This window comes from Lagopus leucura, unplaced genomic scaffold (genome assembly GCF_019238085.1).
Source record: "Lagopus leucura isolate 7727_CA_CO unplaced genomic scaffold, USGS_WTPT01 Super-Scaffold_1, whole genome shotgun sequence".
NCBI classification, from domain to species: Eukaryota; Metazoa; Chordata; class Aves; order Galliformes; family Phasianidae; genus Lagopus; species Lagopus leucura.
In genome coordinates, this window is record NW_024962250.1 from 29,042,852 (window position 1) to 29,187,030 (window position 144,179).

A 144,179-nucleotide genomic window follows, 5' to 3' on the forward strand; every position below is an offset into this window, starting at 1 on the left:
GTATCACACATCGACGGTTTTTCATCTGCTAAGGGACTGAAATTTCTGAATGCTTTACAATAAGAATAACCATCACCACTACCACCCCCTGTGTTATTATCTTTGACTAAAATGTGGGACAAAATAACAATAGCAGTTTTAATTTATCTTAAATGAAAGCAGGTGGCTATATTCTTAAGAGCACAACTCCCATTTATGAGTTTTGACTAAACAAAAGGCTCACTCTCTATGCCAGAAATAGTGGATATTTTTTTCTGCTCTTAACAAAATTATAATCCTTTCTTACTGTGGTACCTATTGTATCTCAAAGCAAAGCACTCAAATCCAGGTTTAGGTATCAGAGACCAATGTACATACCTGGACCTGGGATTCTAAACTGTGTCTACAGCACTTCTTTCTGCAGCACCCATTCCTGCTGCTTGGTTGTCCATTAGAGGAGACTGTTGGGATAGCCCACAGTCTAGGTGCTGAGTAACACAGCCCCAGGCAACTGCTAGGAACAGCTCAGGAGTGAGGGCTAGCCAGGAATGACCCCACAGGCACTGAGTTGCAGCCACCTGGTTTCACACTAGGTCATGGCATTCCTCTCAGTTCTAGGGATTTGGTTTGCAGACATTTAATTTACTTGTACAGACATAGTCAAAATGCTGAGCATGTTCAACTTTGAAATACAAGCATAAGTCCTTTTGGGAATGATGGCTTCTGGTGTTTGTTTCCATTGTTGTTTATCAAGAACTATCTTTACATGACTTAAGTCTAAACTTACTCCCTGTCAGATACCAAGGTTTTGTGATATATAGGTAATGCAGTGATACAGCCATCTATTTGACTACTTTAAAATTCTTCAGGCCCACTTTGATAACTACTTCCAATTTTTTGTTTTTCCCAAAGTCTGATTTTCTTTTAACTCCTGATTTCTTGAAAAAGACACTTCAGGTGGTGTGAATTAGCCTAGCTCTGGAGAAGGTTGGTCTCAAGATGTATTATTTTGTGCCTTTGTGACCTGCATGAAATCTATGGCAAACCTCAGATGTATTTTAGTGGGAGAAGTAGCAAGTCCAACACTTCCATCCCTGGGGAACAGGAAGGCGATGCTGAAAGAACCCAAAGTATTGCTTACTGAAATACATTTGACATGAACTACTGAATAGGTAGAGTCCCATGACTAAAGGCATCCTGAAATGTGATAAGGCAGTCAGAAGAGAACTTACTGCTTTTCAAAAGAGAACACTGGAACTATACAAGCACAAAATGTATTACTTGATAATGGATATGTTTTTGGCAGCAGTATCATGTGCGTCTACAAGGTCATTTATGTCCTGCAATAGTTGCTTTATAATGAAAGGCAAAAAAACACCCACAGTAACTAGATCCCCCTGCATCAGGAAGGCAACAGATTCCTCTTTACTTGACAGATTTCAGATTCCTTTATCCTTCTGTGAGTCTCCAAAATCCTCACATTTCTGTTATGTTAAGATTCTTCTCATCCCTTCCTCCTTTATTCCTACATGGAAAGTGCACATCAAACCTTTATCTCTTTCTATTTGAGCCAAGCATCTTGATTTCACTCTTCTGCAGCACCACAGCTGTGCGTGATACTGCGTGGCTTTGGAGTGCATGGAAAATGAGGAGTCCATCCCACAGATTATCTGTGACACTCTCAAGAATTTAAGTAAATGCTGCTATTTCAAACAAGAGATGAAGTAGCAGCTGGTTTTGGCTGGCTGAATCAGCAGAGGTTTTACAGGATGTGATGGAATTTAAACACAAGTGTCACAGGCCTCGGTAAAGGAGCAGTGGAAGTGGAGCCTGTCCTGTTCTCTGAGGGAGCATGCACGACCTTGTGTGTACCCACACATGTGCCCTAAAGAGCTCCCTGTAGCAATGGTACAAGCTAGAGGTACAAAAAGGGAGCCTGACTATATGCAAAGTGAGCATGTGGGCCCCTGCAAGGAGGTCTGACCAGCTAAAGCCTCAAAAAAATAAATAAAGCAATGGTGTCTGTGGCATTATGCTGGCTGGGACACAGCCTGACCACCCTCTGGTGAAGAATGTTTTCCTAACACCCAACCTGACCCTCCTCTAGCACAGCTCCATGCCATTCCCTCAGACCCTGTCGCTGTCAACAGAGAACAGATACAAACCATGATCTGTCATCAGAGGTTTTGCCAGCATTGCATAATCTTGACCTAAAACTCACAATAGGCACTATGATGCTGTTGGAGGTATTTTGTCTGCTATGTGTGTGAAGGCATAAGAGAAATGCAATCTGTAGCCACATCGTCCTTAATGGGCTGCTATGCTCGTGCTGAAGGTAGCTGTGCAGTGGTAGTAGTGGCATTAGGCAATGTCAGCCTCAGCAGCCTCTGGGCCTCTCTGTATGTTGATGGAGAGCACAGGATCCCCTCAGGAGCTGTGGACTGGGCTGCTGGACTTGTTCTTGGCATTCCCACCCCACTTCCCAGCTGATGCCCCTTGGCGCTTCATGAGCGAGATGCAGCAAGTAGGCTTACAGCCTTTGGAAGAGGAGAAAGAAGGAGAAAGTGGTTGTGCTGACTTGGGAGAAAGATATTTTTTGAAGAACCCCATTGCCTGGTGCAAAGCATGAAGCTTTTCAGTGGGTGCCAACAATTTGGTCAATACAGACAGGCAGGGTCTACTAGTTCTGATTGCCAGAACCTCTCCACGTGCACAGGGCCCAGCTTCCCCTTCTCTTCCAGCTTATCTCCAGCAGCATTTCTTCCAAGCTAAACAAAATCAGGGGCTTTTAGGAACTTAGAAATGTCTGTTTAGCTTCAGCTTCGATAAGCTCCTGCTTCAACTCATTCTTAATGTATCAAAATTAAATGTTTAAACATATTTATCTGGTTGCTATGGTTTTGCCTGATGCGTCAGACAGTTTATCCATCAACTATGACAATTGAATAATATTTTTATTTTTAGATATGGATTGCAGATCCATCTCTACATATTGGTCCCGTCCTCCCCTCGGACTTAAGTTTTGAACTCACTGGAAAATCTGTTCCATAATACAGTCGGTAAATGAATTACAGTCACAGATGGCCCCTGGAGATTTCATACATGCTGCAATTCATTTGTCAGGAATGGAAAAAAAAAGACCCTGTCTTGTGAGGGTATTATCAGAGACAGCAGATCAGACGCCGTAATGCTGCCTTGCACTCTGGATTCTCCCCATTTCCTAAGCTTTTATGACTCTGCATTTGCTATTCCTGGATTTGAAATTTTTTAAATGGAAAGTCAAACTCCAGAATGAAAATGATTGAATGCAAGGGACTGCAGCATTTATAAATTAGGATTTGTTTTTACAGGCCTGAGAGAAACTATTGTGCGCTATTGCAGAGAGATGCTCAAGAACAGCAATGTTCTGTTTGGGCAAAAGTAATTATCAGAAGGGACTTAATTCACAGAGGACTGTTGGGAATTAGTCAGACTCTCAGACCACCTCAAGTGGAAGAAAATGCTAGAAAAATAACAAAAAAAATACAGTATATAATTTTACTGCTTGTGTACCTTGTTCAGTGTAGCCATGAAGCCTCCTTGCAAGCCAGCACAGGGGTCAGTAATCACTTTGCCTCTGAATGGAGGAAGGAATGGAATGTCTGATGTATCAGGCAATGGTGAAACCTTCCTTCTGCAACCACTACAGAGCATTCAGCTCCCGAGTGAATATGACAAACCTCTTTTTGTTTATGCAGTGATATATAAATTAATACAGAGTAGAATGTAGTGTGTTTATTTAACTGTCCACACTGACACAGTGTCACCCTCTTGCACAGCCTGATTGAGAGAGGAAATACTTACTTCTTCTGAACAGCCTTTTCGGAGTGACTTTTCCTACCTTACATTGCGTCCTACTATTTGGCCTCATGGACAGCACAGTCTGATGGACAGCTGTGGGAAATTGAGCAAAGAAGGTGTTTTTCCCAATCTCATACACAGCAGCTGATGCTGAGAAGTGGCTGAGAGGCCCCACTCTGTGATGGGGCTCATTTTGGAATCCAAAGAAAAGCACCTGAAGCCTTTAGCTCACGTTTCTATAAGTGGCTGTGACCCCAGGGAGGGTTCTGCCCCCCTGCAGACCCTGTGCCAGGGCTGAATGCGGCAGCATGGGCACACATTACTCACACGTTGCTCACAATTAGTCCTGCAGCTTGAGGTTACGATGCTCTGGTAACCCTCACATAAAGCTGAGTGAGGTAAGCCTGTGGCCGTGCAGCTCAGCGCATCACTCCGGATATTTGCATGGCGACCTGGGCAGGGTGCTGTGGAAGAGCAGGGGCGGAGATTGCTGCTGTGCTTTCAGCAGCCCCATCATTGTGCAGCTGACAGCAGTCAGCGTCTGCTCCCTGTCTCTGTTTGCACTTCATCGAGTTATCTCCTTGCAAGCGAAGAACTCCCAGCTGATTGAACAGCGCGTTCATCATCTGGATTGCCCCGGTATCTCTTTAAGCATTAATGGTGCCATAAAAAGCCCACCAAAAAAGCAGAGGGAGATCTGCTCTATTTTCCACTAAAAGCTTTTGCAGAGCCAGATTAAGATCCAAAGTGAAAAAAAAAACCACCAACACAGAACACATCAAAATACACAGAACTCCAACTTTTTTCCCCATTCAAACACTGATCAAGGAACATTAAACAAACAGATTAGTTCTGCTCTTATTTGTTTGTAAAACAAAAAGCATGAAATATTTAGCAGCATTGTAATGCAAACCAGATGGGAATAATGCGGGCTTTCAAGGCTGCCTATAGCCGCCCCTTTCATGCTGCTGCAGCGGCGGATGGTGCAGGCAGCCCATTAGGACGATTTATGAACAGGACCGCCACAGAGGGAGTTCTAGCGAGAGGTCCGCAGCTCATACAGAGCAACCCCGATAACATCTGTTAGGGTTATTCATTGAAGAGGATTATATTACAATCCTTCTTAATACCACGAGTGCTACAGTAAAACCGGATGAAACTTCAGTTTCATTTGCTCCAGCAACGTGCGTTTATCGGGGAGTTCTTCTGCAGTTGGAAGCAGAGGCTGCGTTCGTGGTATGTCAGGGAATGAAACTTAGGAAGACTGAAATATTAACCTGGGAAACCCCAGCACTGCTTTTAATCTCTCATGGCCACAAAGCTTGGCTCTGGCACGCCATCAGCCCTTGTCCATGGAAAGCCACTCTCTGTTAGCTCTCCAGGGCTGAGATTGATTTTATTTAAATAGTTCTCATTCGGTAACCTTGCTCCATCCTCCTTTATTTAAGTCTTTGTTAATGATATACTTTTTCCCTTAATTTACCTAATCTCATAATGAATGCTCACATCCAACATGACCTCATTACTCTGGCAAAGACTTTTGTGTGCGTACAATTTAGGGCACAGGCGTACAGCAGAGGAGAGCTCTCTAAATGAAGAGGTTTTAAGCATTCGCTAAGATTCTCACTGACTAAAAGCCAGATTCTTACTCCTGCATATTGATTTATTTCGAACAGTTTCAATGCAGCTGGGCTGATTTACTCCACGTTAAGGTCTTTCCTAATATTGTTATTTATTGAACTTGCCACTGTTTGCTGCTGCAACCTAAACAGATATTTCCATCCTCCAAGTAGCGTTGCTGCCTGAAACAGGTGACCCAGTAATTATGACTTATGAGATTTAAACCTGCTCAAGAGTATTTTGGTGTTCTGAAAAGTTTATAGTAATTCTCATTGGCTGTACTGGTCCCACTGAGTTGTTTGCAGAGTTGTCTGCAGTCTACACTTGATCAACAAAATGCCCATCCACCAGAAAAATGTGAGCTGTCTAATCTACTTCTAGGCCTGTTTCTTTGTCTGAGACAAAACTGAGTAATCCCAAATTTCCTCGCTTGTTCCAGAGGACCTGGCCTCTGGCTGCACAAAAAAAGAAACTACAAGAGGAAAATATGTTTTTCAAAAGTAAAATAAAATAAAATAGATTTATTTCATGCACTGGCTGCAGCCCTCAGAGCAGTTCATCTGCCTCCCTTCATAGCTTTCACTTGTTTTACACTTCTGGGAGGGATTTGAGCTGCTGTTCTGATCTTGACACAGCTATGGTCAGCCAAAATATTTGCATTTGTGCTTCTGGGGCCTTAGCAGGAGACAGCTTATGGGCAGGCACAGAGCCACATCACACGCATCTTGAGAGAAGTCACAAAGGCCTGGCTAAAGATCAGCGTGTTCATAAACCCAACCTATGGGTTAACCTAAAATCACAGTGGTTTCCCACTCCTCCAGAAGGAACTGCCTTTATGCCAGAGACCTTGGCAGGCTGTGTCTCATAAGAACTCAGGAAAGAAAACAGCAGTGACTTGGCTGCTAATGAGAGCTGTGCATCCCCACATGTGTGCTGTGATCATCAGTCTTTAGAGATGCCAGCAGCAGCTACAGCAGCAAACTGCTCACTTACTGCACGGGGCTGAAGGCAACCTCAGGTCTGAGGATCTGACAAAATCCGCATTTGTCTCAGTAGGTTTAGGACTGAGGGAAGCAAAAGAAAGAGGTGTGTTAGAGCCTAACCACAATAAATGATATTGAATTCTACTGTGATTTAGCAAATGCACATTTTCTTTGTGTTTCAAAGAATTCTATTCAAACAGTGGCACAGTGTTACAGAAAAGCTGGCATTTTCTTTTGAACCTCACAGGGTCAGAATGGAGCATTCTGCAAAACCTTCCTCCAGCAGCAGCAATTTTATCTTTGCTTCACTTGCTCCGGGTGTTTCCAGGTCAGCCCAAATGCTCTGATGATGAGAAATAAACACAGTGAAAATGTGAATCACCCCCCAGAACAATTTAAAAGTCTTTAAAAAGAAATACTTATGTGTTTATTTACTGCATTATAACTGCAACACCAAATACATATTTTTTTCATTACAGAAAAGGGTACATGCAGTGAAATACTCTGACTATATAGCTTGAGGCAACACAGTTCATTGGTAAGAGTGAAGCATCAGCACAGTCACAAGGCTGGGGCTAAGGGTTAGGAACTTCCAGTCTCTTTATCCTGCTTGCCAACAGCAAAGCCACATCATATTTCATTTGTCATTAAAGGATAAACTTTCAGAACAATGTGGCCTGATCACAGAACAACCCACTGCCCTTTACTCCTGGAAAAGTCATACGGAATCAGATTTTTTTACTTGAGAAAATACACTTTTGGCAATGCTGATGAACAAGCAGTAATTTTGCAGGCAGACAGTAGAATTCCTGCCATGCTCCACCATGACCACAGCACAGACTGTGGGTCTCCACTACACAGGTGCCCCCACTGCTGCTCTGAAGAATGAAATCAGGCCATTTTCCACAAGATTGCACTGCAGATATCTATTGCATTGGGTGCTTAATCCACTATTTCAGCTGCAGAAGGAGCAGGTTTGCAGTGCAAAAGGGAATGAAAATGCTGTCCTGAGGCACTGAGAATATAACTTCTTCCCCAGCTAAAAAGTCTCATTCTTTATTACAAAAGGGCCCGAGTCTGGCACTGCTATTCATCTATCAGAGGCTCTTATTTGTAATCTGTCCTGTGAAATTTCACGGGACTGTGTGAAATAAGTTCCTAAACAGTGTGAATAAATTCCAGAATCAGGCCCCAAGCTGGCACCATTTCCAGCATAAACTCTCTTGATTTTCAGTCAAGACTTTTTAGTAAGTGCTACATAACACAGCCCAGACTTGCAAAAAAATGACCTGATTTCTTTCCGCACATCTTGTGTAAAATAACACTAAGGACAACTTAACTTCGGCAATTTAAATGAAAAATAAAGTCAGTCTTTCTATGCACTTCTATTTTTACATGATTTCATACAGACATTGTACAGAAGCTTACAGCTCCTGGAGATAATTCTAGCAAACAGGAGGACATATACGAAAACAAAGATCTTCAAAACTACATGGAAATCTGTAGAATAAAATATATATTTATATATTATTTTCCAACAGGCAATAGGCAGTTTAGAAAAATATGAGTGTTACAGTCCTTCTGAATCAATAGTCATACAAAGAAAGGTTTTAAAAAATAAGTTTATCTTTTCAAAAAGCCACTTTTATAAGAAAATAGACTGGTCCACATTTCCCTGAATAAGCCAGAAAGGTTAAGGAAAGGTCTGGGCAAGACAAGAAGTCTGCCTTGGACTTGATATCAGCTGTGATAACATGCACATGTACAGAGGCAGCTGCTTGGCTCTGGTATTGTTTACCTTAGGAATGAGCCTAATTTATCACAAACGTATTTTAAAATCATAAATAACATGACAAAAGCGGCACTGGTCCCTATAATGCAAATAATTATTCATACAAGCAAAAAGTGACATCAATCCAGTTATTGTGACACTTGAAAAGTATTTTGTACCCAGTGGTCACATTGAACAGCACACGTATAAACACTGATTATTATTACAGACTCTCCTATCAGCTACTATACACAAACAAGAGATGTTCACACTGTAATTGCTCCTAACATTTCTGTTCTACTTAAGTATTAGCACTCAGGAGAAGCTGGGCTGGTGGAGGGGGGGGCGCTGAGCTCAAGGCAGGATTTCAACATGCAGAGGGTATGGGGTTCTGCTCCTCCCCACTGCCAGCCCTGGCCCCTCAGAGGAGCTCTAAAGAATTAAAACTGTTCACAATGTGTGCTCCTGTTGTGAACAGCCCTAGGTTTACTTGGTGCCCAGAAGCAGGTGATCTAACATGGGGCACACAGGTGGAACTGAGATCCATATCAGTAAACCTCTAATTCTGGAGAGTTCTCATTTTCATTCGATGCAACTTATAAAAGAATACCTTGATATTTGCTAACTTTCATATTAAAAGTAGAGAGTGGATTGATTATAGAAAACTTTGCCTTGGTTTGTTCTTGACAACTTTTAAATACATTATTTAGAAGCTCTTATTGATTTTGTTCAAAACAGGAGTAGATTCCTTCTATTCTTTTTTGTGAACCATATGGGATATCTATGCATCCTAGAAGGGAGTTTCAGCACATTTCTTTACATTTTCTTCTTGCTTAAAACTAAACAAAAGCACAAAAATAGGTGGAAGTAAGATTGATGGTGTGCTGGTGAGGGGACCCAAGGCAGTTTATAATCCAGCCTTGTTCATTAACTTGGGCCCGAGACAGCCAGCTGTTTTGAGAAGTGAGGACAAGTCTTCTGCAGAAGCACTGCAAGTCAGTTATATTGCTAGCAAACAATAATGCAATTTCAGGGTCTCCTGCTACATTTAACATCAGTGCAGCGTTACGTATTACAACAGACAATGACAGAAGAATGCGACACCAGTGGTATTTCTCATAAAGTTGTTTCACAGTGGTCCAGCATGCTGCAAGAGATGAGAAAAAGGTAAGAGGGCAGCCTGGAGGCTGGGCAGGTGGAGGACACTCTCCTGGAATCAGTGATAAACTGGGTTAACACAAATTAGAAGGAAAAAATGGAAATAATGACAGTGATCAAGAGCAATGCATTCACTGAGACAAAACCAGTGAGGGTTTCAAAGAAGCATTGCTGACTTCCAGTCAACCAAATGTACGGAGCAGAAACTGCTGTTTGAGAATGGACACATGCTGAAAACATGCAGCATCCAAATACCTTCAGAAATAGCTGGTGCTCAGCCTGTGCTTCTCAGGTTAAACTCTTACAGGATCTGATCTAGGAAGGTAATGGGAAATAATCCTGGATGCTTTTCAACCTCAGAGGCCAAAGCCCTGACTCAAAGTTAAAGCTCATTAAACACATACCTCTAAACATTCTCAGCTTCCTTTTAAGACATAATTTCTTCTAAAAGCTGCACTTGAAAGTTACATTGAAGTGGAATGTCATCTTTCTTTAAGTAGAACAATAATTACACACCCCATTACATGTACGAAGGTTGCTCCAAAAGTAATGCCTCCTATTTCTTTCCATGGAAACGATCACAGACGCAAAAGGCACAATAACAGTATTTGATGGAGCAAATTTTCAGCTACAAAATGCTATTTTTCAACATAGTCACCACCATTAGCTACGTATTTTTGCCAGCAATGAATAAGAGCCTGCGTGCTGCGCTGGTAAAAACCTACATCAGTGGAGGTGACCCACTGTTGCTGTCACCACTTCTGAAATGCACCACCCGCTGCCTCACTGTGCACACATTCACCACTTGGTCTCCCAGGACATCCTCCAAGAATCAATGGATGTCAGCGGGTACCATTTTTTTCCACATGGAGGAATTCAGTGACAAGATTTTGCTTCATCCGTGCTTCCATGTCAGATGTCAGTTTGTCAGAGTGCCCGTCTTCTGTCATCTGTCACAGAGCAACAAAACGGAACAGAATATTGGTGGGAAGATTCAGCCTGTACTACCATACCACCAACATCTGCCTCTGACATCATGGGCCAACATAATAACATAGGAGGCATTAATTTCAGAGCAGCGCCCATATATATAGACACATATATCTTTCTTAGCCATGGTAAGTACCATACAGAAGTATTGATATCTGTAGTGAAACCAAGCTTGTGGTGTTCAATGCTTATTCTTGACAACAACAACAACAAAAAAACAAACAAAAAAGATCTGGTTTTGAAAGCAGGGGTATTTAGAAGCAGTAACAGCTCCAGGCCCTGACTGAAGGCCTCATGCAAAGCATGGGGGAGTCAGCCGGCAGGCTGCAGCCTTCCTTTGGTTTTCAGCTGCCCCAAACTCCCCTTTCTTTTTAAACGTATATCTTTAGATCAAATAAAATTGATAAAATAGTTTGTTAGGGAACTTAATGAAACCACCTTGATAAAATTGATAACTTTTTTTCCTAACAAAACAGAAAATAAAAAAAGAGATCCTGGCTTATGATGATGTGTAACAGGACATTCAGCCATTCCAGGCAGCTCAAGGGCACAGTGCACCGAGGAGACAGTCCAGCTCAGATGCACATGATAGCATTTACGTAGGCAATAACAGCCAAGGGTAATAAGAGCTGAAACTGAAACTCTGCCCCTCCTTGCCAAATAATGGGCAATTTTTTTGTGCGAAGATTGGATTAGCAATCAAAACCTGCTTAGAGAGAAGAGAAAAAGCACCTAGGCAGGCTATGAACAATACTAATGATAGGGCTTTCATCACCAGTAATGGTTTGTTAGCAGTTCTTTGGACACCAAGGTGCAGATGTGAATATTGAGGACAGTCTCTGAGCTCAGAAGGCGGATGGGGCAGAAGGCAGATGGGGGCAAGACCTGGTCAGGAGGCTCAGGAGAGATGGTGGCAGGGACCAGAGCCCCTTGGATGGCTTCAAAGACTGTTCTGGTACAGGTGGAAATGAGAAAAGGCAGAGCATCTGCAGGAGGAACTGCAAGTGGGGGAGAAGACAGGGCAGGCCACCAGACTTGGATTAGGATGTTCAGCTGGGAGAGAACACAGGAGACAGGACTGGGTGTGGGCAAGGAATGGGATTAGCAGGGATTTGTTTTGCAACTCTGTTGAGAAAAGGCCACAATACAAATTCAAAGGGTGGGCTAATCTGTGCTGTGTAAGAGAATGGTGACAGAAATCGCCAAGTGCATGGCTGACTTTCAACATAATAAATGGCAGAGAAAACTGGGTTCACTTTAATAAGGAAACAAAGTAGACAAAATGTGAAAAAAGAAAGAGGATAAACGATCTGGAGAGGGTAACACTGGTTTTCCTGTTTCCTTGGATTCAACACTCAGGGGCCAGAAGAAGAAAGTCAAACAATTCCCACCAATGCAAAGTCAGCTCATTGGAATCCTTTTTTCACACAGCTTGTAGGGAGGATATGGAACTCATTGCTTAGGAGCCAGAAAGCCACTAGCATATAATAAGGTACCAAATAAGCTCACCCCCCAAATCCAGGAGACTGAAGGCCACATTTAGCATTTACTTGGAAATGAATTCCTATTTCAGTTCCATAATGAACCTCTAATTCCTATCGATTGAACAGAGACCTCTATGATTATCTTTCTATCCACAATAGCATTTCCTGTACCTTTTCCTGGAGCATCAGCGCCTACCACCTACAATTAATCTGTCACTGAGCTGTTTGAATCAGCAGTTTATTCTGCATTTATTAAGAGAAAAAATTCCTTGAAGCTCAAATTTCACCTACAGTGAAACTGCCTAACGAAGCCTCTTTCCACAGTCAGCAAGGTGAACCTGGATGATGTCGATGGCCATGGTGAAAATTTTGTCAGGCAGACAAGAAGGCCAAAGCTTGTTCTTGTGTCATTAGTTCTGGGTTGCTCTTGTTAAGTCAATTCTACATGTTCATCTCTGGCATCAAGATACCAGGTTGCCTTTTGATGTCTCCTGCCACTGAGATGTTGTATCTTCAGTGGTGCAGTTTCATCTCCTACATAGTTTAATAGGAAGGTGGATGGCTCACTGATGCTACTACCTAACATCTGGCAATTCCTGAGGTAAGCTAGGTAACAGGTATCATTCAGGCTACTGCTTGATTCGGTATATTTATAACATTTATTTCTTTGTTTTCCATATCTACTGATAACTCTCTGGTAGACACATTCATATTTTAAATTCCATAGATAAGCAAATATATTTTTTTAAATGCTATATTCATGCATCTTTGCTTTGTTTTACCTTTGAGCAAGTGCAAAATAAACCAGTAATTCTTAGACATATTTGTGCCAGTCAAAAAGTGACAAAAACATGCCACACAGTTTCCCAACACCTATGACTAATTTGATTTTAACCCACTATAACCTATTGTATAATTATGTTTAAATATGACAAAAATAGTATGATTGCTTTCTGAATGAATCATGATGTCTGTACCAACGTTATCCTTAGCATTTTAATAAACTGGCTTCTGAGAGCCAGTTTTTATTTATTTTTTTCTTGAGGAAAGAAGACAATGCACCTTCCTGTCAATACAAGTTAAAGGAATTCCCATATAAGAAATCTTCAAACCTTCTTAATGTTAATGAGATGTGTATGCACACACATCAAAGTAAAACATTTCCTACTTGATACTGGAGAAGAGATCAAACAGGGCAAACTCCTGAGGCCGTGGAGTAGTTTAACAGAACATAACACTGACATGTTAGAGACTACCATATGACTATCTTGTGATGGCATTTTTCTTGGAGACATTTGTTATTTCCGAGGCCTTTGATTATTCTAATGGAAACGGAAAGTCATTGTAAAGCTGCAAATTGTCCAGCAATTATCAGCTGTTTCCATTAGGTTATTGTCTCAGTCCGGACAAATAAGCCAGTATTTTGGAATAAATGATTATCACTCTGGAAATCCATTCTGTGCTAACAGGGGAATATGATGTTTTTAATGCATGTGAAGAACTGAACAAGTTTTTCATAAAAAGATTTTTGGAGAATGCATATAAAATAATATTTAATACAATCTAAATTGCTAGTAGGAATTAGAGAAAGGGCCACGTGGCACAATAACAATTTTCTACCTCACAATATTGCAGTCATGGAAAATTCAGTTGAAAGCGTCTGGCTACAAAATCAATTACAATTTATAAAGTAGGTTTGCTTTCACTCCAAAGGCTGGGTTTGAACCATGCCCTTGGGGCTGTGCAGAAGTCTTGCTTTAATGCATTGGCATCAGAGTATAGGATTTTGCCTTCAACACTGAAGAGTCATTAATGTGGTCAGTCAACTACCGGATCCAATAGGGCAGACAAGAGAGCTTGGACAGAAACATGAGAAATCTGCTCTGTGAACAGGCTGGGTGTCTACACACAGTGTGGGCTATGTGGCCTGAGCCAGATGCACAAACAGTCTATAAGTTTGAACATAATCTATCTTATAGGGCTTTGGCAGCCTGACTGGCTAGATCTGTGTTAAAGTAGTGGAAGCATTCAGGTATGGATGCTTATCTGTTTTGTAAATCCCAGATTTTGGAAAGGGATGTTTTAAGACAGGGACCCCAATCTGAAGCTGAGTTACAAAACATCTCAGTTATGTACAGATGTCAGAGATCCATGAGCTGAGGGTTTTATAGGCACAAAAGCAAGGCTATAATCCCCAAATAACCTGTGAGCAAAGATTCAGATGTTAAGAACAGTGCTCAAGATTTCAAGGATGGATTTGGAAATAATATGAGTTAGTTTGTGCTTTTGGGAATCTGAGCTTAGCTTATTTTCCTGGAAGTTGAAGTGCCTTTTGTTTTCATAGTTTTTTCTATTCATGTGATTAATATTTATGCACACTTCCAGCTATCAGTACCTTTAACTTTTCAGAAAAAAAAAGGGGAATAAAAAAGAACACAAACTTGGATTTACATCTCAAGTTTACTTTTGTGATATCTAGAATTTCTTCTTAGAAAAACAAAGGGCCTAATTTTCATCTCACACCCACATTGGAAAGTGAGGCCAATGGCATTATAAAGATATGAATTTATTATAAGTGCTATGAAAATCAAAGTCCTGTGCTTTGATTAGCTTCCATTGCAAAGATGTAGAAAGATTCACTTATGTGAGATTACTCAAGTTAATGAGAATAGATTTACTGAGATTTAAAGTAAAAATTCCAAGATTATAGACAGAGGATTTACAGAATGCAAAACCAGCAGCAACAGTGCTTTTGTCACATTTTTTTTTTCCCCAACTGTCACAACACTGAAACATCAAGGTTCTTGTTCTGTTGTGGTCCTTTCTTCAAAATATTTTTACCCAGTGGCATACTCCTGGGGTATCAAATTCATTTGTCAACCTATAAAAGTCATCCAGATCAGAAAGGCAGGGCGAAAAGAAGTCTGATGTGAGAGTTTGTGGAAAACTTGTGCATCTCCCTGCTGATTTCCCCTGTAGCCATACTTTTCCTCATTATTTTTAATTTCTTTTTCATCACTTTTACTTTCCTCACATGGAAAGGCAAAAAAATAAGAAAAAAAAAAAAAGGGAAGGCAATGTGGCTATGCCAGAGAACAGCGCACACATACACAGAACCACATAGCGCAGGTTCTGTTACTGCCCCTCTTCCCCCACACTTCTCTTTTGTCAGAGCATTTCATTTGAAATGGTGATGTGGATGATGATTATTAGCTCCTCGCTGTGGAGCTACAGGGTTCTTCCCCTGGGGCTGGCAGCAATTTTTAGAGAAGCACTGCGGGAATGTGCATGATTCTTGAACAGCTAATGAGGGGAGAGAAGGAGGCATGACCTCCGCCTCCAGAAGGAACATTTGCAAAGAAGGAATTCATTCACTCCACTCTCTGATGACTTATAGCTCTCCATCTGGCTTCTCCGTGGCCGAAATCACAGACTCTGCCTTTCCTCACTCTCTGCTTAGATAGGAATGCATTTAGTTATCACTCAGCATTGCTCCTCACCTCCCTGCTTCCGTCCAAACTCTGCATCTCTCCTGCTGCCTCCTGACACTTGCACCAGTTCAGATCCAGTGAAGACATTCCCCTTGTACTCTACCCAAATATCTTTCTTGCTATCTTTTCTCTTTGCTATATACTCATTTACTCTCTTGGCAGAAATTTGACATTTTTATGCAACTCTAGAAAAAGCAGTGCAGTTGGAAGCATTATGGGGAAGCAGCGAAAGAGAGCTGATGGCAGAAGAGTCTCCCCAGGACACTGAGGAAAGGCCCTGTTGAAAACTCTTACTGAAGAAAAGGTGTTTAACGTGATAGTTTCAGTACTTTTGCAGGGAGAGGGAATAAAAAACATTCAGAAACCTTTCCTGCTTAGAGCCTTATTATTTTTTAAGAGACTTTCTAGACTTTATAAATTCCTCCTTCTCTGTCTTTATCTATTTTTCACATCTGCTTTTTCTCAACTCCCTTCTTAGCCCCCCAGCTACTAAATAATTTACCTGTTCAAGATTTAATATTATTTGGAAGCTTATTTGGAAAACACCAAATACCACCTGCTGGTACTGACAAGACAAGCTTCTCCTACAAGAAAGCCAGGGTGGGAAAAAATAAGTGTTTCTTCTGTTAAATTTTTCTCTTTTCCTTCTATTTATTTTCCTCCTGGCTCAAATGCAAGGAAATTAAGATGTAGCTCTCAGAAATGGTAAAAAAAAATCAGAAATTTAAAATTCCCTCTTCTCTCAGGAATCAATGAACCAATGAGGTAAAACACCATCAAGAATGGTTTCATCACAGTAAAGCTGAGGTTTGCTTTTACATTAAAGCCCCATGTTAAAATGTACATTTAAAATTTTTATAAATCAGGCATGAAGCTAGAAAATAAATGGCAAATTATCATCATCTCAAGCCTTTAGAATGTAGATAAGTCTATATTTTGATACATTAAGTTTACACGGTTTAACAAACCATTATGTAAAAACACCCTAGAAATGAATCTTGTTTCCAGGATGGTGTTATTAAAGTACTTCTGACTTTTGTAATGCTGACATTGAAGCAGGCTGTATCACACTGTTCAGGCTTTATGATCCATTCCCGAATGCCTCTGCGTAAAGTAAAAAACCAAAACAAACCAAAACAAACAAAACTCTCCACTGCTTTTTGGAGGCAAAATCACTGATATGAACTTCCATTCAGTGCTCAGGAATTTGTTCAGAAAATTAAGGCCTTATTTTAAAGGTTCTCTGCAGAGATGTATCATAAAAAGTTATTTTTTTCCAGCTTTCCTCCCACTGTATTCTACCTCTCCTGATTCAGGTGGGTTGGAGAACACAGTAATTGGTAAAAAACGAGAACAAGAGAAGGCCCACCCCCATTCCTATTGAACTCAGTGGAAAAATTTCCATTACCTTCTGCAATACCTGCATCTGAATACTGAAAAAACAGATCAAGATTTTAAATAGAATTGTCCCATTTTTCCTCGGCTAAATGTCAGCCTCAGTAAATCGTTCATTCTCCTATTTGCATTCTGGTGCATGCCCAGATCTTTGTGTACATGCTGACTTTTTTGTAAATAACAAAAAGCTGGTTTTAAGTAACACCCAAAATAACAACAGCAAAACCATCATTCAGTGGTCCTTATTGAAACACAGTAAAAAGAGAAACGTTGCAAGATTGCCCTCAAACAGTGGATGAGTGGATGGTGAATGTTTGTGTGGCCACAGGTGTGCATTTATATATATATTTATATGTATATATATATACATATATATATACACTCATACACAATCTCTATATACACATTATAAACATAATAACAAAACACTGTAAAAATATTAATTTTGCTCATATGCTTGAGCAATGTGGACTATTTTTATGATGCATTTTTGTGATATATCCCGTTGATAAAACAGCTCTAAATCTACAATACTTGCAATTATTAAAAAAATGAGTCTGTACTTTTGTGAGTCACCTCTTGCCGTGACAAGCAGTTAGGTTGGAGGTGGGCCCTCGTATCTCAGCATCAGGTTGAAGGACCGGGCAAAGTTGTTGGCCAGTGTGCAGCTGTGCGTCTTCTCTGCCAGGGGCAGGAGGAAGGCCAGGAGCAGGAGGAACAAGAGGAGCAGTTGCAACGGTAGCGATGCCCAGCATACTCGATGCAAGAAGGAGCACATGCCTCCAGAGCGCCTCTGAAAGACACAAATCAAAGAGCTACTCAGAAAAATAAAGAACTGAGGAGGTACATGTCAAGTACATCAAACTGCAAGGCAGAGGGGCAGAACAACCTACACTGCCCACAGCAAAACAGATTTTAGCGTCCAGCTGACTGACACTGGTGCTTCAACCTTTTAGTGACTATGTCACTATTTTAAAGAGTTCACTGCTGAAAATTTTGTTCTAGCATGAAAACACTGCTGACTTTTTAAGAGGAGAAAATGATTGCCTCCAAGTCCTTTTCCAAATCAGAAAGTGGAAGTTACAAATGCTCACACCAAAGCTGTCATTTCGTCTGCTCACTGTCAGCATAAGGCACAGCAGCTCAGCATCAATATCTCATGTCAGTAGAATACAGGTGCTGGTGCCTAGAAGAGGGGACCCAGCCTTCTGCTCTCTGACAGCAGATGGAGCCTCATTTGCAGCATGTACAGCTGGTTACCCTCTCTCCAGCTGCCATGTGCTCCTTGAATCTTGACTTGGGGGTGTAAGAGGCTGGAGGCAAGAGAAAGGGCCCTGTATTGCTGTCTGCCTCAGTTCCTCTTACACTTTCATCGGATGTGAAAGAATGAGAGACAACAATACACTGACCCTGGGAAGGACATTAAGGTCACATTTATTGCTGAGTAGCCACCAAAGAGGCACACAGAAGTCACGTTATTTCTCCTGATGCAAACTCAGAGTGGCTCTCTTAACCTCATGAATTCAATCTGGATGAACACAACCATGAGAGAACATATTTAGAGCTAAAAAAAAATCAGGAAAAATTAATTAAGAAGTGAGATTTTCACCGGCAGCATTCTTGCATATTTCCTGCCAACGGACTGAACTGTGCAAGCTTCATTAAATATCAGCAACCTGTAAGGGCCTCCAGAAAAACAGGGCTCAGTAATTCACTTTTAATTTCATCAAATATGGATTTATAGTCAGAAAGTAGAATTAATGTTTCATGCTGCTCCAGTGGTAGATATCAACCTACATCATGAATATCCACTCAGAATATCCACTGAAGTGAGATCCATGTTTTTCACAGAAGGAAGTTAACTCAGATGAGCTTGGGTTGTGTTCAATCCACAGGGAATGTCAGTACTACAATAAAATGAGGACTCCTGGCTGGATATATGGTTTAATGGGCAGCTGACAGCTTCCATTTTCACTGACCATTATTTGTTTTTTAATTCTCCATTACATCCATGATATGCAGCAATATCATGTATATTTATTATAGTACGCCATCTATGAGGCAAAAGGCCTTTATTAGGTTCCAGAAGACATGGGTAGGTTTATTTATTAACTAGTGATTTATTAATCACTAGTTCTAGTGATGGAAGAGAGATGGAGTTACCTCTGCACTGGAACAATTCAAACCATGCTCCTTCTACCACTGAGATGTGATAGGATTTAATGCTGATATTATTAAAGGCAAGGATCCTGACATGCAATTAACTGCTCAACAGTTCATTATGGCTAAGAGTCACAAGATGTTCCTTACAAATTCCAGATGGGAATTAGAAGTCCATCTGTCTTTGACACTCGGCTGTGGCAAGGACTGCCAGACTTTGTAGCACCACCTAAAACATGATTTATAGCTATTCATCTTTCAGTGTTTAATTTGAAAGCTACCTAAATCAGCTGCAACACCCATCCTCCTGCCTATGAGCTGGTAGGAAATAGTGGGCTTTTTCAGTTGTGCCTCATCCCTGCTCCTGTTACAACCCAGGAAGCAGGTGCCCTTTGGTCACTCAGTTTGTCTTTGATTTCCTATTATGACCCCACTGCCAACGTCAAACACACATTGTTCCTACCCCAAATCAGTAGTGATTCAACATTTCATTCAGAGCAGATCACTGACTCTAAAGCAAAGACTATTAATGCAACTCTAAGAAATAAGATGAAATTCAAACGCTGTTCATCAAGTGCATTGTTTTTAGATCCACGGGAAGGAGCTGTAAAAGGGTACTACCTTTTAAAGCTAATTGACCAGAAAGAATTAATTAGAAATGGCCTTATCAACAAGCTACTGTTTTCGCTTCTTGGAGCTTTCTGTAGGGTAAGATGCTGAAGCTAACCGCAGAAGTTCCTAGCATTAGAATAATCTGTTGACGAAATTTTGCAGGGGGGTAGAATTTCAGAGAAGGATAAATATTTTGTTTTTATCTGCTGCTTCTCTCCTGCTGTCTTGCTAGGGTTATAGGCATTTGTGTTTGATGAACTTCTGTCTTTGCTGCCTAGCTTTTCTGTTTTGTTTGACCACACAGCAAGGTCAGAATCTTACATTTTTGAATCCATTTGTTGCCATGGAAATGACTCTCCTCTCACAACCACAGCATTATGATATCTCTGCAGGATGGAAGATGAGGCACACAAGAGCTGTGAGAGTTTGGTGCTTTCAGCAAATTTGCAATGATAAGTCCTCATTATATGAGGGCCCCAACCTGCACACACTGAAATCCATGGGAGATTTACCAATAACTACAGTGTTTGCAGCAGGATTATGCAGAGATACAACTAAATAGAGTCTGTATAGAGAAATACTTATTCATGGAGTTCAACTGATACCCTTACAAATGAATTCATTACTTAGATGTAGTGCTGGTAGTCTTGCGTACATAAATCCTACATTAATTTTGTTGTTTTGAGCTGTCTGGAACAATTTGTGACAGGATTTTGTGTGTGCATGTGCTAGCACTGCTAGAGGTGCAACAATTTAAGAGTAGAAAATAGGTGAGTTACACAGCTGAAAAAGCGTGGAAGTCTTGGGACAAGTATGAACAAAGAAGCACGTCAGTTTTACTAAGGATACATCAAGATATTTTTTCTGTACTGCAAGAGAGATACTTTCACAGGCTGCAGTCACCTGTGAATACAGACTGACTGTAAGGGAATTCCTGAGGCCAAGGTTAAAACCTCTGCTGCGCTGGGCTAGGGGTGATCAAGGCTGTACAAGTGTACTGGGATTCAGGACCACACTCCCAACAATTTAGCACATCATTCTGGGTTAGAAAAGGACAGTCTGATGTGGTTCCACCCTTGCAAAAGACAGTTTGTACATTCCATTTCCATGTGAGATCAAAGGTGGGAACCACAAACCTCACTATATGGTGGAATTCCTTTTTTCCAATCACTGCAGCTACTGGCACCAGTACAGCTACTACCCATCACCCACAGTGTCTGCAGTGTGTGTCAGATCCAGGCTTCACAAAATACTCTGAAACCAGATCCCTCTCTGAGAAAAACTGGCAATGCTCCACCAAAGTCAACAGAACTTTAATTTCCACCATCTTAGAATAACAGTTGGAATACTTGGGTATTGAGCCAAAGTGTCAGAGACATTTTTGAAACACACACAGAAAAGGAATAGGTTGATATTTAAAATGAAAATATACATTTAAAGTTCACCATCAAGGATAAATGCCTGTTCCCTACCCTTTGTCCCTCAAAGTATCAGGAGAAGCACGGATTGTCAAGAGGTAGACAGCTGTGTTTTGTGTAATGCTAAATGCAGGCTTGTTACCAAATGAATTGTATTGGCTGTGAACATTCATATTTGCACTTGATTCATGTTGGGAAGTTTGAATGACAAGCATTGGTTTAGACCTAGAAGTCCTTGGTTACTTAAATCTGTTTGCAGTTAATAACTCCTTACCCAATGCACTGTGAAAATCACTTGGACAGGGAACAGCGGAAAAGCACTTTAGAACTCACTACCTAATATTCCTGTATATTTTGTTGAAGTGCTTTCTAAAAATCACTGCACCCCCTGGTTTGCTGCTGACCACATTTCTGGATGTGTGAAAAATTGTTAATCTAACTATATGAGGAAGCAGAGGAGTATAGCATCTAATATCATTCTCATTAATGTTTTTTTTGATGTTTTTGTATGTCACCAACATGTCTGATAGAAGTCACACCTGTACCACTGAATCAATAATTCAGTAGAGAAAAAAGATCACATCTGGATTAATTCATTTTATCTTAGAGCATTTCACTGACAGACTATCCCAGGAAGAACACTGCTGTCTTAAAACTCCTGTTCTTCCCATGCATAAGGGGAGCTACTCCTTAATATTCTCAGCCTGCAGTTGCTTTCAGCTCTGAGTATGTCCTCAATCTGATGCAGCTTGTCTATCTAGTTAACACTCAATAAATCTTTCCTCTTTGTACTTATCCAGTTTCCCCTTGAATCTATGCAAACCTCAGTCTATGCGTAAGCTCTCACTATCATTTAACAAGGAGTTCTACAGGTCAAGTAACGGTGACATGAAGAAGAAAACTCCTTGTGTTAGCCTTGAACCTAATCCCCAGTTCTCGTGGAAAGTCTATCCCTAACTGTACTCTGCACTATTCATGAAAACTCTTGAGTTAAATGCTTAGACAGGATGAATCCTGGCTTGTATCTCCTCAGTGGGCAAATCATAACAATGGGCTTAAACTACAGCAAGAGAAAGGAAAAACATTTGGAAGGGACCTTGGAAGGGATCACCTACATGGGTGTGAATTTTACTACTTCATTATTCCTCTGAGAACAAACAGAGCTGCCAAGAAGGCAGTAACAGTAGTTTATCATTCTTTAAATGGAAGTATGCCACTGTCATGTACCATAACCTTTTTTTATGGTCAGACAGTTGCCTTTATCAGTAATATTTTGCCTCTGAGATGCCCTAGGTTTCTGCCACTTGAAATGCCACTAGAAACTAATTCAGCTGCTGCTTATAGAGGCCAGTACTGACAATTGGCTAAGACCAGCTCCTTGCAGGAGCAGAGGTTGCTCTCACAAAACGAGGAGAGTTGGACTTCTATCCCTATGCGAGACTAGTTGGAACTCCTCAGTTGTTCCCAGGAAGGAATCACGAGCATCCCTCTCAGATGCACAACATACTGCAAATCACAGTTGGCATTTTCAAGAGTGAAGGAATTTTTTACTTGCTGATGTCCTATTTGAGGAGCTGGTTGCCACTGACGCCACAGAGCTGAGCAAGCAGCATGCTCTGGGACAAAGCAGTGGCTCATTCCCATACACCACAGCAGAAACTAAGAATTGGATACCATTGACCAGAGGTTTTCTGGCCTCTGCAAAAGGAAAATGAGCCACTCGGTTCAGAACCATACTTGCCTAAATGCAAACACTGCACAGGTTAGGTAACCAGCAGTGAGGAATAAGTGAACATGGCTAAGTCCTGCACTTATCTTTCTGTATCTCATAGAGGGCTACAAGAATCTATGTGCTGAAAGGAGGTTAACTGAGGTCTCACAAGCAATTTTAGCTCTGACATTTTCTATCTTCAGATTGCTTGACTTTGTAACCTTAATGTTCTTTTAAATTTTAAAAAGAATAAATGTATATACATAAATAAGTAAGTGTACAGGCAAATTGCAAGCTTTGTTTTCTCCCTTAGGGAGATCCTGGAGTACCTCAACAGAGCCAGATGATGAACTAGAATCTTTGATGAAGGGTTGATTTAAAAGAAATGGAAAACATGGAAAAGCCAGCAGTTTGCATCTGAGGTTACAGCAGCCACATATGGCGGATATTTCAGATATTCTGCTGCAAAGTCTCTTAAAACTAAGTACTGTGCCATATGCTACTGTGACACAAACGGATTTATAAAGGTTAGCTTCTGCGTGCATGAACAACAGGACATGCTTTCAGGATAAGCGTGCCACAGGACAAGAGCTACAGCCTGATCCTTTAAAGCAGCACTCATTTCTGTAATTTTCCAGGCAAACACAAAAAGTCCCATTTTTTCCCACCTTCTGCACATGAATTGAAGTGGAAACTGATTTCTCTTTATCCAGAATTGAAGTGGAAACTGATTTCTCTTTATCCATAAAGTGCTTGATGTGGGATAAAAGTTAGAAAGCACTGTGGAACACTGGTAAAGCAGAATGTAGGATGGGTCACTAAAACGTTCTTAGTTCGATGTTACAAGAATAAGGAAGGGCAAACTGCCAGAAGGGTAATTTTGAAGGATTTCTTCACACACAACAGCAATGGAGTGAGTTACGTTTTCCCCCTTAAACATCATAAATGAAGTATTTGGAAAAGTTTCAGAACAGAGTAAGAAGTTTTTAAATCAGTACTATTCAAATATGTAATCTGGAAATCCAGTCAGTATCAAAGGATAGCAGTTCTTTGATTTCAATCCCTGATAAAAATATACTGTAGAACAATGATATTTAAAGGATATTTAAATAAAGACTTTTAGTTTGCTATTAAAAATCTCAGCTAAGGTAACTTTTTAAAATCAGCTAACAAGACACTTCAGGTACTCAATGTAAAGTTTTTCACAGAATCACAGAATTGTAGGGGTTGGAAGGGACCTCCAGAGATCATTGAGTCCAACCCCCCTGCCAAAGCAGGTTCCCTACACCAGGTTGCACAGGTAGGCATCCAGGCAGGTCTTGAACATCTCCAGAGAAGGAGACTCCACCACCTCCCTGGGCAGCCTGTTCCAGTGCTCCATCACCTCACTGTAAAGAAGTTCCTGCACACATTTGTGCGGAACTTCCTATGCTGCAGTTTCCGGCTGTTTCCCCTTGTCCTGTCTCCACTCACCACTGAAAAGAGTCCATCCTCGCCATTCTGCCCCCCACACCTTAGATATTTATAGACCTGGATCAGGTCCCCTCTCAGTCTCCTTTTCTCAAGGCTGAACAGACCCAGTTCACTCAGCCTTTCCTCATAGGAGAGATGCTCCAGGCCCTTCACCATCTTCGTGGCCCTCTGCTGGACTCTTTCCAAGAGATCCCTGTCTTTTTTGTACTGGGGAGCCCAGAACTGGACGCAGTACTCCAGATGAGGTCTTACCAGGGCAGAGTAGAGGGGGAGGATCACCTCCCTCAACCTGCTGGCCACGCTCTTTTTAATGCATCCCAGGATGCCATTGGCCCTCTTGGCCACAAGGGCACACTGCTGGCTCATGGCCAACCTGTTGTCCACCAGGACACCCTTTCCGCAGAGCTCCCCTCCAGCAGCTCATCCCCCAACCTGTACTGGTGCATGGAATTATTCCTTCCCAGATGCAAGACTCTACACTTGCTTTTGTTAAACCTCATCCGTTTTTTTTTTTGCCCAGCTCTCCAGCCTGTCCAGGTCTTGCTGAATGGCAACACAGCCTTCAGGCGTGTCAGCCAAATTTTTTTTATGGCAAGTTACTCCCATTTTGCTAAATAACACTGATTCTTAGTGATTACTTACCTATATGATAAATTTATTGGCAACGAAATGTGTCTACGCAATACTTATATACAGTCAAAGAGTTTTAATTTTGACATATAAAGATGTATGAAAATGGTGGTTCAGTAGAAGAAGTTAAATAAATGATTTGTGTCAAAGAAATAATGAAGGGAAATATGAACAAATGAAAACACAGACGTCACTAGTTTTAAATACACTTGTAAGAAATATAACATATCCAAGCACACTTTGTATTTAAACTCAATGCTCTACCACTTCACTCAGAAGAGCCACTGGAAGCTAGTAAACCAGATGCCTTTAGTCAGTATATGAGATGTTAACAGCACGTAAGGACGATGTGTCCTGACAAGCAAGATATCTTCTCCATCTTGCAACAGCACTGCTTTAGAGGGAGAGCACCAGCAAAACACAGAAGTGGCAGAACCAGGTAAGAGACACATGAAGAGTCCCTGTGTGATACACCAGCAGGATTTCAGGAAAATAAATGGGCCACACATTTCAGCATAAATGCACCTCTAACACAGATATGTTGTGCATTCTGTAATACAGTTTTCTGACTTGAAGAATTCTTGTCCCCTCTGTGCTTGGACAAAGCAGAACTGCTTTCTTCCTGGCAAGCTGTGGCAACTCCTGCTCTACAGAGCTTCCTGAATGGCTGCTGTAATGTGATTGACTCCAGATCAATTATGTTTCTAAATAAGATTAAGTTACACGCTCCTTCTGTCTCCATGTTACAGGAGATTATTCTTTGCAGAATCTCAAAAGAAGCAATTAGCTGACCACTGATGTAATGAATGCTAATTATTTTGTTTGTACAAACGATAAAGCCAGAATCATTTGTATAGCAAGGAAGTGTAATTGCTCTGAGCACTTGAGAAAATAAACCAAACAGTGCTACTCAGACTATAAATAATGACCTTCCGACTTCCTATTTATGCTAAGAATGCTCATGGAGTATTATAGTTAGCTGGGAACCAGTTTTTGAATGTAACTTTTATCATATTTATTACTGAGCTTTTGCTCAAGTGCATCCTTGCATGTGCTAGGTGCCCTGCAGAAATATCCATCAACATTGCCCCGTCACTGGCACCTGCTAAAAATTCACTGTAGCCAGTGCAATTTCCTGCAACTGTTTTCTGTTAATCAACAAGAAGCTGCTCACTTCAGAATCATTAGCCCCATAATGTTCCTAACAGCACCAATGGCTTAAGGCATGTTCTCAGTGAAGGACTAATCAGAATAAAGCATATTAATAAATGTGGAGTAGGTTCTATTCTGGCCAACACTGCGAAATGCAGACAAGTAATGGAATAATAACAGAATGCAATAGATTGAGACTGCCTGCAGCTGTGTTCTCCCATTTGCCAGGTTGATCTGCAATATATTTATGACTCAAACATGAGAGAAAGCAGAGCCACTAGGGATCTCATGTTGCAGAAGCAGAGATCGGACCAAAATGCCTAAAAATTTACCACCTCTGCAGATTCTGTGCAACCCAGAAACACGGGGGAGCTGAGAAGTTACAGGTAACCTGATCCCTAAGCAGGGATCCACAAACCTCCCACTGCATGCAAACCACTGGATGTAGCAAGCACAGCGACGTTGCCCCAACCATGGATAGTTTCTGCAGGAATAAACTCCCAGGATCAGCCATTCTGAGTGGTATTTTTCACCATGGTTTTGAAATGATATTCAAAACATACAAAAATATTTTGTCTAATCTTTCTTTCATTTCTAGGCACACATTGTTGAATCTGAATTTAAAATAAACTTCACAGATTCTAATTCTATAGTTGGTTTGCTTTTCCTCTCAGCCTGAACAGCAGTGCACCCAAACTGGGTCAACATTGTTTTCCATTTCAAGTGGTGCTCAATCAAATTATGCTCACATCCTGATAAAAGCCTCAGCATGAATGAAAAAAAAGACACCTCACTTATGTTACTTGAATTCCGACTATAGACATGGTATACAGAGACTGAAAATTCTGATGTAGGCAGAATCTCACTTCAGTGAGCAAGGTTAGGTTTGGACATTTGTACTGGCTTGCGAGGAAACTACAAATAACTTGTTGGTGGAAAGGAAACCATTTCCTTTCTTCATATGATGTATTTCAGTTCTTCCCACACCAAATTGTTCTCTTTGCTTGTGTTCAGTAGCTATCAAAAACACAGAGAATGCTTTTTTTGTCCTTTTGCTATGGGCCCAATTGACAAATGTTTGCTGCCCGTCTCTGCATTATTGCAGTTTCCTTGAAGATTAACAGAAGACTTCAGTCTCTTTTGGAGAAGTTGAGGAATAAATGCCACGTATCCTGAGTCATGAGAAATAGATGAATTAAAAATTGATATCTAATTGCTCAGTGAAGATGTCTCAAGGTGATGCTTCAAGATTGTGTGTATATATATATATATATGTATATATATACACACACACACACACACATTTAATTTTTTTTTCCCCCACTCTACAGAAAAAAACTCTATCCAACTGAATTCCAGTCAGTCTTCTGAACTGCCTCCTCTAGCAGAAAGCAGCTCTGCTATACTTTTGGCTGCCACTGCACCAAGTATTAAAATGTTGGATTTTTTCCAACCAGATAAATTCTACTACTCTTTTCATCTTACCAACACTGAAAAATTCATGCTGAGTCAGAAAGGCAAGAATGGAAACTCTTTGAGCCAAATGTGGCCAAAACTATGCAGGAGGTGTGTGATCTACCATGGATAGATCAGTACTTCACTGGGGAAAAATATGGGAGATGCTACACCATTTGAGCACCAGAGAAATATCTCATCTGAAAGGGGAAGTCTTAACTTCTGACCATACTAGAAGTATGGTCACTGTATTTTACCCTTCAAATATTGGTCTCATTCTAAAGAGATATTTTTTGCAACTAAAGAAATCAAGGGCTTGGTTTATCTTAAGATGACTTATGTGATCATGTTATCATGTTCATGCAAAATGCTGTTTATCCAATTTATGTTCTGTTGAGCAAATAGAGTCTTCTTTCCTTGTGAAAATGGGAGGAAAGGGAAATAATAGTGAAAGTAGAAGCTGTATGGGAACTGCTGAGTCACGGCCTGAACCTCTGATTAATCACCCCAAGTGTATAACCAAGATGTTATAATTGCAATATAATCAAAAGAGTAAGGCAAAAGCAAACAAGGATCACAAAAGAGAATAAGTGGAAGAGCTTACCCTTGGGTTGAGCTCACCAGAAGACACCAAAAGAGGGGATCTCCAGAAGAGATCCTTCCCCTCTGGTAGCCAGCTCTTAAATAGGTCCAGGAGGGGTGCAGCCTGGCTCCACCCCTTCCGGCAGCACAGGTGAATTGCCTTCACCTGTGCTCCTCTGGCTGACTCAAGGCTCACCTCAGGTGATTAATCAGAGGTTCAGGCCGTGACTCAGCAGTTCCCATACAAGAAGCTAACTGCCTGTAAACAAAGTAAGCCCTGACTTTATGAAAAAGGCATCATTAAAGCTTCTTGGATTAAATAAGAAGCTGGCAGTATTTTGTTTTCTTTAAGCTTGTCCTTATCTTTTAGGCTGCTGCTTCTGTTTCTTATGTCATCACTTCCAGAAGAAACTCCTTCACAGGAGAAATTCTGCTTCTTATAGCAAGGATTTAGTCTAATAACATTAAGTAAATCTCTACTTTCTCTGTTTTTCTGCATTAGTAAGAGAATGGGCTGAATGATCCAAAGCAATTTTCCAGAAGTTTCAAAAGAAATCAGAAGGCATTTTTCAAGGTTATTTTAATAGGAATTTGGTCTCTAAATTCTTTTGACAGAGACTTCAACCCTTCCTTAGTTTCCTTAGAAAAAATGAATTAAGTTCACATAGCATAGCATATGGATATTCATCTTTCAGGGATATAGCTCAAGAGCAAAAGCTTCTAAAAATAATAAAGGAGAAAAGAAAGGATCTTAATGATAGAATGATCTCAAGAATCTTAAAAAATTCGAATTCCGAATAATTATCTGTGAAATGTTGGATAAAATATTTTTTAGCTTAATGACAGGAAAATTTCATACCTTTCTAAATCTGTCTGGTTTTTCTGAAGATCCAGTAATCTGTTAAAGAAAGAAAAAAAAAAAAAGGTGAAAAAAGCATGAATTTAAGATCCCCGTGGCACCTATAAATGAGTATTCACCTCATAAGGGATGTTTCTTATAATTCATGGTCATCTGGATAGAGTGAACTAGCAGGTGATATATTTTTAATGAGCTTTTTAACACACATCAGACAGAAATTTAAAATGTTTTCAGGCTCTCAGCTATTTGAATCAGATGAAGAATTTTAGCAATAGCCTTGATTTTACTGACACCTATCGACTATATTTATGCTTAACAAGGTTTTGATAAAACATTATTACAATCAGTGGAAAACAAACCTTAAAAATATGCTCTTTATTAGCAGAGGGTATGCTTACCTTCTGAACCCTTTGAGGAATTTGTGTTTTAAGTAAGCTTTGGTTTTGATGGCTTCCTAAAGCAGAAAATTTTCTAGGGCTTCAAACTTTAGGTGCTCAATTTCTGATTCCTTAATTCTATATAGAAAGTGCCAAATGCATAACTGAAAAGTCTAGTCCTACAGTTAACGTATCTTGAACAGTTAACATAAGTACTTGAAAATTTTTTAGTAATAATTACATAAGTTTATGCTAAGAACACAGAAATATCTTTAGCATGGCCTGGAATATTTCGTACATGCAGGTGAATTCTGCCATCCTTAGTATATCATTAGACAAATTCTTTATTCATTTGGTTCACACCTTAAAATACCCTGCAGAGAAATATTCTGAACACTGTTTATAAAGGGAAAAAATAGCTCATATCTTTTATTTTAATACAAGGAAGTTTGTGCTTATATTCATAAAGATATAGTTTCATTTGCTCTGTTTTTCATCTTGTTTACTAAGGGAGGTTTCAATTAAGCACATATAAATGTATCGCTGAATTGAGACTAGCAATTTGAAGCAACCTAAAAGAGCAGTGGCAGAGATCAGCAACTGCAAATTGAGTGCTGTCACCTACCGGCAAACTCGTGGATTCTTTCAGTTTAGATTTGTAAAGCATCCAGCGGTAACGCAGGTCTTCCAGATCTTCAGAATTTCCAATGACAGGATGAAAACGAAGAAGGTCTTCAAAGCGACGCTGACCATCAGGCACACGAGCCTGCAGCTCCTGCAGCCAAAGCAAGGTCACTAACAACTTGGAATTCAGGAGGGTTTCATTTTTTTAAAAGCTACCACTTAAATGAACAGTTGTATTAAATAAAACTACTGGATATTCAGGGTTAGTTGCTCTTTTGGCCTGAAATGGTCCACTCATCTGCAGAATCCCTGTGGCTTTGGATATTTTTGTTTGCTTCATTTCTTACAGCATCCATTGTTATGGCATTCAAATGAAACCAAAGCAGTAATTCTAAATAGCAAGTAGATATTTTAATCACCTTAACAAATATATTTGATACAGTATGCTGAAACTGTCCAGTCCAGCACCTACAGGACATGCTTCTCTTTTCACTTCTACCACTTTGGCTCTGGCAGATCTTTCTAGGAGTGAAATACTTGTCTTAATTTCCTAAGCTTACTAGTTCCTCTTTAGCTCTGGAGTCTCCTAACACAGAGAATATAAGAGTTTTTTTTGCCTTTGTTTTTTGATTCTGAAAGAATCTGTGCTTATTGCAATCTTTGTCTCTCTCTTCACCTCTGGAAAACTAACCTCCAATTCTTTGTGGCGTGTCTTGATTTCCTCTATGGAAGACAAATTCACAGCAAGAATTTTGGAGAGTTTGGTGTTTTCTCCTTGTAACCACTCTTCAAAGTCAAGCAGGAGCTTAATGTGGTTGCTTGTCCTTTGCCCTTCTGCTGTCTTCTCCTAGATTACAGGACAACAGCAACAAATAACAAGCCGTTACTGTTAAGTCAGATATTTCTTCTGAAGGCCTGACTGTGAGATCTTTATCTTCAAGCATACAACTCATAGTAGCAAATGAAGCCAATAAAATTGTTCTTGTGAAGCTGATGATAAAGGCAGAATCAAAGTTCCTCTCTCACCTGCTTATGGTTGAGATCTAAACAATGGAAGACTGGTCCAGACATGTGTCTGCTATCTTCAAATGCTATTTTCTTCTTATCAGCCATTGGTCTGTTTAACTGCCACCTTTTGAGAAGACTGTAAAACACAAAATCAGACATCAGAACGGTGAGACACCTGGTGGTGAGATGCCCACATTTTGATCAAGACTACGTGGGACACCTCTGCTGGTGAAATAGCACTATTGTCACTTACTACTATTATTATTAATTCCAATATCTTTTTAACTAAAATAAATTAAAAAAAAAAAAGGCAGGAGCTCTTCAAAGCAGCACTGTTCTCTAGTCCTAATATTTCTATTTCTAATATTTTCATTGAAGTGCTTTTTTTTGTTGTTGTTTGTTTATGTTTGTTTTTTCTTTTTTTTCCCATTACTGGGTAGAGTGAGCATAGAAAAAAGACATGTACGAACACTTACCCAGTTGCCATTTCTTTCAGTGATCTCCAAGACTCCTTCAGCTGATCCAGCTCTGCCTGAACATGGGCAGTCTCCTCTGGGGAAGAATTCTCCATGACCAGCTGGCCATGAGCTTCCACAAGGTGCAGCTGGATCTCCTTATCTGGAAACTCAGCTAGCCATCTCTGAAACGTACAGTCCTTAAAGTTACTTCTAGGTATCCTGGGTAAAGCAGAGGCTATGTCAGACTGAAGGCCATGTTCAGTCCAGGCTATGCTGCTTCTGTTGGCACTAGCTAGAAAATACCTAGCGAGAAAAAAAATATGCTGTGGATTCTTGCAAAGAGCCAACATATATCAAAGAGTAGATGGCAAATCTTAAAGGCCCTAAGCTGTCGGTGCATCTCTTCTGTGGCATTCCTTAGAGATACCTTGGTTTCCCATATGAAAGCAAAAGCTGCCAGCTGAAATAACCTACCAGAGTGAATCTAGCCTGCAAAATACTACTGCATAGGAAAAAGCCAGAAGCTCTGGTAGTGCTTACTTCAAATACAGCATAAGGTTAGCTAAAACAGGGTAATGTTCAATGTGCTTGTATGTATGCATGAATAAAGAGAGTTTATCATTTTAAAACTTGTGGTTTGATAACACTTTCTCATTTCAACAGTTTTTAGCTCTTTTCTCACTGTTGTTTTTTACCTAGTTCCATATACCACAGCATGGGGCAAAGCAGGAAGGCAGCACCAAACAAAATTTGTCTCAGGAGGAACAAACCTTTACTGTTCTTCTCAGTCTGGAGCCCCTTGCTATAAAACCCTTTCTCTTAAGGTCTAAATGCTGCAAAATGAATAATTAACATATTGCATTAAGATGTTATTCTCACCTCAAGGTCTGCCACCCTGCTCTCATTGCTCTGCTTCACATCAACACCCTGGTAGCGGCCAATCTTCTCAGTGGTTGCAGTGATCCACTGCTGGAGGTCAGACAGTTTGTCATTAAATGCCCAGTGCTTCTGAACATGCTCTTCAGACTGCTGTATCATAATCTACAAATGATAAAAATGTCAGCAACCAAACACAGAGAAGCACTTTAATTACTGAATCTTACACTGTGACTACTGACTCAAAATCTCATGGGTAGAAAATAAAAATGCAGCTGCTAATGAGATACAAAAAGCTTTATCTTTTAGCATCCATGGCATAGAAGACACCTAGAGACTCTTGCAGGCCTGAATTTAACCACATGAGGGGGCATTAAGCATGAGAATAGCTACCTTCTGTTTCAGCTGAAACAAAAAAAAGGGCATGATTTTTTCACATCCCTGTAAATGTTAAAGACATCCTATACTCACTGTATCAGAAGTCGGTGTGACAATTTTATTTTTTTGCAGAATTCCAGTTCAGTGATGAATAAGATTATTGAGATTGAAACAAGAATTCCACAGAGTCTATTAGAGTAACATTTTATTACATGTAACCCCATGGTGACCTGCAAAACTAAGGTCATTTTATAAGCTCTTCCTGTGAGTCTGTTTTGGAAGGTCATTTTATAGTTATATTTATAAGCTACGGAAAGTCTCAAGTCAAAACTAATACTTATAAAATTGCAACACTTTTCTGCTGTTAACTAGAATCACAAAGCTATACAAGAACAAGAACTGTTCTTTTGATTGTTGGTTTGGTACTATTGCACAGTCCAGGAATCTGTGAACAAGTCTAAGGTACTGTGTAATCATGTAACTATGCAGTCTTTTTCTCAGAAATAACAGGTCCACTCCATAAATAATCCATACAGCTAAAAACAAACAAACAAACAAACAAAACCACCCAACAATCTGTGTGGAGGGACACCCATCTCAAAGGGATAGCGTACTACAAATAACCAGAGAATCCTGGAAGAGCTACCAAAGTTATAAGAATCACAGAATCACAGGGCTGTAGGGGTTGGAAAGACCTCTAGAGGTCATGGTGTCCAACCCCTTAATTCAGTACCTTCTTCACCTGAAATGAAAATATCTGTCGTTCATAGCATATAATCTCATATGCTCAGATAATTATTTTACATTACTTTTAGATAGTGATAACTGGTAACTCATCAGGCAACTAAGAACTCTTATGTTACCTCCAGTGATCTCTTCAGGGCCTGAATGTCAGACAGAAGTTGGTTCATTTCATGTCTATGTGTTGCATTTGACTGAACAATCTTCTCTACCTCTTCCATTTGAATTGCAAGATCTGCCAAGTCATCTTGGATCATCTGCAGTGGAAATAACAGAATGCATATGGGTAGTATCCAAGACATGGCAAGGCCCTTTGTAAGACTTTTACTAAAGGCATTTCCAGTTGAGTGTGAGGGCATTATTAAAAAAAAAAAGAACAACCACTGTCATTAAGAATATTAATGGCTCGATGTCTAGAAGTGAATGGTTCTGAAAGCAACGGCAGGATGTTGATGTTCTTACATGTCATTAGTTGATAACAAAGAAAACAAGCTGCTAGAAGGTGCTAGAGGAGACACAGTACAATCAGGTAAATACTGACATTTTTGGACCAATGGTGAAATGGCTTAGCATACCTGAATCACACCAACTCATCACAGCCACAAGAAAGAGTTATATCCTCTCTCTTCCTGTTTTGCTCTTCTCTCCCTTTTTCCCAGCTATCTAGGTTCACTTCATGACTTAAGCAGGCTCTAATGCATATTGAACCCTTTGCTGAAGCAATGCAATATCATGGTCAACCACTATTGCAATGTACCTGGAATCTCTGGAGTTGTGTCTTTTTACCCAAAAGGTTAGGCTGCGGTTCATTCTCCAAGTCTAATTTGGATTTGATGGCAAACAATTTCTTCTGCAAAGATGCAAAAGCAGCATCAAAATCCTTATGCTGCAGTATCAAATTCTAGGTAAGGAAACAAGAAAAAAAGCATTCAGCATATACTCCCTTGACCTTATCTTTAGTCTGTCCAGTACTCAGAGCAAATACTAAGCCAACCACACAACAGGCCATAAATTTATATGCGTATTTGATCAGCCCAGGAAAACAAATTGAGCACAACTGGTTAATGCTAAATTTGATTCTATGAAACTGGCTTAGAAAAAGATTAACTGTCATCTTTGTTACAGTTTAAGTCTGCATACAGGCTTTGAAGCTCACCTGGAGTTTGCTTTTTCTTTGCAGTAGACTTTTGTGTAGAATTTCTCTCTCCTTTGAAGCTTCAGCTACTTCCTCCAGGAAGGATTTTGCTTTTTCCTCTCCAAGGATATTGTTCAGCAAATCTTTCTTCAGCTGTAATGTCATCAGCTTCTCTTTGAACTGTGAACTTTCAGCTAGAGCAGCCTAAAGGAAAAAAAATATTCTTCCTGTAAAATCATAACCAAGTAATAATAATAACCACATAACTGTATTATTCTCACACAAGTCACATGACCAAAGCAGTATGACAAACTCAGGTAAGAACAGCATGCTGGGCTGACAAGGGGTAACGAAAGGTACCTGGACAGTGCCCAGTTAAAGGAAAAGTCTTCCTGACAATGTTAGAAGCATCAGGGCTGCATCCATTTTGTGAACAGAAATAGAGGAAAGCTGTACTATGGAAAGAGTTGTCTGTGCAGAGGCCTAAACAACCAACAGAAAGGACAGCTTGAATGCTCATGCCAAGAACAAACTCCATCCCTGTTCACAGACACATTTATCTGGAGATTAAAGGGGTGACAAACTAACAAATGCCTTCCTGGACACATGCAGAAATCACCCCACAACTATATTTCTATAGTCTTATTAACAGAATCCACAGAATTTCCATCAAAGGGAATTTGAGCCACAGATAAACAGCATTATCACCACTGTTAAAGACATATAGTTCATTCAGACTATTCAGTTGACAACTCCAGTTAACCAAAGGAAGGGCACAAAATAAGACGTTCTGCTACAGCTAGAGTTGAACTCTGTGCAGTGGAGTTTCATATCATATGGGAAAGGGCCTTCTAGCTGTTGCTTTTGGCAGCTGTATGCAGTCAGTCACTGGTGTTGCTTGGACAAATGCAAACCAAGTATCAGTTTCTGAGCTTAGGATCAGGTTTGCTACCTCAATCTGATCCAACGCTGGCTCTGGAGTCTCCAGGAGCATCTGGACAGTTAGCTTCCATTGTTCAAAACTTTGCAGGGGATTTTGGAAAAGTCTGCTCAGTTGAGTTTCTGTATCAGTGCTCATTTTAGATGTCTTTCCTTTAACACTGCAAGGATAAAGTGGCAGCTGAGAAAAGAATTACAAGGAAAACCAACTCCAAATATCCTATTCATCAGGCCATGAGTTAACATAATACTCGTGTGTAAACCACATCCAACACAAAAGCCTCAGTCTTTTACTGTCAGAGACTGCTCTTGCATTCTCACAGCTGTTCTGTCTGTCAGAGATGTCTGACAAAAGTTTGTTTAGGTGCCCTAAGACACATTTTTCTCTTGTGCAACCATGTATCAGGAGCTTCGCTGTTTTTAGCAGGAAGCCATTTCCTCTCCTGTGTCATTTTTCTTGGCTGCTGTCACCAGCATGATTTACAAATGGTATTATCAGAGCAGTCTCATTGAGTTTTAGGAAAAACAAGGCAAGGTTGTACAGAATTTAACCATGGTTATCTGTAGTATTTTATATAAAGAAAAAAAAAAGTATATTTGATCACACTAAGTTACCTATAAAAGAAAAGGAAAAAAAAATTTTTTCTCCTCAGATCTAGGTCTTTAAATTTTTTTGCCAAATTATATTTGCTGAATTTCTTGTATTTATATATGTTTTTATATATATGTGTGTGTATGATTCTGAAAAACAATCATTTATGTATATTTATGCACGTAACTATGTGAGTGTATATCTACATAAATATAGATCAGCACACATTCATTAAGTATCCAGGCATATCTCTTCTAAAGGCTTATCCAAAACACAGCTGAGAAACAAGGCCCACTAGGGACACACCCCAAGCAGCTGTCTCCTGTCTTTCTGAGCTTTCCTGACTTCCCAGTTTGCTGAACCCTATTAGGTATGGCAGAGTGTAGCCCGAATTGTGTATTCGTATGGGAACAGCCCCCTGAAAATTCACAGGATAAGCAGGCAAGAGCAATGCCACAGACTTCCAAGGTAAACATGATTAGTTCTGTCTTTCTATAAAAGCAGCAAGAATAATCTTACCTGAGTCACTGGGGACATTACATAGCTAAGCAAAGACAAGTTTGCAGCTCCACAAATGTCAAGTACTGACGGCACATGTCCTTTGCCATTTGCTCTGCTGCTCCTGCTAGGCTCAGTGTGACACTGCCAGACTTTGCGAAGAAAGTCTGCGGAGAAGCTGGCAAAAGAGCAGCTGCCATTTTCTACTCAGAGGCAAGTTCTCCTGCTTTCTCTGCTTCTCTTACAACACCGTCTACTCGCTAGTTTTTAAACTGAAATCCTTTTCCATAATGACCCATAACCCTCCCATTTCGGCAGCATACTGTGCACTGGATAGAGAAAAGTAAGCTTGGATATAATAAAAAGAACTGACCTTTCTTTTTCCTCTAAAAAATGATCCTTTCTTCTAATTTGCAAAATTTGCTGCCAGCTCCTTTACTTCCTGATTCCAGACAGCCTGGAAACGGAAACACTGAAGTCTAGGGAGAGGCTAAACTCTCAGAGTTTCCAAACTAAGGCAAGTTGAAAACAGGAATCATGCATGCATGCAGTCAGGAGAGAGGAATAAGCTCTGCCAAGTAATTGCTAAGGTTGATGAGTCATCACAGCAGACTCAAAAAGGAAGGGGCATAATTCTTCCGAACCATTTACTACTTCAGCTTCTGCCCTGATTTTCTAGCTGCTGTCATGAATAGCAAAAGGGTACATAAATTATTATTATATAAGGCTAAGAAAATCAAATTAGCTGCCAACAATCTAATTTTCTTAAAACCATGCACAACATTAATGATGCATGATTACTGCATGAAAATGGCCAGCAACCTACAACTCCTAGCAAACAGCTAACATCAGAGGTTTATTGAATTGCGAAGGTGGATGTCATAAAAGAAAAAACACTTTTTTTCTACCTGCCACCTAGAATTAAATGGCTTGTTGCTTTCTTCTTAGGTGTCTGTCAATCCATTCAGAGTCTAAGATATTTCCACCCCACCCCAGCCCCCTTATAGACTTCCCACTACCTTTGATATTCCCGTATTGCAGAGATGACGCTGTCAGCGTGTGGCTGCACATCCTGGGAAAACCGCAGCAGTTCCTTTAGCTGAGCCTTCAGCCTCTCAACCTTCGACTCTTCTGCAGCCAGAACTGCTCTTGTTGCCTTAATCATAAAAAGAACAAACAGGTCACACCATAACTTTTCTGACACCTCCTGCTTAAAACCCAAAAAGTCAGAAGGATCGTGAGGCCCCGCTTTCACGGTCTGTATTCGTACTGAAAATCAAGATCAAGAGAGCTTTTGCCCTTCTGCTCCTGCATCTGGCACATGAAATGATGTGCTAAGGCCATCTCAAGGTTTTCACACTGCCAACTCCAAGTCCCCTTTCTGATGCCTTTTTTCCTGGCTAAATATGGATTTTGATAAGGTAGAATATATTCTCAGGAACTGTTCTCTTCATGCAGGTGCTCTCTGCTCTTCTCACACTGCCTACCCTCTGCATCTGATCTGTGGGGTTTACAGTTTGAGTGAATCACAGCTAGTCCCAGTTTCAGTTCAGTGGTTGCAGTGTATAATGAGATTCATGTCTTAACCACTTTTGTATGCAGGAACAAATCTTCTGAAACACCTATGTACGGAATGTTAATTCTGTGCTGATGTAAGGTAACAAAACAAGCAAAAACCATTCTGATGTTACACAATTGAATCAGTCTGTATTTTGTGGATTTTTTTGCACCTAATTTTGCCAGCTAGTCTTGCTGAGTTCCAAACATACAAACAGCAATGAAAAATATTTGAATAGCGATAATAAATGCAAAGACAACACTCAGGAGGAAATGGGTGGTAAAGACCTACTTTACGTGTGAAAAACGTTCCAGCAGATTGATTTTACTGTAAATACTGGATTATTACAAACTTAGGAATTCTTTTGTAAGTACAAATATGTCTTTGATGGTAGGAGAAGAAGGCTGTAATGTAGATATACTCTCAAAGTATGTGTCTTTCTATGAACGCAATTGTATGTAGATGAATATATGTTTGTACATACACTGAGACATTGTTTTTCCTGCTCCACCATAAGTGCAGAAAATTATGTTGTTTGCTCTGTACTGTTCTCTTGCTGAATATGGTTCCTCTGAACCTAAGACAAACTCCAAATCATCCTCTAGCCACCTCCTTACTGTGCAGAACAAGATAAGGTTAGAAATAGTTGACTTTGTTGTTGCTATTTACATTTCTGTTTCATATACATGACTACTACTCTTTCCTTTTCACCTTTAAACAATGGGCCAGGCATCTGCTAAATGTGGCTATGTGTGTTCAATCTGTGACTACACTTAACTCCTTTTTTTCTTTTTCTTTCTTTCTTTTTTTTTTTTTTTAGGCATATGAAGTGCAACAACTTACATTGCATTTTCTCCACTGAGCTACAAACTCATCTTCAGTCTTTTCCCTTTCTCCAGGGTCCAAATCATTTTCTAGTTTCTGTAGACCTTTTCTAAATTCCTGGATATCTGCTTCTAATTGTCTGGCTTGGGACTTGTAGGCACTTTCTGACTGCTGAATCTTGAGCAATCTCTGTTCCTCCTCATTGCTCAGCAGTTTCAACTTCTCCAAGGCTTTTCTCAGCTCATAGAGTTCATCCTTCAATCTCTCAGCTCCCAGTGGGCAGGTATTTTGAATCACATCTGCACACTGATTTTCAAGGTGCTTCAATTTCTTTGCACCGCTCCTAATATTCTTGGCAATTTCCTGCAGAAAGAAGTTACATAAATATTAGTTGTGGAAATGGGAAACAGGGGAAAAGGTGAAAGCAGACAGAAAAGATGACCACCTCTCCTAGTTGTACGTATATTCTTTTTCACTTTTTGAAGTTTGATATGCTTTTTTTCAAATGACCAGAAGCCAGAGTCATTTGACAGCCATCTGTATTAATACTGTTATGATTTTGAAAATATTGGCTCAGAAATGGTTATCACCTGAGGTCCCTGGTGAAGAAAAGAGGAGCTTCAGGCAGTGAAAAGTATCAATAAACAGATCTATGAGATTTAAAGCTGAACAGCTTAAGGCATGGTACCACAATATTATAAACTGTTCAAAAACAGTTCAGGTGTTTAGATATTGTTACTGAAAGACATGGTTTAGAGGGAAATATTGGTGATAGGTGGGCAGTTGGACTGGATGATCTTAGAGATCTTTTCCAACCTTTGTGATTCTATGATTCTGTGATTTAAAACTGATATTTTGATCACTCATTCTAAGTGCTCAATGTTTGTGAGCCTGCAGGCTCTATTTGGATTATATTTACCAAATGTCATTCCTTTAGAAAGTTTAAAAGGGCAAGATGCTTAAAGAATCATGATCAAGCTTTAAGAAGGGAAAAAAGTACAAAAAAATCCATCAAAACCAAAACTCAAAGTAGGCTATCCTGCAACCCCCAGTAAAACTGAGAGAGCTTTGTATGCTACTGATTTTCAGACCTGTGATGTACTCTTTATCCATAACCCATGTTACAACAACCATCACCTTACTTTGTTTGTAATAATTCTTTTCTCAAGCACACCCTTGTGTGGTTTGAGAAACGCATACAGGCATGGAAAACACATAATCCTGCTTCTTTGCCAAAATTGTATCAATTAAGGACCTTCAGTGCCTTTAGTCTGTCCTCCACTGAAGACTTGGTTGTTTCTCCAATGCAGCAGTTTAATCTTTCCGTCACACCATTCAGCCACGATTGAAACTGGTTGATGTTAGTGCTGTATTTCTTGTGCTCTTCAGTTATCTTTTCAAGCAATTTCACTCTGCTCTGTAACAGAAGAGATCAGAAGCAATGAGGACTGTGCTTATCTGGCTCTTTCTCCTTTATACCATAACCCAGAATGTACAAACAGGAATCCCTTTCCTTGAGCCCTAACAGCTCTTTGCTTACACAAGAAGCAGCACAAAAGATTGCATAAGCACTTGTGCCTGTTGTGCTGCAGGGTCTCAGTGGGTAGTTTAGTTCCCAGAGGGACAAACTTCAGGGTCCTATCAGGCAAATTTCTAGCCTCTCCTCTCCAAAATTTCTCAATCTCTCATTAGAAAAGGATAAGAGACAGAAGTCCATTTCTGGTTTGGACTTCACAGGATAAACAGATCAGAAATGATCCTCGTGAGGGTTAAAAATAAAGATGAGCACACCACAGATTTACTTTACATAGATATAACAATGAAAAAAGGAGAAACTGTGCCACAGGCACATATTGTTTCCATGGTTATTATTTAAACAGCTGGTAAAGAAAATAACTGTCATCTTCATAATGTAACTGAAAAGTTTTTCAATTTGCAGATCACAAAGCAGGCTCTGGTGCTAGTTCAGAGCTTGGGAGCAAATTTAAATCTACGTGATGCATGCTTGATTTTCTCTGTGCATCCAGAAAACAATAATCCCTGTACTTATGTGGGCCTGCACTTGGTGAATTGCTCCCTGCAGATCCAGTCTGGAACCACTCGAGATGAAATCATTCTGCTCAGTCTACCCTTATTTGTCACCTGAAGTTCAGTCCTTGCTGAAGGATGTGAATCACAAGGAATTCTGTTCTGTTGTTTCATTAATATAATACCCAACCAAATGCTATTTCCTACAAATCAGGCTGATTTTTTCTTGCCCTTCACCAGTTGGCGTGGAAAGCAATTGAGTTACACTATGGTTACCTTAGGAAAAAAGCCTGCCCCTTGTGGAATGCTCTTAGTGCATGCAGCACCCTTGAAAGGCTGTGCTGTAACTAAGACAGATTGAGTTTGTTCTGTGTGAGTGAGCCTAGGATCTCCCTTGTGCTGCAGCCCTTCACCTTGGGACAGGTTGTCCCTGTGGTGCAAAACAAACCCACCATCCTCCAGTGGCACCATGCCAGCCTTTTTCCACATTGACATTCTTATCTCTGCTCAGTTGTGCAAACCAAAAGTAGAGGTATGATTGGAGCTCTCTGTGGCCAACCAAGATTTATCCAACAAAAACCACTTAACTCATCTGCTATGCCCCCTTGCCTTGATTCTCAAATCTGCAAAGGTTAAAAATAATTTGCACTTTGACCTCAAGTTAGGTATTTGGGGAATGCAACCTTTATAGTGGTGTAAACAGTCCAAGCACTGAACTGAAACAATCAGTCCAAGTTTATTTGATTCCAGAAATTAGGCTAATTTATTGCACTTATAGAAGCTCCAAAGGTAGCAAACAAGAATAACAAAACAGAGTTATTATTAAACACAAAGGTTTTATGATAATATATAGAGCATTAAAAAGGAAGTAGAAATGACCTACCCTTGCATAGTCTATTGAGTCAAAACAAAGCATCATGCAGCTTGAATAGTCCTGCCTGATCCATTATGTCAGGGGAGAGATTAGATGTAAATAGACAGACTGCAATAGCTGTAAAGCATAAGGCCAGCAAGAACCTGAGTGCCCCCACCAAGAGGTTAGGCAGCAAAATTTTCTTAATGTTGGGAAAAACGGTATCGGTTGCTTCTACTAGGATAGCTGTTTGGGGAACAGAACATTGTTAAACTCCATCTCCACGTGCACTGGGTTAATGTGAGGAGATTCAGCAAGGTTGTGGCCCTAAAAGAAGAATTGGTTCAGTATGGGCTGCAGAGGAAGTAATGTGTCTGGGCAGGATCTGCCCAGCCCTAGGTAGTCACAGAGGTAGACGGAGGCATAGCAAACACTCTCAAAGCTCACTTAGAGTCAGCAGAGGCAAACCAGCCTCATCTGGAAGGCAATTTAAAGCACATCAAGGAAGTTCCTGCTTTAAATCCTTCTGTGGCATCTCAGACAGAGTGCAGAAAGCTCCCATAGCCTCTCCTAGTGCTTTCAGACCTGGCACAAGAGGCTTGGCTTTATGAATATCTAGGCTTGAATTAACAGAGACAACTCGGATTAAAATAAATGTGCTCAGGCATATTTGATAAATTTGATTAACTATCGACATACAATATACCGTAACTTTTCTTACCATCACCAGTCATAATTTACGCTTTAACACACAACCATCTACATCTGCATATTGCTATTTTGCCTCTGCTCTTTGCTATCAGATGAGGGAAAGTGTTTGTGAAATACCACCACATATAAAAATACCCCTGCTGATGTAATTAACAGAAATTGACACTTCTTTAAAACTTGGAAATAATAAGGGCACATGTGAATACTACAAGGAAGGAAAAAAAGTTTGTTCATACCACAGAAGCAATGTCAAAAAAAAAAAACCAAACAAACAACCAAAAACATTTCAGAATCTGCATCCAAAAGTTTGCCCTTCTGACAGAGATGGACAACTGCACAGTCTCTAAAAATGCTCTTCAACACAAGTGTAATCTACAAACACCAGGAACCCACCCCAGCAGGCAGCTCAGGCATTCAGCTGGCATCTGCAATTCAGATTTCGTCTAGCCTCCTATCACTCATGGGGCCAAAGCAAACCTCCTGCAACTCCTTCGTCTCTTTCATTCATTCCTCTCTGCCATTGGAAGAGGTGGAAGGGATTTTTTTTTTTAACTACTACTGTGCCTTCCAATATGAGTCCTGTGGTGCCTGTAGCCTTTGCATTACCTAATGAGTTTCACATTTACTTCAGCTGCAAAAGCCAAGGCTTCTCAATCCCCCTTCTTTATTCCATACCTCCTGAAAGAGATTTCTAAACTGGATTCTCTCACCTCATCTTTCTGTGAAATGTGGTATTTGTAGCCCGTGCCAAAGGAAAGATTTCCTGGCACCTCAGTTGGCTGGAGATATAAAGACATATTTTACCTAAGTACTATGAGACACTTCCTGATCTCATTTACACCAGCACATATCCAACTCAGCCAGAGAAATCACACCGCATAAAACCAGTCTCAGAGAGGTCACATTCAGACCCCAACTATTTAAATTACTTGTTTGAAAGGACTGCCTTATTAAAATGTCTAATGACTGTCTCCTGCTTCAAAACCAAAAATAAACATTGGTTAGAAGGGACTGAATGAAAATTTGAAATTGCAATCTAGATACAGAACACTTAAATTCCAAGGACTATTATTATTTATAAAACCAGTTGCTTAATCGTGAAGAAAACCTTTAAGAATAAAAAAAATCAACGTTGAGTTGCTGGTCTGTTGGTGGCTCTACTGCCTATCTGCTACAATTCTGCAATTTCTGCAGCACTTCTGTTTCTGAATTTCTCTGTTTTTTGAAGATACTTATCATTAGTAGTTTTAACTTTCTTTTTACTAAAAAATATCTGAATGCCATGTTCACAAAAGCTGATAGCTGCTTTTTGTTGTTGTTTTGTGGAGTTTGTTTTGCTTCAAATTCTTTGAATAGAAAAAGTATTGGCAGAGCAAGCATAGCAGTGACACGAGTATCCCAAAGTTGCTCTCTCAGTGTGACCTGAAGTTAGCTATTACAACAGTGCTCAGGGAGGGATAGCACATGTTGTTTCAGCTCTGGGCTAAGATGTAACATGGGAACAAATGTAAGGCAATATTAATAGAGAGATAGAGAGCAGAGCCGGTGTAATGAAAATTGTTTGTATTTGTATTAGGTAATTCCAGCATACACAATTCTTGGAAGTCACTACGAGACACATATTAGATCTTAAGAACCTCTATATGCTGTGTGTATCGACATATATCTTGAATATTTGAGTACTCTTCTTGAGTACTTTGTGCATTTCTACTGATACGGGCTACTAAGAAACTGAATTCTTCTCCCAATACACGAATCTCTGCCCTTTAGCCATGCCACAGAGTTCAATCTTATTTTTACCTGAGTTTCTTTACCTGGGAGCAGGGAGGCTCAAAGGAAATCACGGGCACTGAAAGATAAACTAGAATGTCTTACATGAGCCTATCTAACAGCTGGCTAGACTGGAAGATTAGCAGCAAGCATGAGTTAGTATCTGTGTCCAGTGGCAATCCCTCAGATTCTGGAACCAGCCAGCTGACTTCAGTGTTGGGCTGCACCTGACTTATCTCAGTGTTTCCCAGTTCTGTAGCTCTGGATCTGAACTAATGTGACATCCTCCAACTACTGTGCAAGCTTGGCCATGTGAATAGATACTTTGCACCTGACTACACAAAGATCACTGATGCACCAAAAGATGACAAATGATTCACACTAGATCATATCAAGTAGCTTGCAGTCACTTTACAACATACTATAAAGTACAGTATGAGAGCATCCCAATTAACAGCTTGAGACACAAAGACTTGCAAACAGTCTGCTGGCTGAAAGAACAGAGGTTCTTGGCTCTGTTTCTTTTTGCAGTCCTACCAGGGAACCCCCATCACTCAAGAAACACGGAGAGTAAACAATACTGTGTTTTAATGAAATCTAAACACCTCCCATTATTACCTGGGCTTCTTCCCTGATGCTTTCATATTCTGCCTTCATTTTCTTCTGAGCCTCCTCATCAACGCTGGGGTCACCTATCCTGTTGAACAAGGAAGAAGCCTCCTCTAGCAGTGTTTCCAGAAGGACCGACTGATTTAAGACATCATTCAACAGAACCTTAGCATGGCTCAGCTGCCACTGCTTCTCCTTTAAGCCAAGCTGCAACTCAATGTCAGGCTCCAAGGTCACCCTCATGTTGTGAATCCATATGTAAAACTCATCTTGAGCTTTCAGGTACTCACTCCAGTGCAGCCAGACCCACTCAATACGGCTGTGAGGGAGAGCAAGAGAGATGAATTAGGTGAAATCATGATGGGATCGGTGCAGATTGACAAGCTCAAAAGGCTTTCAAGGAAAAGGACAAAGTTCAGCATTTTAAAGTTGCACTGATTATAGAAAGTCACATTTCACATCTCAGGTCCTGCCTGCTCTGAGGAGGAAATATTCTGTAAAAGGTATTTTTGCCTAGCAAAACTCATCATTCAAGCCCATGAGATGGACTTGGTTGGACTAGATGATCTCAGTGGTCTTTTCCAGCCTTAATGACTCTACCATTATATAGACGGGCTGGCTATGAAGGGGGAGTGAGATGAGGTCCCACCATCTTTCCCAGTTCTACTCCATTTCCCTAAGATCGCCCATACTGCCAGGCAGAAAACACTTCATGAAATCACTAAAGAGACAAATACTTCAAAGAGCAGTGTTGTGCTTGTCTTACCTGTGACAGTGAGTAATGTAAATGGCTGTCTCTTCCCACAAGGCTTTAATGTGTCTCAGCTTAGACAGTACTTCGTGTTTCTTATCCTCACTGATACAGTGAAGGGCAGCATCTGCCTTTGCGAGAATTAAGTCCATTTTCAACGTGCCTTCTGGTTCCAGATCACGTATTTTCTGTGAAAAAAGATTAAATGAGAATGAAAACTTGAAAAAGAAGCAAGCATAACTGATGAAATTTTATCTTAGTTTTTTTCCAGGAATTCTTAAGCCCCTGCTGCAAAGCTTCACCTGAGTGGAAAATAAGAACTTTCCCTTAACCATCTAGACTTTGTTCTTTATCATTAAACATTTTAACCATTAAACTTTATTTTTAACCATCCTACAGTGTTGAATTGAACTGAAAACCATATAGCAGTTGAAAAACATTTTCTTAGCTAAAAAAAAAAAAAGCCATCTCCACATCTCCATTTCAAAGTCATGAAACATATTTAAAGATCTCCTATTGCAAATAAAAGTTGCCACAGAAAACAAGCCAAGAAAAACTAATTAGTGGAATTTTGTCTGCTAACACATTTTACTCTGACCCTAAATTGCTAAATTATGAATTAGAGAAAACATGTATCTTGAACTAATCAGAAAGCCAAGAACCTCAGTTAAGCTATGTTATCTGAAGCAAACTTTCTTTCTTTAGCCAAAGACAGAAAATTAGTACAATTTCTGTAAAATATTACAGAATAACTATGTCCAGATTTGGGTGTAGCTTTCAGCATCACTTTATGCAAACTTCTGATCTAATAAGATTGGTTTTTCTTGCTGTTCTTCCACAAATTCCTGGCTTGCTGCTCCAGTTGCAAGAAAAGTCTTCTATGATGAAAACATGGAGACGTTTAAAACTAGCAGCTACTTACAGAAATATCAGGCCCACAGGGTATGTGTCAAGAAAATAAAATAAAACTGAAAAAGTCAAGTGGTTGTACAGGCACTCTACTTCTTCAGACCTGCTTAAATGATTGCTATCACTGGTGGACATTTTCATCAATAAATTAACAGAAAATAAACCACAGGAAGGAAGCATGAAAAAACAAAACAAAACAAAAAAAAAGCAACCTGCAAGCCAGACGCAGAAAAAAGAAACTGAAAATTATGACTGGGTTTAAAAACAGCCAATAGATAAGGTGGTGAGCACACCATGAGGGGAGGAGAAGAAGTCTGACAAAGAAGGCAGGACAAGGGAACAGGAGGTGGGTAAGGTAAAACAGAGAAAACACACACTTGTTTCTCTTCAGAATCATGAATTTCTAAAGTCTAAAATGAAGATCTCTCTATCATGATTTATGGTGTGTTACAGATATCTTCCAAAGCCCACAAAATTCAACATACTTCAGTTCAGCTATATGAAATCACCACAGATCTCTAAAACTTGTACCTCTGCGCTCCCTTTGCCAAACAACCACTCTCCTTATTCAAGTTCCTGGACTTTCTGACTGTCTTTGGAAACTGCATATATCAGTTCCCCAGACAAAAAGAAAAGATGAAAATTAGTTAAGGACAGACATAAATCCATAGTCCATGAGGAAATACTTTAGGTTCAAGCCACTCCATGAACAGACTTTATATTAGGCCAGAAGCCAGTCGCAGCTAGGGAAGAAAAAAAGACATTGCTGCACCATTATGTAAAGCACCTTGCTTTCCATGTAAACCTGCAATTTTTTCTCAGAACTGTTAAACTTTTTCAGAAGAAGCAGGCCAAACTTCAGTAGACACAAAACTACATACTGTAAATTTACTGGGTAAATTACAACAGAAAATATACATTTGATTGATTTAAAGAACAGATTAGTTAGAATTGATGGTAATACAAGTATAAAAAATAGTTTCAGTGTTCATCACAGAAACATAACCACTCCCTGTAATCACGAATGGTATAGGTTGGAGAAAACGAAGCGTATCATTTTCTGAGATAATAAGAGCAAGATAACATCTAATGAAACTGAAGTTAATAAATGCAACATCACAGTAAGACAGCAGCATGATCTGCAATGGGATCTCTGCGAGAGAGTTATGCAAGAGATTAAGTCAGAACAACAAAAAATGAAAATATTCACCTTTTAATTAGATGGATTAGAAAGGGGAGCTGTAAATCTTCTTATCACGTCTTATGAAAAAGGACAAGTGGATTACTCTAGACCAACCATTACTAGGACACTTGAAATCTTTCTCTCTCAGTGCCAGCCCTCAAAGGGACAGAACACTGAAGTCCAACTCTCTCATGTAATATACTGGACTTTGGCAAATCAGTATCTGGTAATTACAAATTGCAACTCAGTCTCTTTCAGGTTTGAGCATGCTCATAGGAGCATGAAAACACTTTAACCTGCCAAACCTGCTGCTCATCTTCCAAATCAATGAGAATATCTTGGAAGCCAGTAGTCAAATTTTTCTCCTCTTTTTCTGCTGCACAATTTTGCAGACAGAAAACTTAGAAATAAGAATGAGGCAATCCCATCCACACAGGACCAATATTCCAGCAACCATGTGTAGTTGGTAGCTTCTTAACAGAAAACTCCAGAGCTCACAGCAATAAGTGCAACTGTTGGCAGTGACAGCCACTTTTGAACCACCACATCATTCTTCCCTTACCTCTGTCTCTCTCAGCCTGGCTTCTAGGGCAGATCGTGGTCCCTTGGTGTTGTCATTGATGCTCAGTCTCTCTTGGATGGCCTTCATCCAAGCTTCTGCATTCTCCACGCTGCTGTCAAATTCATCCTGTAGCTGCTGAGTCATTGCATTCAAAGAAACTGAAAGGATAAGAAGAAAAGTAAGCTTTTAGGTTAAAACTTAAATAGGAATGCATTCGAGGAAAGCTAAAGGAGTATGCACAGGGGGATAACGATGTTGCAGCTTTCCAAAAAGCTTCACCCATATAGCATTTAGCAGAGCACAGAGAAGACGCCTGCACTGCAGCTTTCCCAAATGAAAATCTACAAGGAAACAAAAAGAAGGTAGGGAGCAGTGGGAGGCTTCAGCACGATAAACAGATTTAATTCAGTTTCCAGATGAGATTAATTTGGAGTCTGCTGTGTATTCCAGATTGGCTACATAAATCACAAACATATTCTGTCTCTGCCCAAAGTCTAGTCAGGACAAAACACTCCTTGTGCCCTTCCAAACTCATGTACAGAACGTGACACCAGACTTGCACAACAATTGGCATATGCTTAACTTAGAGTTCTATAAGCCCTTTAAAGCTGGTGAGATCAGCATCAGATTGCTTAGGCCCTCAGTTAACTTGTTCTGCTGAGACCATGGAGAGGTCTGAAGGCACGTGCAGTGAATCTGGGAGAAACTGATGCAGTGAGAACTGGCCAGCAGCTGCCCAGACAAAGCACTAGAAGATATCACATAGGAATATCAGCACTTCTACATTTCTTCTTTTGATATTTCTTTTATTTCATGCCAGGCTCTTGTGTGCTACACCGAGCTTTTTATTTTTCCCTCCCTCTCATTCTCTTTCCCACATAGTGAGTGAATGTGACGGCTGTTTGCTCTGTTAGTATGTTCTTGTGCCTTCTCTAGTCAGGCTGCAGACCCTCTGCTGCCCAGATGGTAACAGTGACCCTGCAATAGGGGAGAGGCATCCTCTGTCAGCCAACAGGCTGAACTTGACTAATCAGGGTTAATCATAGTGAAGCCCCTGAACATCAGCTCTACTGAAGTGAACAGAAAGCCACCAACATTAAATGGTTTTGGATCACATCCTACAGCTACTGGCAGCCAAGCAGTTAATGTTCCCTGTAAATTCAAATATTCTTACTCTTTGTTATTCATAATGGAAATATTTTCTCAAAACAAAGCGTGACGACTAATTATTGAGCCTGAGTTTGTTGCACAGAATTCCATGCTGTAGCAGAACCCTCCATTTCCATGGGAAAATGCACATGTGTGAAGCTGCTCAGTGCACAAGGCAGAACATGGCTATTAGTGAAGCTGGACTAAGGGGGTTTTGTAACCATTTTAACTGTCAGCAACTTCATCTTTATACAAGGAACAGCCATCCTGTGCCTGCCCAGCGGCAGAAAGCTTCTCGCCATCCTGACAGTGCTCTTGTCAGTGATGCACAAGGATTCATGCCATATAGGATGTTCCTCCCTCTACTCCTGGTGCATTTTGTTCCATGTCAGCTCAGGAGGAACACCACATTTGTGTACGCAATACTTGCAATAAAAACAGTCTAAGTTGTTGCTCCTCAGGCTTCAGCAGGCTTGATGCTCAACAGCCCCATTCCAGAGAGAAAACTGCATCTACAGATCAGCAGTTATCCTGCCCCCAAGGATAGGTCCACCCTCATTGTGCAGGCACAGGGAGCTGCGTTTGCACGGAGGGGAGTGGGAGATGGCAGACGAGGTAAAACTCAAAGCTCCAACTGTCAGAACAAGAGGTTAATTTTGAAGAAGAGTGACTTCACCCTGAAGAAATTAAAGAATAGAACAGAATACAGTGGATTTAGTAAGGGTGATGTGGTATGGAGTGGCTACCAGACATACAATAGGATATATCATTAAAGCTAAAATGACTTGCATTAGAAGAATCCTGAGGATGAAGCCAGTTCAAGGAGTAAAGTTACTTTCAGGTAAATGTGTCCTTCAGTAACTGGTGCAGAACTGCCATTTCCTGGCTATAATAATCTAAGTCGTAGAGAACACACAGCTCTGCAGCTGACTGATGGGCTCCATTTCACATTAACATTACAGGTAGCCATACAGTCTGTCCCCTAACTCCTTGCACATTGCATATGTACATTTCTGGGCAAATGGTATCTGAAAGCATGAGTGTAAGCCGATTCCAGTTATGCTCTTGTGAAATTAAAACTCACGGTACATTTGCTGGATAGACTCAGATGAGGAGTGACATTCATTTCCTAGGAGAGGTTTCTATTCCTGGTAACATCCATATCATATTTAAAATTGGCTTTAGAACTCTAGTTATGAACTAGATCATAGAGACCATTGTGTTATTTAAGTCTCACTTCTTATAGAAAGCACAGGACAATCAAACAGGGCTAAGAAACACAGGAAAACCTACTGCCATCTTTCATAGAGAAATCCCACTTATGCTGCTGTCCTCTGAGAGTGAGGATTTTCTGCCTTAAAACTAGAGGCAGGGTCCCCCATCCCACACACAGGCATTCCCTGCAGGCAGCCAACAGGAAGCATGAAAATATTATTCCAATGTTAAGATCACCAGTTTGCCAGAAAAGCTTACCAGAAGAAAAAGAAACACCTTGTTACTCCAACTGCCCGCATAACAACATTTACTGATTTTTATTAAGTAATTAATGCAATCTAGCATCATAAAGATGATTAAATGTAACATGAACTCTGACCCAGCCCCAGGCAGGTTCCTGGGCTGCAAGCTGCAATAGGTGGCAGCTGGCTCTGCCTGGTGGGGCTGTCCTCCCTCTTTCCCAGCACCAGGCAATCAGATCCCAGCAAAGCTCTTAGCAATAGAGTCCTCAGGTCTTCTATTTTGGAAGACCTCACAAGCCTTAAAGGCACAGTTTGGGGTTTTTATGACTTTCTGCCTGCTTGGGAAGAATAGCTGTCAAAACTACTTGAAATTTGACAGTAGATGTAATACAGTTTTTTGTTTGTTTGCTTGTTTGTTTTTGCAAGCAATCCTAAGGCTAGGATAAATGATGACTGGGTAAGCATTATGAATCAAGAGTATTTACCAAATTCCTGCTGCATCATTGGGACTAAATGATTGAGCAGTACTGGAGATGAAATGCAGGGCTCTGATCAGTACTGAAAATACAAAGCAGATATGACAGCCCCTGAAGCAGCCCAGAGCTGTTGTGTGGTGCAGAAGCAGCACTCATGGACCAACCTGCAACAGGAGCAGGCCACTGGGGCCACCTGCACCACAGTGCTCCTGTCCCAGGGCATGGGCACTAGGACCTGCTATGCCAGGGGAAGGCTTCCCCTTCAAGACAGGTGCAATCCTCTGAGCAGTTTGTACCAAATTATTTTTATCACACTCATTTTCAGATAGCATGTAGGTATTTGAAACAACATTTCATTTTAATGCCACTTGAATGGTGTATTAGTTCATGCTGTGAAAGGCTTATTTATACTGCACGAGGCATTTAACATCTCTATACGTATGTTACTAAATGAGGGTAATAACCAACCATAAAAAATTCTGGCATAGATAACGGGACACTCAGCATAACCCAGTGTTATTTCTCTAAGTGAAATAATGCAGTCACTTAGTGCAGATAAGGAGGAAGCATAATTCAAGGTGCTAAGCATAACTGGCCCAGGAGAACTCCTGCAGCATACATAGATGTTATAAAAAGTATGCTTACATTTCACACGCAGGAAAATACAAGGCACAGATCAGCTCCAGAACTTCTGAGCTGAACATCACCCACAGTACTGGGCTTTCCATTAACTCTGATTCATCCCCGCTGGCCCCAAAATGCTTCTGCAAGCACACTGCAGAAGGCACAATGGCTCAGCCCAGGGATCCCAAGGCAACAGCATGATGCAGATCAGCTCAGTCCCTCATGCAATTCAGCCAGCATTCCTGGGGCTGCATTTCTGAGCACTTCCCAGTTAAGTGTATCTACTCCAGCATTCTCCCTAGTGCATCCAATAGCTCTCACTGGAGTATCATGAAATGTAATATTTGTAACACAGTACTGGGAGCTTGTAAAGTTATTTTGCAAGTGCGGTGTCTTTTTGGTAGGATTATCCTATTATTTTTGCAATGTTTCCTAATGTACTTTTTTCCTCTCTGCCAAGTCACGCAGCTTTTTTTTTTTTTTTTCCTTAAACTTCTTAAGACATTTCTTGCAATCACTCCAACTTTAAACACTCTTTTCAAACTGACACCTATAAAACACAGGCTTTTACATAGTTTCAGTATGTTTTGGCTTCCTGTATTCATGTACTACTTGACTAGTTTCCAGAACCAAGTTCTTACAAAAATAAAAGGAAAGTACAAAAATACTGCAGGAAATTCAAATCACTCACAATGAGGGAGGCTATTTTTCAATTATTGAAATACTTAAAACTTTAACCCTTTCCATTTGGTTCTGGGATTGCACATGAAAAAGATTCACAAAAACCCTACTGGAGCATGCCAAGTTTTATACAAGTGCATGAATTCAGAAGCAATTGTGATTCTGGGAATTGTTTGGTTCCTGGAATAATTTAATAACTCTTCAGTTTCCCTGGATGCCGTAAAAGAAGCCGAGCAAAGACACAGAGCTGGGAGCTCCAAATGTTGCAGGCTGGAGAGGAGGAGCGCTCATGGAAGGAATTGTTCATGGTCAGCTCCATGAGAACCGCATTTCCAGCAGCAGATGCTTTGTCATCACGGGACTGAAAGCCTCCAGCAAAGCCTCAGCCAGGCACAGCAGAATTAAACTGGCAGAGTAGGTGCAGAAGAGCTTAAGGTTGCAAATTTAAGATGTAATTATTTCCAGTATGGTTTAGAGGTTCAAAACATTAGTCCCATTACCTTGCCCATCTTCCAACACGGCCTTTTCCTGTGTTATTTGCTGTTATTTGTTGTTTATGACAGTTAGTAATTGCTTGCCCTAATGAATGAGCTAGAGAGTAAATAAGATGTTTCTTTGTTATATTTATTTAAATAAACACATCCATAACCAAGTTACAAGCATCCCTTTCAATTGAGGAATGCTAACATCATGAGTACTGCAGCAGTCACACCATAACCACCTCCTTTCCCCTACAAAAGAATCTGTGGAAGCCTACAGCTAATGCAAGACATTCAGTTACCACATGATCACACCAGATACTTTTCTATCAATTTGATACAAAAACACCACAAAAACTGTTTATCAGCCATATTCTGTGCCAGGCTAACTTAAAAATCCTGACTTTTTCAACTGATTTTTTAAAGATTAATTTCAGACTTTATTGAAAGGCAGCACAAATGGGATACTGTTTTGTTTTATATCATTCATCTGCAAATAACAAAATTCCCAGGTCTAGTAAGTCACTTCCTAAAAGGAAAAGATTTTAAAAGAGATTGAAAATATTAAACTAGTTCAATTTCTGAATGGAATCATCATGTGCAAGCAAGGCAGAGACAGGTTCTGGGGTTGTTCTCTCTGTCAGAAACAAGCAGATCAAAACTAAAAGTTCAAATTAAATTTGTATTTTAGATGTTAGGCCAGTGGTGTAAACACTGCAGGGAGTGATTTTAACCTTTTATAATACATACCCCAGAAGTTCCCCAATAAACATGCAGACATCTGTCTGATGATTTCAAAGATACTAACAACAGGCTTGCTTTCCTAGTCACTTTTCATAGACTCTTTAGTCTGGGAAATCACAGGTTAAGCACCTCTGCTCTAAAACCACAGCAGAAATTTCTCATATCTAGGGTGTCTGCTTCTGAAATTTCCTCTCAAGGGAACCTGCTGCCTACCAGCAATCTCCACTTGGTGAACTCCTCCCCAGCTGCTGGAATAGGCTTGGTTTCAGCTTTGCTCAGCACCCAAAGAGTTTTACCATCAGTCAGCAAAGGAAAAAGCATTACAAGTCAACAGTATTAATCTCACGATCTCTGAAGGCTGGAATTTATGTTTTTAATTATTTCCCACTCGTTCTCTACAGCCTGCATGATCCCACAGCACTGGGTGCCAGTCACACCACTGATATATTGACTAATAAACTCCTGTGCCACCTGAATCTTGGCTGGAGATCAGTGAACAATTCAGAACAAGTAATATAACTAATAAACTGCTCCACTTTTGTTGTTCATATATTGTGTACTGACAATACAGTTTCCTCAGAGGGAGAGTTATTCTTTACCATTTGCCAAACAAATTCTGCAAATTAGGTTGTTACATAAACTATAACCAAATAACTCTTTCAGGAGATTCTTCATATCCCATTTCTGGTTCCCCATCAGTACCCAATAAAGGCATTGTCTGCCTTCCTTGTCTGGCTAGCAATGGCCCATCTCTCTACACGCAGTCTACCACATCGTAACTCTCAGGGGCAGGGCCGCTTTCATCATCGTGACCAACCCCAGCATGGTGGCCACATACAAACTGTGCTCTTCCACAGCACCCTGCAGTAGCCAGAAGTGCTCCTTAGGGTAACACCTGTCATGAGATTACAGACTGTGTGTTAGAAAAGTTTCAGCGGTGAAAATAGAGCATCAGCAATTACTTAGGGACACAGAGCATTGGACAGAAAAAGGGACAATTGGAGATTACCACTGCATTTCCCGTCCTCCATGCAAGCTCCTGTGGTGCTGCTCATGTCCTCAGCCCACCCCTTAGAGCAAGAGGCACTCAGAGATCCTCCTTCTGGCCCTGAAGGCACTAGTGAGAGGACTCAGACAGTGGCCTCACAGCAGAAAGGACTCATTGCACCAAGTCTCAGCCCATCTGTGGGACACTTAAAACCAGTGTGAGAAAGGAGCACCTCCAAGCAGGGATCCAGGCAGTGGTGGGACAACTTTCTTCTGCAGCAACCCCCATGGCCTGATGAAGCCTTTAGTCATGATGAGGGTGCTCAGAGCAATGGGATGTCAGCCTTTCTCCAAGTCTGTCTCTTTTTTTCTTCTGCATCTTTCCTTCTTGCACATAACTGTCTCCACATTTGTTTCTAGGGGTTTTATGACTCCAATTCCACCCCACATCCCACTTCACAAAAAAAACAGTCTTAAATCTTAATTGACCATCAGTCAACTACCTTCACCTCCGAAGGACCAGCTGTGTCCAACCTGGGAGCACTAAGCACACAGCCTTTAAACTAAATACTTGCTGTACAAGGTTGGTTATCAGCAATATTTGTTATAAAGTCATTTGTAAATACTAAAATATATTCTAAGGATACAATGCCTTTTTTTCCCTTCAGAAGAACAGACTAACTCTGCAAAACTCCAAATTTTTCACATCTATCTTTCAAATCATTCTTATTAGGATAATGCTATTGGAAGACAAACATGTAAAATAGGGAACTGTGTAGCCTGGAGAAGATCTTATCACTCTCTACAACTCCTTGAAAGGAGGCTGTGCTGAGGTGGGGGTTGGCTTCTTCTCTCAGGTAAGAGCAATAGGTTGAGAGGGAATAGCCTCAAGTTGCACCAGGGAGGTTCCAGTTAGATATTAGAAAAAAATTATTCTCAGAAGGAGAAAGCCATTGGCACAGGCTGCCCAGGAATTCAAGGAATTCAAGGAATGTGGAAATGTGGCACAGAGGGACGTGATTAGTGGGCATGGCAGTGATGGATTGATGGTTGGACTAAATCATTTTAGTAGTCTTTTCCAACCTCATGGTTGTTCTCTATGATTCTATGAAAAAGTGAGACTCATTGGAGTTATAACAAAAAAGTAGCTTAAGTAGTTAGGAGGTTCATAATTTTAAATATTGAAGTTGTTGATTAAAGTAAATGTGTGATTTCCATAGGATCAAAACCAATAACAATGGAGAAATCTGCTGAACCTGTACCAAACAGTAAGAGCTGTTCAAATGAAGAAAGAGAAAACTGATCACTGCTAAAGCTAAACCATTGAAATGCTGTCAAAAGGATACATCAGGGTAAGCAAAGTCAGATCCAGCCAGCCAGCATTTGGACATAATTTAAAGTAACATTTGTACTAAGCTGATAATGCCAGGCTGTATACTGCAAAAAGGCAGTGGTTTGTGTTCAGACAAAGCTAGGCTGTGGAGCAAACAAGGACTTCTTATGTCCTAAACAATACATTTTTGGAGCTGCCAGCAACCTTATCCCCCAAAAATCTCAACTCAGAAACAAAGCAGACCACTGCAAAATTGCAGCTCTAAATTAATTTTGAGTGGTTTGAGAACATTTCTGGAACTGACTAAAGGAGGCTGTTTTCCTGTGACTCATTTTTGCCTGAACTCTTGCAGTTTCCACATCTTCATCACCCTCCCCCCTACGCTCATTCGCCAGGCTCTGTGGGTTAAGGACCAGGAATGCATCTCTGTCTACAGCTGCAGAGTTTGCTCCCAGCAGCACGGGAGCTTGCTTCTGCAGTGAGAGCAACAACTCAGCAACACATACAGCCCAGCACTGCACAACAGGGAGGACTCATGTCTTGTGGATGAAGCAGCACTGTCTTTTTAGTCATCACTTTAGCCTGAATGTGGACTGGAGCCTCATGCTTTATAAAGCTAAAGTGTAATTCAACCTCCTCCTCCTGAGGTTAATTAAAAACACAGTTGAACATAAAGCTGTGACAGCACTCAGCTGCAAGTTGTGTTTGTCAGCAGTCCACATCTAGCAAGAGGGACCTAAGAGTTATTTAAGGCTGTGATTGCAGGTAATTACCTTGCCAAGCAGCCAGAGAAAAGCTGATGCTTATCATTCTCACTCTTGCATCATCCAATCTTAATCACCTTTTTAAAAAATGAGTATTGTAAGAAACCAAGGCTCTTTCTTCCCCCCTCCCCCCCCGTGAACTGCTGAAAAGATTCGGCAGCTCTGCTCTATTTAGGTTCCATTGGGAACATAGGGCCTACTTACTCAGAGCAACTGTAAAAATCCCACCCAAAGTATGACAAAGCACATCCCAAGGGCCACCAGCTGCCAAAGGGCTAATGCAGATACATGCCTAGGGCAAGCGATCACCATCGGCAGTGGATCTGCATGCATACACTGGTGCCTTTGACAAACATTTCCTGAGTGACGTGTCATTGCTCTGGTGGTTTTCAGACATTAAGATCAGGAAGAAGCAGAAAGGTACATATTTTTTATAATGCAAGTAATATGTAATTATTCTACAAGGAGTAGCATACATCGTGGCACAAACTTAACTTTGGTCTAAGAGAAATAATCTTTTCTCAGTGATCTCCACAGCCATCTTTTACAGGTGTTATATTTTAAATGCATTTCATGTCAGTTGAATCCTCCTACTGTATTTCCCCTTTGAATTCATAGTTTAGGGCTCAGTGGAAATCTCACTAAAGGCTGATTCAGAGAACAAAGGAATCAGGTTATCACCTTTCCAAAGGAAAGAGCATCCTTGTGTGATGTGTGCTACACTGCAGCCCAACCGAGCTCCAACAGCTGGACAGTTTTCACAGAAGCCACAATGAGCACATCATGCATGACAAAGTGAGATGCAAATTATGCTCCCCTCTTAAAACCTAATATGGAATTTCTTTTATCTTGTCTTAATTTATTGCAAATACCCAAGTTATGTTTCAACAGTGGTATATGGGAAGTTAAAACTACACTATTAGAGAAATTTCAGGAAAATAATTCCAGTAGTCCCAGTTTGGCTGGAGGCTGTGAAAGCTGATATGCCCTCCAAACTCTAACAGACACTGTTAACCTCACTGGCTGCCCCTTATCTCCAGCCACAGCCTTGTGGTGAGCACTATGGCTAGGATAGCTTCACTACATTTTCCCATCTTACATGAAGGTGTTCTCCATTCTGGCCTTATACATTCTGCTGCTCAAAGAACAGTTTATCTGTCCTTATTTCATCACATAATGCCCTTGGCCTCTGCTCTTACCCTTCTAATGAGCAGATGATGCATGGGCTTTCCCCAGAGAGAAGCAAGCAAACAGACAGGCAGCACCCACTTGCTTGTTTATAACACACATAGGCTGCCTGCTCCGCTAGCAGAGTGCTTATTTCTGTCTTCTTTCCAATGTAATCCAAATTTATGACACTTCAAGGAACTTAATGTCCTCAAGGTTTTTATCTCTCCAGTAATTTAAATGGGAAATTGGAAAAAGTTCAAGAAGTTATCAGGAGCTGAAAGAAAAACACAGGCAGCATGGTCTCGACTATCTCACTTCTTTATGAAAGGAGTAAATCCCACAGAAACCTTACCAAAACCCTGGGAGTTCTGGAAGAATGACTGCTAAAAGCCTGCAGGGATCTGCCTGGTGTTCCCCTTGGGTGTGCAGCACCACAAGGCTATGGGGATCTGGGTGCTAGAGTGCAGCTCAGCGGGATTGGCATCAGCAGCATGCGGTGTGAAGAGAAACCTAGGGCTTCCTCCTAACCAGTGCCAACGCAGTGCAGGATTTCCTCTCTGCTGCTTGCTGCATGGTAGCAGGGAGGTGGGGAGATAGAAGTGTAAAGATATGGGAGACCAGAAAAATAAAAATAACAAAGAAATCTATCAGTGTGCTGCCTCTGTTTGAAAGGAAAGATTTAAATAGAAATAATCCCCAGAAACTACCAAGAGTTCAGGTCATCAACTAACAAGCAGGTTAATTCCTAAGGATTAATGCTTGAAATTATCACGCCTGACAAATGTTTGCTGAACAGGAACAAGTCCAGAATACTCAGCAAGAAAGCAAGTGAGAAGTAGTAGTGCAGACAGATACATGTCAGAGATGAGAATTTTAAAAATTGTCAGCTCAACTGCTACCATAATTATAAATTTCCTCTCTACCCACTTTATCTTCTCCTTTTTCATTTTCAGATCTTCAGCAGGAGATTCCCTTTGCAGGCTGACACACTAATCTAGAGTCTACCCTCACTTAAAGCTGTGCCATGCAAAGTGGAGGTCAGCTGGTATTTGCAGGCAATATGACTGTAGGCACTGTTTGGCTGACTGGAATACATTTTGCATCCATTAACCATCTCCCACGATGGAAAGCGTGATTAACTCTATTCCTGATTCCCTGAAACTGCTGGAAAATATCAAGCAGCATTTTCCCCTCAGTTAATGATAATTCCTTTGAGTACTCCTGCTGTTAGACATTCTATGAATTAAAATCCACTGGTTTGGTCAACCCATTCATTGCCATTGGAACCATCCTAACTGTGTAAATCCAGTTAATATATTCCAGGGCCAAACTATATTGCACACTCACTCAAGCTAGTGTACATCCCAAGTGAGTCCAAGTGGACAACAAACATTTCTAGTTTTACAGTTGGTGCGCATCAGATTTGTGCTACATGAGCAACATCCATAAGAGTACAATGAACGTAAGGAAGAAAGGTGGAGAAAACAGGGAAAAGGAAATATGGAAGAAAAAAGTTGGTTCAGATTCCACTTCCAAATTAGAAGTTAAACAGAGAGAAAACAATGTCCTCTCTTTACATTTCAGCAAGCAGTACACACAAACAAGCATGGGAAAAGATGAAGAGAGGAGAAGGGATGGAAGGAAGATCTAAATGGAAGATCAACAATGGGATAGAAACTCTATATTGGGCGAACACTGTGGAGTTTCTAGTTTAACTGAAGACCAGCAGTTCAAGATCAGCTGCAAACCCTGTTTGAGACAGGGACCCCAACAGAGCCAACTGAGCACAGAAATTTGCACCACCAGTGGTGAAAAATGACAACAAGCAGAAAAGGAGTTAGTCATGGTGTCAGGGCACTTCAGGGAGGGAACTGATAAACCATCTATTTTCCAACTATATTGTTAGGCTTTTGCTAACCTGAATAATCCTCAAAAATGATGCAAAGTACATCAGCTGGCAGGCTAACAATGAAAGCAAAGGAGCCCAGCAGCTACCCCAGTGACTTCAAATAGCCACAGCCCAAAGGCAGAAAAGAATTAATCTAGCAATCAGGAATGCAGCATTCCCCATAAAGCTTTCTGTCATTTAGATCAAAGCAAAACATATTTTGAAAGGAAACTGTAGTTTCAGAAAAGCATGGCAGATGTTCCTACCACAGCTAACCTGCCATCTCCTTATTTCTCTATGAAGAATACTACTGACAGTTTGTCAAGGAATTCAAGTATTTTTCTCACCCCTCAGACCTTCTACTGTTTCTTTTGTGTTAGGAGACAGCATTTCCATGGCATGTTCTTTAGCCAGACCTGTGTTAAAAAACAGATTCAATGATTCTGTAAGAAAACCAGCTGGATGACTTCAGATTCCCTGACAGTCGGTAGCAATGCAAGGTAAACACTTTTGCAAACACAGGAACCAACACCTACACCAAATATTCAAGTTGTCCCAAGTACTGGGCCTGGGTGTACTGGCAGTGGTACAGCTAGGTGTCAGGCTTTTTGTCTTTCTGGTACAGCTGCACTCTGCAAACAATGAATCATTAGGCACAGCCTAATGATTTAGGTATATCAACTCCAAGCTGAGCACCTGTAAAACGAGGCTAAGGCAGGCAGTCATTATACTCTGCCCCACTTGAGAAGTATTTTGACTTCTTGGCATTAAAACAAACAAACAAACAGAAAACAAACAAAAAAACCCACACAAATCCAAACACTGATAAATGTTAAATCTGGTTTGAGGGAGACATGGATTAGCTTTTAGTATAGTTGCTTAACTGAAAAATCATCTTACAAATCCCCAAACTAAGGTGAAGCTTGCAAGAGCTTCACAAATACCACGGTGACAGACAACATAGGAAAAGGCCACTACGAAAAATAATTACCTGTGGAGCACTGAAGCAGGTTATTAACGTTTGGGTAAATTCCAAAGTACTGACTAACTACAAATTTTCAACACTAGCAAGGCTTAAATTAAAAAAAAAAAAAATAAAAAATCTGTGACATCTAAAGTATTGGGATTAAGTGATTAAATGTGTCCACGTAATTACTCACAAGAATGTTTTTAAAGCACCTTCAGCTCTTTCATCAGGCAACAAGGGCTACTTTGCTTGGCTGTGGAAAAAAACAAACACAAACAGCTCTCCTTCATAATTAAGCATTCTCACTACACCCCACAGGTAGACAGGTAAGCAGCTGAGGCAAGAAACAAAATACTGATGAAAGCAAGACCTTTGGGGTTGCTGATAGACCCCATCCCAGGCAGCCTTAGCTAAGTGCCACTGGATGGTTGAGGCTTACAAGCACAACCAGGGGTGCCTGTAGGGGGAATATTTGGAGAAGTATTTTGCAAAAGGACAGGTGTTTTTACTTTTTTTCTTCGGTATTGGAGTTGGTACCTGGTGCTGCAGGCAGTACGGGGATGTGAGCAGCAAAGTCTGCGCTGGTAGAAAGGTTGCAAAAGCTGACCACGCAAGGGCAGCCAGAGATGGCATAGCTGTGGTTGCACTACAAAATCTTGCAGGTGACTACAGCTTGCCAGGCATTGCCTGCAACATACTCCTGCTCTCGGCCCCCCTAGAAATAACTCCTCTTTGTCACTTCACAGAATCACAACAGCACAGAATATTCCAAAGTAGAAGGAAACCAGGACAATCACCAAGTCCAACTTCTGGCTCCATACAGCACTACCCAAAATTCAAATCCTCTGAGAGTGTTGTCCAAACACTCCTTGAACTCCAGCAGTTGAGACCTGCACCAACTGCCCTGGGGAGCCTGTTCCTTTGCCCACCACCCTCTGGTGAAGAACCTTTTCCTAATTACCCAGCCTGACTCTGTGCTGTCACAGCTCCATGCCATTCCCTCAGGTCCAATCACCATTAACAGAGTCTACATCTCCATTATTCTCTTTATTTCTTCTTCGTCTCCCTTACCACTTATTTACTGATTCTACACGAATACATGAACTTCTCCTCAGACAGTGAAACATCATCCTGGGGACCTCCAACACGGGACCATTTGTCTGACAAGGACCTGCAGTGCAGTTATCATGAGTTTGGATCCAGTGGATTTTCTCACTGAAATCCGTCAGAGGAGAAGCTGTTATGCCTGGAATCAGATTTGAAAAGCCAGATATTCTGGGTAAAAAAATTATTTCTATACTAAAAGTGTCTTAAAAAGAATAAAGCAATAACTAAGGTCCAAGGACACGAGAAGAGAGGTAAAGACAACAATTTTAAGCTTATACACGTAAGGAAAAAAAAAGAACCAGAAAGGCTCAAACTTATTTTCCCTTCTGTTAAGTTGAAGGTATTCTCTGTGGATTTGGGTCTCACACCAATATGCACCCACTGCCAAAACAGCTAATTTAGGAATCGGTCTATAATTTGAGAATACAAGGGAAAATCCAAATCTCTGCCAAAGCCAATGGCAACATTGCCACAAAGCCAAGATTTTTCTATGGACTTAAATGACAAGGCAGTGAGAAATTTTTCCTTGGGTGCTTTCTCTATCTGGAGATCTAAATTAACAAAAGTTCTTCTCTTATTGAACTATCATTATTAGATATGTACATTACAAAGAGCATGTGCCTAGATTGCTCATTTCCACCACTGTGGCTATAGAGCGTTTCTACTGACTTAAATATGGAACATCACCTGTATTTGTCAAACACTGTCATCTGCCATTCACATAACAGCTATTGCATCCCCATAGGGCCACAGCAGTGCTTGTGCAAGGAAACGAAGAAAAATCAGCCATTTAAGTTACAGGAAATATATAGCTTGGGGAAGAACCAGCAGCTTCAAAGATTGGTTTCTCCTCATTACTGACATGATCTCCTCACAAAACACCACCTCTCCGTCCGAATAACTTGAAAACATGGTGGGTACATCAGCATCTGTTCACCTTCCATCTTCAGTGTCCCTGAACTTCTTCAGGCTGCACTGAAAATGGAGTTCAGCATCTGGGTAATGATCAGATCCATCTCTTAAATTATTCCTTAATCAGAGGCAATATATATTTTTAGGATTGCCTAACTATAATGATTAGAAAACAAAAGACAAGGATGCAATACTTGAAATCACATCACACTGCTGCTTAAGGTGAAGAGGAGACAGCTAAAGTAACCCTAACATCTTTTTCATAGTCTATTATTCATCACTGTTGCATCAGTCCAATTGAATGAACAGATGAGATAAATCAGTGTAAGAATCTTGCTCTAATCTTGGTTTGTAAATAAGTCCAAGTACCTAGACACACTATGGTTGCTTACTGTATCACAGCATGACACCTTGACATAGCATCAACTATCATCATCCATGAAGTGAGATGTTAGCATCCCCTTTTACAGATGGAGATACGATGTTCTCATAGTCTACCTTTCAGAAGCAGCCTCTGATAGATGGTGCCAGAGCCAACAACATTTTCAGCACTCAGTACCTCTGGTCCCACTCCAATCCTCAGCTGTACATGCTCACCAACACCACAGAGCAAACCTGCAGCACAGAACACGGCTCCTCTAAATCATTCTACTACATTAAGAGAAGGAGGATGGCCATATACTCAGCAATAGCCCATTCATACATTGTTTGGGAGTCATGAACTAGGGCCTTCATGTTTGCATAGTTCTGCTTAGTGAAATGTGCAGACACTTCCAGGAGAATCCAGATCTCAAACTGTGTATGCTAGCCTGGATCAAAACAATATTTACAGGTACACTTGATCTTGAAAATCAAATATTTTCAAGGAGTTTTGAAGAACTTCTCTCACTCAATCAAAAATAACCTCCTGTTATTTAGCTCCACAAGGCGTGACACTGAAGGGGATTACAAACTGCTGTGACTCCCCAGCAGCAGGGGCAATGTGTCTGGAAGAGGAAGCCAGCAGACTGGGCAGGCAACACAGCTTCACAGAATCATAGAATGGCTTGTGTTGGAAGGGACCTCAAGGATCATCAAGTTCCAAACCCCCCGCCACATACAGGGCCACCAACCACCATATCTAATACTAGACCAGGCTGCCCAGGGCCCCCATCCAACCTCCAATCTCCAGAGACAGGACATCCACAACTTCTCTGGGCAGCCTCTTCCAGCACCTCACCATTCTTTTGGTAAGGAACTTCCCCCTGACATCCAACCTAAATCTTCCCTCTTTCCACTTCAAACCATTTCCCCTTGTCCTGCTATTATCTACCCTTACAAAGAGTTGGCTCCTCTCCTGTTTGTTGGCTCCCTTTAGGTACTGGAAGGCTGCAATGAGGTCACCCTGCAGCTTTCTCTTATCCAGGCTGAACAAGCCCAGCTCCCTCAGCCTGTCTTCTTGTCATGCTTCAGTTTGCAAAGCTATCCCACAGATACAACGCTACTCACCTGCCTGAAAGGAGCCCAAAGATTTGTGGGTCTGACTGCTCTTCTACTAAAGCCAGTGGTTCTTTTTAATGACTATTAACTGCAGAGGTAGAAGCATATGTGAGTCTAGGATTCACTGGTGACAGCCACTGTATCTGAACAACAGATACTAGTGCTAAGTATAACAAGAAATCTCCTGGCACATGCCATTCCACATGGGCCTCTCACTCATCCTGTGCTCCCAAGTATTACTGCCATAGTTACGAGAAGGCTTTCAGCATAGCACATCAGTAAAAATGGCTATTCTATCTTTTTAATACAAATAAACAAGCACTAATTAAGAACAAAACAAGCAACCTGAAACTTGGTATCTGATTTCCAAGCAAACTACAACATCATGGATGTAATTTCTTGTGATTTCCCTCAATGTCCACTAGTACATTACTTCATGCATTTGTTCCGTGAGATTTCAAGGCTGAGGTGGCAACTTAATCCTCATCGTACTACAGCCAAAACATGAATTCCCATGAAATCCCTTGCTATGAAGAGCTTCCTATCAGGCCCAAGTCTTCTGGTAGGCATAACATAGATAAGATCCTTGTATTCACACACATGACAAGTCAGTCCTGCCAAGAGGAAACTAACAGGCCCAGATCATATTAAAAATAACCCTAATCTTCCTCAGAATACAAGCACTGTATTAGAGATCAGAACAGTCTAAGCTTTCTGTTCAGACAGATAGAGACATCGAAGATTGCTTATTAACCTTATATAAAGTGTCAATGAAAATGCCCTTCTCTGTCAAACAAGTTTACTACCTTATTTTGACATTGAGGTGTGGCGATTTCAGATAGTATGAATGGCCAGAGTTCACAACTCTGAGTTATTCAGTTGTAAGTCAGCATGCTGCTGAGTCATCAATTTTCATAGAAGGATATCACCTACTTATAACATGTGTGTATACAAATAGTACTATATAATTAGGCACTGACACAGCTGCCCAGAGAAGCTGTGAATGCCCCACCCCTGGAGGCATTCAGGGCCAGGTTGGATGGGGCTCTGGGTTCTTATCTGGTGGGGGGCAACTTCAACTATGGCAGGGAGTCAGAACTAGGTGGGTTTTGAGGCCCAACTCAAGCCATTCTGTGATTCTATGATTAAGTGACAACAAGCACCTTATTTGCAATAGAAACTGTAGTAAAAGATGAAAGATAGCTATCCTTCTTGAAGCTGTGATGCAGGTGCTAGGCTTGGAGCATCTACCTATATCACACAGGTATGTATGGAAGTACAGCTGCATCCTGAGCCCAAGCATTCAGAGATGTTTTTCAGGATGATGTGAGAGCCACAAAGAACTGGAGGGAACAAAAATGGCTTACCCAAAAGGAAAGGCAAGACGTTCTTGTCAGTTAGGCCAGTGTATGAAAGTCAGAGAGGACACATGCATTGGGAATGGTTCACAGATGTGAAAAACTTTTGACCAGGATGGGAGGAAGAGAAGAAACTGAAGTACATAACAGAAGAAAAGAATCGAAACCAACACAGGAAGGGACAAACATGCAGCACCGCACCCTGAGAGGCTAAATTCTATCTTCTTTGGGAGTTCGAGGGCTCGGGATCTGTTGATTCACAAAGAACATGGAAACAACACTGCGTGTAGGGAAGAACTGTTTTATAGAGAGCCCACCAGCTGTGTCAAGTTCCACTTCCTGGCAGTTAGTTTGGAGGGAACAATGCTCCCATGACTCACTACGAGTTTGCTTCTTGAAATAAAAGTTGCCAGGGGACTGCAGCGGGTTACATTTCCTTACTTTCTTTACACACTTGGCAACCACAGAGGCCGTGCCAAGCCAACATGCATTTCAACTGCCCACAAATTTGAGACACTTTTAGAAAACAAAGCAGAACATTTGAAAGGCAACCAATCAGCTTGTAAAGTTTTGCTGCGTTTTTGAAATTCCCTCTTCAAAAAATAGCCACTGCGTACAGAGACTTTCAGATGGCCCACGGAGGGCTTAGAAGTGGCATCCAAAAGCAGTAGTAGTAAGGAGCTGGTCTGATCAGCACAGTGATATTATTTTTCATAGTGATAGAAGATAGCAAGACAACAGAGAAGGGAAGCAATGCACTGCTTTAACAAACTGTAGAAGCATAATCTTGCAACCCTCATTTTTACAATTAATCACTGACTCCTGCAGGTTTCACTCTATAAATGTATTTGAGGAAAGCTATTTCTAGGAATAAAGTTTCCCAGAACTAAGACTTAAGTTCACACAAGTCAAACCGATAAGCACATGGAAATAAACACAGCGGCAGAAAAGGACATGGGAGAAGCCAAAACCTTACTGCGCATCGAGTGAGGGTGTAAAGGTGAGGGCAAACCGGGACCCTCCTCACTACTCGGGACAGTGTTGCGTTAGAAGCCGGGGAAAGGGGATAAGAACGGGAACAGAAAGCGTGGGCACAGAGCGCCGCAGGAACGTGACAGCCACGGCGAGCAGCCGGTTGGCAGCGACAGCCCGACACCTGGGTAAGAAAAGTTGCAAGCCGCTGCTCGCGCTCTTACCGAGCTGCTCCTCGTGGAGAGATGCGGTTATTTTCTTGTTTAACCGAAAGGCATTAAATAAGAGGCTTTACCCGCCCGCTTGCTCCACTGGGGAGAGGCGCTGCAGGGCCCGCAGCCGCACCGTCAGCCAGACGCTGCGCCGCGGGGACACCGTTAGAGCCGCACGGCAGGTTGCCGCAGCCGCCCGGGCGCAGGGTTGTCCTTGCCGCTCTGCGCTGTCAGAGAGCCTCGTCCACCCCCGCCGGGACGGGACGGGACGCGGGGGCTCTCCCGCAAAGCGCAGCCTCACCGTTACTCCCCGCAGCGCGAGCAGGCAGGCCCGCGCCCCACTCACCGCCGCGGCACCCGCCGCCGAACGTCCCTCCGGGGCCGCGGCGCTTCTCTCTCCGCTGCTCCCGCTTCGCTCTCCTTCGTTCGCTCACCCTCGGCGGGCCGCCCGGCACCGGCCCCGCCACTCAGGGCTGCGTGGAGTGCCCGCCCTCGGCCCTCCCCGCTGCGTCGCCGCCCGGCCCGGCGGGAGGCGTTATGCAACGCGGCGGTGCGGAGTGGACGGAGGGGCCGGGCCCCGGGCTGACAGCTCTGGAAGGGACTGGATGGGTCTGGGGGCACAGGTGAGCTGAGCGTCGGCAATTGTGAAAGAAAAAAAAAGCCGAATTTCTCACAGAATCCTATTTGGGGACTTAAAGCTCTGCGAAGCACCCAGCGCTGTTAGATTCGTGACACAAACATGAATGTTCCCCAGACGTGCAGGTGGGTGCAGAAATCCACACCGACCCAACACGGACAACAGCAGCATGGCAGCTTCCCACCAGCTGTACGTGAAGGAAACTGCCCCAGGGCTCTGCAGTTGTTTGTTTGGGCGCATGGGGAGTTCAAACCGAAAGTTGGAAAGCAAAACAAAACCCAGCAAGCCAAAACCGTTGTTTGAATTAGGCGGTTCTTCTACAACCAGTCCAAGCGAGAAGTCGACAATATACGTCCTAGTTATTGTGGAAAGACCAGCTAAGAAAGAAAAAGAACAGCAGAGGCAGTGAGCAGGCAGGTGCGGAGCAGGCTCTCCTGGCAGCCAGAGGCCGGAGCCACGGACGCCTGGTGCTCACCTGCAGCAAGAGAAAGTTCTCATCGCGTGGAAATGGCCCCAGGGAGGGAAGAACGAACAGTCGTATGTGAGCAATAATACAATGTAAACAAACAGTAAGTGTGTGGAGCTTTTCTGTATTTCTCAAGGCACAAAAGTGTTCTTTGTGAGAGGTTGTGTTGCTGCCTTCTGCCGCTGCAAGCTGCTGCTCTCATCTGCATAGCGAGCAGAAAAACCGGACGCTTCTGATAGAAGTCTCAGCCATATATAACAGTCCTAAGGCCAAGAGCCTCAGGGCACATCATCCAGAAGTGAAAACAGAGTGTGCTCTGGGACTCAGTGAGAAGCAGAGGACAAGGGCTGTCCAGTGATGCCATCTCTCAGTGCAGGCTGGCACACACCACTGATGTCTCCTGGCCACATCTGCAAGGGTGGCCTCTGAGGACTGGCTTCTGTCCACAGCTTGGATTCAAGATGGTGCTAATGCAGCTCCACCTGGAATAGCTCAGTACCTAAATTGCTTCCAGGTCATGAGGAATTGACACCTCTCACTCACAGTGGAAAAGGATAATGGGAATTTGTGAGAATTATTTAATGGTAAGACACATGCATTTTTACAGTTAGTTAGTATAGTTAGTTCTGGCCTTGAGACACTGAACACCTGAGGTGGGACCTTAATTACCCCAAAGTGTGCCACTATGATCTATTTAAATTGTCACTGAGAGGGGAACTGAACACTGTATACCTCCTATGTTTGTGGACAAGGTAGTCACCCAACTTGGGAAATCTGATTTACTCCCTAGCATGGTTTTGACTTACTTGAAGTTCATATCAACAGCACAAAATAGCACCTACACCTATGCAACTGCTTGTGCCTCACAGTAAACTCAGAGTTGGTTATCTCTTACTCTTTGGAATAGTCAGAGAAACCGCACACATTCCAGAGAAGTTGAACTCCACAAACATGCATGTAGAAGAGGTAGATGATAAAGAATAGAAAATCTTATCTTACAAATTTTCATTGGGAAAATTGGCTCAGACATTTAGGTGCTTAAACAGTCCTTACTGGCAGTGATTAATTTGTAACAAAAACATTCCCTAAGACTTTGTACAACTAGAAGTCCAAAATGAAAACAGCCTCTTGCATTCAGAGAGCTTGCTGGCGGTGGGCAGTGCATTGTTATTTTTAAAAATCACTTGCATTAAATTCCCCTTCTGTATTTCCCCACATGGCAGCTTGCACGGCTCTGATTTTACTACCTCCAACAGCTTTGTACCTTCTTAGTTAGAAATACACACAGGCAAACAGCAGGCATTAAGTAAATGAACATTCAGTGCATTATCTAAACAATATAAAACTGCACACACACCACACCTAAACAACAACGGAGAGGTCAGAACAATTGAAATTAGAGCGAAAGGGTGGGGAAGCCTCTGAAAATGACAGAACAGAAGCTTAACCCTCTTTCATTGGAAGAAAGGAACATATATTTAGAAGCCATTTGCTCAGCCTCTAAACCAAACCACAAGTAGTTGTCAGTGAACATGCAGCATTTTCAGACATTTCCTGTGATGCGCAGAATACCCAGTGGACTGGGTGGGAAGCACCAAATAGTGCTACTGACACGCACATGTGTTGGCAGGGTTTACTCCACGGGACTGACAACCCACCACAGGAAGAACTGCAGCAGAAAAGCACTTATAATGCTGCAGGGTAACTGCTCTCTGTTATTAGCATAACACACCCTTTACCACACTCATAAACGATGACAAACAAGTACTACAAGATATTAAGATGTTTCCCTTTTTGCTTGCTTGGGTACAGCAATGTCAAGTTGTTATTCATAATGAGTCATTTGGCAGTCCTATGGTGGGAGGAATAGCATTTATTGGAATAGTAACATTGGTGTGCAGTGTACCACTGACATATGTCTTGTCTTTAACATAACAGGTTTTGACACTTGGACTTCTCAGGGTTTGTTGTTTCTTTTTTTTTAGTTATGAGAAGTTGTTGCACATGGCTTGATAGAAAGCTTCAGCAGGCGATGGTAGCAGTTGCTATAGAACTCCTCTTCTTGAGTGGGTGAGGAACGAAGTGTCATAAAAAGCTCTAAAGCAACAAATCTTCAGGAACAGCAGAGGAAGGTAGCAAGGTTCCCACCAATTAGACAAGCTAATTGGTTCTGGATTCATACAGAGATCATACAGTCTTGGCATTTCACATTCTCCCTACTACACATTTTGACGTTTACCTTCTGTATAGATAGTCCCCACATCCTGAGCAGACAGACCACTTGTAGAAGGAAGTGGGACCTTGTGATGGAGGATCAGATGCCTTTGCAATGCCTTGAGAGTGTTTAATGCTGAAGGGTAATAATATAACTAAAAATGCTTGCTAAGCATACTTATCTGGAGTCAGCAGGTCAGCAGCTACATACCACAAGTTCTTCCTCACACAATTCCTGTAACACAGGAATTACTGAACAGAACATCAAAATCCCCAGGAGAAGAACCCCAAGCACTTATTCTCTTGTGGTCATCAGTAGGCTATGAATGCTGACACTATGGGATCTCTGTGCCCCCCACTCCCAGCAGTGATTGTTTTCCCTAAAAGCTGTAACATTTAGGCATCAACAAGGTTACCAGCTAAGCAGGAAATAAAGTTTCTAAGATGTCTACAATTTTCTCCCCGAATTCAAGATTGAATACCATAGAATGGGTTGGGCTGGAAAGGACCTTAAAGCCTACCTAGCCCCAACTACTTCCATGGGCAGGTTTGCTAGGTCCAGCTGCCCAGGGCTCCATCCAACCCGGTGTTGAAGATCTCCAGGGATGGAGCCCCCGCAACTTCTCTGTGCAACGTGTATCACTGTCTCACCACTCTGAGTCCTTCATCCTAACATCTCATCTAAGTTCCTCTTTTAATTCAGCCCCTTTATTTCCTCCTGTCACATCAACTGCAGCACTCAGCTTGGTGTTGTCTGCAAATTTGCTGAAGGTGCACCGAATTCCTCAAGCCTCAAACCCCCTCAAGCCCCAAGACAGCCCCCTGGGGTGCACGACTTGTCACAGATCTCAACCTGGACACAGAGCTGCTAACCACAACACTCTGTCTGCAGTCATTCAGCCAACTCCTTGTCCACCCTTCAAATCCATCCCTCTCCAGTTTAGAGTTAAGGATATACCCATTTCATTGAGAATTTTTTCACTACTTTCTTCTGCTTTGTTTGCAATATATTTTGAAGCATACATGCAGGGTTTTTTTCCTACTTCCTTCCCCCCAGTATCTTTACAGTCCTTGTTGACCTATTTAAGCTAGGGAAAGATGTTAACATGGAAACAGGAGGCTGTAAACTGGAGAATTTAAAAATATTTTTGAGAAAAGGAAAAAAAATATTGCTTCTTCACTTGAAAATAGAAATAGAGAAGCTTGCTCATCTCACATCTTTTCAGATGAGATCAGACAGTGGGAAGAAGGTAGAAATGGATGTAGCCAGAGGTTATTGCATATGAGCAAAACTGTAGGGTTGCTTAAACCTGTATAGTTTGGAGTGCTGCACTTAGGAAGCATGGAGAGCTGCATGGAATTCTCCAAATCATGAAAAAGGTGATCTCACAAAAATGTCACACAAATGAAAGCCAGTACTTTGAAACTGAAAATCATTTCTTACCTGTTCTTCATGTTCTTCTTTTAAGAAAATTTAATTAACTGATATGAGCCAGCAGTGTGCCCTGTCAGCCAAGAGGGCAAACTGCATTTTGGTGTGCATTCAACACAGCACAGCCAGCTAGTTAAGTGGACATTCCCCTGCTATACTTTGTATTGATGCAGCCTCACCTAAAGAACTGCATATAGGAGGCTCAGGGTGATTTTATGAATGTGTATAAATACCTGAAGGAAAGATGGAGAGAGGATGGAGCCAGGCTCTTCCTCTTCTCAGTAGTGCCCTGTGCTGGGCTGCTAACATAGGAGCTTCTGTCTGAACATCAGGAAACTTTTCTGAGCACTGGATAGGCTGCCAAGAGAAACCATGGAGTCTCTTCCTTGGAGATGTTCAGAAGCCACCTGGGCACCCTGCACTGGGACTGACTAGCTGACTCCAGACATCCCTTTCAACCTCAGCCAATCTGTGATTTTTATACTTCTTAAGTCGCAATTTTTATACAACTATTAATTTATGCTTTTAACTCTCTGCAGACCAAAAAAAGTTTGATGACTGTATTACAGTTGTAACCAGAGGCCAACTGTAGCCAGATGCCTAGTATGCTAAGGAGTCTGAGCACCTAGAAGCCTACATGCTCTGGAGAAGCAACAACATAACCACGCAAGAAAGCAGATGAGGAAGGGGATATGTTGACCTCTGCTTGAAAATGTGGAGGAAACAAAACCAAAATGGAAGGTTATTTTTAGGGGCATGCAGTATTAACTTCTACTAGCTAACAGCAGTGCCCCTGTTGAAGTCAGTAGGAGATAAGCCAGCGGGAAGACAAGACCTGTTGCAGATTCCACAGGACCTGAAGCCAAATATACTCGGTCCAATTCCAGCATGTTAGATTTTTTCTCTTCTCCTCTCCACACACCTTGTATTTTTCCAAGTAAAATGCCAGAAGTTAGCTTTAAAAATATTCTCTGGAGTCCACAGGATAAAACAGCAAAGACAACTGTTGAAATACAACATTCCACAAGCATTCTACTTTTATCACAATGAATTACATTTGGCTCTCCTTGCTCCCATTCACACTACAAACACCATTTTGCTATTTTTGTCTGTGAGACTCAGTCTGCAGTTATACTTTCATCTACTCTAGTCTCTCTGCCTCTAGAAATGCCAGCTCTGTGAAGCAACTTACTTGTTTGTATCTAGTCTTTTAAGGGGCAAGAAACACAAGCTAGAAAAAAATGTCTCTTGTATGCCAGCATTTAAAAGAGGATACAGTTCTACAGTCCTTAATTTTATTATCCTCCCTCCCCAGCACGCGGACCTTAAATCATTCATCATAGTGAATTCACCACCATAGCCTAGCACAGAACTACAAAAGAATGCAGATCAACTTTCTTCAGTCAAGTGCCTCAAACTGAAGCACAGTGATAGAAACCAGCTGCACCTCTGTCTCTTCATGACTCCCTCTACTAGCATCAAAACAAATCTGTAGACAAAGATAAGTCTACTGCTGGGGGAGAGAGCATAAGGATGATTCCCACATATCTGCTCTACTGTACTCTACAGTGCCCCATTAACAAAAAGAGATTATTTGAAGTCTGAGCTTTTCCCCAGGCTTCTGTTCATAGGATGCAAATACTTTTTTTTTTTTTTTAAATTAAAAGAAACTGCATAAAACAGGTCTCTGTATGAGACAAGCCAGTGCTACAATTAAATCTCACATCTTTTCAATACAAGGTTTTTTTTCTTTCATCTTGCAATTAAGTAGCTGCTGTACAATTTCAGATGTCAGAGGAGGAAACAAATTAAAACAAAGCAAGGGAGTTAAGCTACTACAAACTTCAGAGGATGAGCATGGAACACTGCAGCACTGAAACCCATACAAAAAAAAATGTAAGCAAGCGAGAGGAGGGTGACTTTATTCTGCAGAATTCTTCATATAATAGTAGGACTATAAACATCTTTTTGTAAGGATATACTGATCGTAACTGTTAATTTCAGTTTAGCTTCTCACTTAAACCTCACTTTCTTCTTCCTGATGTCACTTTATAGCGCTTTATATATAAAGTTTATAGCTAGAAATTAGTCTCAACATTTCCACATACAGTTGAGAATGACTCCCAATATTTGTACAGAAGAACTTATTTATGCCATACCCAATATAAAAATCACATTGATAATAACTGAAGACTCTCCAGAACAACTTCAGTTGTCAACTATACACATTTCTTGAAAAGAAAAAAAGCTAAACGATTTGTAATGAAAACCACAAATCTTTATTGAAACACTACAGTACCATGTTTATACTGCTAAAATAAACTTATACTTAAGGTACATCATAACAATTCTGTCTACTTCACAAATATGCTGTTGTGTGCAAAATGCTTCAATTCAAAATGCTTTATTTGGAGAAGCTTTTAATACAGTTGAAATCCACATGCGATGACATGCTTGGTAGTATCTGTCTTGTTCCATGGAGCAGATGATATGGCCAGTGATGTTTATTAACATTCTGGTGATGTTTTTCCAACAGATGTGACATTTCTCAAAATGTACATTCTTAATTAAAACAAAAAACAAGACACACAACAGACTTATAGAAGAAGGCCACTAAGATGATCAGAAGGCTGGAGCACCTCTCATATGTGGAAAGGCATGAGGGAACTGGGATTGTTTAGCTTGGAGAAGAGAAGGCTCTGGGGATACCTCATAGTGGTCTTCCAATACTTGAAGTGTATAAACAGCAGGGGGAACTGCTCTTTACAAGGGCGGATAGCGATAGGACAAGGGGAATAGTTCTAAACTGAGACAGAGGAGGTTTAGGTTAGATATTGGGAGTTTTTCACTCAGAGAGTGATGACACACTGGAACAGGTTGCCCAAGGAGGTTGTGGATGCCCCATCCCTGGAGGCGTTCAAAGCCAGGCTGGATGTGGCTCTGGGCAGCCTGGTCTGGTGGTTGGCAAGCCTGCACATAGTTGGGGGCGGGGAGGCTGAAACTAGATGATTTTTGAGGTTCTTTTCAACCCAGGCCATTCTATGATTCTATGATTACTTATTGGAGGATTTTCCCAGTAATAGCAATTATTATCTCAAGCGATTGTTGCACTATTAAGATAAGGGAATTCAAAAGATCTAACCATCCTCGATGACAGCAAGAGTTCAGCTACTGCAGCCTGCCATTTTAGTGAAGTGACTCAGCCAGGGACCCTCAGCAGGCACCTCTGAGCTGTCAGAGCCCTCTTGTGGACACTAAATACAAGCTTTTCTTGCCTCGCTGCAACTGAACAGTTTTCAAACAAACCATCTTTAGCTTTCGTTTGTTCAGTACTTGACCCAATAATAGTATACTTGTGTTTAGCAGATAAATTTTACTTTCTCAGCTTTGTGCAATGTGTTTTTTTTTTTTTTTTTTTTTTAGACCGGTGAAAAATTCTGCCGTTCTTAACTCCAAGTCAAAAAGAGGCCAAGAGATACAATAATGTAATAGTGAAAGACTCAAGGATTGCTATCACCTGCAAATAAGCAACAAAGGTCTAAAAGTCTCTGCTCAGGAAACATAGTTGCAAGAAGCTTGCTTACACTGAACAGCAATTTTTCTCTATTCCGAAGTTCACACCGCATGGTTCTTGTCACGGGACAGCTTCACAATTCCCAAAGCAGACTTAGTACACTCATCATACTGGGACTAATTACTTGGTACTAATTTGTACTATTGTATTAATTACTTTGACATCTAAAAAGTGTCTAATTTAAAGGTCTGCTCTCTAACTTGAACATTTTACATTCTATTCACTCAGTACAGGACTCAAAACACTTCTACTTTTATCATTAGCATGACTTCCCCCCATTAAAGGATCCAAATCCAACAACTGGCTTAGATCACCAGTTAGGTAAAATTACTATAAAAGTTTCACAGCTTCTTCTTCAGCATTCAAAATGTATGTATGCCACACAGATTTTAACTGTGCAGTCCAGAACTGTAGGTACACTGAGCATTCTAACTGGTCTCAAAGGACAAGTTGATGCTGCCAGATGTTTCCCTGATGATACACCTCAAATTATTCACCTGGCATGCAGAACAGGAGCTTCAAAAAAGCTTCAAGAGACAATAAAACACTTAAGTAGAGCTAACTGTTATTGCATATAATAACGTTTCATTTTCAGGCTCTGCTACAAGTAAGGAAGAAATATCTGACTCGGACACAAAGAGGAGTCCTGTCCTGATAAGCTGAAACAAGCCTTTTCTTCTGATCTTTTCAACCAGCTGCCTCCCCTTCACCCCTGCCACACACACCCACTTTTTTTTTTTTTTTTTTTCCTCCAAAGGGAAAAGCCTCTGTGACAGTATCATTCTTAGACACCTTTGTTCTTGTGTACGTGTAAGAAACTCAAACCATCAATTCATAACCACTAATTTTGCTCAGCTGCAGAAGGTCTGGAAATGATTGAGTTTAAACTCCACAGTTTGAATGTGCTTTTGTTACTGTTTTCAAAATTGAACTGATAACAGTTCTTCTAAGAGGAAGAAGAGCAAAACATCAGAAATCCCATGGGAGTTCCAATAATACTTCTCGTGAACGGGTGATTTGAATCATTGTCTGGAAAATAAAATATAAGTAGTTTCAGTTTAGTCTAAAAGTACACTGGACAAGACTGCAAATATTTTTAATTGTGTTGCTATAAAAAATTGTAGTGGGCTAGTTGTTTTAAATCTTACCAGCAGTGAAAAAATTTATCTACTAAAAGAGTGCTGCATACTTTAAAATACAAAAACATTTGACCAAACTAATCATTTCCTTTAAAATGCTTCCTGCCAAGCTTAGAATTACCTCACAAAGCCAATCTCACAACACTGCAACAAATAACTGAATTCAGGTACTTCCTTTTAACCCATTACTCAGGCTTCAAAGAAGCTTTCCAACATTTATAGCAGTTTTTAAGTGTTCAGCAGATATTACTCTATTTGCTAAACAATATCAGACTGCAAAATTGCTCTTACTGTTGATAGATCAATAATGACATGGGATAAGTCATTATCTCCGTGGCAACAGGATTGCTGTAACTGTTAGAGGAACATTGCGCATGTTGCTGCTGCTGCTCTAACAGGCATGCCTCGGCTTCCTCGCACCACTGCTCTCTCTGTAAGCCTGGTATGCCCAGAGTACCACCAACCAAGGGCATCTCTTTGACTACAGAGGATTCCACTGCAGCTGAGGTTATGCTGTTCCTGAAGGAGCTTACCCCCACAAGGATTTATGACCCTTCAGTGTGATGTCTCCATTTCGCTTCTCTTTTCTTATTAACCATATCCTTGTGGAAATAGCTGGAATTAGACATGGGATTCCAAATACAATCAAGTTTCCATCACAACCTAATGTGTGTCTATTAATTTTTAATTGAGAATTCTAGTTCAGCATGGTAACATCTTTGCCTTTTTAATTAAATTTCACTTAATTCCCTTCCTGAATCTCCAGAACATTAAAGCAACAGGCATCTTTGTGGTAGATCAGAAGTGACAAACTGGGCCACTTAGCCTCTTCTACATAAGACTCAGGGAGCTTCTCCATAACACATCAGTTTGACAAAGAAACAAAAATATAAAAGACATACATTTTGCAAAGATTAAATAAGCTTTATCCACTATGAATTGTTGCACATGCAGTGAACAACCTTGCTCATCAATCATAACACATAAATCACAGAAAACAAGAACTCTTCTATGTCTTGGTCACAAGATGGGTTGGTTTCCGAAAGTAACACAGATGGCTGTTACTACTACCAAACGTTCAGACGCCATCCCCACAAAGCAGGGAATACGCTCAGATTTATTACTTGCGGGACGCACTGCTTTTGTTCTTTAGCCCCGCAAACGCTCCCTCTTACCGCACGTCCCTCGCTGCTGCCAGCTTCCGCGCTCCGCTTAGCGCTCGGCAGGAGCCCGGGGGCTGCCGAGGAGCTCCAGCGGAGCGGGCTGCGCGCACGGGGCAGCCCCTAAAGAGCCTCTGCACCCACCCCTCCATCTCGTACTCCCGGGCTCCGCTTTTATGCTTCGGCAGAACCACCGCAGGACTGCCCTCTCGGCGAACAAAGCCGCTCCCGACCACGTTGCGGCGCTGGGCTCAGCAGGGTCCTACCCTGCCTCCCCTTTGAGCTGCAAAATGAAGGAAGGCAGCCACCACCCGGAAACGGAAGAAAGGAGGCACCAGCCGATGACGCGCCCACACGGCTTCCCGGGATAAAGCAGCGCACCGGGCAAAAGCCTGACCGGTAGCGGCTAGGGAGTGGGCGGGGAGGCAGCACCCCCCCCATCCGATCGGCCTGGATTGACAGGTGCTTCTTCCAATATCGCTGCAATAACGCAGTTCCCTCCGCAAATAGGAAAGAGAGTGCTGATGGGAGGGACAAAGCTCACAGTGCTTTCACGCTATTGGCTGTCGGTGTTGATCGGCGTCTCGTTGCACCTATGCAAAGGAGAAGTTCCTCGCGACCTTTCGCGCCCTCGGCCAATAGGATTGTAGTGCAGGCTCGGGTCCGGCGGTGCGGGGTGGGGACCGGCAGTGGACGCAGTCGGGTGGCCGGGGCAGGATGAGCGGGTCTTTGCGTGCGGCCCTGCGCCTGGGTGCCTGGGCAGCGCGGGGCCGACCCGGGCGGCGACACCTGAGCGAGGCGGCTGGAGGCAGCGGTGGGGCCGATGGCGGCGGCGGCGGCGGCGGCGGCGGTGGCGGCTCGGGGTCGCGGGAAGCAGTGGAACGACTGGTGCGGGAGCACCCGGTGGTGGTGTTTATGAAGGGCAGCCCGGCGCAGCCCCTCTGCGGCTTCAGCAACGCCGTCGTGCAGATCCTGCGGCTGCACGGCGTGGAGGACTACCGTGCCCACGACGTGCTGCAGGACCCCGACCTCCGGCAAGGTCAGCGGGCCGGGGTCATCTCCAGGCGCCACCTCCGGGCTGCGCACCGCCGGCACGATGGGGCTCGCTGCTCCGTGCTGGGTGTTGTTTGTTTTGCTTCGGCTTGTGAGCGGCTTGTACCCAGAGCCTGGGGCTGTGCATCGCAAAGACGAGCTCACGGGACGGAGCCTACGGGTCGGGGTTCCGTGCCACACCGCTTTCCCTGGTTCATAGACACGGAGGTCTGGAGCACTTCAAAGAAAGGTTGAGGGAACTGGGGCTGTTTAGCTTGGAGAAGAGAAGGCTCCGGAGAGACCTCATTGCAGCCTTCCAGTACTCGAGAGGAGCTTATAAACAGGAGGGAGAGAGTTTTTACGTGGTCTAATAATGATAGAACAAGGGGAATTGCTTCAAGATAAAAGAGGGGTGATGCGGGTTTGGTGTTAGGAGAAAAATCTTTGCTCAGGAGGTTGTTAGGCACTGGCACTGCTGCCCAGAGAGCTGTGGGTGCACCATCTCTGGTGGTGTTCCAAAGCCAAATTTGATGGGGCCCTGGGCAGCCTGAGCAGGTGAGGGGTGACCGTAACCATGGCAGGCAGGGAACTGAGCGAGCTTATGGTCCCTCCCAAGCCAAACCATTCTACAGTTATCAGATGTGTTCTTTTCACTGTGAACAGTGTTGTGAAACCTCATGAATGGTTTGGACTTGGACCACTTTGTTCTCTGCCAGATGGGGTTCTTTGCTGTTTTTGATGAAGTACGATGCTATGTTTTGTTATGATAATTGTTTGCACAAGAAATATTTGCATTACTGTGCAAACGGTAGGAGCTATTCTATATGTGTTGTGGTTGTTTGTTTTACTTGTAGAAAGCCTATACTCAGTTCTTATGATGCTTCCATTTTTCCCCTTTCCCTCTGATATATGAGGTTGACTTGAGGTTTTATGTGGCTAGTATTGCAGGTGCGTATTGTTAATTCTTCTAGTCCAAACTACACCAAATTGTGATTTGAATTTGCATGCTGTTATGCATCAAGTGACCTCAAGTGATTTGGTATCAGGCTGTGTGGACAACCAGCTTGCTGTAATACCAGCACTGTTGAGTTTGCAGGCTGGCCTGGCTCATTGCACTGTGGGATGAGCCAGTGCCAGAGGTGGAGCCTTGAAGTGCAGAGTTACCTGAGGACACCCTTATTTTTGAGGTCAATTGCTTCCTGTACTACCTCTTTTACCCTGAAAAGCCACTGTATGTTCGCTTTAGTGAATGGCAGCTTGTAGCAGAGGGGAGAGATGCTGGAAGCTGTAGCTCTGTAGCTTGCCAAATAGGATTCACCAGTGACTGAAGCTCTTTGTCCCTTTTGGTCTCAGGTGCTGAAAAGTCAGATACCCTAAACATGGCACTTTCCTAAACCCTCTTCACGAACGTATTCTTTACTGATATGTACGTATGGGGATAGTGAAAAGATGTTAAATTTTTATCAAATATCTAACACTTCTGCTCAGCTTAAGCGTTGACATATAAACTGGGTGCCAGCGAGGAATGTAAGTATTTGCATATTTGTATGCTTATAGCACTTGTAATAAGAGTTTGCTTTTAGCAGAGGTGATAATTCAGGCACATTTGACTAGTTTCTTCCCTGTACCTACACCACATTTTGAGGTTGTTATTTTTCATCTGTACTATAACTGATGTACTGAAGCTTTACCTTTGCTGAAATAAGGCAGGCTGTAAAAACATCTCCCCACCTCTGCTTATCATCTGAAAGCACTCTCAGGTCTACAAAACTATTTACTAGTACTTATGTTGAATGATTTATGTGAACTTGAGCTGAGGAATGTGTTTCCCTGACACAAATCCTTCATTTTGAAAGAGAACTCTGTGCTCTCTCTTAGGCTGTGGTTCCATAACAATTTATGTTTCTTCAAGTTGACTTTGCCACAGGTGATTCTAATTTGGCAGATCAAATACTGTGAGGCTAGTTCAGATCAGTGTGGTGACAGAAGCTTGGGGTTGTATACTGGAGAAATAGTGGTTTAAACTGGTTTGATCTACTGCAATTCACCCTCAGATTGTTTCAGTTGGGATGCAATTAATGTTTCTTTACATTATTTAAGTACTGGATGCTGTCACAGATCTTGATATTTCTTCCCACCCTTGGGCTAGTTCTACCAGTACTAATGATCTCTGTGGAAAGGTGATGCTTTTCTGGAGAATGTGGTAGGAGTGAGAGTGGTTGCTTGACTCAGTTCTTTGATATGCTTCAGCATTTGTTAGTGCTAATGCTGGTTAAAGAGAGGCTGAGATTTGGTGGTGGGAGTTCTCTGGGCACCCCTTTTAGTAGCAGTTTGCACAGATGATGGTTTTGCAGTCACTGCAGTGTACTAGTTCAACTGTCAAGCTTTAAACCTGATCTGCGGAGTGTGTTTTACAAGACAGTGTTTCAAAGGTACAGCTTCTGAAGCACAGAAGGAAGTACTTACCTGCAGGGAGTGGGAAGAAGCTCCCTGCAGTGTCTGTCCATACTGCTGAAAGATTAATAGCGCAAGTGCATCCCGAGTTCAGCAAGCATAGACTGGACTGGCTTGCTTCAGTGCTGCTAAAGTAGTGTTGGTAAACGCCATATTAAACTAGGGACTGCTGAACAGGTTGAGGAAATGTTTTGTTTGTAATCCGGTTGAGTCTGAATACACAGGCTTTGCCCAATGCATAGAGTGTGGCATGTGATGTTCATATTGTCATCTAAAGTTGAATAGATCTTAAAAAGACCTATCAGTGCTTGTCTGCATATGCTGTTGGGTCTTAGTAGAAAATATTTCTGTGGAAGAAAAATTGGTTTGCAGTGCTTGCTGGCATTAAATTGATATGTGGTGCCCTTGGTTTAGCATTACAGTATCTTAACAAAAACCACCCTTATTTCATATCTGACTTCTTTGAGAAGGGATATCCTTAAATTTGCCTTTGTGTATGGACTCAATTCTTCATTGCAGTTGTTATGAGTTAAAAGGATTTTAGTATAAAAAGATTTGCTTCTTAAACACTGTTCACATCACAAGTTCACATTAAAACTTAAAATTTCAGCAAACTTCCTCTAAACAGCCAAGAAAGGGTTTAATGAAATGCTAAGGAAGAAATTGCAAGTGGTGATGCTGAAGATAGGAGCTGATGTTGCACTTTATAGTTATAGTATAGTATATACACTATAGTGTGTAGTACAAAAGGTTTTTCTTAGATCACAGTTATCGTAGTAGATTTTATTTTTAACACTGGTATTTGATTTCTGAATTGATGGTTTTGTGTGGAAAGTCATTTGGCAAATTAGATTCACTGATTTTTCTGTATGATATTTTTCCTGGTGTCTCTAAATGCATTTTGGGATGCATTTATGCCATTTGGTCAGTCAGTATTTTTGGATGGCTTTGTTTATTTTTTTATGAAGTATATTTTTTAATTTAATGCCGTACTTCATAATTGTGACTCTAGCTTCATTTGATGCAGTCAGCTCCTCTAAGAGACTTCATTCTTTGTGCCCCTCCCTTGAGCTGTAAGGTCTGGCAGTGAAAGATAAAGCAATTTGAAATTCATAAGGCACTTAAAGGGGCAAATGTATGTTGTAATTGAAATTGCGGTAGTATGTCTTTTACTGAATTCACACAGCTATAATGTATTTTAAAGTCCCTTAGGGAAATATAAATGGCAGTGGGATCCAAACTGTTCTCAGTGGTTTTCAAGATTTCCCATTTCTTAACATATTTGTTTCCAGGACAGGGAAGGGCATGCTACATTTTTTCCAGCACATGTGAAGTTGTTGCAGCAGCTGAGCTGACTGCATATCTTTCAAACCACATCCAGAGTTGGAGCGAGAGCCAAACCTACTGACATAATTTTTCTTTCAGTGTTCCTGTTAGATAGAAAAATTATTACCTCAATGGGGAAGAAATGAAAATATCAGTTGACCGATTGAAGCAATTGTATCTATTTAAAGTCCTATTCTATTTGTAGAGTTGGGGAAAATGTGTAACAATTTTGTTTTCCTTTTTGTAGGAATAAAAAACTACTCCAACTGGCCTACCATCCCACAGGTATACCTCAATGGTGAATTCGTTGGTGGCTGTGATATCCTCCTCCAGATGCATCAGAATGGAGATCTCGTAGAAGAGCTAAAGAAGTTAGGAATCCGCTCAGCACTTCTGGATGCAGAAAAAGACCAAGAAAAAAAGTAAAATGAGGAAAAGAAAAAGATGCCTTGATGGGAAGGAACGAAATCTTTGATAAGAACTTGTAACCAGTAAAGCCTTATGTACTTCAGTTCAAAGAAGGCATCTTTTTACACTGACACTAAGATTTATCAGTGGATGTCTGTTAGCTCATGGTAAATGTAGTGATGTCAGTATTTTGATTTATGGATATTGCGAAAATTTGATTATAACCACTGTACTATAAAGCATACACATGTGGAAATTGTTTTTTAGAAAAGTTCACTTCTAAAAGGATTCTTTTGATTGATGCAGGAGTAAACCAAAATAACTAATAATAATGCTATTGTTATTGATTTTGAGTGTTTCTTTGTTACACAAGCTTGTGCAAACAGTGTTTGCATTCCCTTGCTCTTGAAAAAGTGCTAAGTAGTGCTTGTGCATCTGTGGGTTTTCTTGTTTTTGTTTTTGTTTTTTATAACTCCTGATGATAAGAATTCCCAAGAACCTGTAAAGTTTCTGCTATCTCACATGATATACAGGAAAAAGCCCTCCAACAGTACATGAGAAATCGTGGTATGAGAGTGCATGAAATACACTTTTGTTCCAAAGGGTAAAAATAAACACACTAGTACAAATACATGTATAGTGGTCATTTATTACTTTGTATCTTCCCGTTAGCTTTTAAAGGACTGCTATGAATTGTGCCTGAAGATTTTTATAAAACCTTTTCTACCTCTTGCAAAGTGGCTTTTCCCTGTTTATATACTTGGTGTACTGCAGTTTATCTGTGTCAGTTCTAGAATGTGGGAATTGTTAAGGCTTCAGTATTCTTGTTTGCAGTAGTACAGGAGAATACTTCAGTAGTTACTGTATTATTTGCTAGTTACTAAGTTATCTGTTTAGATCTGTTGTGTTCCCAAGTATTGTCTCTGCACAGCTGTGGTTCCTGGACTATGGTCTTCAGACAGGGGTTAAACAGTTTAAAGTTTCATTGGAGACAAGATCAAAAAGTACAGCAGAAGGGCTACTGAAAATATCCAAAGTGTTTCTTTGTTGGAAGCTCTGGGAAGTCTTCAAGCAACTATCTAACCTTGTTTTCCTGTGTGCAAATAAATAATCTTAAAACAGTGTAGCTTCACCTGGACAGTAATACTGCTAAGGATAAAAGTTAACCGCACTGTTTTTTAATGCCATTTACCTTTATGAATGCAGACCAAGGAATGGTTTGCATGTGAGCTAAGCAAGTGATTGGAAATAAAGCGTTTCATGTAGATTGTCTGCAAAAGTTCCTTTTTATTTTAAATTACTATAATGAAACTGATGCTGCTTTTAATGTGAAATCTAAAGAAGTAAGGAAGAAAAAAAAAAAAAACCCTCACTGGAAGAGGAGCTCAGAACTGTAACTGGTAGAATGGGGCCTTTAATGCAAGTTTCAATTTTCTCTCTTTCATGTTCACCAGAGCAAGCTGTCTTGTAGAGAAACTATGTCTGTGCAGCTTGAACAGAATTTGCAAAATGTGTGCTGGTTACACTATATTTATTGTATAGTTTACTGTTTAGTTCAAATGCAGTCAGTATATATTTATGCTTAAATAGCATCTCAGCTTAAACAGCCACTCAGCTTCACTACCAGTAGAAGTGACTTAAGCATGAATGCTGATTATGAATAGGCTGTGCTCAGAGACAGTCAGTTGTGATTATTAGTAATGTAGGTATAAGCACATGATTTTTTTTTTTTTTTTTTTTTTTTTTGTTCATACACCATATCACATGAAATGCAAAGCTCTAGTTCAGTTTAACTTCTTGAAATTCTGATTAAATGAGTTTTCTTACAGCTAATCTTTGAGTGGTTCTTGCCATTCTAAATGTAAGATGAGGTTTGGAAAAATAAATAAATTTCAAAAGTTTTTTGGTTATTTGTGTCAAAAGACCAACTGAGATGGTTGTATACTGTAAACAAAGATAAGGTAACTTGAAGAAAAGCTAATCATTTTCTACTTCAGTGTTTAATTCTTAGTCTGGCTACTACATCTACTTAAACAGCTGTTTCATGGTGCTTTATTCTTTTGTGAATGTTGAATATATTTCAATATTATTATCTGCTGCTGCTTTAACATAAAGGTGATTTTAGCATTGTCAGATCCTCTTTCTCTGAGCAACATTTTTTTCTCCCTGCACAAACTCCTGCTGTTACTAGAACTATGAACAGTTTTTCTACTTTCTCTGTCTCCCTTAAAAAAGAAAAAGTTAAAATTTTGTACAGTATGTAGTGCTGTTTATATAAATCCTTGGCTTAATTAGAATATCGTAAGTGAAGAAGTGAAAAGGAAGAATGACACCAAAAAGCCACAGGAACAGGAGCATAAAATTTGATTTCTGCCTGCATTCCTGGAGGAGATGTATCTTTCCAGGCTCTGTGCACGTGAGCTGTTGTTTTACTTGTTACCTCTGTGTAGATGCTCATACTAATGTCACTGCAATGAAAAAAAAAATCCTCTATTTAAGTGATAAAACTTTGGTTGCCTACAAAGAGGTTTATTTTGAGTGTTAATTGAGAATTTCCCCACAATTTAATTCTCTGGTTGATTGTTTTAGAAAACTGGTGCTACTCCTTTAAGGGAAATAGAAAAGGTATCGTTGATGAATGATTTGCACTTGCTTTTCTCATACTCTGTGTAAAAGAGAGAACAGCTGCCAGTGGTGGTGTCTGGAGTGTCTGATGTCAGTTAATGGATATACCAAGCAAATTCTCAGGGATGTAAGCTTGAGGAGTCTGTGGTCTGGAGGATGTGAAGGGTTGGAAGGGAGAAAGGATGACTGCCCACAGTAGGAAATGTCAGGAGGCAGCAAGGGAAGGAATGATGCGGGAAGTGTTGGGAAAACCCCTGGGTAGTGCTGCTTGTATTCCTCTCATACAATAAAATAGTGCTCAGAAACACAGCTTGGGAAGGCTGGAGATACCAAGGAGGATGACTGAGAGCCGGCACAGAGCTTGCCTCGCTCTCTCTCTCTGAAGAAAGAAGCAAAGCTACACGCTCCTGAAGTTTGCCATTGTACAAATACATCTCTATACAACAAGAATCAAGACTGATAACGAGCACTGCCACCTGCACAGCTTCTGATCAATGTTGGCCACATCATGAATCCTCTGAATCCCACCCAATATTGCACTCTTCAGTTCTCATATGGCACCTTGGGCATGTATTCTAGCTGGCTGTGCCTCCAGCAAGTTGCTTCTGGACTCGTTTGGGCTGTGTTGCACTGTTGAGGGATTGCAATGAGAGGAATGCGTGTAAATCATTAACTGCTATTCTACTACTTTAGGATGTAGTCCGAACATTTACCAAACTGGAAAGTTTCCTACTATTATTGTAACTTATACACTGAAACTGATATTTTCAGAGTATTCCTTTGGTAATGTTGCTGTGGTAAAAGGCTGAACTGAATGGACAACGTGCTCACATAAATTAAGGTAATCCTTTGCATCTGGTAGCACTTCTCACCTGTCACATATAAAACGAGGTGGTTTGATTTAAGCAAATGGAATCCTTTATGGAGTATGTGCAAGCTGTTTCCTCATCACTTAAACCTTCAGCGAAAAGGGGTGGGCTTCCTTGATCTTACTGAGTTAGTCAGAGGCAGATGGAAGTAGGCTGCAACTGTCCGTTGTGTTGCTAGTTTTCATTTAGGGGAATTCAAATCAATTAAACTGAAAACTACTTCCTAGAAAAGTTGTTACCAGCTCCCAGCATCCTAATGGATTACAGGGTGTAGCAGAAATGCTGAGTCATGGCCTGAACCACTGATTGAGCACCTGGTGGGAAGGCAGGGCCAACCCAGCGGAGCGCAGGTGCAGGCAATGCAGCTGAGTGACTGGAAGGGTTGGAACCAGGATCCACCCCTTCCCAGACCTCATTTAAAGGTTGGCAGTGGAGGTGAGAGTATTCTACTTAAGATCTTTGTAAGCCTGAGGTTTTCTGAGGTTAGTAGCTTCCTGCCCTCTCTTCCCCTCCCTCTTTCTGTTCTTACAGCTATTGCATTTGAACAAATCCTGCCTTGATGCAGTCTAGGGCCTTGTTGCTGTGCTTTTTAGGAGTCTCTCAGGACTAATGAAGTGTGAAGGAAATAAAGTGTGGGGGAGTGTGAAAGCAGAGAATTGTACCAACGAAAGCCTCTCTGAGCTGCCCGAACCTAGCTGAGGCCTTTTCAGTGCCCGCCTCTAAGAAGGGTGGTATCAAAATGCAAACTGCTGTTTGAGCAATAAGTCTCTGTCTAATTCAGTTTGTGTAGATGCAAAACTTAGCTCTCCTTACAACAGGTATTTCAACATCAATGTTACAGGGTTGTGCAAGGAGAAAATGTTTGTTTGTTATGAGGCAAGCACTGATTCCTCAAGTCTCTGAGAGCAAAAGTGGGAAGATAATGGATTAGAGGGTTTGAAGCTTTTGGGTTGTTCACGGTGTTGGCTGGTGCATCCACTTCCCTTTTCATCTGAAAGAGTGATCATCCAGTTTCTCACTATTGTTTCATTTTTTTTGGAAGTGAAGGTGGTTTTAGCTGGGCTGTTGTATAAAATTTGTGATTGTTGTAGAGTGAGCCTGAGAAGAAAGGAGTGGTGTTGCATATAAGAAATTGAATATATTCATAGTTTCTATGATCCCTTTGATGAACCAGCCATCAGAAATGCTGGCAGGGCAGCAGGCTGCTGGCTTATCCTTCCTCTCAACAATAAAGAAAACCTTTTAAGGGCAGCTTTTATTCTTAAATTATTTAAATGTTTTAAGGTTTTCAGGACAGAATAAATAAGCACACTAAACTTTTTAATAGAGGAAGTCACTTAAAGGTTGCTTCTTGAGCTGTTGAAGTATGTACCATAACTTCTGAAGTACTTTATTATCTTCAATATTCATTCAGAAGCATCTTTATTAGTTAGACAAATTAATCCTCATGCGTGATGGAGAAATAGTATTTTTTTTTAATTGCAATCATTCTACATGTGAAACTATGTGAGTGCTCCTATGCATATACAGTGAGACATTTGCATTTGTGCGTATGTTTCTGTAGCACTCTGCTGTCTTTCTTGATGTTAAGCTTCCACAGGAGGTTGGTTCAACATTTTTTTAAAGATGAGCTCCTGTAAAATTTTACTTTGTGTTTAATAGTAAGATGAATCAAAAGGGCTTTGCAGTATCGAGTTTAGAAGAAACATTAAATCACTTTTCCTTGTTATGAGTCCATTCTTCAAGGTCCAAAGGATTTTTTTTGTACAGTTCAGCTTCAAAACCATGAAATAGAGCACCCACGTGTTCATTTTACAGGCCACAGTACACTGAAGCACAGATAAGTGATTTGCTAGTCATACTATAAATGCTACAAAGCTAAGAAAAGTTCTGGAGTCTTTTGTCTTAAGCCTATGATCCAGTAAGTGAAATGTGTTTTTTTTAAAGAGTATATCAATGAGCATTTTTGAGTTCTCATGTCAGATCCACACTACAGTTTGTATTCTTAAAATACTACTTATCAGCCAAGAACTCCCTGCTGAACAGCCATACCATGAAAGCCAGTGTTTCTAGTCTCTGCTGCAGCACTCAGCCTGACTCAGGGCTGGATCCTGCTGCCGAACCACCCAGGAGATGGTGCTCTTGAACCGGAGATAAGCTCACTGCTGACCCAGAAGCGTCCCCAAACGCAGCCCTCCCTGTTTTTCCTTTGTGTTGCATGCTCTTTTGGGGGGTTCCCATTTCCTCTGGGGAGAAGAATGTGATGATGTTGTGTGCGGAGCATATTCCCATCTGATCCATAATGTAATTTCCAGCCTGGTGATCCTACGCCCCTGCCTGAAATGACGCTGGTGCTTGTAGGAGGTGTTTTTCTCTGGACTGTGAGACTAGTGAGATGCTGAAGCTGAGCACGGAACAGATTCGCAGCTGATTGCCCTCATTGGAGCCTGGGACGTGCTGTGCCCAAGCCAAGCATCTGAGGGGTGCCAACTCCATTGCTGCCAAGGTTCGGAAATCCATGCTCGTGTTTGGGGCTCCCTGTGGCCTCCTCACTGGGACAGCCTTTAACCATTGACACGTGTCTCAGAGGTAAGGGCGGTTCCGTGTTGGTGGGGGCCTGAGTTTGGCCCCATGGTGCTATTAGGCTACTGTCCCCTGGGATGTGTGGCGCACAAGGGGTTGAGGTGCCATTTGGGCACACAGCTTGGAGATACCCTCACCTTGGGTTGCTGAGGTTGGAAGGGGGAATTTGGATGTGGTTTGGAGCATAGTGTCTGAGCAGGGGAGTGGCAAGAAGTCAGGTGGCTGCAGTGGAATTTTCTGCTGAATTGCCATCTTGTTGGTTTCAGGGGCTTTGAATTGGGTTGGAAAGGACCAAAAGTAGCCAGATCTGAGCAGCCAGTGCTCAAGTGGGCCTTGGCAAAATGGGAAATAAAAAAGTTCTTAGCAGTGTCTTTCCTCAATTGCCAGAGAAGTAATGACTTTTTTTTTTTGCAAATGTATCCAATGAGTGAGGTTTTATTTTATATAAATCCACTAAGTCTTTTACCTATTTTCTATCTGAGCTGGCACCACCAAATCAGATCTTTATGTACTGAAGCAGAGGCATGCAGCAGAGAATACTGCTGCTGTTGTGGTGGCTTACAGGGCCTGGGTATATGAGCTGCACCCTGCCTCAGAAGCTTGACAAGCTCAGTTCTGCTGCTCTGTGGCTACAGAGACCGTGTGGTGGGTGCAGGATAGCAGAGCCACTGCTTACAGCCCTGCTGGGGCCAATCCATAATGCCAGAGTTACCCTCAATGTGTTGTGTGTCTTCTCTTCTTGAGTAGTTAACAATAAATCAATGCTTAGCTTTACCAGTGGCAGACAGAGCAGTGTTAATTCTTGCTGTTATTTCTATGGCCAGACGTAATTTTTTTTTTAAGTTCTTTTCTCCCCAATTATTTACTGCTAATAAATGATTTAAAGCTCTGCCAGTGCATCTTGAGGTCTTCTCCTGCTTGAGTAATCACCTGGCAGCTCTAGGAGGGGGAGCTGGGCAGGGATGGTGGGGCAGCTCTGTTGCTTGTTGGTAATGAGGCCTTGTCAGCGAGAGGGAATTAAAGAAAAATTAAAAGAAGCTTCTACCTATTTAGCAATAAGTAAAACAGAATGAAATAGCCTGAAGCAAGTCTGCTCAGACACCTTTACTTTTTGCAGAGATATGATGTATGATTTAGCCAGCCCTGCTGAAAAGCTGTTCAGTTCTGTGGGGCAAATGAAGCCTGACCTCAGCCACCAATGACTGAGAGCTATGAACAGGAGAAGATCTGGGACTCACATGGTGACTTCAGCTCAATCAACACAATTCTGCACAATTCTGTCTAAGAAAAATAACTTCTTCCTATATATGAAAGGGGTATCTGGACTGGCACCAGGCTATAGCAAATATACTTTTTTTTTTAGGGGCTCTACTCTATTTTGCACTAAAATCTCTTGGACAAAACAAAGCACTAAGAATCAGAATAATGACTCAAACCTGGGTGACCTGTCTCCTCTGAGACCCCAAGCCATCAAGAGTTAATCCTTTGCATTGCCATTCTTCCTGAACTGGGAACTCTGCTCCAACAAGAGGGAGAGTGTGTGCCTCTTCTTGATAGTTGTCACCCCAACTTGTGGCTGGGTGCTTTCTGCAAGTTGGGCTGTGTTGGTTGGGCCTCCCTTGTGTTCAGCCTTGCTGTGTCCAAATGCAAGTAAGGCAGCTTCTGTCAGCCGGTTGTTTCTGGTGTAGGTGATGTGCTCCAGGTTGGCTACTTGCTGCCTGGTTTCTACTTCTGCCAAGTCTAAACAAGGTATATGTACCTGTCTATTCAGCCTGAATCAGAGTCAATGTAGGTATGGGATTTCAGATCAAGATTACCTGTTTTACGTGTTAACATCCTGATAGTTGGCTCTTGATCCTAAGCAACGTGCAGGAAGGAATTCAAGACAATCGTTGTGTCTGAAGCTGCTTTAACATAATATGGTCCTGTAGTTTGGTGCGAGAGGAAGTACTGGAAGTGACTGTGAAATCTGAACTTCAGTGTGAGCAGGTTTCAGTAACGTAGGGTTAATCAAGAAAACTCCTGAAGGAGAAATATAGGAAAAATATCTATAAAGATAACATGGATTGAAGTGAAGAATGGATAATAGAATCTGGAGGATATATATGTTGCTGAAGAAAATGATATTGGGCAGGAAAAGAGTAAACCAGTACAACTGAATGGCAGCTTTGAGAGGTTTGTTGGGTTTTCTGTTTTTTGTGTTTTTTTTTTTTTTTTTTGTTTTTGTTTTTTTAAATCTAAAGGAAATCTTTCCCAACTTTAAGCTTTCCTATACAATGGTGCATTAATTAGTGTAAGGGCTCAATGTGAGAGGGAATTAAAAGGAAATGTGGTAGACTGCAAGTATCTAGAGGGATAAAATAAAAACGCTTTAGGTTTATTCCTATTCTGTCAAATGATAACTGGTAGTTCAGAAAGTGGACCACTAAAGATTAAAGCTAGAAATTAAAGATGATAAAACATTACGGAGAATCTAAATGATTTCCTTGCGTCGGTCTTCAGCACTGAGAGTATTAGAGCCGTACCTACCGGGACTTGTTCTTTTCTAGTAATCAAGATGTGTCAGAAGAAGAGCTGGAACAAATCAAGAACTTAAAAATCAGTAAGTCACCAGCTCCAGATGATACTTTAAAGAGTTCTGGAGGAACTTGGTATGAGATAGCTGAACTGCAGCAAAAATGCGCTTTCCATAATTTTCAATAGCTATTCTGTTGGAGAAATGGAGAAATAACAATTACACCTGTAATTTAAAAACAGGATTGTGATGGTCTGTGGAAGCATACTGTTTACCAAGCCATACATTTATGCTTTATAAGCTGTTTGGAAAGGGAACCGAACATGTCAGGATCTAAAGGGTAAGGCTTTTGCGTCTTACAATTAGTCCTCACCTTTGTTGTTATTCCAGCTGAGCTAATTAAGTTATGGACAAGAAGAGGCAATTACTCTAATTTAGCTAAACATCAAAGTACCTTTGACCTGTGTAGGATATTGTAAATCAAAGAGAGGGGAGCTTATTGCATAGATCTTGGCTTATGGGACCAGCTTAGGCTGAACGTTCACAAAGGCCTAACTATCCTTGTCACTTCCATGCTGCATTGGACCTGTGGCTTTACTTCTCTGGGATGGTGTGATCCCACTCAGGTGACACTAAGACCCACTTCCAGATGCCCAGAGAAGTGAGAAACCAAGAATGGGAGGGTTATCAATTTCAAGCCTCTGAGAAAGATGCAGGAACTCTGCTAATCTAAGTTGGGGTAGGGGTCAGAAAAGGTGAATATTGGTAAGAAAGCTGACATGCAGAGGTATTTCTGAGGAACTGAAAAGGAATTGAGATCCAAATGGGGAATTGTTAAGTTAGTGGAAAGAAAGGCTCTTTCTACAGCATAGAAATGTGCTGCTGCTTTAAAATGATGTGGAATGATTTTTTTTTTTTTTTTTTTTTTCCAAACTATTGGAAGAAATCACTGCAGTTTTTCACAACTTCAGCCAGTGTGGGTGTGGCTTTTAATAAATCTCAGGACTACTACTTCCTTATTTCTGCTACTTATTCTTTTGGTTTTGCCTTTGCAAATCCTCCTACTGTTTCTTCTCATTTCTATTTCCATGTATTCTAAGATCTCCCTTCCCTCTCTCTCAGATGTGTGAGGATGCTGCTCCTCACATCACTGCCAGCCAGCTCACAGCTGTATTGACTCTGGTGCAGAGCCACTCAATTAGGCCAGCACTGGTAATTAGAAAGCATAGGATGCAATGTCTTGCTTTAGAAATCTGTATGTCTTAATATGCATTGTACTCTGCTGATTGGGAAATGCTGATTTATAGCAACGTTAAGAGATGCAATCTAAAAAACACAAACAGATTTTTACAGGCTTCTGAAATAGCCCTGCTGCCTTTTTCTGCACTGTTCTGTACAATTATTCTCACGTCAGTAGGTTCCAGTAACAGCGTTTCTAGTGTTTCACTGGGCATTTTGTAGGGAGCAGTGTCAACCACAAGATGCCAGGAGAAGTGCTATATTATGGATGATAAATGAGAATGTAGATTTTTAAGAAATCTGTTTCACAATTGCATTTAAATTTTCTGTGCAGTCATAGAAAGGAGGAAATGATGGTGTGCATGTGTCCGGAGCACCTTTCAAATCAGCTGATTTAGATGCTAACTTGGTCTGCCCTGTGCTGCCATGGCTAGAGCTGCCTGATTCTGATACTCTGCTTCCTGAATCCCCAGGGCCCTGCTGCTCAGCTGTCTCAGAGCTCCTCCATGGGAAAGGTCTCCCTTCCGTGAGCACAGTTGTTGTGGCTTATATTGCAGGACGAGGGGAAATGGTTTTAAGTTGAGGGAGGGGAGATTCAGGTTGGACGTCAGGGAAATTGTTTACAGAGAGAGTGGTGAGGTACTGGAACAGGCAGCCCAGAGAGGTTGTGAATGCCCTGACCCCAGAGGTGTTCAAGGCCAGATTGGATGGGGCCCTGGGCAGCCTGGTCTAGCATTAAATGGGGATGTTGGTGGCCCTGCATGTGGCAGGGGGGTTGGAGATTCATGATCCTTGAGGTCCCTTCCAACCCTGGCCGTTCTGTGATATATTGTCACAGTAATTCAGCAGCTTGGAATGAAAGTTTGGAAAGGTGTAGACTTGTGAGTGTTCTCCAGATTCAAATGGAGGCAAATTGCTAATCCTTCAGGCTTGTTAGGTTTGTGTCCCACCTTCCCATTTATGAAAGCACCTGGTAACTGTGTTTGTTGTGAGTGCAACAGAACTAAGACCTTATAGATATTATGAATCACATGTACATAAATACCTCCATCAGATGCTTCTCTAGAGCTTGTTTCCATGCCTGAGACTCAGACCAACACAAGGTGATTGTGTTCCCTCTGCATAAGCAAAACAGCAGGCAGCTCTGACATCTCTTCCCACATCCAAAGCTCCTCTGGGCTGGGTAATGCAATAAAGTGTTGAAACTGTTGTTGATTGAGCAATTATCAATTTCTCAAAGCCGCTTTACTCATTTTTACTCATGGAAAACCTTCCTCCTTAATAGGAAGGCCATGGAGTGGGAAGTAGTAATTATAAGCACAGGTTTGAGGAGGCCTTTGTGTTTGTTAGATTATCAATAACATCAGCTGAACTCCCTTAGACATCTGAAGTTGTAAATGCTTGGCATGGCTCCTGCTGGCAGAAAAACTGTTTTGTGATCATATTTGTCCAAACAAGGCAAATGGTATCCATATAGTTGGTGGTTTTCTGACCTCTCAATACCCATAGTTGAAGGCTGGGATTCTGAGCTTGTGGTCAAATTACATTTTTTTTTTTGTTTTGTTTTACCTTCCAAAAACTGTAAGAGTGAAATGTCAGGTCTGAGAGAAACAGTTCTGGTCATTTATTCTAGTTTTTCTACTTGGTGATGCCAAAGTTGAAGGTAGACTACAGTCAATTATTATTATTATTTTTTTTCCCCAAGAGTTGCATTATTTTGCATGGTCAGTCTGAATTTCCAGAGTTGCTGATTTCAGTTGGAACTGTATGTGCTTGGTTGATTTAAAAATCAGACCTAGGGCTTCTAAAGCCAGGCAAAGAGCCACAATGGTTTAGACAGTAATTCTGGCACTGATGGAATGGCTGTTCTTCCTTTTACAGGGATCCTCTCATTTCAATGGCTTTAAGGATTAAAAATACTGGAACTTCGCTGTTTAAAATCCTTTCCAATTTGAAGCAAGCTAAACTCCATCAAGAAGTGCCCAAGATCAACATGAAACACTACAGCTCCCAAATAGAATGTCCAGCGGGCATCTCAGCTCCTCTATGCAGATGATTATTTGACACTTTTTTTTTGTGAAGATCATAAACAATGCATGATGGAGTGCTGAAGCATCCTATGTAAGGAGAATTGGGAACTAATATTCTGAGTGCATGGCAGGAACTTACTAATTTGAGTATTACTAAGAAGGCAAATCCTCATTTCATGGTGTCAGTAGTTGGGTTAATGCTATAATCTGTTCACTGTCACTTTCTCATTTGCCATCTTGCGTTTTCAGTCTGGATATCTCCACTTAGATCTTCCGAAAACAGGTTTACCTTGTTTTGGTATGCAAAGCAGTTCTAGCAAGTCGTGGAGACTTTTGGGGACTTACTTGACTTTGAATTCAAATCCTGGAGGATGGAGATATAGAACTATAATTGGTTTCTCAGTGTTGATTTTCTCCTCCTATTAGTTGACTTGCTGCTCAGTGATTCACTCAGTTAACTTTAGATTGGCTCAAGAGATTGAAAAGCCCTTTCATGCGCTCATATTTTAAATGTCTCCTTCTATTCTTTTACAAACAGACAATTGAATGATAATGACTTTGAATCCAAAGCACTATTTGCTTTACCATAGCAAAATGTAACTGAAACCATCCGAAGTTTTGAGTAGTTGTTAAGAAAATGATCTACTGTTTTTCAAACTATGCTGCTGCTTTGGATGACATGCCTCACTGCAGATAAACAAATCTGTATTACTTTTATTACCATAATAATACAAGTCTGTGTGCTTTGAAATTCGGATGTGCTTCCTTTTTTCCTGATTGTAATTAGGGCAAAGCAAGTAGTTCAGAAGGAGACACCTTTTACAGCAGCTCATGCTGGGGCTGTAGTCATGATGTTAAGCAAGAATCAAAGACACCCTATAGGCTTTTACAGGTTCTGCAGGTGATACAACTTTGAGCTCCAAGACTCAGACTCTGTTTTCTGATAAATCAATGGACTAATACTGCTTAACTGAGTAGGATTTGTCCTTGACTCTGTTTTGTCCACTGAGCAGCTGTTAGGAGTGACCAGTGATATCTCACTTGCTTCTCCTGTCTCTGCATCCTCCTTGGGAAAGCAGTCTGTTTTTGGAGGAATTAGTTTTGTTGTTGAACTTCTACATTGCAACTGGCAATGGTCCTCTGGGGGATGACTCTAATGTGAGAGTTGAGCAAACATTTATTTGTATGGAGATGTCTATGTGGAAAACAGCTGTCTGTGCTTTGATTATAGTCACTTATGAGTGATCTGTGCATCTGTTGGTGTCCAAAGAGGTATGCGGGCACGAGGGCTCAGTTCAGTTACTTAAGCATAGCTGATAGGTGCTGTTTGGGATACCTTGGAGTAAATGAGATGCCCATAGTGTTGCAGGTTTGGCACAGGACTTCTGTTGTCAATCAAGCCCAGGTTGACTGGGCCAAGAAGACTTTCTGTCTTCTTGACAGAAAGTTGAATTGCTCTCAATTGCCTGTATGCTGTATTAGTAAAATCTTTCAGCAGTGGGAATCTGGACTCATCACTCATTTGTAGACAACTGGATGAAGACATCTTCACCTACAAATGAATCCAGTCTGTTATGGCTAAATATACAGATATAGCTCCTGGAGGTAGCCTAAAGATAAATATCCAGATAAGGAGCTTCAGAGGGCAATGTATTTGGACTATTTTTTTAACACCTGTTTTAGGATGAAATGGATTGTCTTTGGAAAGTGACTTTCATCAAACTGGCTACAAAAAGACTAATCATATTAGCTGTTTAAATTTCAGGTGGCTAAAAGGAAGAGTAGTACCCCTTCTTTTGTTCAAATGTAATCCTTTTAACTCCACTGACCCAGAAATGGCTCTCTTTAGAAAAAGGCTGCAGAGACTGTGTGGGAGACTCATTAATAATATTCTGAACCCCAAGGAGCATCTTAAGTATTTCTAACTTTGCAAACTTAATTTGACTTAAAGTTGGTTGGAACCAAGTTAAGCATTTAATAAAGGCTTACTGTTTTTCCTTCTTCAGATAAAATATCATAACCTTACAGCACACATACACGCAAGAAAAATCTATGGATATGAGAATACTCCTTTGTTCTAATCCTCTGGACAATTCCAGTCTTTGCAGATCTGGGTAGCAGTATCTCTTCCTCTTGCCTTCCTTCCTTCCAAAAAAATAAAAATCCCACTAAGGTTGGTTTGGGAGATGTACAAACCATGAGGGCTGCTGTGGGATTGACTGGGGAAATTTAGTGTGGGAGTAATGATGTTTTCAAATTAAGGCTGTCTGACCCAATCCTCTTTATAGACTTATCTCATTTAGAAGCTTAAGTGAATCATATGGTCAAACTTTTGAAAAAAGGTGAGAAGGGAAAAACTGGGACGACTGAAAAAGTGCAAGGAAAATAAATGTCTGAAAAGTGCCACATCTACAGCGTAAATTCACAATTCACTGATTGCTCTGGGGACGTGGGGAAGTTATAGCAGCAAATACGTTAATACTTGGTGTCTGTGAACTGAGTTAACTCCAGTGGGATTAATTTTGCTTGCACTAATGAGAATCCAGTTCTCACTAGTGTGGGATGATGGCTCTTCTGAGATAGTGATGGTGTCAACTTGATACTTCATTAAACAATATTATTTTCCTTCAGTAATCAGAATATAACCTTTTTCAGGTGCTTTGATTAGTTTAGCTTTTTTGTCTGTGTATAGACTATAAGAATGCCTAGAATTCAAATTGATCCAAGTAATTTATTCCTGATTTACATATACATAGGAAAATGTGCATTTATTTATCAAGTAGCATGGATAGAGCTATTGGGATGAATGAGCCAAGCAGATCCCGGCAGCCAGAAGTTTCTTGATCATCACTATTCTGCACTTAGATCCATGCAGTGGGACATGTATGTCTGTACAGACTTCTAGGGAAACTGAGCAACATACTGCTACTAACTTGACGTTTGTATTCCAGTTATGCCTTGTTTATAAAGGCCCTAACTGATCTTACAGCTTGTAATGAAATGATCACCATGACAACATGATGCCAGGAACAGTGCCAGGCTCTTGAAGCCCATCTCTGGTAGAGGATTCCTACTGCAGCTCTCCAGCAAAATCAAGAACTGAGTCCAGATTCCTTGGTTGCAATTCTATGCTAGAAAGACAAGGCTGCCTGCAATAATTCTGCATGTGCATAGAACTAGATAGTCATCACGGCAGGTTTTCCCCTACGCTTTCATAGTAGTCAGCGCTGTCCCCTAAAACTATTGCCAACGCTTATTCTGTGCAAATACTGTTCTGCCATCACTCCCTGTTTCTGTGGAGATCCGCTAAGTTGTTGGAAATGAGTCCACAATAGTTAGTGAGGGCACCAACTACAAGGACCCTATTGTTAGTGCCATCATTGCTCCCACTGGTTGCTTTCCTGATGGGCTTTGACATTCTTTGCAGTCTTGCTGACCTTCCTCTGGACTCACTGTGCAGCTGTGCCAAGCAAATTTTTTAATATTCTCTTGAATGTTAAGAAATTTTCTGCTGTTTAATTCCAATCTCCTGCAGGAAGGTGACCTTAATTTTACTTTTTTTCTTCTTTGAGTGTTATTAGATGTAAGTACACATGTCAGTCCTATCAGCTTATTTAACCTTTCATTTAGTTCTCTACAGATTTTTAAGGTGCCTTTCCTCCTTTGTCCAATCTTCTTGATATTAATTCTTCAGTGTACTGTGACACAAACGTGTTACATTAAATTACAATAATGAGTTGAATGGTGTTCCCGTGGCAGTAGGATTTAGAACAAGTTCTGCATCTGAAAAAAAAGGCCAACAGATTAAAGCATTGATGTTTGTCTTAAAACATGTTTAATTCCTGCAGATACTTTCAATTTTCAAAGTTTTATTTCACTTCTTCAGATGATTAGGGTCCATGCTGCCTTTGCCTGTGGGCTGTGATGTTATTGTCTGCAGTGTGTGACAAGCCTGGGGCAGAGAAAGTGTATTCTAGGGCATGGACTGTGCTGGTCTTATCTTGTCTGCTGAAACATGTCCCATCCTGAAGAAGCTGATTAAGGTAAGCAGAGGGATGGTGACACTGATACTTTAGCTTCTTTAGGAAGCAAGAAGAGAAAATCTATTAAATTTTCAGTTGCACTGTGCAACCTGATCACATCTTGATATTTCTGACGAATCCATTCTGGTGGTTTTCCTTTCTGACCCTCCATGTTTGTGCTGTCCTCAGCTCAGCCCTCAGTGCACTTTCTTGGTTTTTAAACAAGTACTAATATCTCTTGCAGATTTCCATAGGAAGAATTAGATGGAAACTGCCCAGAAAAAAGCACCTCCACTTTCATTGTTTCTTGCAATTCTTAGAGTTGACTTTACCTCCCTCTTCCAGGTGCTGCCACACCATTCAGGCATTAGCACAAAGCTTGGACAGCCTCATCCATCAGGTATGGGTTCCTCATGAGTGATGCTGGCTGGGGGGGAGGTTTCCCTCTTTTGAGGCTGATGGGAAGAGCAACTGATGCTCACAGTGGAATTGAAAGAAAATCATGGTCCTGTGTACACAGAGGATGGCTAGCTCTGTCACTAAAAACATAATCCCTCTTTTGGAACAATGCTTCTGACAAGTGAACTCATCTTCATTATTAGTTTGGGTCATGACAGAAAAATAAACTCTCCTATCCAGAAGATACTGCTTGTCCTTCACTTATGTAAGTTAGGGAGGGCTGTGGCCTCTGGGCTCTCACTGAACATTGGAAGTATTCTCTTTTCTGTACTTTTCCAGCTCATTTGATAGAGGTATTTTGGTAGATTTAAAAAAAAAAAAAAAAAAAAAAGTCTTAATTACACAAATGCTTGGTGTGGACAGGAAGGCTCATGTCAAAAGGTTTAAGCCTTGGGTTCAATTTGGATGAATGCCTGAAATTTAGTTCTGAACTAGTGGCAGCCTTTGAATTTATAAATATTAATATCCATCTGAGATTCCAGTCCGAAGAAAAAGCAAGATTTTATTCCGTTCAGGTTTCTGATTCTCTGCTTGTCACTGTAGCAAATGAGCCCTCTCCAGGCAAGCAGTGAGTGGCCTGACTAACAACCAAGTAGCATTTATCCTTTCTTCCCACTGGTTTTGGGGAGAATAGCAAATGTCTATCCATTCAGGTCTCAATGACTTTAAAAGGCATTAGGTATTTTTGAGGACATCTTTGAAATTCCAGCTTATCTTTAGGATTTGCATGCTGCTGGGATGCCTGTGTTAATGAAATGCAACGTGCAATTTCAGTATCCATTCACTTCCCTAAGGCAGAGGGGAATGTCCAGCTATATCAAAGCACTTATCCAAAGCCAATGACTAGGATTCAAAGTTCTCAGATCAGATGAACTAGTCTGAAAACAGCTGAAGACGTGACATCAGCACTGGAATGATACATTTGTTATGACAAAATTATGGGAAAGCTAATGTATTTTAGAATTCAGAACTTGTTTTCCTTCCATCTCAGTACAAAAACATTATATGTTTTATCATTTCTGAATCCTAAGTATAACACTGGATTTCAGGCTGCGTGAGTGATAATGCCTGGAAACTCAAAGGGGATCTTTTGCGTGAATATCTGTTAGGATTCTAGGTAGAGGTATCTGTGCCGTGTGCTGCTGAAACAGGTATGTCCTTTTCATCTGCTGCTCACTGTATGCACGTTAATGTGTATTTGCCAATTGCTATTTGCCAACTCATATAAAAATATGCTGAAGTCTCTTGGTAGTAGGCTGTCATTGTGGATTTGGGAATTTTCAACTTGTGTTAAGGCTGAAAATCCCACCAGGACAGGGTGTTTGGTGCTAGTTTGAGATTCCTGTTTCCAATGTCATGAAAGTCAAGGGAGATAAAATGTTACCTGATTCCTTTATGCATTTGGCTTGGGCCTGAGTAAAGGATTGGCTGGCATTCAGCAGTATTTTATGCTGAAGGAACTCTGGTTTTCTATTCAAAAAGGTGAGCAGAATTAGGAGCTGCTTCTTTACCACCTAGGATTGAATACTATTGGTATTTTATACTGTGTTCAATGTCAGATAATTGCTAAAGTGCACTAAACTACTGTCTCAATGTATCCACAAGCAATTAACAATATTGATCACCCTACATTGACCTTGTGAGCAAATAACTGCTTTTTTTCTCTTTCCCTTGATGAATTGTGCTTTCTAAGTGCCAACACATATAGTTTTGTCAAGTTGTCAATTTGCAGGGGCTACAGGCACTGAAATTTACCCTAGTGCTTGCTGGTATGGCTACTTTTTAGGATCAATAGAAATATTTGTACCCATGCTGAGGAATAAAATGTCCTTTTTAATGAAGTTTGATGCAGAGGGAGCTTTTGAAACACTTTAAAATCTGCGCAGATTTCTGTACCACTCTTGGGAGGTAGGGGGGATCCAAAAGTCACCTTATAGAGTTAAAATGGGCCAGAGCCATCTTGCTCAAGTGTGATGTTAAACTTGCTTTTAAACTGGGACTTATTTTCTTCATCTAATAATTACATTTTTTTGCCAGTCTTCTCAATTCTTATCAAAAACCTTGGATAGGACACCAAATAGACAGATAATTGGAACAACTATCTTCTCATCCAGGGGGGCTATTGAGGCCTTCTTGCTGTAGGTATTCTAGACAGTATTGTACTTCAAAATGAAATAATTTAGATCTTATTACCTTTTATTTGTAGTCTGCCCTGTTTACCTAATCCTCATCTTGTTAACATTATCTTCATAATGAATAAACAATGATGTTCTAGTTTTGTATGACATTTTTCTCTTAAAGTTCTGTGGCACTATGTATCTGTATGCTCACGTGCAACCTTCTACAATGAAATTATCTGTTGATATCCCTGCTGAAATAATCACAATGACTGCAGAGGTGGGAAACGCATTATTTGCTGAATTTTCTCCTGTCAAAATCTCTGAAATGTTCTCTGCAGCAGAGAATAAAAAAAAAATAATCTGAAACATCTTGGAGTGGCACTGCCAGCCTAGTGACTAGCATCACTACAAAAAGCTTTGCAGAGCTGCATTATCCAAAAGACAAAGAGTAAGGGAGTTTTGGGGAAGAAATACCTCTTCAGTTTTCTTACATCAGCATTGAAGTCCATTGGCAGAGCAGTATGTGGGGAAAAACTTGTTGATAATTTCACTGCTCTCTTCATACAGGAAATGGAGCGTATTGTTATGTGATAACAACCACCAGCACTGCTCTCCATCACTGACTTGATGCCCCCATAAATGCTTGTATCCAGGCTCCTCCCCTTGGACAACTGGCGTCATCTTAAGACTTCTTATCTTTGTAAAAAGCATCTTGACAAACCATTCAAACACTCTCTTCCCTGCTGTTGTACTTGTTTATTCCAAACTCATTGTGTCTTTAGCTAAAGCAGGTTATTGAAAATCCATTTAAAAAGCAGAGCAGTTTTATACTGAAAGATATCTAGAGGGCAGCAAATCCAGAGGGAAATCTCATCCTTCAGTGCAAACAAAACCTCTTCTATTTTATTTCCGGAAAAAATCAAGCACGGTTATGTAAAACCTTTTATTTCTCTACACAAAGCAGCAGTAGTAAGATATCTCTATAAGGCTGAGCTATGAACATACCTAGGAGTAAACTTGTAATGTGATTAATGGTTACTGTGGTGGGCAAGGATTCTGAAGTTCAGGTATGATTTATTAAGAAATTGCTCTGCCATCTAAAATCGCATCTGAAAGCAAATGTATTTTTAGCATAGCACTGTGTGGTGTGGAATATTACTGAGTTATTTGTTCATAATCATAGTGATTGTGGAGGATATATTTAATAATAATTTGATATTTAATTCAATACTAGACGGTGCTTCTGGTTGCAGTTCTGTTATTCTTTGTGTTTTGTTCAAGTTGTATCTGGCTAAACTGTAGCTGGCATTCATTAACTATTAGCAATTAAGTCAAGCCTTCAGTCCATCTTGCCTTAATCTGTGGCACTCTTCAGCATGTTTTGAAATGCTTTAAGAGTCATTTCTATGACTACACTTACTGAATTCCATCGCCAACATTTAGTGCACGTAGTAACAGAGCTGTTAGAAAGTCTTTCTTGCTTTCCTTGTGTCTTGTGTTTGGTTTGTATTTAGTTGCAAATCACAGAATGGGTTGCACTGTAAGGGAACGCTGTCCAGTTCCAATCCCCCTACTGTGATCACATTTGCCACCCACAGGAGCCCAAGGCCCTATTCAACCTGGGATGGGGCTCTCATGGCTTCTCTGGGCTGCCTGTGCCAGGGCCCCACCGGTCTCATACAGTGGATAACCAGAAGAAATTCTTTGCTATCTCCTCTCTGCTAGTCTTGAACTGTTACTGTCTTTTCCTATCTCTATATGCTCCTTATCTCCCCTGTTGCTCCCTTTTGGATACTGGAAGGCAGCAGTGAAGTCTCCTTGGACCCCTCTCTTCTGCAGGTGAAACAATCTTAACTATGTGTCAACAGTTTACGGGCTGGTTTGGCCCAGTTTCATTACCAGTGGGGAGGAGGGATTTCGCAGAATCTGTGCCTCCAGAAAAAGGGAACTGGGGACCCCAAAATAATTAAAAACAGCGGCACTGATCTGAGGAGAAACAAACTAATTTACTAAATATAGTATTGGAATGCAAGATAACACACTATAATACAATATAATCAGAATTGAAGTTAATAAATTAAATATAACGAGAGAGAGAATGTCCAAAAGGTGGATAGGCTTCACCACAAAGCTGAGGTGAGATGTGCAGTTCAGTTGAGCATCAGGGAGATGGGAGGAGAGCCGATGACAAGCAGATGAGAAAGAGCCCATCAGGTGACCTTGCCAGGAGGTACATCTCCTCTCTGTGACTGCGAAGTCCTCTGGGGAATGTAGTTCTTCTCTTCTGGGCAGGTACCCAGGACTTGAGCATTAACAGTTAAACTCTCAGTGCCCCACATGATGTTATGGTGTGGAATACTGAAAACCAAAAATCACAAAACCATGACTCTATGTCTTCATAGGAGAACAATCATGAAGTTATTAGAATGCTTAAACAAGACTTTAAAATATCCATGCAACTGACTTGGGTTCTTATTGTGTGCAGATTTTCACTTTAATTGTGGTTGGCAAATTGGCATTTACACATTGAGAGGTCCAAGCAGAGGGCAATGTTGTGTTGATGCTGACAGTAACCAAAAGGAAAACCAGATGAGTTCCTCCAAACACACTTGTAAATGCTTGTGCCTGGGCAGGAAAGCCTCACAGGCTACCTGAGCTTTGTTCCCTCATAAATCTGTGTTATCTCAGGATGGTTGAAGTGGGAGGGAGACCTCTGGAGGTCACCCAGTCCAACCTCCCTGCTTAGGGAGGTCTACTAGAGCACATTGCCCAGAACTGTGTCCAGATGGTTTTAGAGTATCTGCAGGGAAGGAGACTCCACAACCTCTCTGGGCAACCTGTAACAGTTCTTTCTTACTCTTCCAGTCAATTTTTTTTTCCCCTCAATTTGAGAGTGGAATTGTGCATGGTCTGGGTTGTGAGCACAGAGATTGCTCCAGGTCTAAGGGACCCAGAGAAGCACTGCAGAGCTCTGAAGCCCTGTTTGTGTTCCAGGATGCTGGAAGGCCTTGGGGAACTCTCCCTTGCCTTGGTTTCTGAAGCTACAAAATGGGGTTGGCGAACTGTATCTGATGTGTGCTTTTACATTTCATCTACTGATGAAAAATGTGATATGAGATCTGTGGGCAATCATTATTACCAAGGGGAAATAAATTTGCATTGAAATAGGATGGAATGCATACAAGAGAAAGGAGGACTGGGTCTGCATAATGAGATTTTAGCTGGAAACTGTGACTGAAATGGGAAGCATTTGGGGGGTACTCTGTAAGCATCTGTGGCAAAGGCTACACCAGAGCACAGGTAATTTCCTTCTAATTGCGTTTCTTTTGATGTGCAAACTCCTCTTCCTGCTTCATCCACCTGGTGATTTTTGCACAGTTAGCATTATGATACACTGAAAATTATTTTTGTTACTGAAGTAGTTGTTACTGAATGTGCAAAAAGCAGTAACTTCCTTAACGATTTCTATCTCTGAATGTCCAGATTTTTCTTCAGAAAGAGGATGTTCCCTTTCTTCCTTTAGCTTTACTACAGTTTTCCTTCTGTATCAGAAATCTGCTCACAGTGTGACTGCTCAGTGGTTTTCCAGTGTGGCTGCAAGGAGAGAGGTGCTGGTTCAGAACGAAGCACTGCGGGAACTGACTGTCCTGCCACTATCTAATGATTATAGAAGGACTTTCTAATTTCTTTTTTTCTCTCTTGGAAGAGAGAAATCTGGAATCAGAACAGCATTTCTGTGCCTAAGACATGCTACATGTGATGCAGGGGCTGACTCAAGTCCCTGTAGCCAGGAGGCTTTCAGGGTGCACCAGTCAGGGTGATAAAAGGCCTGTGTGCCTCCCACCCACAGGTACATCTGCACCCAGGGAGGTTTTTCTGTTCTAGGCTCCCATTATGTTTGCTTGAAAACCGTGCAGTGCTTTGGGCTTCATAGATTAAATATAAGCACCATTTGCAACTGCTTAAATCTGAACTGAACTTGAAATTTATGTTCAGTCCAGTAATGACTGTAGCTGCTGTTAAATTGCTCCATTAACTATAAAGCAAAGTTTAAACTACTGCGTTTCACTTTCATGAAGTGCTTCTAAGCACTAGTAATGTTCCCTTCATCGAGTTCCTGCAACTTTATAGGAAGCTGAAAGCTTTATCCTGAAAAGAAGGAAAGATCTTAAAATTAAAGCCCCTGTGAAACCAATGAAAAGATGAGGTGGAGAGAGAGAGAAGAAAGGATTAATACTACTAGGAGGAGTTGGAAGGAAATGGAGCATCTTGCTACTTTGCCTTTTCCAAATACCTGGTGTGTTCAAAGAGCTCTACTAAGCTGATTGCCTCAAGCACTCATGGAAAAGAGAGCAAGTGCAATTCCAAAAGGCAACTGCTGCTTTGTTCTGATAAATTTTTCAGTTTATAGTGTGAAGATAATTACCTGTTTTTTTCTCCCTTTTTTTCTTGTAATATTTCTTCAAGTGGGTTTGTTATCTTTCAGGGTGGTTGCTCCATCCATACAGCAATTGCCAGATGATTACCTCTTTAATGTTTTCACCGAGTACTTTGCTGGTTAACCTCCTTATCTGGAGAGCTGCTTATTGATATTTATGTCTTGTCAGCACAGACGTTCATTAAGCATTGGTAAATGACATGTTTTCATATCTGCTGACACTAGAAATGCAATATGATCAATTGCAAATTGACTTTAGTGCAGTAATAGAGTGCATTTTACACACTTCAGTGGATCATTCGTATAAGCAGAGCTAGAATTGTTATGGCTGTTTATGTCTGCCTAATATCCCAGTATAAATTCTTCCAAGTCAAGGAATTCTCAATGCAAGCAAGGCACATATCCCAGGTCAGCTCCTGATTAGCAGTTTTTAAATGTCAGGAGGGGGGAAGGTGGCAAAAAGGCCCTGGTTGCCAGACTTCTACAAGGAGGAGTCTTTTGCGGGTAGCTGCTTGGCTTCTCTCCCTGACATGGCATCTCTCTGGGTCTCTCTTCACCTCCCTTTTTCCGCCCGGCCTTTCTCCACCAGGAAGGCAGCACAATTGTGCCTACAACTCAGGCTAGGAGTAGTGAGCTCCAACTCCTGTACCAAAGGCCAGCAAAACAGTGACTGTGTTCTCAAAGGGTGCCTTGTGGTTGTGGGTAAGAGTTTTGTTGAATGTCCTGACTTTGAGTAAAAGCCCTCATCAGAAAACACCACAGGGTTCCAATTTAACAGAGCACTATAAAAAGAAAGGTGTGAATGCAGAAAGTAGCCTGGTAACATTCAGTGTTGATTTCCTGTCATCCATAGAGGTAGATCTATTAATTTTTAAATTTTGTGCTACAAATTGTGGCATGTCTGAGATTTCTCACCAGGAACTGACTAAAAGCAGAGAGGATTGACATGCGTTAAGTTCATTTTCTGGTGTACTGAGGGAGAAAGTTAATGGTTTGTGTTAGTCTTTTTTTCGAAAGAAAGTAAGAGCTTTCCATTGTTTTAACAGAGAAGATTAGGTTATCAAAAGAGTATACAAAACTCGAAACCTCTTAATGTTCACCTAAAGCAATCTGGCTCTTAACTTCAGCTTTGCTTCTGCTGTAATACCTGGAATTTACTCTGTACTTTATGCTGCATGTCACTTTTTTTTTTTTTTCTATGAAAATGAACAGGTTGCCTCCTCTGTACAGAGAAGTACGAGCTTCTGATCTAACCTGTTTTGTTGGTGATCTTCCGAAGAAATCTGAGAACTCTAGTCTTCTTGACTATAATCACTCTTACTGAATGTACGGAATGTTCTCTTATTTGCAATTTATCTGCTGCATGTGCCTGCCTGCTCTCTGCAGGTCAAACCCTGTGAAATAGCATTGTTTCAGCACTGTGAAGAACAGAATGGTAAATTAATATTATAGCTCCATAATGAAATAGTTCTCACGTAAGATTCCAATATCTGTATTTTACAGTGATGCAATAGTACTGATTTATCATTGATATCCATAATGCTGAACGAATAGTGATGGACTTCCTAGGAGTGGAGTGATGGGGTTCGTGCTGAAGCACAGAGTCAGACAGCTGAAGGCAAATACCATCTCAAGTTTAAGATTATTAGGTTTAGCAGGTGGCAGAGACAGTGATTTCAGTGTGAGTCATAAACACACTGAATATTCCTGCACCTTGCTTGCCTCTCCATTTTCTTTTTTTTTTTTTTAGCTCAGTGGAAGGCTAAATCCTGCCCTGTGGCAAGCTAAAGTGCTCTGACAGCATGGTTTGTGGTCTGTTCATCAGCTTGGCATGGAAGATGGCACAGGGAGAGCTGCAGCTAGGGCTCCAGAGCACCTCTTAATTCAGTGTCTCCCAGCTGATTTATTTAACCCAGGATGGTGTAATTCATCAGGATTGTGACTCTCTCCAGTTAGCATTTATGTAAATGGAAGCAAGTTCAAATCAGGTGTATGGTCAGCATTATCACCAGCAGACCTGTTCTCCAGCACTGCAGCGCTGGCAGCATCACCAACTTCACTGAGGCTTGCTGTATGCAGCCCTCATTTTTTGAGGCTTCATAGCATTGTTATAAAACATCACACTACAGTGCAATTGATTATGTGACTGCTTTTTCCTCAAAGAGGATTAAGTTATACTCTGACAATAGGAAACTTTCTGAATAACAGACAGAAGGAGGGAGAAGTGAGCAGCTTTTCCAGTTGGAGTTGGTGGGACGGCTCTGTCAAGGCCAGATGCTCTCGGAGAGACCACAAATTCAGTATCCGCTGTCTCTGGCCATCCGAATAGTAGGGCCCCTGCCAGGCTGTAACGTAAGGATGTCCCTTTCCTCCAGCTGCCTCTGAGCAGCCACCCATGTGATGTGGTGTGGAAACAACAGCTAAGGGTGGGAGCCAAAGGTGTGTCACATGAGCTCCATCCCTGGCTTGGTGTGCATATTGACAGGATGCTGCCAGTCTCCAGACAGAGTCTGGGTAGGGTAAGACTGCTGCTCCAGACATGTGCAGGATGGCTCTGGTCAAGAGGCTGCAGTTCTGTTCATTACAGCTCCTCTGCCTTTATGAACTGGAATTTGAATTTCAAATCTACATATAGCTACCAGGATGGGGGGGAAGGGGAGAAGTGACCAGAAATACCAAAATGGCTGTTTTTTCATGAAGTATGGAGTTATTGCCTGTCTAGACTGGAGAAAGTTTTTTGTATTCACACTTTAAAAGTTTTAAATAAGTTAAAGGTTTGCACTCGTGCTGTCTAGCCGTTCCCTGGTTAGTTCTATGAAAACATTCGCCTTGACATTTTGACAACTTTTTTTTCCTTTCATTTAATCTCTCATTTAAAATTGTTTTCATTGTCTGTGGTTTAGCAACTCCCTTGGTCTCTTTACACAGGCGAGGCCCTTTGGAGAGCAGCAGCTCAGTGTGCCCTGCAGCAGCTCCCGACACCACCTTGAACTCTCAGTCCGAGTTGAGATCTTGCCTCAGATACTGTGCCAACTTGCCACCAGGATTTGCAGGCAGCAATGCAAAACTTGCCTTCAGACTTCCACAACATGCTTGTGGAAACATGCTGATGCCTTCCTAGCTTGCAGCTCGAGGCAGCAGGTAGAGGATGTGGAGTCTTCACTGACTGTGGTGCCCAGGGTATGCTGCTCTTGCTGTACCTCTTGCTACATACACGCGTGAGCACTTGGCCTCTCCAAAAGTTGCTCTCAGCTCCAACACTGGGAGCCCTAGACAGTTTCCTATGCTGGGACAAAACTGTAGAGCATGAGGATGCTCTGGTCATTCCATGCGTTGGCTTGCAGTCTGAGTTTGGTGTCACTATAGAAGAGAAATGCCCCAAATCATTGAATCAGTACAAGACTTAACCTCTCACCTTCAGTTTTCGGAAGGTATTTTGGCAGAAACATTTGCAATTGATTTAGGTTATAAGGATGCAGTCGGTGCTGCAGAAGTTGTGCTGGTACCTTTCCACAGCTCAAAACTCAAATAATTCTTGAAAATCTGAGCCTTTGTGTCTTACCAATCTATTTCGGCTCAAGTGGTTTTCTCTGCAGAGCTTTCTGTTAATTGATTCATTGGAGTGCACAAGGTAGTGGGGCCGGGCATTAGGGGGCAATGGCAGCACTATGATAGACAAGCAGAGAGAGAAACTGTAAATGTGTTTCCAGGGAGCCATGACTCTACTGGTGTCTGGAGAAAAAACCCTCACTTCTTTATCCTTCTACAACCTGCCTTAGGACTGCGTTATGTCGAAGAATTGCTGTTCCAGTCCTACAGATTGCATGAAACTGGTCTTAGGATTTATTTATTTTTTTGGGGGGGAAGAGGGGAAGTGAAGGGTTGTGTTCTGTTGGAAAGCAGAGAAAAAGCTGTAATGTTCCTACAGACCAGACCCCCACGGGCAATTGCATGTCTTGTCACTTCTTCCAAGCACTGTCCAGCACATGAAGGGTTGGATGGTGAGAATGAACCACTTGGTTTCAGTTTTGGGAAGTCAGAACGGAAGTGAAGGCTCACTCCCTCTGGCCAAAGTTGTTTTTCTATCTTAGCATGAACCAGGAACTGAGAACAGTGGTGAAATTTTACAAGTGAAGGCTATCAAAAAATATAAAAGGTTCTGCCTCGTTTAAGACTGAGGGGAAAAGAAGGTTGGGACTGAATTTTTAATATTGTTTGGGAATCCAGGTCCCTCAGACAGGCAGTGTGCATCCTGGTGAGCATGAAGGAGCACTGGGGACAGTGCGTGACCTGGTGTCGCTGGCTCCCTTCTCTCACTGGTGACAATGTGTTTATAGATGGAACACAGCCCTAGTCCTGGGGTGGGGAAAGGCAGTTGGGGACCTGAGGACCAAACAGGCATCAGTTCTGAAAACTTTCTCTGAATGGCAAATGTCTCTATCTCTTTTTATTTTCTGTTTGTATAAGGTGAGCTGCTGAGGATTAATTGAATAATAGCAAATATGAGGATCTGGTATAGGAATTAGGACTTAAAGAAATCTGATGAAGCGAGTAGCATATAGGGCTTGCTTGAGATGAGCATGACAAAGAAATTGGAGATTAGGGAGATACCCTTGGGAATCCTCCAACAGAAGTTCTGCCATTGATTTCTTCTCACACTGAGAAAGAGAAAGCCAGGTCAAGAGACTGACAAGCAGTGTGTGCAGGGAAAAATAAGTTGCAGTCAGGCAATAATCCCCAATCAAAAAGAGTTCAGAAGAAACAGAAGTGCTTAGGCTTGTTTATTTGTAACTGAATTGCATAAGTATGGACGTTATTCTCTGAGGACACAGCTGTATTGATATTTCCAACAGTAAAAGCTAGAAGGAAAACAACAGAAGAGAAGAACAGGTTACACCGAGGTATCAATAAATTATTTGCTTTGCCATGCAAAAGAAGCAAAAAACTGTCCATAAACATCTTGATAAATTCTGCAGCACTCTGAAGCACGGCTCTTTCATTTTCTTTTTTAAATTTCTCTGAATGTTGGTGATAGGGATTTACTGCTACCAGTAGCTGTTTATTAATATTATAGAAATTGAATATTTTCTTGTATTAGTTCTCTTTCTCATATTGCCTATATTAAACTGCAAAATTTAGCCAGCAAACTTTCCTTTTCAACATATATTTTTTTTCCATTGATAAGAACATTGACCTTATTTTAAAGGACCTGGATTGGCATTTAAGTTTCTGGTATCCAATTCCTGTTCCTGCCACAAAATTCGTATTTGATCTATTTGAATAGACGACTTAATTTGCTGTGCCTTGTCTGTTTGTGAAAGATGACTTTTGGGAACATTGCCTCCCTAAATTTAATTGTCTTAATTATTAAAATCCATTTTCTAGTTTTCAGAATGGATGTGTTTGCAGCAGAAGCTGCTGTGTAATTCTGTTTTAATAAGAAACACCCTTGTTATGCAGGAAAATGCTTAACCCACTGCTGGGTGTGGAGCACCCTGACTGCGTTACTCCACCCCACACCCCCCAGCCCCTCTGCCTCTTGCAGATGTAAGAATAATGTAGAAGGATTTGGGTTGGATGGGGCATTTGAGATCATATAGTTGCAACCGCCCTGCTATAGGCAGGGGCGCTTCCCTCTACACCAGGCTGCTCAAAGCCTCATTCAGCCTGGGTTTGAGTGCTTCCAGGGAGGGCGCAACCACAGCCTCTCTGGGCAACCTGTTGCAGTGTCTCACATCCTTCACAGTAAGAATTTAACTGATTAACTGTTTTTTAATTACAAAAGATAATGGCAATAAGCATGTGCAGCCTTCCTTTGTGCAAAATTGTTTCTGTAGAAGGTGTTCTGTTATGATTGCTGCTCATATTAATGCTATGTGTTATTCACTGAAGGTATTATAAGGACAGGGCTTTCATGTAAGCTATTCCCTTCTTGCTGTGCATGGATTTTACTTAACTATTGCAAATAAAATATATTTACGCTTCTTGTTCTTGAACAGATGCGCTTTAGAGTTTGTTTTTAAGCTGTATCCCTCCACTATGAAGTATTGCATTTCTTTCTAGTGCCAAGGTTGCAGCCGAAAGGTGTCTCTGATGAAGATTTGACTGTGCAACTGAGCAAGCTGCTCATGAAGAGAGTTTTAAATGAAACAGGTCAGTGATATTTACATAATTCTGTTCTTCTGACTTAGGGGGCTTTTTTTCTTAATTGTGAGATTGTACAGAGTTCAGTTTCTTAAGTTATTTATAGAAAATCTTTTCTAAAGTTTTCCTGAAGTTGGCAAGAGCAAAGCTGGATCCAAGTGTTCTTTAAGCTTGAACAAAATGTTATGTGGAATATCTTGTCTGATTTTCTGATAACATTAGAGGTATCTAAGGCTTTTTTTAAATTTTGAAATATTTAAAGCCCACTTGCAAACCGGTTGCTGAATTTTTCTCTAGGTTTTAACATATCTCTGTGCATCTCACCTCCGTTAGAGCAACTAGATCTGGTCTGAGCTGCATGTGCAGATTAACAGGATGGCTTGAGGATGTTGCAATGCTAATAGATTGCAAATACCTGTGAATATCTCAATGTTTTAAGGAAGCTTTCTGGGCTGGCATTTTGCTGCCAGGAGATGCAGACTCAAGCATAGTTGAAAAGATGCGTGGTTTCTACTTCAGATGCATTAGTGCCTTTTTTAATCTATGTAGACACGCAACAAAAGTGGCATTGAAAACATGCATGGTAGAATGATGTGAATGCTGTATTACATTCCTGTTGTTTTCATCTTATTTGTTTTCAATAGTAGGAAAAAAAAATTGCATGTACTTCATGTCCCGTATTAGAACTAGGTCTGATGGATTCCCATGGGAGTTAGTATCAGGCCTATATGTGTGTGAGGACAAACCATGTTTTAGACCCATCGGAGTTAGTGGAATTGAGATAAGATGTATGTGTGTGCATATATATACATATTTTAACCTTGCTTTAAAGTCTCTGGCATAAAAAATGTTAGTTTCAAGAAAATGAGAATTTAATCAGCTTATTGATTAATGCCTTGCAAGTGAAATTTCTTTCTCTTGGTGTTCTTTTTCAGGAGTACATTATTACTATTACTCTCATTTATAACCAGATTAATTTTAAGTGCTTAAAGAAAGGTGTATGTTTATACTTAAGAACCAATAAACAACAAACAAATCCAAAACATGAGATAGGGCTCTGCCTTCTGGATTCTGCTGGGTTCCCAAGTGTCTAGTGCCAGCATATATAACTGCAGGATCCTACTTTCTGATCAAAACGAGCATAAAACAGAACTTTGCCCTCAAATAAGAGTGCTATTCCCCTGTAGCAGTACCTTATAGGAATTAATCTGCTAGGCTCTCTTCTCACCCCATCAGCTCTTTCTTCTCCCTCTAACGGACGAAGTTCAGAAGAGCTGATCCTAAATATCAGTTGCAAATACAAATGGTTAGGCTTTTTTTTGTGAGAGTGTGTGTGTGTGCGTCTTCGTTTTTTCCAGAAACTTCTCCTCACAAAGTCAAAACTGAGGCCAAATTCTCTATGTAAAAAGCAGCTATCCAAAGTCTTGGGCCACTGCTTATCTTGCTTCCAGGCCAAGCCATTTTTTTGCTATTGAATTATTTACTTAGGATGAGAGTCATCTATAATTATCACAGAAGCATTAGAATCCAACAGGACTTTGAATACATATTTAAAATGTTTACTAGTGTGTGAGCATATTCATTTAATGCCTTGAGAGACTTAGCTTTTCATTACAACTCCACATGAGGTTTACCCTCACTGGTTTTAACTTTCCAGACTGTAAGATGCTTGTCTCGGCTTTTTATTCTCTCTGTTCTTTTGTTTTGTGCTTCAGGACTTGGCAATGAGATGTACGATTCCCTTATGTGCACATACTGTGTGTAGTGTTTCAGGTTCTAATTTACACAAGAGACCATGGACTTTCCACGAAAGACTATGATTTGATGTATGCAGTGGCATTGTGTGATGTTTGTTGTTAGCTTTTGTCCTGTTTCTTTTCTCATTTGTGTGGATTGTACCTTACTATGCATGAAAAGCATTTAATAGCATTGTGCTGGATGTCTTGCTCATTAAATCCCTTTCGTAATTGTCCCACCCCTGTTGCAGTCAAAGCTAAACTGCACTAACATTTCCTTGTAGCTGTTAGATTTTGAAAAGCTTACTTTAAATAATTTTTTTTTCTTTTGTTTTCAGCATTTTGAGTCTTTTTTTTTTTTTTTTTTTTTTTTTTTTTGTAGATTACTTCTCAGAATGAAAGACAATGAAATATTTAGTAAGCTTGCTGGAAAAACTCTGGAGGCAGGATTTATTAATAGTGAAAATTCATTATTGATGCTGTTCTCAATTGGTGGGCATTTTTATTCCTGCTTACTTTTACTTTTTTTTATTTTGAAGATGGCTTAGCTGGTGGCTACTCACTGTGAAAAATCATTCCCAGTCTCCTGAGCTGACAGGTGACTTCATCCTTTGTGTTTGAAAGCTGAACCTCATGACTTGTGCCTATCAACTCAGTTCCACTTACATCAGCTAAGGAAAACAGTTTTGTGTTCCGGCTTTTCACGTGTTTCTCCCAAGGCTACTTCAGACTGTTCAAAACTGACTTCTCTTTTGACGGCTGCTCTCTTTGTACCAAAGCTTCACAGATGTATTTCCATCACCTCTGCCCTGACATTGACTTCTATTTCTCCCAATACTGTGGTCTGTGGTCCAGCACTTCCATTGCTCCATGATAAGGCTGCAGCTGGGGATTCTGGGGTGGAAGTAGATGTTTTCTTCTATTTCTCTAGTGATAGAGTTCCATGTACATGCGTTGCTTGGATTTCTAGGTGTTTCTGCATTATGCCTTCTGAATCATTTCCAAGGGTTTTCTAAGCTACTAATCTTAACATCACATTCTTAACACACACCTAAAGCATATGTGGCTGAAGTGATTGTTTTAGCAATGAAGTGATACAAACCCAGTACTCTGTGATGCTTAGGAGCAAAAAGTGCTGCTTTTAAATCTATTTCTCTGGGCTGTGTGGCTCAGGGCATCACACCATGATGTCACAGGGATTAAGATATTCATATGGAACATTCTAGTTTTTGATAAATAACAGTCCTTAAATGTACTGGTGTTCTATTCTTTGCCACCACTGACTATCCTGTGTGTTTGATCTTGTTATTTATAAATACTATAAGTAAATTTCATATGAAAAACTCAATACTCTGAATTTAAAGTGCTTTAAATCAGTGTTCTCAAAACCCCTCCCTCCCAGCGCTCCTTCCAGAATGCAGTCTGAGCAGTCTACTTCTTTATACTCTGCAGAAGGGCAGGGGAGCGAGTGCAGATTTGAAATCTACATATATCTTCTGGAAAATTGAAGCAGCACAGCATATATACTATTACAGTGTCCCAGCACTCTTTTTTTGCTTCTTCCTGTCCTTCTCTTTAATACTCAATGCTTCTTCATTCCAGCAAGGAGCACAGGACCCCTTTAGAAAACCTAGAAATCACATCCTTTTGGGCTCTGAGATGTACTCTAATGAAATTTCCTCATTAGCCCAGACTTTTCCATCTTGGGTGAGCTGGTATTATGTACCTGACAACTACAGACATTAAGACACAACCCACTGAGCAGAGAGATTGGAGTTCTGGTGCAGATAGTTATTGTGCCTTGCTGTCCAGCTTGGTGTGGGAAATTGCTTGTTAAAACAAGTTGTTCTCATATGCACCTGAATGGATAATGGATTTTAAGCAAAACTACAGTTAACCTGTTTGAGAAAGCACTTGTTGTACTAGTGGAACTTGTATTCTAGGTCCTTAATTTGTACTAATGTTTGCTAACTTTAAATCATTGCACCTCTGAAAACCTTATGGCTGATTCAACTCTGGAGGTCACTGCCCTCCGCTTATGCTTTGGGCAGGGAATGAGCTATCCCTTAGTAATTTCTTCTGAAATTGCAAAAGACCAAAATCTATTTCTCATTAAATTCTAGATCTGCTCTGACCTATTTTCTCATTTTATATTTAATAAGAAGTTTATAGAAAATAGACCTTTTCAGCTGTAGTAACCATACTGGTATAATGTTTTAGCCTTTCCATGAAATGCTGCTGCTCCTCATTTGGTAGTGGCTCTTGCTGCAGCAAGTCTCATTCCCTGTGCAAACAAATAGCTCGAAAATATTTTCATACCAAATGTGCACAAAATTACAAAGAGTTTAGTTAAATTCACAATAAGAAGTTCCTGCAGCATTTCTGGACATAACTCATTGGCAAGCTCAGCTGGCACTTGGAGCCCAGAGAGTTCCTTCCACCCACGTCTGTGCTTCAGCTGGAGCATCAAAGAGCCGGCACCGTATAGCGGCTATCCCTGCTTGTTGAGCTGACATGAGGCAAGCTATTATCATATAAATGAGATAAGGTCTCTGATAACTGTGGGTTGAAAGTAAAACTGAACCAGATTGCTCATGGCTGGAAATTTTAAGTGTACCTTTCTGTCTTGAATTTTTTTTCTTTAAAGTCTGTATATTTTTCATTCTATGCATTAGCCTACTCTCTAACCGATATAAAGAGCCCTTATGCTTTCCATTAGGCTAGCAGTTGTGAATCCATTTTTAAGGCTAGGACTTTACTTTGTTTTCGCCCTGTTGGCTATTGTGAAATCGGGATGCAAAAGTAATAAAACTGAGAATAAATTTGCTTTGAAGAAAACATGGATGTCAATCAGTGTTACAATACAGCACAATTTCTTCATTTAATTTTTAGAGAGTTTAGGAGGCTCTCCTGGGGCTGAACTCCTCCTTTGGGGATTAAGAGCTAACCTGTGTTCTTCTGGTGAATGATCATGTACTTATCTGATCATCTTTGTGGCCTTGTTGGTCATGTAGAATCAGTTTATGTATATAGTTGGCTGATCTTTTTTTCCGTAGCCCAGCATTTCCCTTAGAATTAGACAAGTGTTTGTGAGAGTGTCTTGGGCTTCCAGGCTTTGTAGCAGAGGGAGTGAGAAGGAAGTGGTGGTGTTATGTATTGCCTTACATATCTCACCTTGGTTCAACTGTATACGTTTAGTTTCAGGTAATGGCTGCAGCTATTGTTAATATTAGTTGCATATTTAAGGGAGAAAAAAAATTCTGATAGTAATTACTAAGTTATGGAATATTATTCTGAATAGAATAATATATAGAAGAATATCCTAGAAACTCCTTTTCCTGCCTCACTCAAACCTGTAATAAATACATGGAATAATACATATGTGATGTATCAAAGGGCCATGGTGTGTTGCACCTACTGGCTCTGCATTACTAAGTATAATTGGCTCTGAGGGTCCTTCTGGAGGCCACTGCTGTTTTATCAGACAAGTGTCTTGGTCTTTAACTTAGCTACTGAAAGTTTTTCCTCTCATTACTTCAAGTGTGAATTTTTTCTAAATAGTGTCTCCTTGGATGGTTTTGAAGACCTCTGCATATTAGTATATTAAAGCTAGAAATGAGTTTATAACCCTTTGATTAAACCAAATGGATAATATAAAACCACAGTGAGAAAAGTTTTTATGCTACATACATAACAACTCCATGCACAGATTTGCCTTTAATATATAAATAACTAAATTAAAGCTCAACTTGAATGCCGCTAAATTCTTGGGATATAATAAAAACTCTTACAAAATATTGCCTCCTTTAAGCAGTATCTTTCTTCATTTACTGTGCTACAGTCCAGTATTTCTGTTTACGCTTGCTACCATTTCACAGTGTCTGTCACTTCAATTTGCCCTCAGCAAGGGAGTTGCTGAAGGGCCGATTTTCCTTTCTTCTTTTTTATTTTTTTATTTTTTTTATTTTTTTTGGTGACTTGACAGAATGGCTAGAGAAATATCAAGCCCAAAGAGAAATGAAAAAGCTACACTTTGATCATCTACGTTCCCTACGGTATTATGAACTTTAATATAAGTTTTTAAACTTGAAGAAGAAATTCTTGGAAGGTGGATCAGATACTTCAAAGAAAACTGGCTCCATCTAAAGAATAAGGAATCTGTTCATCTGGAACACAGTGTATCCTCTTGGATATACGGATATCCAGGCATGTGAGTCATCCTATAGATGTGTTGCTGTCCAGAGGATACTGAAGCACAGAGAGAGAGAACATCTGATGGCCTAAGAAGAAACATCAAAAAATAAAGGCAGAGTGAGTGAATAACGAATGTTAAGATTAATATTTCAGCAACTTATTTAAAGTTATCTAGTTGCAGTGCTTGAGGCATTAAATTTGCTTGGGTGACCAGTGTGGAAAATCAGTTTATTTAAAACATTTTGCAATCTTGGAGAACTCAAAGTTTTTGGCCAACCTAATTCATTATTGCATATATTGGACAGAAAAAGTATAAATCCTATGCATAGCAAAAATTGATGGAGAAGTAGGAAATCTTGGACCTGAAAAGTGTGAAGAACATTTAAGGAGATGGAATCTGTACTTTCTGTTGTCTTGACTGTTCTTTCTTTGCAAATAGGAATACATGGGAAATTTCATCATAAGATTTCTAAGGTCATTCAGACCATATTTTTTGCACTGACTAAAGTTAATGTGCAAGGCAAAAGTTAAACCATCAACCCACAGGAAGCCAAAAGTAGTGAAAGCCAGTGGCTCAGTGATTCCAGTCTGTTATTGATAAATGTCAAGGTGTACATCATGACTTCTGAAATGGAGGAAGAGTGCTAATGCCCCCTGCATGGAGTTGCCTGCTGTGGGTTCTCAGCTGGGAGAGAATAGACTTGTGAAGGCATCGTCATATAAGCCTTTAGGTTGGACAAGATAAACTATCAAGTCCAGCCCTAAACTAGTTTGCCCCAGGTCCAGTACAAATTGCTCTCCCATCTTCCTTGTTCCCATTGTGAGAGGACTTGGGAGGGGCAATCATTGAAACGCAGCCTTATCTAAATTCTTTAAAGGGTTTATTTATGTTTCAGAGAGGACTGGAGCATAGAACTCTGATATATTTGTTAAACACGGGAAACAACTCAATATTGCTACAAACTGGTTCTTAATGATGAACGAAAAGGAATTAGTCTACATCTTATTAGTTATCATGCAATGGCAAGCTTTTACATTTCCAGCCTCCAGGCTGTTTTGTGTATGCATAGAGCACTATGGGTTTTTGTGATGTCACAACAGAAGACCTTGGGTTTTAATGATTCCCTGTCCTTTTCTCTCCCACCCCTCTGAATGATAGAATAAAGCTTTTCTGATTGCAGCTAAATAGAACAGTGTCCCCAAAGGCAGGCTAACAGATAGCTAAAGCTGAAGTATATAACTGATGCAGGGTTTTATATCCTCTGGAAAAAACTTTTGCCTTGCAAAAGTTTAACATTAAGCTATTTGCAGTGTGTACACTAGAGGCTTAAGTTTGATTGCTAGATATCAGAGCTGAAAAGGAATAGAGGAAAAAATCCATATTGTGTTATTGAAGACCGTGAATGTATCTGATGTTAAGGAATCTTCAGTGTAGCAGAGGATGTGTGCTGTAAGCCTTTAGATAACTCTATTTTAATTCCTTCCTGGTGTAAACAATACAGTGAATTCTGTCACAGACGTGGCTTTGAGCTCACTTGAATGTTTTCCTTCTACCTTCCTTGTTGGCATCTTTGTAGTATGAAAGGGGACGTGGAAAGGAAAGAAAAAAAAAATGTTTTCTGTGAATGGAAGCATTGGTAACTCTCTGTAAGCACTGAGTTCAGCAAGGAGAGGTTAAGAAACCTCTGCCTGTACAAATACCTCTGCAGCAGGCAGCAGATGCTTTTCTAGTGTTGCTGAGTTGGTGCCTGGAGGCCCACGTCAGCTCCAAGCTGCATGGGAGGACTCTGGTAGCAGCAGGCAGAACCCTGATGCATTCCGCCATGACAGCTGCCTCCTTCATGTTGCAAGATCTTACCCTGCTGGGAAATGGTGCAGGCAGCTGAAAACAAATCCTTCACAGATTGGCATCAAGTTAGCGTATTTGTCAGCCAGGCTCTGTATTTATGGCAAGTTTGCTTGAGGAAAGCTTGAAATACTCACTGCCTTAGTAGTAATGTGCCATAATGAGGTGTTTTCAGGTTTTCCAATCAGCACACATGTTGCTCTGTTGGCCAGATGTCCCTTTGAAACTATCTCATCTGAATTATACCTCCTTACTGTCAGCACTCACTTTTTCTGAACATCTTAAATACAGCCCTAGAGTCATATTCAACCTTTAAATCCTGAACAGAGTGTAGTTATTATTCACCTTACAGTTAATTCTCTGACAGAATTTCCGCAGGGTATGAATTTTTTTTTGAGTCTTCCTTATGGAGTTCTTCAAAGCTTACGAATAATCTTTATTTCTTTCTGCACTGGGGAACTTTGTTTCACAAACTTGTTAAGGTCTGACTGCGGAACAAATCATTAGTAGCATAGATACTGAGCTACTAAGTCTTTGTAGCCTAATTAAAAGCAAGCTCCAACTGGAGCCTGTTTAGGTCAAATACCCTGTGTGATCTCACAGCAAAAACAACTGCTTCATTAGCAAATGACTGGAGAGTCACGCTAAGCAGGACTTGTTTCAGTGCCACAGTAGATGAGATTGTCCCATGTTTGATCAGCCGACATAAAGTCAGCATGGGGATTGCTGTTGGGATGAGTTGGTATGTGGGTGATTTTTCCATCTCTCCTCCAAACTAATGTGCAGAATATTGCAAGGGCATGCATCTGGGGGGTCAGATCAGCAAATAAGCCTGTCTCACACTGAAGCTATCTTATCGTTTCTTTTCACTGTGTGCTTAATGCTTTTATTAGAATAAAACTCGTAATTCCATTAGTATTTAGATTGTGCCAGTACCCAATTCTGAACACTTCAAAACACTTGACACTTCAAAAGTATTTAAGAGTTCTGAAATATTCATAAAGCTTCCTTTCTTGCCTTTAGCCATCTTTTTATCTAATTTGTACTCCTTGGTGTAATGATGCAAAGACTTGAGACAGTGTGTAAGTCCGGAATAGAGCTTTTTACTGTTCCTCTGATGTGTTTGCCACTTGCAGAAACGGCATCCTCAATTAAGACAACAGAGAAATTGTTGAATGTGATAGGTCTGGTACAGTCTTGGTATCTACAAAGAGTTGTATGTTGCCTCTTGAATTGAGCCAAGTATCCCCATTGGTGCCTCTTACGCAATCTCTGCTCTCAGTTGAAGACTCCAGGTTTAGAACACAAAACGAACAGACAAAAATAAATAATCATAACCAACAAAATAAAACCAAACTCACAATGCAAAGAGGTTGTGAAAATGCCTGAACATACCATCCTAAATATTTGTTTCACACTTGTGCTAATTGAGATTTCTTCTCTGGTAGGTCATTGGTATAAAAGGGTAAAAGTTTGCAGGGAAAAGTGATGGCAAAAATAAAAGTAAAGTTATCTATGTGTACAGATATACGGTTTCTAAGGTTTTACACAGCCAGTTCACCTCAGATTTTCTATAAGTATATTCCTTTCAACCATTTACATAGTACCTATGGCATTGGACTTTTGACCCTACTTTGTGTAGTTCATTATGTACTGCTGAAAACTTTCTGTGGTATCTGCATTCATTTCAGTGCTTCAAGAGGGTTAAAAATCCAGGCTAATGTTTTTTTTCCTTGTCTATTAAGTTCTTTGTTTCAATAAAAGGAGGTTTAAGTGACAACCTTGATAAAATGACAAGAGTTATGTAAGAGGTAGCAAGGCTAGGCTTTTATGAGTACTAAATGGAATCTATAGCAGGGTACAAGCACATACTACTTATGCTTACAGTAGAATTAAATCTGAACAAAATGCACTGGAATTAAATAACATAAAAGTAATGAAATGATGTTCATTCCAAAAATTCTCCAAATATATTTGATGTTTATACTGTAATGTTGTATTTTGACAAATAAGAAAAAGCTTAGAGGATATCTAGATCATGAAAGACTACTTAAAAAATACTAGGCAACTGCAACTTTATGTATCAATAAATACTTAGGCTTTTAAGAGACTTTAAAAGCTATTGTTGGCTATGAAATCATCAGTTGCTGTCTAGAAGAACAATATTTGCAGCACTTATTCAGTAAAATGTGTAGCATAAAACCCTCAGAGTAATAAACAACATAATAAAAACTGTCAGTGGCTTAATTGTTTAAAAGGTGCCTTCGAGCCTGAAACCAAGACCACATAGTTAGAATAATGACTTAAGGTATTATAAATTTATGTTCAGTTATTTGCCTGGCTGTGGATGTTTTCTTCATGACCCGTGACCTGTGTCTTTGTAGCTCTGCATGCTGGTGTGGATATGCAGCTGTATCTCTGCTCTGCAAAGCAGATCCTTGCTTACAAACTGCATGCACACTTCTCACTTTACTCTTGTGGATAATTAGCCATATCAGCTCCAGCCAAAGCACTCGTGATTTATCTATTTTATTTTACATGTGTGATGGGTGAAGTCAGTGCTTGCAGCTCTGCTGATAAATGGGACCTTGTTAAATAATGGTATCTCAGCTGGATCCCAAAACAGGGATGATATTTCCTCTCCATTTCCCACTGCAAAATACTTGTAGTCTTGAATGGGTGCCATATTACATCAGGGAAAAATGTTTTTGGTGGTTCTGGATAAAGATTTGTTTTCCTATTGAAATAACACTTATTCATGTGGAATATCTTCTTGCTCAGGTTCAGCTGGCTATTAGTCCCCTTTCCATGTAGCTCTCTGCCTAAATATTTGTTTCACCAGAACAAAATGAACTAAAGCAAGTCTACGTCCTACATTATAGGACCCTCTTCTGAAGGAGGAGTCTTTTCCCTGGTGCCATGCACAGGTGGGCGGCACTCAGGGCACTTACTGTAACTGAGGGCTGGTAGATGCCAGTTCTGATTTGGTCTGGGTGCAAGCTAAGGGGTTAATCCTTTCACGTTTTTGTATGTGTGTCTCACTGTCACTTGAGGTTGCCAAGCTGATGCCAGCATGCATATGACATTGCCACCCAGCAAGTCTCAACAGGCTAAAACTCAGTGTGACCTGAGTGACAGACTAACATTCAGTTCAGTGTGAATATATGAAGGGTAAGATGAAACTGGTAGACCTAGTTTTTAACTATCTAGATGAAAGGATTCTGGAATAATGTTATATTTTTGGAATGCAAGTGTTGTATTTTATTCTACTTATCTACACTGTTGCTTCTTATCAGCACTGTTGGAGGGAGGATGTGGCTGACAAGTTAAATTACTTATGTATGAAAGTGGAGTTTCTTGATTCAGGGCTCTGCCTGGCCAGTGTTTGAGACAGCCCAACTGCCAGCTAAATCCTATCCTTTACTGCTGCCAGACATGTCCCAGAGAAAGGATTAGATGTATCTGAGGGATGTGAACAGAGAAATATGTGAACTTGTAGGGCATCCTGCTCTAAATTCAGTTGTGGTAATTGGTTTAGTTTTTTTATTTTTTTTTTAATTGTTCTTTTCTGCAAGCCATGGGAAAGATCAGTCAGTAGGGAACTACAGTGTGTTCTTCTGAACGCTTGCCTTTTTCCTCAAATATTCAAACTAAGGACCCCGTTCAACCATCTGTAGGTCCTTCACACACTTCACTGTCCTCTGGAAGTGTACCTGTGTGGGCTGAGAAGCAGTGCTCTCTGGATGCTACCATTGCCATCGTCTGACTTTAGAATTCTCCATCCATCCACCACTGTCTGCATCCCTCCACCTGTTAGTGAAGTGACACAGCGCAGATCTGAAAATGTGATAGACTAATGATATGTCTTTGTATACTTGAAGGTTGTAGGTTTATTATTTTGAAAGGGTCTTTGTCAGGACTGTTGAGTTGATGTGCACAAAAAACAGAGGTAGTGAGTCCAGAATATTATTTCCGACGTAACCCACCTCCTATAGCATTTTCTGCCCAAATAATGAGATATTTGAGCCTTCAGTTCAGATATTAGCCTTTGGTCAAAAACACTTATGGGTCTCCCTTGTGTTATTCCAGAATACTAATAGAATATGGAGCACAAGAGAAAGAAAAAGCATTAGCCTTTACTTGATTCTCTGTATCTTCGCTACTGTTTAACACTTACCCAGCATTGGATCAGCCCTTGCTTAGGGCCTTTCCACTTCAGTGACCTTGTAGCACGATGCCTCGTGCAATGGAAATGTCTGGGCAATTGGCACTGAGCCAGCGTGCTTCCTCACCGAAGCTGCCATGATCCTATCTGTTTATGTGTTGCTATGGGGACACCACTTATTTTTCTTTGGATATGTATCTGAGCAATATGTGATGTAAGCAGGTGTAGCTTCAGATGGTTGATATTTAAACTGATTACAAAGCTTTCATTTTCCCTGTTTGGCAATCTAAGGCATTATTTATAATTCTATTATAAAAGCTCCTGGCAAAAACTGTCTAGGATTGTGGCTTCAAAACCTAGAGACTAAACAATTACTGCAGCAAAGATTTCAGTGTGCCATCTGACACGCTGCAAATTGCCCAGCGTATATAATCCTATTAATGGAAGTGGAGAGATGAGGTCCTTTTATGCTCAGAATCAACAAACGCTGCAGACTAAATCTTGCTTATCTCGAACAGCTAACTAAATAGCAATGAGAACTGAATCTGATAGTTGGCTCCCTGACTCACCAAGTAAACACAAATAATGCCACATACTCTGAAACTGCCAGTGAAATCCTGCTGCTGCCTTTCATCAAAGAATCACTAAAATCTAGTTGTTTCCCTTCCACAAACCCAGGCCTGCTTGCATTTTTTTTTCATGCTTAAGTTTTCTTTGTGCTTCAGTATTAGCAACAGTGTTCTATTTGCCCAACTCATATAAATGCTTCCACTTCTGTTTTCAATCTCAACATAAAAGAGACTCTTCTCTGTCATGAGCTCTATTACTTTTCAGGAAATAATATTCAAATATTCCTTTGAGAAATTATGTATTACAAAAAAATACTAATGAGGTCCCAGTGTCAGACCTTCAGAATTTAAGAAACAAAAACAATCAAGGCCCAATGCAGTCTCTGTTAAGCACAACTGTGTGCTTCTGCTGCTATCAAGTTTTCATTTAATTTTGTGCTAAGAAAAACAAGAACTTTGTTTTTCTCATTTAATAAGGGTTTTTGTATATTACTTACAGATTTTGAAATTATCAATTTTTTATTTTGTAATTGTATGATTATCTTCCATTTTTGCTAAAGGAGTTATGGTTAGAAATGCAAAGTTGCCTGTGGACAAGCCTCAGAATGAAATGGCACACATTGCTGCTTGGAGACTGAAAAGAATCAGTGAGAGATGGAGATTATGACTTCTGCCTCCAACAGGCATGGGCACTGATGTTCTCACCCTGTCTTATCAGCTATGTTCTCATTTCCTTGGCCTGAACTTTTCATCCTCTTTCAGTCACTGGTCCCAAACCTGCCTCCCTTCTATACCAATCCAGAGCTCCTAAAGCATTTTTAGGGAGATTTTTTTTATGCTGTGTCCCCCTGACTCCACACAATTTCTGGTGTTAGTGTTTTGCAATTGATATTTACAGGTGTCAGAAGTCAAAATGAATGTTTGGACTCATTCTCTATTTAGTGCTGTTGTCATCTTCTAGGAAGTAAGCACTTGCAGAAGTTAAACTGAGCTACTTTTACCATTTCTACTTTAAAATCAAAGTAAAACAAATAAACATATGGGTGGTACACTTGGTTCTTATCTTAGATGTTTGATAAGGCAGATGGTGTCTCTCTCGCTAGGGAACATACAGAGAATCATGATTTGGGTTCAAAAGAACCTCCAGAAGTCGGCCACTCTAATCCTCTGTGCAAAGTAGCTCTGTCTAGAACAGATTGCTCGAGGTTGTGTATGGTCATGATCCTGCGTGTATTGAAGCCTGTGGATTGCTCCAGAATTTCTTGGACACTCCAGATTTTCTGAAGAGTTATCTGCTACCCTCTGTGTTGGTGGGGTGAAACAGTATGCCTTAATGGGTTTAGTGAAGATACAGGGGGTCAAAACAGACAAATGCAGGAAAGGCTATACTGCAATTTGCTTTTGGAGGAAAAAAAAAAACCACAAATAAATCCTAAACAAATGAAAAAAGCCTCGTTTCCATCCCCACTTTTGTTTTTGTGTGTGTATGTTTTTGGGTTTTTTTTTTTGGTAGGTGATGTGTGTTTTAAAGTGCCGAGCTTGTAGAATGTGGAAGTGAACTCAGTAGGTCACAAATAATTGCCAAGGAATTTCATACCCTTCCCAGAAAACTTCCCTGTGAGCTGCTACTGCACACCACACACCGTGGGTATTTATTCTGAAGATAACCCACAGTGTTTCTAATGCCTTTTGTTGCATGTGCTGTGCATTTCCCGTCGTGTGATGTAATGCAACATGGCATGTGGTGTTATAAATAGAACGATGAGATCTTGCAAAAACCTGCCTAGCAGGCAAATACAATCTCTCTTCTTTTTTTTCTTTTTTTTTCTTTTTTTCTGCAAGATGTGCTTTTTTTTCTTGCACCTTCCTTCTCTGGTTCCCAATGAGTGGCTAGATTAGAATGGCTTTTCCTCCCAAATTCCTTTTATTTTTCAGCAGCACTGCAAAACATTCACGAGGGCAGTGTCTTCTGTCAGCTCCTGCCTCTCCTATCATCTGTGTCCATGCATTTCTAATTTGCTCAGTGCTACGGGCAAGATGTTAATTTTAGTAACCTTGTGTAATTACTCTGAAGTCAGTGGAGTTAATGCTTGTGTACAACACTTCTCCAATCAGAATCTGGCTTTATGTTGTCTCAATGTATTGAATGTAACAAAACCAAACCTTCCAGTAAATTCAGTCCTTAACCTCTGTGGCTTTCGCAGCAATGCCACTGGTGGAATAATATTAAGACCATGTTTTAAAATAGACTATAGCATCAGAGTTACCAACGTGGCTATGTTTGAGCAGTTCCCTGGGCTTTCTGGCAGTGATACTGCTCTGCAATTTCATGGTCCCCAGCTTGTTCTGTTCTCTCTGCAAGAGTGCTGTGTTACTATATTTATACTCAACAGTTAAGAATACTGCTTCACCAGCATTTATTTCTAGAACTGTTTGGGTTTCCAGGCAAGCTTCTTCTCTGAGTCCCGAACCAAGAATAGTGCTTTCTAGCTGTATCTTGTATGAGTTGAAGGCAATATATCAATTGCCTGCTGATAGGCATTAGTCTAAAACATCAGCTGTAAAGCTGGATTAATTTGAACTCTCTCTTGTATTTGTCTACTGAAAAAAAAATAAATATGTATAACTAAAGTATTTTATAGGAGAGAGGCTGTGCCGTACTTCACTTTGTTCCTGAAGTGTGAAGAGGAACAGTCAAATGTAACCAAAAAATAGTAGGCTTATTTAAACCTTCCAACTGTTAGTGAGTCAATACAGAAGAAAACATTATCCAGGGAAAATGTTAGCACATGAACGCTGCATTGAGTTGAAACTCCACACATTGTGTTTGGCTCAGTAATTTAAGCAAAACAAAACAGATTCTGCCTGAAGCAACACAGCCCTTGTTAAATTTCACAACTCATGAAACATTTGCAATGCTATAGTGTTACAAATTAAAAGCATGTTTATATGCATGATTAGATGCATATCAAGGAATAGTAAAATCTTTTTTTCTTTACTCTTTATCTTTCAGTTATGCTGAAAATGATCTTTTATTAAACCTTATCTTCTGTTCTGTCATTTTTTCCTTAAGTTTTGAGTATTCCACATCCCCATTTAGATCTGCTGCACGTGTCATTTTCTTTTTGTCTTCTTTAAGTGTTGTTCTTTGCACCAGGATTTCTTCTCTCTTAATTTGTTCTCCTCCACTTGCAAGAATTTATTTTTATATAGTAGAGAAAAGTAGTCTGACAAAGTAATGAAAACAAATGCTGCTCTTTCTTCCATCAGAGAATATTTCTCTTCTAAACTAGTGTGCTTCTACGTACAGACCCCGTGCTCCTCATCAGACACACATGAATATACTATGGGCTGCAATTCAAAACATAGAAATTCAGGACTTTTTAGCTGCTAAGTAGGAAGTAAGATAAGTTCAGGGCCCTCCACTGCTTCCTGAGGAGCAGAACAAAGTGTTACAATGCTTGAACTCTTTGGTCTCTAATTTTCTTTCTTGGAAACCAAAATATCTGATAAAAAATAACCATAAGAAAGTGCAGTTGCTTATAAAACCTACATAAAAGCTCTTAATTGCTGACATCTTGTCTCAAGAATATCCATATTCTTGATGGATAAACATAAAGAGGTGACTAAATAATCTAAGTACATGCTTAGGGCATTCTTGTACATTAAATGTTCAGTTGAATTATATATTTGCGACTACATTAAAGCCTGTGCTCAGCAATGCAATGAAATCTGAAGTTAAGCATGGCTTTAGTAATCTCCTGGGGTTAAGGAATGACTTGTAGTAAATTGAATAAGTTTTCTAAAACTACCCAAAGTTTTGTTCTGGTAATTGTCTTGTAATAGGACATACAGAACAACAGAAACTCTTACTGGGGTGATGAGGAGAACCTGAACTCCTTACTTCTGACCTAATCCACTGGTGGAAAGTGTCTGAGATGTCTTAAGGTATCTCCAGGTTTTCCAGTGCTATTATCTCTGCTACTAATTGCCTGTAATCATGCAGTAAGCTGGTATTGCAAAGAAAAGATGCATCTGCAGTTAGTACCATGTTTTTGTGTCAGTCAACTATCCTGTAAAACATTGTTTAAGGCAATGAAACAGCTTTTTACATCTTTTATCAAATCTGATGTTTTTATAGGTTTGCTTTTCCACTGTACTCATGAGAGATTCCCTCATACTGAAAATCCAAGCACAGACTTGCTTTTCTGGGGCAGGGGGAGAGTGGTTATTCCTTATGCTACATTTGTTCACATCTCATATCATCTGGCTGTAGTGTGAGCTTACTGTGAAGTGTCTCCATGACCCCTCTGAGAGTACTAAAGAGCTGGAATTGGAGAGTGCTAAAGAAAGGAATTACCTGAAAATCAAATGACATGTCTGGGACAATGCAAACTCGAGTAATCCATTCCCAGACTTTTATTTTGCCAGAGACTCTCCAATACATAGATTTTCCTGGAGACAAAGTAACTAAGTAGTGATGGAAAGTAAGCTAAGGAACTCAAGACTGCTGATGTGCAGTGGCTATTTCATGGTTTTACTTCTGAGCTGCTGAGACAGCCAGAAGTTGTTGTTGTTGTTATTATTATTATTATTATTATTGCAAAGAAAAGCATTATGGAAAGTGGAGTATAAGACTATATAGAAGAGCAGTCTCCTGCCAAATGCTGGCAGTAAATCATTGACTTCTTGTTTCTAGACAGAATCTTTGGCAGCCTTAGAGCTGCTGCAGGGGAATGGGATGTACTTTGGTCACACAGTGGCAAAAGTGGTGGTAACTGCAGCAGGAACTCTGCATATTTGTATTTTAGTGAGCCAGTTTGACAGGCTGATTTCCTCTGTCTTTGTGGCAAATGCCTATGGCGCAGTTGTGCCATAGTTGTTTTGCCTTTTTTTTTCTTTTCATTTTTTCCCCATCCTAATAATAAAGCTCAAAAAAGAAATAATAATAGTAATAAATCCATGCTTAATAAGACTGTGATCAAATGATAAACGTTAAGGGACATGTTCCATACCTCACAGCAGCATATATGGTCAGCATCTTTTAAAGTAAGTGATGAACCAGAAACTTCTCCATTTATTAAGCCTCAGAGCACATCACAGCTGCGCATTGATTTTTTTCCTCTTGAAGTTTGTTTGAATTTGTGTCCATTTCTTTCACAATTGCATTTCAGGTTAATGATTTTACACCTGAACTCAGCATATAGTAGACTTTTCTTCACCATGCTTGTCTTGAATACTGGAACAGATGAAATGTCAGGCCAGCAGTGTTCAAAGTTATTCTGATGTCAGACTAACTTTTCTATCATGATTGTTAAGTTCAGCTGAACTAGATACAAATTACCTTCTTTTATTTTTTGTATTCTCTTGAATTTTTCATGCTTATTACTAAATAAAGAGTCAGTTTATCATCCTACAGATTTATACTGGAAATAATTATCTTCTCTAACCTCTGAGAATCGATGCAATAAGCTATTCTTGAGATCTATCCTACCAAAATAGGTGTTTAAAAATGTTCTCTGAATGAGTAATTTTTTTCTGTGTTATCTGAAGGGAGAAATAGATTTACATTCCAGAAACAATTGCAATCTGCTAAAATTGGCCACTTTCACAAAAGCCAATTAATTTTTTTCCTGTTTTCCCCGTAAGAGTTCAATTTTGATATGGAAACTATCTTGAATCAGAGTGATATAGGGTCAAACTTATCAGAATATATTTTCTGGTCATTCATCATTGTGCTATGTGGGTCTTGACTTCATTGTCCCTTGCTTCCCCTCACTAGGAACGTGTCATGTTTGCTTATTTTCTTTTTGATTATTATTATGTTACTATTTCCTTTTGCTATAGCTTTCACACCAAATTTGAGTGCAAGTTCTTTAATCTTCTCATCTTTTCCTCTCGGAGTAGGTTTTTCCCATGTCTGCAATCTCCTCTTATGCCTGGCTGTGATGTTCTGAGATACTGGGATTTTGGTGGAAATCAGGGGATTATGGTTTTCATTTGATCAAAAAGCCAGTAAACTTCGTGGAGGATCTGTATCAGATTTGCCTCATTAGTAATGGTCAGCAGAATAGTTAATCTGAATAACAATGTTTGATCCTGGTAATAAAATGGTCTGGTTCTTATGCTCATCACTGGAGGTGCTGGGACTGTGCCTCCCTTGTTTTCAAGAATGGGAGAATGCACTGTGCTGGTAAGTAAATGTAGTTTATGTTTGTTCAAAGGGAGACCATATTACCTTAAAGGAAAGCTCATTTTGTGTCAATAAACCTGGTCATTATAAATAACTTTGAAAAGCATGGTTAAACGCTTGGAATTACAGAACGGTGCAACGGAAGTTTAAATAGCTTCTTTGTCTCTTATATGTAAGAAAAGACTAACTTCAAGCCTTTCTCGTATAAGAAGGAAGAGTGTATAAACAGTAGGGAAGAACATAGTACTCCTATGTTCTTAAGCTCTTTATAAACCCAGCAAAGAAAAAATGAAGCATTAACTTCAAGGACACAGTGGGCTGGGGGTAGCTGGGGGTAAAGCCATAAAAATAGCTGTCATGAGAGATACTTTATCAACAAAGCAATGAAGTCTGCTGCTCCCATATTTGTAACTGTGTACTTTTTGACAGATGAAACCTTTTGCGATAAATAAATGAAGTGCATACACATCCATAAATATAAATGCCAAATAATTTGTGTGTGGCAAAATAAAAGTGTTTTTTAGTCAACCTTTTCTGTTTTTAGTAAATATTTGCCTCCTGAAATGTTTGCCATGACGTTTAATAATTTAAAGCTATTATAACTATGCTGAGCTTACTCTCCAAAAAGCCAAGGTAGACTTAATAAAACCAGGCAGAGAATAGATAAATGATACAAATGAATTCCTATTTGAAGTACAGCCTGTGCCAGGAAAAGAGTAGAGCGTTCTTCTAGAGTCTTTATTTCTGCTTCATTAACTGCTGAGGGAATAGCCTTTGTATGTGCAAACCAGGGATTTTCTTCTAGATATCTCAAGTAAAAATTGTAGGGCTCTTTTGTGCTTCAGTTGTGTTTAAGGCATACATGTTAAATGTGGTCATATGCTGTTTTACATACTTCACTCTGAAAGTAATGCCTCCTATTTTTTCAACGGAAGCTACAACATATACAAAGAGCACAGTAGCACTATTTGATAGAGTGAATTCTCAGCTACAAAATGCTATTTTTCAACATAGTCACCACTATGCGTTTTCACCAGCAGTGAACATGCTGTGTTCATAGAAATCTGTACCAATGGAGGTGACCCACCATTTCACAGTTGCTATGGTGGTGTCATTGCTATGAAAATGTTGTCCACACAGTCCATCTTTCAGCAACCCAAACAGATGGAAGTCAGAAAGCACAAATCTGGACAGTGCAGTGAGTGGAGTAGGACAATCCAGCCAAGATTGGCAATATGCTCCATGATCTTCAAACTAGCATGGGGCATGGCTCTATCATGTCACAAGAGAAAGTTTCTCTTCTCTTGAAGAGGGCAGCACTGACTTCTGTGGAGAGGGCAATATACAAATTGGACTTAATAAATTGTTTTTGTAAAATACTTCATCCAGTTTTTTTATTTAATTGTCCTTAGTATTCCTCTAGCATGTGTGGACACGTGGAATTCAGCTGACAGAATACAATTGCTCTAATATTTTTTCTACTTTTAATATATATACCACTTCTGTGAAGAAAGTGGTGAATCTGGCTAAATTTAAGTGACTAAAGAGATCTGTGTGTATACTGTCTTAGTATAGACAGAAGTTTAGGGAGCAGTCTAGAGAATTGTGATGAATTTGAAGTTTAGGGAATTCTGGGAAAATTTAATTTAAAAAATCTTCTTCTGTAAGATGGAATTATTAAATGATAGCTCTTCTGGTCTCCAGTTATTAAATTAATTTTTGCAGGCTCCAGTGTATGGTGAAAAATACCATGTGAATATTAGGAAATAAATTACTGATCTGTTCACAGTATCTCCCTCTACCAAAATCCTGGAATACTGTGCTTGCACATCTTTGATTACTATGTGATTTATCACTTATTCTTTCAGATAGTAAAAAAACATATACACAAACACACTCATGAAAGTAAGTAAAACCACTACATAAATCCAAAAAAGATAATATCTACCTGAATGAACTTGCTCACAGAAGTAACTAAGGACAGAAACTATCAGCTATTAGCCAGGAAGCGCTCACTTCTGAAGTGCAAACACAGACTAACAAATAAGGTAATATTTGCTCTTTGAAGCATCCTTCTCTTGCTAACTTATGAAGTTCTGAAGAATTGGTTCTTTTGTGTCTTAGCTATTATCTCCTGTACTACATATTATCTGTGCCATAGGTGCTCAACCTTTGGCTTGCATGGGCCACACTGAGTGAAGAGGAATTTTCTTGGGTTGTGTATACGTAGGTTACTCTGAAATTAATGCTTCCTGTGTCTTTAAATTCCACACCTTTTCTTCATTTGCACTTCCATGTCAGACAGCATTCTATCAGATGGTCCCTCTGCTGACATCTGTCACTAGGCAACAAAATGTAATGGAATGGTGTTGGGAAGGTTCAACCTCCACTACCATACCACCAACATCTGTCTCTGAGGTTGCGGGCCAATGATAAAATAGGAGTCATTGCTTTTGGAACAGAACTCACAAAATATGTAAAATAGATCATGTTTGTAAGTAACAAAATTTATTTTGAAATATTAAATATTTTTATTGAGACAAAAAAAAAAAGTAGCAAAAGGATGAAAGTAGTGGGATGTGACCATATTTCTGTGCAAGTACAGCATCAGTCTGGATCAATGGAATTAGCTGCAACAACATACCTGGTCTATGCCTTCTTTTCTAAGCTGGCACGTAAATTCTTAGCAAAAACATTTTTTTTTAATTTAGTATTATTAGTTGCTTAAATAGAAATTAATTTGTGACTTAACTATGAATTGCAAAGGTAGCATTTGATTGTAACTTGTTCTGTCAAATTAATAGATAGCAATATTCAGTAGTTCATGATAGATTAGTGGCTGTAGGCTGACTAGAATGCTCTACTCCATTATATACTATGTTCATTGTCTATGGTAAATAACAAAGGTTCTGACAGCTGCTAAAGACTCACTGATTTATTTCAACTTATGGTTAACTACACAGGTATTACTCAGTGTACAGAAGTTGGTCTGTGATCCCAGTATTAAGGGATCAGTATCAAGATTAGGGTTGTCCTCTATTTTCATGCTAGCTGTGATGTAACTGTCCTCTCATCAGCAGAACTTGGCTTCTATCACTTCATCCAAATACTTCCACAATTTTTTTCTTTGTCAGTGGTCTTTGAGAGACATCGTTGAGGAAACTGTGTATGTGGAAAATCTCTGGATCACATATGTTTTATAATTCCTCAAACTCACTTCATGAAACTTGGACTTCATTATATATTGAATTTATTATCAAGTTTTGAATGCATGCCACTTACCACTTAAATGTTGATTTCTGAAGTGGTCGTTAAATCTAACATGACCTTTGGGCTGTGAGAACTTCCAAGTATATGATGCTTTCAATATATTCTCTGATTTATCCAGTCTCACAGTCCTAATTTTTTAATTCAGTGCATAGTTAATATTTGAAGCTTTACTGTAAGGTATGAAGAGTCTGCAAGTCAAAACAAATCAACACCTGTTGAATACACCCAGCTCTTGCTGACAGTTTTGCTGGTGCTGAACTTGTCATATGAATATGAATGTGTGAATTGATATGGTATGCCAGAAATTACTTTTTTTTTTTTTTTTTGGTTCACAAAGAACATTCCTCTGGGGCTTTCATGCCTGTCTGGTTTCATCAGGTCCAGGGGATATGTAAGTATCTCAGCTGTTATGCCACTTACAACACTAGCTGATTTATACTAGAAGTATAGGTTCTACTGATACTCATGAGCTAAGAGCTGAGTGTAAAGCTTAAAAGTATTCACCAAAGGTGGGATTCTAACTTTAAATCTATATTTCAGTGACATTGCAGTAATGAAATTATTAAAAAAATACAGGAACTATAAACTTTCTCTAACCCTGAAATGTTGCAGACTAAAAGTTTGTTTTCAAGGATGTTCAGTAATATATATAAGATAAAACATGAATCTTGAAGGCTTTTTATACATGCATACTTTTTATACATACCTCAAATTCTGAAGTCGCTAAGACTAATTCAATTTTTTATATAGACTTCTAGAGCTATTGTAGACTGAGAAATTTGGCTGGTCTTAATGGAGCATATGAAATATTCCTGGGGAAGTTTATCATTCAGTGTTGAGTTTTGGGGAAGCCTACATGATTAGTCTCTAAAAATAAAATGCAATCCATCCTAAATATTTTTCTTCAGCCAAACTCATGCCTTGCACAATCCCTTATAATGGGGAGTGAGGGGGATTTATTCCAAGGCAAGGACTCCCATTCCCTGCAGCACTGTGGGATCAAGAGCATTCTTGGGTTTGGATGGTGGAGAGGACCAGTGCTTCACAGAATCACCAAAGTTGGAAAAGACCAATGATATCACCCAGTCCACCATTCACCCATCACCAATAGTTCTCACTAAACCATGTCCCTCAACACAGTGTCCAAATGTTCCTTGAACACCTCCAGGGTCAGTGACTCTACCACCTCCCTCCTCACATCTTGGCCATATTTCAGACTTGGTGTCTAGAGTACTCATGCAGCAATGAGTCTGCACAGCAGCTGTCTGATACCAGGTGGTGGCCAGACGAGATGGCGTGAATCGTGATAGAAGTCAGACATATGCACACAGGTAGACAAGTAATTGAAAAGTTTTACAATAATCCTTTGTCTGTTTTCAGCTTCTGTTATAAAGCTTCAAATGCTTTTGAAAGGAATTAGAGAAGCTGTGGAGAAAAGTATCAAATTACCAGTATGAGGGATGATTATGTTAATACATTGCTGATCTTCTAAGTGTACCCTGTGGGATGTAGATGTTTACAAAACCCTGAGCAAGATTTTTCTCAGCTAGGTACTCATGTACTCAAAAAAAAAAACAAAAAAAAAAACAAAAAAAAAAAAAACAAAACAAACCCACAAAAAAACAAAACAAAACAAAAAAACCCAACTTCTCTGAGCCAACAATTCTCAGTGCTTGCTAACAGCACCAAAGGGGAAATTTCTGGGGATACTTGATCACTTAAGAGATCTGCATCAATACTTGCTCTCTCAGTCAAAAGTCAGTGAATTTTCCTACCCTCAGAAATAAACAAACAAAAAAACTCCACCAAAGAAACCTAGGCAAGCACACACACACGTGCACACACACACATGCACACACAAAAGCATTGAAAGAAATTTCCCTATTTCTTCTGGCTTCTTCAGTTCAACTCTTTTTCCTAGTTTCAGATGCATGTATTATAAGCTACACCTTAGCTGATTGCCCAAAGATTTCTGCAGTACACAGGATCAAGCCTTTGCCCATCTGCCTATAGGTGAGATGAGCTGTGTCCTAGCACCACTTGTTTCCCATTCTTGACTATAGTGGAAGCCAAGATGTCCATCATCTTTATCCCTGTTGGAAGAACAAACCCTGATTTGGAAAGCTTAGTTATCTGACCCAGTTAAAGTCGTCCTTGTAGATTGGTATATATCTGTGTTAAAACAATGTCATAGACTAATATTTTGCAAACTTTCCTTCAACTTCTTTTCAATTCTATACATGATCTAAGCCACAGATTCCTTTTTTTGTTATCTTAATACCACAAAGATCTTGTGATGTACTAATAAATAGCTCTAATTCCTGCTAGGCACAAACTTACTTGTTCTGTACTGCTTTAAAGTCACTGCTGGAGGCATGGCAATAAGCAATGGTGTGTCATATTGCCACTTTTTTAGATCAAATACCTTCCTTTTTTAGGCAAAAGGCTGCATCCTGAATGCCTGCAGGAAATCTGCCAGTTTTACAAGTGACCCTGAACAGCTGGTGGGATAGATTTCGGCAGAAGCTCTGCTCTTCTTTTGTGGCTCTGGGCTGGGAATGCTCAGTCCAGATGGAATCTGCAAACCACTCAGATGCCAAGCTCAAATCAGCTTTTAGTGTGCACGTGTAAAATAGGAATTCTTTTAGATTTGGAAACTGGAAATTTTTGGCAGCTTTTCCTGGAAACAGAAGAATTCAATACCTCTCCAAAATCATGCTGTTTCTCAAAAGTGAGCAGGGCTTTATTTGAAAAATGAGATATTCTGATTGTGTCACCTTGAAGGAGTGCACTTGTTGTGCTGTGCTTTTTTTTTTTTGTTAAAAATGGAAAAAAAATGCATCAGAACAAGCCATATGATTTTTCAGGACACTTTCCAAAATTCAGGTCAAGGCAGACACCTATCAGAAGAAATTCTGATGGCCCTAATAGGTGTACAAAATAGTTTCTGCAGAGGGACATTAAGAGAGATGGGCAGTACAACAAACACTGCTTATACAGTGTTGATAGTGCTTCTGAAGATGTATGGATCATCAGTTGGTTTGAGTCTCTCTGCAAGATGCAAGTTCATATCCAGGAAATGGGGCTTTTACAACGCACATGCACTGCTGGGGACCTTCATGTCCTGCATAAATGAATAAGCTCTCCCATTGGGGTCTTCCAAACGAATCCTGATCATTTGAAAATGCACAAGCTCTAAATGCATACAGGAATACCCCTAAAAGGAAAACCTTTAATAGATCTTGAGGCAGCTGGTATTAGTAAATATTTTATGTGCCTCAGTGTACTGACGCAGACTAGATCTTTGCATGCCACGTGGAGCTGGATGTGAAAGCTACTCATGTAATTAGTTGTGTTGTCATCTCGGGTTAGAAAGATGAGCAGTCCTTTGCCATTGTGGTACTGTGGATTGCACCTATGTGTGGTGAGAACCTATTGCAAAGGAGTCATCTTGGACTTGGATTGGGATCTGGGCAGCCAAAGGACACACACTCTGTTGTATGTCTTCTGAGGTGCTTGCTCTTCACAGAAACTACTAGCATAGTAGTTCTGTAGCTAATAGATCTGTGACTACGAGGACTCCACAGTTAGTTGGCCCAACATAAGGGTATTTGTGGGTGGCAGTGATGCTAAGGACAATTTGGAAATGTGATGAAGTTCTTTGGTTAGGCTAGAGTGGGAGATTTATGAGGATGTTTCTCTGGGAACAAGATAAACACTTGGTCTGAACATTCATCCATTTAGGATTCATTGTAGCTGAAAACTGAGATTTCTGAGCATCTCTGTAGGGACGTGTGCTTACAAATAAGGAATAGGGAGATTTTGTCTCTTAAGTGTGTCTATTATCCCTTTTCTGCCATAAAAAGTGCTTCATGAAGCAAAATATATGCTATAAATGTCTTCTGTGGCTGTATTTCTTACCTCCTATTTTTCTTTTTCATATAAAATTGTACCAGTTCCCTGCACTCAGGGAACAGTGATCTGCCTGAAAATTACTTGGCTGCTCAGAAGAACCAGTCAAACTCTCTGGTGTAGAAATAACACTGATGTCCACGAGAAAAGGGTATGCTCTGCTAATCCATATAATTACCAAATCAAGCTTTTAGCACAAGTAGTAACAACCAAAGCAGAGGTCTGCAAATCCAAGCAGCCACTGGCCCATCTGCACTGGTATAGGAACTGCAGGCGTGCCTGGTGATGCTGTGTACTTGGGAGCCCTGCTTCAATGGCTCCCAAGGCTGCTCTTACAAATCTTTGGCATCCAGTCTTGAAGCATATCTTGAGGGCCTCCCTTGCATCCTGTGCAGACAGGATGCTCTGAAATCATTTATTCATTGATTCCTTGCTGCCCTCAATGATTCATTTATTTTTGCTGGAGTTATTTCCTTATTTATTTATTTTTATTAACCTAAAAGCAGATCAGTCTTTATGTATAGTTTGGATGCTTCCAGGGTGGCATTGGCACCTGAGTGTAAACAATCTTGCTTATCCTGGGGGCAGGACTGTGGTATATGTCACCCTGTTAAACAGTCTCCAACAAGACTAGAAATTTTAAAAAGGCAATTGTAACTCGAAGCAAATATCAGCCTAATTATTTGTGATAACATCTGTCGTGTATTTAAGGCAAGCCCCTGGAACAAGACACGGTTTGATTATTTCCCGCCCCCCCCCCCTTTTTTTTTTCTCCTCCTTTTCTTATACTGTTCTGATATTCTTGACTCCTGTGGTCAGAATCAGTGAAGACACTAAAATCCCATGAGAAACATGGAAAGAAAGGTGAAGTTAAAATTTCCTGTTATCACTGAGATTTTTCTGTAGACTGACTTTTAAAGAGGATTCCCTTAGGCTGATAAAGCTCAGGTTTTGTGGTAAATCTCACCTGGATGGGTTCATCTCCATGCGCACACTGAAGCATTGGCTAGAAGTGGTGTTTTTGGAACCTTTTTATAATGAAAAGGAGGCCATGCAGTTTTATTGCCACTACCCAGCGAAGCGTAGTTCCATCAGAGCCTTTTATTGGGAGTTTACAAGTGCAGCGTTACAAATGAGTTTGCTGGCAGGGAGCTGACCCCTTGCTGTGGAGAGGAGAAACTAGTTGTATAATTCAAAACATTGACGTCTGACCTGCTGGGATTTCCACCTGAAAAAAGGCTCTGTCTGAAAAGGGCTTGAATCAGATAACAGTGGTACATGCATAACGGCAAACACTGCCTGTCAAGCAAAGCTCTGTAAACACTCAGAGCATCCAGACCATCACAACATACTTGGAAGTTTTACCAATAAGCTCTGCTTTTCAGAGAGAACTTGCTAATCATTTAAAAGTCAGCGCAGAGTGTTTGCCATCTGGGGACTGGAACTGGCATAGATGTGTTTGTGCCACAGACAGCGCTGTCTCTGCCAGCACTGATAAGTCCTGCTCAAAACAGGAGCTTGGTAGCTCTGCACAGTGGGCTGAGCTTGTCCAGACCTTTGCTGGCTCAGAAATGAACAGAGAAATTTGAGAAGGTCGAAATGAAATGTGTTGACTCTTAAAATGTTTGTCCTTTACTTTAAAAGCAAGGTGTTTGAGGAGACAAGTTGAATTTAAGCATTCTGGGGATGTTACTAGCATGATCTTTTGGTGGAAAAAATATTGGAGTGAACAGCATCACCCACCTCTGATACAGAATTGTAAGAAGAAGGGGAAACATAGGAACTAGAGGGAAAGTGGAACAGCAAATATATTTCTGGGACAGAATAAAGAAAGAGGAAAATTTAAATCCAGGCAGCGTGAGTGAAAATGGTAGCACAAGATGGAGCTAGCTGTTGGTAGTAATGCAAACTGAGGGAAATGGCTACACCAATTCTACCTTTCAATAACTTTGTGCTGGCATAAAGGACTACAACTTACAGGAAAATTGAGAATTGAATCCTTCACAGGTAATCGAGTTCACATGAAATCTGTTTGTGTTCAGGGTACATACAAGTAAGCTACAGTAAGATACAAGGAATTGGGGGCAAGATTTTATCTTACGAGAGGCAGAGAATGCTCCTCTATTGCCCACACAGAAGAGCAAGCCCTCAGCATTTCAAAGTTTCATCACAAACAAGTAAAACTTAGCTAATAGTTCCCAAGAATAGCTGATGTTCAGTGTTCCTGGTCCTTTCCACATGCTACCACATCAAGGCTCTGATAAATTCCTGTGACTGATTGGCAAAGTAACTCCTGCCTGCTCAAAGGTAACCTGTAGATGAAGGCTCTCTGTGCCTTCCCCATATCTGTCCTTTGGCTCCAGCGCAATGGCAGATACTGATGGCTGGCATCAGAAACCAACCTTTCAAGTTTTCTCACTGAAAAAGGGCATGTGGCTCTTGGAGAGTATCACAGAATCATAGAATAGCTTGGACTGGAACAGGCCTTATAGATCATCTGGTTCCATCCCCCCCTGCTATGGGTCCTTGCCAACCGCTAAATCAAGCATTAAATTATGACAACATCAAGTTATAATTATTTATTTTCAACTGTAAGTAGCTTTTTTTTAACATTGAGAGGTTTGGGTTTTGTTTTGTTTTTGTTTTTTGAGTAACTATTGGTTTAATTTATTTATTTATCTACTTAATTTTTTTGCAAAGTCCATTCTGAGCCAGCACAAGGTGCAAGTGTCTTAAAAGAACATTAAAAAAATGGAAGGAATATGAAAAACTTTTAAAAAAAATTGTATATTTTTTTAAAGTCTTCCAAAGGTAGTTCTTATTTTTGTCTACATTCAGAAACTTCTGTGTCTGCATGTCTCTACATTTCTATATGCTGAACAGTATGTGTGAAGCAAGCCTGAGTGTGGCACTGCTGTCTGACTAGCAATGTCTGCATAATTGCCGTTATGTACAAGGAGGGATTTCTCATTTCATACATCAGTAGAAATGCCGCTGTAAATCTGTGAGTACAGATAAACATATCCCAACTTTTGTGTTCATTAGCTCAGAGAATTTGGATGTTGTCAAGTTTAGCTTTCGAAAGTTTATTCCCCAGTTGTGTGATATAAAACATTTCTTGCATATGTATTCATGATGGGAGCAGCTTCGGATACAACCAAGGCGTTTGCTCATGTTGTTGTTTGTAGACAGAAAGCAGCCCTCAGAGCCTCTGGGGCAGTTCTGTCTTTAATGAGCATGCTGGGATGGGAGTTGAGCAAAAAATTTGTTTTTGTTAATTGCATAGAAAATGGATCCTCATTAACATCATTTTGTTTTACAAAATCTAATCTTGCAGCAGATCTTATTCACAGCACCTTTTAGACCACACCATGTATTGTACATGTGGCCAACATGAATCATCTGCTCTTCCCCAACTTTTGGAGCCTGGTGATGCTTTACATTATAATATCTCACAGGCAGGTGACATTTGGCAGGTTTTCTGCTTCTAGAAGCAAATACCTGTTTTATTCCTTTTGGTATTGTCAGCAGAGATGTTCCAGGACAGGGACATCTGTCTGCTGATTGGAAAAGGTCACAAAGTTAATTTCCTGTTCTGCAGGATAGATTTGGGTCAGAAGCAGTCTGATATTCTGATTGTTCTTAACTCATGATTTTTTTTTTTTTTTCATAGTAAAATGATGTTTTTCCCCCCATTTTTAAAATGGAGATAAACACTACTAATACTTTAATCTGAGTTGCCTCTCTATCAGGCCATCCTCTTCCATGGCTTGAGACCAAGGAATCCCCTTAATTCTTTCTAACTATCTCTGACTTCAGCAATACCAACAGGTATTGCCACAGACTGGCTTCTTAATAGCTCTTTTCTGGGGCACACACAGCTCCTAGCTCCAAATAAATTAATTTGCCAACTAATTTGACTTTTGAGGTGTTTCTCCTCAGAAACATCACTTTTTTTTCTCTTAGAAATCCAGTTCTGCAGTTCTGCAGTTCTGCATTGGTCAGTTCATCTCCAACTTCCATTGAGATATCTTAGCTTTCGATAAAAGGGGAGGAATAAGAAGGGATTCATTCATGCTGGGGGATGTGTTGTTGGAACCTTATGGGACATGTTTAGCAAGATGGTTAATTGTTTTCAGTCCAAGAGGACAGGGCAATCATTCACACCGAGGTGTGCAGAGGGGTGCTCTGCACACTTTTCCATGGATCCAATATAAAATGCTGCAAGAAGGGACCATAGAGAGGATGTGGTGTCTTTCTTTAGGAACTGACAAATAAGATTGTGCCCTAATGAATAGCTGGGGCAGATAAGAATTCAATACTTCGCTTCTGTGTTCATTCCTGGGATGCTGTAACTGCTAATATTTGTCTAACCAGGCAGAGATACCTTCTAATATTACTTAGATTTACCCAACCTCATGGAAGTATCTTCTGTTCTGTGCTTGGTTCTTACTATCTCATCTGTATAGTCATAAGCTTAAATGACAGTGTGATCTTGAAACCTTCTGCATTTTCAAGGGTCACATAAACATTTGATTATCAAACAAAATGGATCTCATCTAATGAAAATGGATGCTTTTAAATAAATTCTTTTTGGGGGGAGGAAAAATCTATGAGAACACTTCAGCTGTTTTTTATTTTCTTTTGAAGTGTACTTGAAACTTTTATCATGCTAAAGTAAGCTGCTTCAATTACTTAGTTTTTTTTCTAAGAATGTCAGGTTATTTTCTTGCTTTAAAATGGGAGATACACAAGCAATAGTCTAGAGAATTACACAGTTCTTCAAAACTTGCATCTGCTATGTCAATTTGGATGAAGTATCTTATGCTTCAGTTTTCCCTACTTATAATCTGAGTGACTATTTGCCTTAATTAAAAAAACAAAAAACCTAAAAACTTTAAGATCAGAATCTTAAATCAAGATCATATTATTGCTTATTGCAAATCAAGTTAATGCACTTAAAAGGACTCATATGCATGCAAGAGATTACAATAGGACTGCTCACATCATTCAAATGAAACACATTAAAAATAGATATCTACTTTTCCCAGTAGTGTGGTAGAATGCAGAGGCATTTGCAGTACTTTATAGTGAAAATTACACTGGAATTAAAACAAAACTTTATATTCTTATAGCTGGAAGGTTTTCACTCTGTTACAGATGATATGGTTCCAAAGGACACCAGACATTTTGTGTGTCTGTTAAAAGCTAAATTACTAAAGGGAATGACAAGAGAATGCATTGTTATTACCTGGAAGAGAACCAAGAGCTCACATGATGCCTTGCAATTAGCAAAAAAGCCAAACTCCTGCCCTTGAGATCATGCAATATGGTAAATCTGTAGCATGTGGGACATCAGTTCAAACAGAAAGAGGAGAGAGGACTTCTGTCAGGAAGGTTGGCAGAGCTCTGCTGAACAACAGAAATGAGCTCCAAAGATTTCAGGAAAAGAGATGATGTGTCTGAGGGACAAGAAAAAAATGCAGTAGGTTTTGAATGGGAAAGGGAAATTGAAGATGGTCTTTAGGGAAGACCTTTAAATGCAAAAATAATGAAGAAGGTGGCTGAGCACAACAGAGTCTCCATCTCTGGAGAACTTCAGGTACCAAGTAGACAAACTGTTGTTTGTTTTAATCTAATAGTTGTACTACATCCTGCCCTTGTGTGTTCTTGGCAACCTCTTGAGGCCTTTGCCTGCCAACTTTTTTTGATCATATAAAATGTGAGTGCCTGCTTCATGCACACTTCTGGCTTTACTCTTCACTAATTCTATGAAGATTTTGTGCTGCCTTTCCTTGCACTTCAAGAGACAGTGTTCAGACCTGCAAAACTTTCAGGTTGATGGTGTCTTCAGAGCTCAGCAGGACTTTAAGCACTGTCTGACCATCAAAAAAACCTGCATCACTAAAGTGAGTGATATTTGGCTTTAGAGGTAGACTATAAAGCTGCTTTAGTGAAGATTTACAATTTTTGTAACAGAAAAAAGAATGTTTGTTTGTGGTGCTGTATGATTTTTGGCTAATAAGAGGCAAGGAGATTGCAAGCTCTTGGTGCAAGCTGCTCTGTTTTATTGTACCACAAAGGAGGGTTTCCTGTACAGTAGTTGATGCCAAACAATTTCCTTCAGAGTTTGTTGGCAAATAACAACACACAGCAACTGCACTCCAGCCTCTCCAGAGGTTCAGCTGCTCCCGCCTCACCCAGATTCCCATCCGTACTGAACTTCATTTTACAGATGTTCTTGTGGAAGTGACATTAACTCAGTAACAAGGCAACAAGAGCTCAATTCTAGGACCAATCCTATTTCATGTTTTTATTAGTGATCTGGATGTATAATTGGAATTAATTTGCTGATGACACTAAACTTGGAGAAGCGTTTGACTCCGTGGAGAGAGGAGAGAACTTGCAAAGGGACCTAGAAACATTTAAGCATTGAGCGATAATCAATAGCTTGAGAAGTGACCAAAAAAAAACCAAACAGGTTTGTACCTGGGATAGAGT

General features: G+C 40.6%; 2 protein-coding genes, 2 long non-coding RNA genes and 1 other non-coding gene across 13 annotated transcripts; 2 read left to right on the plus strand and 3 right to left on the minus strand.

The window, feature by feature from the left end:
- Window positions 1–6,826: 6,826 nt before the first annotated feature.
- Window positions 6,827–67,359, minus strand: SYNE3 (spectrin repeat containing nuclear envelope family member 3). 6 transcript variants are annotated; one of them, XM_042873670.1, is made up of 19 exons: window positions 67,254–67,359; window positions 48,149–48,306; window positions 45,510–45,682; window positions 44,753–45,062; window positions 40,028–40,189; window positions 38,791–39,135; window positions 37,409–37,545; window positions 35,313–35,460; window positions 34,382–34,564; window positions 33,983–34,126; window positions 33,348–33,482; window positions 32,110–32,271; window positions 31,249–31,412; window positions 30,791–30,908; window positions 30,456–30,611; window positions 29,766–29,915; window positions 28,764–28,802; window positions 17,288–17,504; window positions 6,827–9,340 (listed from the first exon to the last, which is right to left on the minus strand). In XM_042873670.1, the coding sequence occupies exons 2-18, from the start codon at window positions 48,290–48,292 to the stop codon at window positions 17,307–17,309; spliced, it is 2,868 nt and encodes a 955-aa protein (XP_042729604.1). In that variant the 5' UTR covers window positions 48,293–48,306; window positions 67,254–67,359; the 3' UTR covers window positions 6,827–9,340; window positions 17,288–17,306. The 6 variants fall into 6 exon arrangements, with proteins under 6 accessions (XP_042729604.1, XP_042727248.1, XP_042730359.1 ...); XM_042871314.1 differs by having other exon boundaries at window positions 6,827–10,301; XM_042874425.1 differs by having other exon boundaries at window positions 17,275–17,504.
- Window positions 67,360–74,966: 7,607 nt separating this feature from the next.
- Window positions 74,967–78,000, minus strand: LOC122183704. Of its 2 annotated transcripts, none has more exons than XR_006180403.1 (2): window positions 76,903–78,000; window positions 74,967–76,259 (listed from the first exon to the last, which is right to left on the minus strand). It is a non-coding gene; the product is annotated as an uncharacterized LOC122183704 (long non-coding RNA). The 2 variants fall into 2 exon arrangements; XR_006180487.1 differs by having other exon boundaries at window positions 76,661–78,000.
- Window positions 76,584–76,859, minus strand: LOC122181194. Its single transcript, XR_006179377.1, has one exon.
- Window positions 78,001–78,231: 231 nt separating the features above from the next.
- On the plus strand, window positions 78,232–84,014 carry GLRX5 (glutaredoxin 5). Its single transcript, XM_042871047.1, has 2 exons — window positions 78,232–78,568; window positions 82,589–84,014. Exons 1-2 carry the CDS (start codon window positions 78,247–78,249, stop codon window positions 82,765–82,767), a joined length of 501 nt encoding a protein of 166 aa, XP_042726981.1. The 5' UTR covers window positions 78,232–78,246; the 3' UTR covers window positions 82,768–84,014.
- A 2,643-nt stretch (window positions 84,015–86,657) lies between these two features.
- Window positions 86,658–115,044, plus strand: LOC122177057. 3 transcript variants are annotated; one of them, XR_006177927.1, is made up of 5 exons: window positions 86,658–86,725; window positions 88,559–88,832; window positions 108,578–108,829; window positions 111,713–111,802; window positions 114,069–115,044. It is a non-coding gene; the product is annotated as an uncharacterized LOC122177057 (long non-coding RNA). The 3 variants fall into 3 exon arrangements; XR_006177924.1 differs by lacking the exon at window positions 108,578–108,829; XR_006177922.1 differs by lacking the exons at window positions 108,578–108,829; window positions 111,713–111,802; window positions 114,069–115,044 and adding an exon at window positions 94,462–95,383.
- Window positions 115,045–144,179: the final 29,135 nt, after the last annotated feature.

Coding starts and splice junctions, on each gene's coding strand:
- SYNE3 (XM_042873670.1), bottom strand. CDS start 48,292: ATGACTCAGCAGCTACAGGATGAATTTGACAGCAGCGTGGAGAATGCA. Junction 37,546..38,790: donor CTCAGTGGAGAAAATGCAAT/GTAAGTTGTTGC, acceptor TTTATGATTAAG/GCAACAAGAGCAGTTCTGGC. Junction 17,505..28,763: donor AACCAGACAGATTTAGAAAG/GTATGAAATTTT, acceptor TGTGTCTTTCAG/AGGCGCTCTGGAGGCATGTG.
- GLRX5 (XM_042871047.1), top strand. CDS start 78,247: ATGAGCGGGTCTTTGCGTGCGGCCCTGCGCCTGGGTGCCTGGGCAGCG. Junction 78,569..82,588: donor GGACCCCGACCTCCGGCAAG/GTCAGCGGGCCG, acceptor TCCTTTTTGTAG/GAATAAAAAACTACTCCAAC.